The sequence below is a fragment of the Nannobrachium achirus genome, assembly GCF_963921795.1.
Source record: "Nannobrachium achirus genome assembly, chromosome: 8".
In the NCBI taxonomy this organism is placed as follows: Eukaryota; Metazoa; Chordata; class Actinopteri; order Myctophiformes; family Myctophidae; genus Nannobrachium; species Nannobrachium achirus.
Window position 1 is genome coordinate 46,471,644 of NC_137817.1, and position 127,705 is coordinate 46,599,348.

Here is a 127,705-nt window from a genome sequence, read left to right on the forward strand (position 1 = left end):
TGTGCTGTTGTCTCTTCCAGTCTTCTACTGCAGAAGAAGCTTCATAAGTTTGAGCTGGCCAGTTTGGCCAACCTGTGTCCTGAGGCAGCCGAGGAGGGCAAGGCTCTCATCCCCAGGTGTGTGTGTGTGTGTGTGTGTGTGTGTGTGTGTGTGTGTGTGTGTGTGTGTGTGTGTGTGTGTGTGTGTGTGTGTGTGTGTGTGTGTGTGTGTGTGTGTGTGTGTGTGTGTGTGTGTGTGTGTGTGTGTGTGTGTGTGTGTGTGTGTGTGTGTGTGTGTGTGTGTGTCTGTGTCTCTGTGTGTGTGAGAGATAATAATGACGACAGAAAACAGGTTAAATAAAACAAATAAAGAATTGCTTGCGAATCAGCTACTTTTGATGCTTTTGTGCGACACTGTAGTAGGATCAAGTAGGGCATTCATTTAAGAAAAAACACAAAAAGTTAGAATATAGACATAAGAGGTTTATATACGCAAGTGTGTACATTCTTGTTTCTCCATTCATCGTTCTTTTAGCAACATATCGTCGCTGCCTGATGCAAAACCCATACTGTATGTCCAAAAGGAAATGTAAAAAATAATCTATGTTCCTATTTTTCATTTGGTTAAATATTTATGAAACCCACAGACACACTCAACCACTTTCAATTTACCCTCCAAAACAATTCTAAAATTAAACTGTGAACCGTTGTGAGCTTGATCAACAATTTCTGTTCCTTTGTGTGATACTGTAAAAAAAAAAACGAAGTAGATATTTCTGCTCAACAGCAACACTATCACACAAAAGCATCAAAAGCAGATCGACAAGCTCAAAACGTGGCACGAAGCGGCACATTTTGAACTTGTAGATCAACTACTTTTACTGTTTTGGACCAACAGAGACTAAATAAAAATAGGTGAGGTGTTCACATTGTTATCAAAGTGAAGCAGTGAGTAATCTAGTGTTCCTCGTGTGCTCCTCAGTCTAGAGGGACGCTTCGAGGACGAGGAACTCCAGCAGATCCTGGACGACATCCAGACCAAGAGAAGTTTCCAGTATTGATGACCTTCCACCCCTGAGCTCATCCTCCTGAACCCCTGCTGTTTTCATTCCAACCCAAAACTCTACCACCGGTTACAATAACTACTTCCTCACTGGTTGTAAGGAAAACGTTAACACACCTGGAGAACCTAAACGTGTATGTTGTGCGTGCAATGTGAAAACCACTTTTGGAATGAATGACTGGAACGGAATTATTCATGACAAATATACAACTTTCAGCTTTCCTTTTTTTAGTGTTTTGCCAATAAACAAGACATTTTTGTAGTTGTTGACTTGTTACAGTTTTTATTCACACAGATGTCTTGGGTTCATATGAACAGTAAAAAGCCTGATTTATACTTTGTGGCATGGACTGAAAACAGACGATCTTTTTGGTTTAATCATTCAATCCCTATTTTGGGCATACAATGTCATACAATTTCATGGGTTGTTTTGAACCTGTAGACGATTCTTTTGTACTTGTGCATTATACTGTCATGACAAAGTATGAAATGTGGCATTAAAAGTTTGAGTGATATTTTGTGTTAAAAAACAAGTGTTAAATAGCTCTATTCATGTCAGTATCATCATACAATGTAGTATAAAACAGGCTTCAGTCAGTGTTTCCAGACTGAGACACATCTTAAGAAATCTGATTTGAATCACATTTGAAGCCACATAGGAGATTGTTTTTTGTCTGATTCTGAATCAGAATCCCTTTGTCATTGTATGCCAGTGGTTCTCAACATGTGGGTCAGGGTCCCCACATGATTTTTGGGGGGGTCCCCAGATGACAGTGAAGTGACAGTACAGACTTTTAAGACCTTTTTTTAAGACCATTAATGCATCAATAGTAATCAAACTGGAAATGGCAGATCTACAAGGTTGTAGGCGTTGCAACCTTGTAGATCTCAAAGTGTAATGCCTCAACTCCTACAACTCCCAAGTGCTCCCCAGTTCAAATTATTTTGGGGGGTCGCAGCCTGAGATTTTGAGTACCACTGTTGTACGCAACCATTCAACAAAATGATAGTGCCACTCTATTTGGGGTGACCTGACGGTCGCTTATCTCCCGTTTAGGGAGTCTTACTGGTATCATGTAAACATAAAAACACTTGACACAACACAGTTAAAACTAGTAAAGAGACCATGGTTTTCTAATGGAAGAGGTTGGTCAGTGGTCACACAGTGCCACCTAGTGTCTCAAGATCCACATGGTCGTCAATGGTGTAAGCATTAAATGGATATTTTCTGTTTATCAAAGAGCTGGAGAGACAGGGAGGCCCCTGCTATCAGAATATTATAGTGCTTTAACTTTGTAACAAAAATATACGCGGGAACGCATTTATTACGCATTATTAGTTTAACATTATTTTATGCTTTAACTTTTCAAAAATAGCAGATATACAAGCTCTGCCACGCTGCAAGCTTGTAGATCTGCTATTTATTTTAAATCGTGAAACTGTGTGCAAGTCTTTTGAATATTTTTGACCCGATTCTATAATAGTCTACTAGCCAGAATGTGAACCCGGACATATTGAGTACAGTAAGGTTTTATGTTAGAAATGTTGAGTATGGGTCCCCAGCATGTAGAAACTGCCGGATGCTAACTTGTATATGTTGAGCAATTTTCATAATCAGCCGCTAAAGTTGGTGTCCCATTAACTTTACATTACAGGAAAAATAAGCAAAAAAATAATCTGCTTTAAGTAGCATATGAGGGGTCTAACTAGGGGTATTTCATGATTCTGAATCCATTGCAAGCATCCGTTTTGCATGAAAAACATTCCTTGGGCTAAAACGGACCCCAGAAACATGTGAAAAGTGATGATTCGGCACTTTTAATCACTAAACCAAGGCCGATATTTCGCCAAGGAATGATTTTCGTGCAAAACGGATGCTTGCAATGGATTCAGAATCATGAAATACCCCTAGTTAGACCCCTCATATGCTACTTAAAGCAGATTATTTTTTTGCTTATTTTTCCTGTAATGTAAAGTTAATAGGACACCAACTTTAGTGGCTGATTATGAAAATTGCTCAACATATACAAGTTAGCATCCGGTGGTTTTTATATGCTGGGGACCCATACTCAACATTTCTAACATAAAACCTTACTGTACTCAATATGTCCGGGTTCACAATGGGGCTCAATGGGCTGGCAAGCGGACTATAATGTCTCCTAAATCCCAACAGGTTTCTGAAAAACCTACTTTCTATGTCAGGGGTGCTCAAACTTTTTCATGTCAAGGACACGCAAAATGATATGTATTTGGCCACGGACACCCATCTCAAAATGTTTAGTAACCGGGACCCCCAGAAGTCAAAAATGTATTTACAAATGTTCGCTTTAAAAATACATATATTCAAAGATTTGAGAAAAAAATAAATAATAATAAATAAATAAATCACAACTTTTCAAAAATAGCAGATCTACAAGCTTGAAGCGCTTGTTCAGACAGACAGTATGCGTTGATGTCAGATGATATGTTCAGACTGTATGTGTTGATGTCAGATGTTCAGACAGTATGCCTCGGCGTCTGGGTCACGGTGTTGGACCTCTGGTAGGACTCCGGACGGAGTCTTCACCATCTTGACGGTGCTGCTGCCAAACAGTTTGATCTCGTAGTCTATCAGCTGTCTCCAGAAGCCGGCGTTGGGACGCACAAACGGACGCTTGTCCATCATCACGTTGCACGCCTGACAGAGCCTCATGTTCTCATACCTGCCAGTCCAGGAGAAATGGGAGGAAGGTTAACGTACTGTAGTAGTTATACTATTCTTTCAGCTATAGTGACGACACACATTATGTATAAATCATCCCCATCTTGTAGGCGCTAACAGATTCATAGAAACAAGTGAAACAGGTGCTTTTTCTTGCATGTTTCTTGCAATTCTCTTGAACGCTGCCTTCAGGTATGGCATGGAAAGGGGGCATTTGCATTTCTTTCATCCTAGTGAAAACTGCATTCATGCTCTGGAGAGGGCACTTTTTACAGATGGATGAGAGGGCAGGGGATCGAGCCCCCTTTGATGTCTATGCATGCACGTGCCTGACCACTAGTACTATTATAGTGGCAGTAGCAGTGTACTAGTATATAGTCATAGATCTGGTGTTACAGTAGCAGTAATAGCAGTATTGCATTACTTCATCAGGTAGGCCATGACCAGGGCAGGCGATCGACTGCGTCCCTGCGTACAGTGAACCAACGTGTTTCCTGATTGGTTGCCGTGGATCTTGTCAGCCACGGTGTCAAGGTACGGAGACAGTGGTTGGTGGGGTCGATCCTCAATGGGCACGTGCAGGATCTCCACGCTTCCTGGGTGTGGGTAGGACACCTAAATAAATAAATACACCCAATGGAGACAGCACAGAAAGTTATTTTACAGTTTATTAATTCAGCTTCATATCTAGGTATTAAAATACACTTTCTGGGATAACTGGAAAAACTGTGTTTCATTAAACACTCCAGTGCCACAGACCTATGTTCTCCTTGATAGTCAATGCATATTATTTATCCTGTTTTATTTTCCAAAAAAGTTTGAAATAGCAGTGAATTCCAAAGAGGACATTTAAGTGATAAACAGCTGTATTTCTGTGGACTCAGCCAACACTCACTAAAAACGTGTCACTGGCCAAACTTACATCTTTAACTATTTTCAACCTTTGCAGAAGGTTCGATGTCACAATACGCTAAATATATTGTCCAAAGATTTTCCATAAAATTCTCACCTAATGTTGCGCCCCAAGAATAAGGAAGCTAGGGCCCTATATTGTATATATATAATACCCCTTATGCTTAACATTTGGGCTCGGGGCATTTTTTTACTATTTAGAAAAACATTTTTAAATAGTTCAAATAGCAGCTACATTGACACATTGTGTGAGACTTTATAATAATAATATCTCAGATTTAGTACCCAAAGACCATTACATGGGGGCTTCTAGATCAGATATTAGAACTATTTTTAAAGGGCTCCATCATGTGTTTAATACTCTACCTGTAGGTCGCTGGCGTTGACGATGAGAGTGATGTTCCTGTTGGAGATCAACATGCGGTTGAGGGCCGCGTCCAGGCCGCTCACATACAGACCGGAAGTGATCTGTGATGCAGCCATGTTGGCTCCATCTGTAAGACACACACATACAGGAAAACTAATTTATTCCTTGCAAATATTATTATTATTATTACTATTGATAAGGGTTTTATTAATAATGGTTTCAAGGAAATATACAACTGTAAAATGTATAAAACTCAGGATTATGACCCTGTGATGTCCCCCTTTTGATTGATTGAATACTTAATTAGAATACTTAATTTTACAGTTCACTGATACAAGGTCAACTAAAAGGATAAAGAACACAAAAAGATTTTAGACTTTATTGGGGTCCCTTTTTTTCTCAGATGGAGGCATTTAAAAATATTGAATAGGTAGAATGGTCCCACATCAAATAGGAAGAAATAGCAATAAGACTGAACATCATTTACCATGAGTAAGGCCAGAAATGTGTCATTCTATTCATTGAATATGGCTGAACAACGCCATCTACTGGCCTTAAGTCACTTTTAAAAGGATCTATTTTAAGAACATTTTCTACTCGTACTACCCATGTCAGCTATGTTCAACAATAACGCACAATTGCAAATTAATTCGAGTTCCAAAATGTCCCCAATTGGTTTGTTTTGTACATGTAGATCAGACGGTCAGAGGTTAATGTGACGTGTTTGTCATCTGACAGTGACTCACCCACATGTTATTTTAGCATGATTCATTTTCTGTTTCCATCTCATCTCCACAACACAACTAATACACAGCACAGTGACAGCTTCACTGTAGAACACACACAGACCAGCGGGAGTAAAGCAGCAACAGCAGGTAAAAACTATTCTCTCACACAGGATTAATATATCAAATAAATACAGTGGACAGTAGGCTAACAACAACGCATCGTTATGGTATGATTTGTAGATCTGTTCTAGTCGGCAGGCGACACCGTTGTACGATGAGTGACGATGATTGAAGTTGAACCAAAACAAACGAAGGTTTGTTGGAAAGACATTTTTACCACCTCGCCGTGTCGTGTCCGTCGACCAGAATATAATTAGTTCATAATGTATTAATTATGTTCAAACGTATTCATAGATTTAAAACGCAGTGCAGTCTCACCTGTTTCTAATCCTCCATAGTAATAAATAAATAATACATTCTGGATCCAAACACGGAAGACGCAGCGTCCCGGGCGTTAGACTAAAAGTGGTGACCTGTCGAATTATGTCCGTGTCATTGTATTAATAGGTTAAAACGTAGATTAGAGTTAATTATTTGGCATTGTTGTTGTTGCTGTTGTTATTAATTGTATGTGTGTATTTATGGAACCATTTATGCCAAAGACTAATACAGCAGCCTGGTCCGGTCACAGAATTCGATAGGTCACCAGATAAGGTAGAACCATTGGAATAACTGTCGTCGTGCCATAAGTGCGCCCCTGCTGTACCGGAGGTCTGCTCAGCTGTGCTCACATGTTAGAACTTGTTCTGTCCCCATGTCTATTCTGGTCAGTCAGCCCCATAGATATATCTATGGTCAGCCCCCTGTCACCAGAACCAGCCCCAACACCCCGTTCCCCATCAGAAATATAAGCCTTCACCATGTGCACTAGTCAACTAGCCCTGAATACAGGACGGTCATATGGGCTAACTAGTCAACAAGCTGTCCTCCACGGTACCGTCCTCACCTGTTTGAATGTGTCTTCTAAATCAGTGGTTGGTTCTCAAACTTTTTGAAAATCATTTTGTGCCAGGGATTGGGACCCCCATAAAAGAAGAACAATTCATTATATATTTTTTCTCTCTCCAAAAATAGCAGTGTACAAGCTCGCAACGCAGCACAAAAGTGATACGCTGTGAGCTTTTAGAATATTATTAAATAGTCGAAGTATAGTGGTTAAACACATTTTAATGCTGAAATTCTTTTTCAAAGTGTACGTCTATGTTAATAATCAATCAGTCCATTGTGTTACATACATCTTGGAGTTTAAAGAAAAACATATTGTTTTACATTATGTCTTAATTAATTATATCATAGTGTTTTCCAATTATTTTGGGGGCCCACTGGCAATACTCCCGTGGCCCACAGGTTGGGAATCACAGTCTTACACAATATGAATCTTTTTTTTAATTTTGCACAGTCTTAGTGGTCCTATTCACGATATTCCTGGCCCCGCCCCCGGCTTCCTGTTCATATCCTGAAAGAAAATAAAAAACATCATTTGGTTTCCTGTGTCCTTGCATTAAAGTGTCAGTAGAGGCGCTCTGGGCTCTTGGCTCTGAATGAACCGGTGTTGCCATGTCTGCTTATAATAAGCAATTGGTGTCGTTGTTTATTGGGCTTACTTTCTAATATTTTTTAAACCAGTGGTTCCCAAATCTTTTCATATCAAGGACCCCAGATTAACAGATTTGTCCACAGTCGCAGACCCCCATCTGAAAATATGTGGTGCCAGGGACCGCCACACAGATTTGTGTTGTTAAAATGTTTCAAAAATATTCAAATTATTTTCGTTTTTTCTTTCCTCTATATTTTTTAAATAGCAAAGTAGTAAAACTGAACCTAGTTAATTCTATTGGGCTTATTATTCATAGACCTGGCCGCTTGTCTCTGGCAATATCTGGCAACAGACAATTCCCTGTCACTTCCTTGGGATCTCTTGTTCTTCGACTTGGGAGGAAGTGAAAAGATGTTTAAAAATGCTCCAGCGCCCTCTGTAAAAGGAAAATGGCAGCCTCCATAGAATGGCCAGGAATATCGTGAATAGTCACTCAGAGGGACACACAGTAACTAGCCTTGGGATCCAGGCATTTCATTCAAGAAAGAAAAACCTGGGTAAAGCCCCCCAGTAACTGTGGTTCAGCCAATCAGGCGAGTCTGTGTGTATACAAACACATTCCCCCTCCCCCTCCCCCTCCACTCTATGACAGGCATCAAACAGGTTGTTGTCTTTGATGCTTTCATTGATATGAGAGATCCCTAACAAACTCTTGACACTTTTATGGCCCAATCAATTACCTCAGTTCACAACCCCTTTGAAGTTCAAAGAGAGCAATTAAGAGCTCTGGCCGAAACAAATGCTATTGGTCGCTGAGATTCAGCGGCTCGTATCCCCGCCCTTCTGGGTCATAGAACGTCCACGCTCGGCCAGCCTACACAGTAACCTGACATTCTGCATTCCATGGCCAGGTTTTCCAACATGCCGGTAGCAGTAGAGAACAATGGACCCGACAGGAAGTCAGCCCACCATCCTGCCCACAGTGGAGTCCCTGTGACAGGAAGTGGAGCCAAGCAGAACCTGGTACCTCCTAACATCCGGTACCACCCAAGCATCACCTCACAGACAGGAGCCAAGCAGAACCTGGTGGCTGCTAACATCAGGTACCACCCTAGCATCACCCTACTGACGGAAGGCGCTGCCGCCCCGAACCGGCCACGGACTGGGACAAAAAACACTCACAGAGGACGTCAAGGAAAGAACAGCTCTGATAAGAAAAACATCGCAACATCCATCGTTACACTGACTCAAAATCAGGGCAGTCACAGCTCTGACAGGAAGAAGACCACATCGTCCGATGTTACACTGACTCCAGATAAGAGTCACAGCTCTGATAGGAAGAAGACCACATCATCCGATGTTACACTGACTCCAGATAAGAGTCACAGCTCTGACAGGTAGGCCTGTAACAATAGTCTAGGTAACAATAGGCTATATGCACTGCAGCCATTTTGGAGAGAAGTCTCTTCTCACTTCCTTCAGGTATTATCAAATAATACTAATGAAGGCTCTGGTCCATTCTGGTCAAACAGAGTCAGGTTGTTGATAATGTGCATGTTGGCTCACTGGAAACACTCTGCTACACCAGTGGGTCTCAAAGTGTGGTCATGGTTCCTTGGGGGTTCCAAATGACCCCTTAAAAGTTTTGTAAGAGAGTGCACAAATGGAACCAATGGACCCCCATGTACAAATGGAACCAATTTGGTTCCATTTGTACATGGGGGTCCTTGACATAAAAGGTTTGAGAACCACTGTGATTTATTAGTATAATTGGTAATACCTTTTGAAGGAAGTGAGAAGAGACCAAATTCTTTTATTATTACATAATCACAATCATTTTTGCTTAATTGTTAGAATTGTTTCCATTTATCTGTATAAAAACAGCTGGATGAAATGAACATTTTGAAATCATTATTTCCGACTCATTGTCATTGCAAATTAGTCTAGCCCCGCTAAAAAAATAGACATCTTGATTAAACATGTTCCAATGTTCGATGCCAAAAAGCACAATTAGATCATTAATCACATTTACCGCATTTGTCTGACAATTAACGATCAACCTAAATGTCATGATGGTGACTGACAGCCCTGCCAGCAGGAGGAGGTGTAACGACAGAGATGGTGCTCCTCCTCCCGGCCCAGAGGAGGTGCCAGTGGGTGTGGGGGTGAAGGTGGAGCGTGGGCTGGTTAAGCGGGTGGAGGTGCTGACCCGGGGCCAGACGGAGAACCCCGCCTGGTTCTCCTGGAGGAAGAACCGCATCACGGCGTCCGTCGCCCACCGCATCGCCCACTGTCGCTTCATCCAAGACCCCGCCCGTCACAACCCCCCCGCCTCCTACCTCGACTCTATCACAGGTACAGTACGCAAACCTCCTACCTAGGCCTGTCACAATAATTACATAATCGTCTAATCGCAATTATTTTGCATAATCAACATAATCGTTTCCATGTTGAAAAATGTTCATATATTTTCAAACATTCTCAAAAATAGTGGAAATAGCAGATCTACGAGCTCACAACGCGTCACAGCTTGTAGATCGGCTATTTCCACTATGAATGTTCTTTTTAACGTTTTTAGTATATTTTGACACTTGCTTTGGCAATGTAAACGTATGTTTTCTTATGCCAATAAAGCTCCTTTGAATTGAATCGCTAGGAGGTGAGGTGGCGTCTGAAGATTCAGATTAGTGCGGATAATTGGGAGTGAGTCTGCAGTTCTGACTGCAATGGGGAGTTTGGAAGCCAGGAGGGAGTTGAGTCTATGAGCTATATTTCATCCATGCCTTACCCCTTATCCCTAAACTTCTTTGCCTTTTTTAATACTGTTTTGAAAAACATTTCTAAATTGTTCAACTATAGCCTGATTTCAGACTCTGCGCTGGAGCTTGAGTCTGACGTTGTCCCATTGACAAGAGATTTCAAAGGGGAGGGGATTTAAAATGTGAAATTCCCAATCACAAGAGATCTGGTGGGAGGGGTTGTGTTTGACTTGTGTGTACACAAAACATCCCCCCACTCCCCCTCCCCTCTATGACAGGCATCAAACAGGTTGTTGTCTTTGATGCTTTAATTGATTAAAGTGATCACTAACGAGCTATCTCCACTGTTTCTGTTGTTGATTTTCAAAAGTTAGACCCACCCCCTCCTCCGAGGCTCCGACTCTCATTGGCCTGGGCTTGCCTCAGACCAGAGCAGGTAGAGGTTCATTATGCAACACCAGACCAAAAGAAGCAGTCCACTCAGAGAGTGGGCGGGTCTATTGGCTGGAGCCAGGCAAGTTTAAGTAAGCAATTTACCCCGAGTGAGAGGACATTATGCTCTCATAATGTCCGCAGTGAGGGTGTTATCGGACGAGGCGCAGCCGAGTCCGATAACACCATCACTCAGGACATTATGAGAGCATAATGTCCGACCCCGAGTGGTAAATAGCTTTTCTACCACTTTTTCCCGTATACATGAAAGAAAACACATAGTTGTAACTTGCAAGGATCTTAAGTTACAATCATTATTGCCTATAAAACTTCCGCGAGACAGCAGATAGTTCCACAAACAACATCTTCTACTCACCAACAGATGGCGCCAACTCCATACTAATCCATGCGTCTAGCTTACAGCTAAGCTAACGTCAGTTAGAAGTACCGTTCCGGCCGTAAATAGAGGCTGTTCGCTTCCAGAAAGGCATAGGTTCAGAGAAAAGGGGCTTTAAAGTTGGCGGATTGCATTGGATCCAAATAAATCGGCGACTATAGCATGCACGTTAGTAAACATAGGACCGTTGCCACCGTCATTTGTTGGTTGGGGGAAAGGACCTCCTGAAGTCCCCGGATGTACACTGAGGCGCATTGATCTCGGACACACAACTTTGCGGCAGTTGTCCTCTCATAACCTCCGGAATTTAGCCAATCAGAATCCAGTATTTGAACACGTGACTCGAAAAAGTGGTAGAACTAGTCAATCTACATCGACATGTTGTGAGCTTGTTAATCGGCTATTTGAAGCATTTTAAAATGTTTTTCAAAAAGTAAAAGAAGTTTAGGGATAAACTAAGGCAAGGACGAAAATAGGGCCCTATAAGCGGGTATATGAAGCATTGTCCAGGGTGTAAGAAACTACTGTAAAACAAACGCTTAATGAACATACGTAATCTTCTGCAGTGTTGCTATATTTGGATGCTCAGACCATGTCTCCAATGTGTTAGTGAAGCTGACAGAGGAAGCAGTGTTCTGTGTCTGACTTCTTGTTTTCATGTCATGTTTCACTCTGTCAGGGGAGGGTCCAAATGTTCAGACCCGAGCCATGAGGTGGGGAGTGGAGAGAGAGAAAGTGGCTGTCCGCAAGTACCAGGTAATGTGTAAATCTCCACTGTGGCTATTATCAGGGTTGGAGTTGTGGGGTGATGGAGAGAGAATAATCTTGTAATAAGGCAAACAACTGAATTCGGGAGAGTTTATTAAAGATGGGGTGCCATGATTTCCCCCCCCCCCCCCCCCCCTAAAACATGATGATCAGGTATTATGATTATCGTAGGAAGAAAGCAAAAATACACAGGGAAGACCACACCCGGTGGTCTATTAGAGTAATGTTAACTCATAGACACATATACAAAACAGAAAAAGTACGAAATTACGGCACCACCTCTTTAAAAATAATAAGAAATATATGTTTATGTTTCCAGGGTCTAAAGAGCAGAGCTCTGGGTCGAGATGTGACTGTGCAGGAGTGCGGCTTATTCATCGACCCCCAGCGCTCCTGGTTGGCTGCCAGCCCCGACGGCATTGTGACGGACAGACAGAGCGGCCAATGGCTGCTGTGCCTGGAGGTGAAGTGTCCCTACAAGCACAGAGAGAGGACGGTGGAGGAGGCGTGCGAGCAGGACGCAGCCTTCTGTCTGACGCTGGAGCCCAGAGACGCACAGAGACCCATGAAGGTAGAGCTCTGACAACCCTGTTTTTTGACATTATTGAAACGAAGCGGATAAAAGCGGCAAACTTTTTTTTAGGCTTCTTTAGGACCTAACGATGGATTTTAGCCTTGGGTACCAAACTTTATTTTGAAGTTTACCCATAGAATTATCCATATCAAGTTGGGCTCCCATCGACTTTCTATAGGAGGAAAATACCCAGAAAAAAAATCTGCTTTAAGTAGGATGTGAGGATGTGAGGGGTCTAACTAGGCCGGGGTTTGTCATGATTCTGAATCCATAGCAAGCATTTGTTTTGCACAAAAAACTTTCCTTGGACTAGAAATGGCCCCCAAAAATACACAAAAAAATGTGAATTATGACTCATCACTAAACCATCGTTTAACCCACTAATAGCAGACTGCACTCACTGAAAAATGGATTTACTCAAGGCCACGTTTACACTATGCATGCCAAATCAGAGTTTTGGTCAGGGGTGGATTTTATTTTATTTATTTTTTTTGCTGCTGGATAGTTACAGTAGTTTTTTGGCCTGACGGCCACTAAGTGGCACCGGCCCACAGAGCATAGAGACATCACATGATTGGCCCACTGGCTTCTCTATCATCTGAATACTGGCCTAGTAGCCCAATCACAGGCTACTGAGGCCCAGGAGTCCCACCCAAACATTTAACAGCATATATATATATATAGATCCACAACGCATCGCTGCCTCACACGTTGTGGGCTTGGAGATCTTCTATGTTCGTTTCGCGCCGAACTTGTGGTAGGCCGGTTTGGGCCAAGATGGCAGGGCATTTGTGAAAACATGTTACCATTGAAAACCACTTAAAAAAGACAACCACATAGGCAGACACAAAGTTAGGTGGGACCATAGCCTAAAGGGGACTTTTTTTAAATAATCTTGAGATCTTTAGAAAAAGTAACATTTCTAGCACATCATCTTCTCTGAAGGGGGTCCCCCCTGGCACAAAATCTTTCCAAATGAGGGTCCACGGCCAAATACTTGAAACAGACTTGAAAATGTTGGAGAGCCACCGCCTCAAAACCCTAACGTTGTTGTGCCCTCGACAGGGTTCTGTTCTAGTGTTCTAGTAGTGATCTTTCCTGTTTTCGTTATGTTATGTAGCGTTCTGTAACATTGGGTTCCGTGTTGCCCATACAGCCGCCAGTCTACCACCTGAAGCAGGATCACAGCTACTACAGTCAGATCCAGGTGCAGCTGGCGGTGACGGGGTTAACCCAGGCTGACCTGGTGGTCTACACCCTCAGAGAGACCGCCATCGTCCCCGTCGCCTTTGACCCCGAGTGGTGGGCGGAGACCGTGTCCAAACTGGAGACCTTCTACACAGACGCACTGTTGCCCCACCTCCGGAACAAACAACTGGCAACAACTGTGGAGGAATGATCTATGCACTGTGCATTGTTCAAAGAGTATGGAAGTAAGCATCCATTAATGGTTTTCCTGAGCACTCCTCTGTAGAGGGCGCCGTCAGCCATGGCTCCGGTGCAACTCTAGTCTGTTGATACTCTGGACGAGGAGTTACAAAGATGTTCACCAGAAGTGGATAAAAAAATGTCAACCTAAAGTTTAAACTTTTCATTAGCTACTCACTCCTAATGTTAGCATGCAGCTTTGGGAAGCCATGTGTGTTTTGTATCGGTTTCCCTGGTTGTACGTAGGGTTGAAACCGCTGTCATGGCGGCACTCCACAGGGCGGCTCTCAGTCTATAATGGTGATAATAATAATAATGATAAAACTATTCATTTGTATAGCAACTAGAAGTAGTCTTGTGTAGCCAAAATCTCTGAATGCTGCATAGAGGCTGGAACTACACCTTCCGAGAGCCAAGAATGGAAGCTGTCATCTATTTGGCATTTCCATTCTAGAAAATATATAGTTTTTTTTTTATTCCCATTTCTGCCAAGCAGCAAGCTAATATGCGCTTAGACTAATTTGACTTGCAGTAGGACAAATCTACGCTATTGCAAATATGCGTAAAGGAAGACATCTGTTTTGGTCCAGGACGGTTTTCAGTGCTTCCTTTGCAAAGACTGTATGACATTGGCATTTGAACATTGCGAGAGGCAACAGTCTGGCTCCAGAGACTTACAGTACATGGAAGTAACTCATAGTTAAAGTAACATGGGAACAAATGTCACCCGGCCGATTCCCCACCATTGTAATCAGCCATCAGCTATTGGCTCTCAGGCACAGCGAGTTTTGATATGTATCTGTTTAGGGGAGGCATAGCTCAAGGGTAGAGAAACCGTTATTAGAGCACGAAGGGCTCCCAGTTCGAATCCGGGCTCCCCCTGAGTTTATGTCGAAGAGTCCTTGAGCAAGACTCTGAACCCCTAATTGCTCCCGATGAGTAGGTTGGTGCCTTGCATGGTTTCCTCCGCCACCGGTGTATGAATGTGTGTGTGAATGGGTGAATGTAATGCACAATCTATGTAAAGTGCCTTGGATAAAAGCGCTATATAAATGCACCATTTACCATTGTTTAGCCCACCTACTTAGTGAGCTGTCTTCCGGATTCCAAAGTGTATGGACGTGCAAGTGAGCCTTCCTTCCGTCTGTGTCAGAAACTGATAGCCAAGATTGTAGGCTATTACAGTATGTGTGAGTTCTTGAGAGCCTAACTGTGCTGTCGTTATTGCCGCCATGTTGATGAGTTCTGTGATTGCCATTCTGCCAAGTAAAATTCCTGAACTGTATATTCCTTGTCGTGGCATTCTTTCACCCACTCGCCTCCATCAATTCACAGAGTGTACGAATTACAAAAGTAAGTCCACGATAACATTGTCTGGACTTTAATTATTTATTTGTAGCGATGTAAAAATGTACAACCCTCTGTTTGTGTGAGACCAAAACTAAAGAAAGGAAATTGTAGTTTTTGTACATTTTGTAAACACGTTTTGTAGTTTCAATTAGTTCTTGTTTTTATGTTTTTAGTTAACTAATTTATAACTAGTCCGTATCTGTTAGAGAAGGTCCTTACCCGTTCGAGAATTTCGCGGCCCTCGGCCGCTCACGTCCAGAGCTCTCCAGTCTGGATAGCCAAAATGTCACGTGAAGCATGACCAGTCCTCAAGCTTGCGTAAGGGCATATCAGACAGACATCAGATATTTGGTGGATGAATAGTTAGATAACCTTTGTGTGTGTCTGACTGTGCATCAATCTAATCACTGCACACAGGAACAGCATGTACATGTGCTCTGGCTTGTACCATTCCATCTTGCACTCTAAATGTGGCTCCATCCATCTACCCTGGGGCTACATGAAATTATATACAGTATAATATTTTACTGTGCCAAATTGGAGAAATCTCACTTCCCCATCACCTACACAAAAAGTAGTTCTGCCAGAAGAGGACGCTGTTATCCAACAAAAAAGGTTTGCTAGGAAAATATATTTAAAGAATAATACAGTTATTTAAACTGTTGTTGATATATTGAAATTGATTAACTTCATATCAAACGAAATAAAGGTAAGATCACTTATTTTACGCTTCGCTCACACACACACACACACACACAGATGAAAATTAGCCTACGGCTGGCTAACTCTGGCTCATTTACATTGAAGTGAAAACTGACATGTCCATTAATGAGCACGGTCCCTGTCAAATAAAACAAACTTTCAACACACACACACATACATGCACGCACACACACACACACACACACACACACACACACACATGCACGCACACATGTGCACACACACGCACACATGTGCACACACACACGCACACACACACACACACCAGGCAGTGATGTCAGTGTCTGCTTGATTTGGCGGCTACAGAATGACCGCGTGTGAATAAATGGAAATGACAGATTCACTCCAGATGAAGATTGATTAACTACCCACTCATTTCAACTGACCTAAAAATAAATGTGTTTTTACTGCTTTATTGTGCCCAGAATGGGGAAAATACAACTCTGAGGTCTGAGGTAGTTCATTTAAAGGGATTAAGTTCACTTTCAAACATGTTTGGGGTCATTTTAACGTCTACTCTTGCTTTTGTGAGCACCCCAGACAGTTTTTAAGTTGCTAGATTCAGTATTATGATGTTTTATATAAATAGTAAGTGTACACTCTCAGCACTGAATAATTTACAGTGTAGATTGGGACCCCGTGCAGAGACTAAAGAAAAAGTTTATCAAATGGGGGTCTGCGGTCTATTGCATTTTTGTTTTGTTTTTGAAAAACAAGACATTGTCTTATAAGTCCACTGATGACCATAACGTTACCAGACCTTTTCAAATAAACTAAGCTAAGAGGGAGGGAGGTTCAGCTCTGTCAGAAAATGATATTATATTGAGTCATTTGGCTTTAACCCAATATGAGTAAGAGAGTTAATGATCTAGATTAATTCAATCTAGATTCTAGAGTCTGTCAAGGTACTTATAGTGGAGAAATCATTAGAGGAGAAAAAGTAAATATTGAGGTTCCAGTGCATGGAAAATTGATTCCTCTGCTCGTTTTCGGCTTAGTTTGGTGGCAGTTTGGCTGTTATAACGATTAGAACTATAACACGAATCAAGCATCAGTTTAATGAAACAAAAAATGTACCCTGATCAGCAATAACATGCATAAAGTGAATATGCAGTATGAAACAGGAGAAGTCTTGCTTATATTCCTCACTTCAAATCAACTTTATTTCTTAACATACAGTAAGGTGGTTGCATGCAGAAAGGAAATCTGTTAGCCACTACGTGGCTTCACTGGCTTGACAACGCTGAGGAAGACCGTACAGGTCGAAATGCGTCCGTTGTTCTCTGTCCAGACAGGTAAATAAATCATGTGAAAAGGATTTCCTTGTGTGCTGGCGACTCCTTCTTTGCCTCATGTTACTATTGAGCCGTTCACCTAAAACACTTTATTTAACTTGGATTTTTGCGGGTTTTCTGCTTTTGTGCAGTCTCTTTCTCTACTACGTGGCTATACCCTACATATATACTCAGTTGACCCATGTCTCCCAGGGGTCTATTGGCCCCCTCCTTTTCTCATCTGCCAATATAGCTGATCTTTATACAAAGATCAGCTATATTAGTATAAGCTCACAATACTTTGCGTCGTCAGGGCGCATTGTCAGCCTGTAGGTCAGTTAATAGGGACAAATGGTTAAGAACCTTCCAGTAAGATGGCTGGGGTGTTTCCAGTGAATTTATTCAATACTTCATTAACAGTTTGCAAAACGTTACAGTATACAATAATGCTAAAAGGATAACACAAAAGCCCTGAGGGCGTGTTTCCAGTGTGGTCCTATGCATTCAATCCATCAAGACATATAAACACATACTGTACATTATTGTACAATAAATCATCAATAGTCTACTAGGAGCAGTAAAAGTATATTTACAGACTTTTGGCGAGCTAGAAGACTTGTCCAGTTGCAAATCTAAACACTGCAATGTATCTGGTTTTCTGGTTAGTGGTGCAGAGACTGATGAGAGAATAAACCCCTGATAATAAAATCAAAGTGTAAGAACCCATTTGAATGTGTGAGTGGTAGACTGCAGGCCGTTCGTTGACACAACATCTGGTACAAGAATCAACAGTCTCTGACTGCGGTTCAGTGGCCACGAGTGAAGAAGGCCAGATATTGAATAACCACCACCAGTGTTCAGTATGCACACCTGTTCACGTCTCATCATCAGTATGGTTACGAATACGTGCCATCCAAGTTACACTGTCTATTATGTTTTAAAGTTATTATACAAAATACAAGTTGTCAGGACACAGAGTCATGCCCTTGCCTGCTCACCTGTTTGCCTTCTAAGCAGCCTTTCTTAAATCCTAAGCGGACTGGGGTCCCTCACAGGTCTGAAGGCCTACTCAGGCCTAGCCTGATGTCAGACAGAGTGGGCGGGTCTATTGGCTGTAGTTTTTTCCCCTCCTTTTCCATATTGTTTCATAAATCTTTATCTCACAATTGTTGTGCGTTGCAGCACCACGCCGATGTGCTATTTTCAGCTAAAGCTTTCCACACAATAAGGATTCTGGGGTTTAAGTGGTTTCAGTTGAACTGTGATACTGTATATTTGGCCAAAGACAAATGGGCTGCCGTAAAGCCTTGTTCATACTCCAGAGAAGGTGAAGAACAGTTCACCACGGTGTCGTTTTCTAAGGTCATACTAGGGTGAAGTGAGACTTTAGAAAACTACCCAGCAGTGAACTGCTCTTCACCTTCTCTGGAGTATGACTGTGAACGAGCCTTAAGTAAGACGTGTCCTCATAGCAAAAGGAGACGATTTATCACTACGCAAACACGGCAGAGTTTTTCCAGTCCGAGTGCACCAGGAAGCCGGTGAACGTGCTGTCCGTCTTGCTGCTGGAGTAGAAGCCGCCGTACTCGCCCAGGGCCATCTGCACCCACACCTGGTCCCCGGGGATCAGGTGGAGCAGCGAGCCGCCCGACAGCGAGGCCGGCTTGGGCCAGTTGCCGTAGAACTGGAAGTAGGAGGCCACCACGTGGCCGTTCTTCATGATGTCAAACTGCAGGCTGGAGCGGTAGACCGTGGCGTGGATGGCGAAGTAGTACGTCCCGGGCACCCTGCAGGTTAGGTATTACAGGCCTGTCACAGTTGTCACACGTAATCGATCGTCCTAATCGTAAATCGTTATTTGAGATGTCGTAATTATTTTGCATAATCGTCATTTGTCATGATCGTCATAATCGTTTGCATGTTGAAAGATTTTCATACATTTTCCAATATTTTCCCAAAATGGCAGAGATAGCCGATATATGCGTTGTAGATCAGCTATTTCCGCAATTTTTAAAGTAAATATTTATAGTTATTTGTCATACATGCCCGGAGCGATTTTTGATTACGAAGCCTTAAAAGGCCAAACAGAAATGACATGTTTATTCATAATGTTCAAATATTCAACGCTAACCTTTTTTTTATAAATACAATATAAATTTGTCCAATCTTATATGGTACAGTTATGTATGTTATTGTTAACACAATATAACTTATACAATTTGGGTGGTTGTATTTTTGTATCCCTGTTCTTCTATTGAGACATTTAAATGGTGTCAAAGGTCATGTCTCACCTCGACACAGGATCTGACGGTATCCCGCGAGCAAGCAGGCAGGCTCTATTAGCTAAATGGTAGACATTTTCATCCGGGGCAGAAGAGGAAAGCTTTAAATGTTGTCATGGTGACAGCCCTACCTGCAGGTGAAGCGGCCTGTCTCTGCGTTGTAGTCGCCCTGTTCGTTCAGCGAGACGGCGTCGAAGCGGACCGCGTCGCTGGTGCTTGCCACGGGTACAGGCATGGTGCGGGCCTCCGACAGCTTGGCGCTGAAGGCCGATTTGGGGGCCACGGCGCACTCGCCCGCCGTCCCCTTGTCGCCCTTGTGTCCCGCGTCACCGTGGTCCCCCGTGAGGCCCCGGTCTCCTGTCTCGCCTGCGACACAGAAAAATCCGTAGTTTTGGCGCAGTCACAGACTTTGCTAGTGATTGTAATTTCTAAGTGTTATATGTATTTTGAACATTAGGCGAAAATGGACGATCTACAAGCTCACAAACCATCATTCACAACATGACATGTTGTAGAGGGGGGGAGAAAGGGGTCAAGTATTAGACCCAGCTGTCATTGAAGAATATGGTTTAAGAGGTTGAAGCTTCAATCTTTTCCATTTTATGTCCGATCTCGACAGAGAAAATGCTACGATTTTCGCATCTACATAGTGTCCAATCAATCCAGTTCCAGTGTCTGGGGCTATGCTGCTGTAAACGCTGTTTCTCTGCTCGAATATTCTTCAATAAATTGATAATCAAACACCTCAACCTGATATTAATGTCTTCCATTATAATCACCTCTCTCTCCTCTGTCGCCCTTGTCTCCTTTCTCTCCGGGGGCGGCATCCCGCCCGTCGCGCCCGTCTCTCCCCGGCTGACCAGAGCTGCCGTGGACCCCCGGGGAGCCTGGGATGCCAGGATGCCCCGTGCACAGGCTGGGAGGGATCTTGTTGTCGTCTAACTGATCGGAAAAGTCGACGCACAGAATGAGGAGGAAGTGGAACAGAGGCAGGAGTCTGAGTGATGTCATGGCAACGGCACTGTTGAGGGAGAGAAACAAAGGATGGGATGGATTTGGAAAATATTAATGTACTTACAACAGTAGATTACAGATACAATTTACAATTGATATTTTGGCATTTAGCAGACGCTCTTTTAGCAGACGCTAAATCCCTAACTTCTTTTAAAACCGTTCTGAAAAACCACTTACAGGCGGCTGCTTTGCCAAATGTTCATCCCAGAATAGGTTCATGTGGTTAAAGTTATAGTGCACTTACTAACTTATCAGAGTAGATCACTGAAATGAAGGAATCAAACAGTTTGCATTAGTAGCTGACAATTTTGGGAGAGTATTGAGAACTTGTAGAGCACAGTCAGGGATGCAGAAGCTTCCCAAGGAAACCTTCTGTGGAGAGATTTCAGTATATCTGTGTTTTTGTTAGTACAGGTGCAGCGTTTCATTCAGCTCCAAGCATGTGACTCACTTTCCTAGAGCAGTGGTTCTCAAACACAGACTCATGACCCATTTTGGGTCACTTAATATAGTGCCCTGGGAGCAGTTAGGGGTTAAGTTTCTTGCTCAAGGACACTTGGAAAACATACTTAGTCGGAGGCCTTAGGGTTTTTTTCGTACTAATCAGTCTAAAAGCGCCAGATTTTGCACAGATGTAACCCAGGGCTTGCTCTAATGATTTAGCTAGGGCGCCCGAGTCGGCAATCTTCGGGGTCACCACAGCGGCCAAATCAAGTTGGGCTCCCATCGACTTTCTATACAGGAGGAAAACACCCAGAAAAACAGTTTTTTTCTGGGTATCTAAGTAGGATGTGAGGGGTCTAACTAGGGGTTTGTCATGATGCTGAATCCATTGCAAGCATTTGTTTGGCACAAAAAACATTCCTTGGGCTACAAATGGCCCAAGAAAAAGCCAAAACTGATGAAACTGATCACTAAACCATCGTTTTCTAGCAAAGGCCATCGGGATCGGGACTCGAACCCACAACATGCTGTCAGGCTACACTGAGCCTAGAGAAGGTAGGTTTTGATTTTTTACAGGGGCCAGTACCAAATTGCAGCAACCTGTCAGTGCTCTTTTAGAGCGGGTTTGAAGAATTCACACTTCTTTATGACTGTTGGTAGGGCATTCCACACTTTTGTTGCATAGCAGGAGAAGGAATTTAACCCCTTGATTGAGCCAAATCTGTGTTGAGCATGATTCGTGGAGCTCCCTCTGGTGTTGGGATTGTGAACGTCTTTGACGTGTGCAGGATTATATTGTCAGCAACCTCTGATGTGTTTTCAGCAACAAAAAGAAGAGAGACACAGGGAGGTATCATGACTTTTCTATAATCACAGTAAATATAGTTATGAGAGAGACTAACAGAGCGTAGCAGAGTGCCTCAGTTAATCCTGTTGACTCAGCCTGCATGCAGCAAAAAATGCATGCACTCTCACGTCCTCTGCTTCTAAACACATAAGGACAACAATGATATTCATCAAGTGAAGTCAAAGTAGAAATATGAAACTTAATATTTAAATCCATATCTCTGTCTTTGTATATCTTCCTCAATGTCAATCTTAATCAAAGTAGAAATATGAAACTTACTGCTCAAATTTAAATCCTTATCTCTGTCTTTGTCTATCTCCCTCAATTTCATCTTAATCCTCTTCTTTATGGAGGCAAGATTTCAGAAATATTCATCCATCACAACCCCAGAGTATTTGGAAACGTTTGGGACCCCTCAAGTTTGATATTGTATATTTTCGTGAATTAATACCCTACAATTTAGGCATTTTGTCCCCAAGAATGCTGCTTCCTCATTGGCTAAAAGTTACTCCAAGATCGGGAGTGAGTCTGCAGTTCTAACTGCAATAGGAGAGTTAGTTCCATAGAGCGCCCTGCCAAAAGGGAGAAGAGTCTGAGACGTGTGGACCTACTTGATCATACTACAGCATCACACAAAGGCATCAAAAGTAGCAGATCCACAGACACAGGCTTGAAACACGGCGTGAAGCAACATGTTTCTAGCTTGTGGATCTGCTACTTTTGATGCTTTTGGACACATGAGGTTTCCACCTGACAGACGATATGATGATGTCAAAAGACCAGTGAAACTGACTCTGTGGAAATCTGTGGAATATATAGCACAATATAGAAACATGATTACTGTAGGCCTACTCAACATTCTAAGAAAAAGTGGTTTAGAATTTGTCTTACTGACATGCATCCTCAGAATGATTCAGGTCTTATGCACTCTATTACTCAGAGCTTTGTATTAACATTTATACAGATCAATTCTATTCTTATTACTCATAGCTGTGTGTGTGTGTGTGTGTGTGTGTGTGTGTGTGTGTGTGTGTGTGTGTGTGTGTGTGCGTGTGCGTGTGCGTGCGTGTGCGTGTGCCATAACCATTCAATGACAATGAATGGCTGACTCAGTCAACTAAAGTTTTACGCATTAGCCGTTTCCCAATACAATAATGCTCAGATTGTCACTCGAAAAACCTACCTCACGCACATTACTCTTGTGGGTCAGGATGAGGTTCAATCCCTGGGCTTGAAGTGTCCAGTTACATTTTAAGCTTGTACTGTACATCTTCTGTTTATGCCAAATGAGAACAGACAAACATCTCAGCATTATAAACTAAACTGACTGGGGTGAACTGAGCAGGAAGTCTTCCAGAGTTAAAAGAATTCCACAGTCAACAGTAAGTCTAGTAGTAACTGCAGCATGGGAATGATCACATTGTGACATAAGTAACATGTCATAAAGTGATCATAACCAACCATGGTCAAGTTACAATTAGACTTACTGTTGACTGTGGAATTCTTGTGGAATAGAACCAAACTCAACTTATCATTGAGGCTGGAATTTAAGCCACAATGGCTGTTGAAGATGATAATTGTCACTTAAAATTCCTGAACTGCCTGAGGAAGACAGCAAGGTTGAAATTCCTGATCGTTCCTATTATTTATATATATATAAATATAAATATGAAGATGTACAAGTTTATATATGACGTCATCAACTTGGTGACCTCGCTAACAACAAGTGCTACCTGATATAAATAACAATGTGAAGGTTGGCACCTCGACAGAGTGCCAACTTGCCCACCAACATTAAATACATACAGAGCACCGAACAGCACCGATCGCAGTACTGGCTATGGGCTTAATCAAAGAAGGACACCGACATATGTACCCAGCTGATCACAGTACTTGCACGTTCTGCTGGCGCAAGTAACTAGACTGCACTCTGTCGAGGTGCCAACTTGTTTAAGCCCGTAGCCCAATCAGGGACCAGGATTTCCGGCCAATGAGAGACCAGCATTCCTGGTGATGCCAGTGGTGAGGGCACCTCATGGCGTACAAGTAGGCCGTACATGGCCTACTTATGCACCAGGCGCAAGTTGGCACCTTGACAGAATGCATTCTCCAAAAGAACTGAGGAGAATATTCAACACAGTTACTTTCTGCATCAGATGGAAAGGTGGACAGGAGGAGAGTGAGAGAGAGAGAGAGAGAGAAAGGGAGAGAGAGAGAAAGACAGACAGAGAGGTTGGAATGCTGTGTCAGCAGTGTTCGAATGAGCAGAGAGAGGACAAACAGTGGATAGACTAAAGACAGATTTACATTTAGTCGCCCATCGGTGTTGCACAATGAAAACAGCCAATCCACAAGCTCACAAAGCAGTGTGCAGCCGCCTGGCAACTATCTGGCTCCAGCTGCTGTCTGCTCTGCTGCCCCACCTTTAGTATGATCATAAACAGGCATGTTTCCAGTGTGAATGTTTATGAAACACATCATGTCTCTCTGAGCCGGTACCATGTGTAGCTATAGCTAATACACAACTACCTCCACATGTCTGATACGCGTTGACGGTTGACCTGACCTGTGACACTGTGGAGGATTTATATTATGGAAGTATTACACCTTATATTGTTAGAGATTGATTGATAGATACAGTAATAGTTCCTGGACACAGACACAACTTGTCATTTTTTTGGGAGGAGCAACGTGCCCAGAAGGGGGTTTCCTTGTCCCAGATGTCTTATTTCTCCCAAATCAAATGCTGCCTCTGTATCTTTTCTTATTTGTTTTATTTGTATTGCTAAGTAATTTTTATTATCCTATTTAAAATTCCTAAGCAATAGCAAAGCAATTAAGCAGGGTGCATTTCTGAGTTTAAATCTTATAGTAGTGCATGTCAGTCACATTTTGCTTTCCATGCATAGTCCTTTAAATTCGGATTTGGATAAAACAACAGAGGGATGGGGCCGGGGGGACATTATACGAGTATACTGTACTTCATAAGAAAAATATAATCCAAAATACGTATGCCAGGATTCATGTACTTAAATATATTTTTAATTACATTTTGATCTTATCAAACATACCACACAGTCTATATTTCCCAAAAAGGGAAATTCAATTCAGTCCTGAAATCAAATCTGAAATTAGCCTACTCATCCCGTTCTGTTTCCATGCAAAGTCCTGTAAACACAGATACATGTAGCATAACTCTCTGCATATTCATAATCGTACTCAGACAGGTAGCGTCCCTGAACTTTGACACCTGATTTGCATTATGAAGAAAGACTCCAGAACAGAAGTAACTCACCAGATGTTGTCCTGACGCACCTCTGGAGCAGCAGTTTGCTTTCTGTGTTGAAAAAGCAGTGAAAGTCCTTCCTCCAAGACCAGAGCAGACCAGAGACAGTCTGGCTGTCGGGAAAAACTGAGGAGCCCAACTATTCTGGGGAAATGGTAATGAGAGCCAATTAGAAAGCAGGGAGGGGGAGAGGGGTGGAGGACAGAAAAGAGGAGGATTAAGAGGAAAGAAATATTTGGTGTTCTTCCAGCATAAATAACCGATAAAAGCACAAAAGCAAAAAACTCAAGCACACTGGGGACAGGGAGTGAAAAGACAGAGGAATTAGACAAATACCAGAGGGAATGAATGATGAAAACTATGTAGAGTTACATAAGTTTGACCCCAGAGGATTTCTCCAAATCATTCTCCTCAGAGAGGAGAGATCAGAGGGGTTGTGGTCAGGAATGATGTCACCACTAATGTACCATGGTTACAGGGGCTGTCTCACTCCCACAGAAGAGTATGACAGACAGACAGACAGACAGAAGAGAATATATACAAAAATACGGTAGACAAAGACAAAGTATTCATATTTTGATAATAATTGTTTTATTTTGACTGATGCTAGGTTCATGGCTTACTCGTGATCCTAGTTTACTGAGGCCTTACCTTCTGCATTTGATGTGTTTACCTTGCTTATTGTAAGGTAAGAGCGTCTGCTAAATGCCTAAATTGTTCACACGCACGCACGCACGCACGCACGCGCGTGCACACGCACGCATGCACGTGCGTGCACACACACACACACACACACACACACACACACACACACACACACACACACACACACACACACACACACACACACACACAGCTCAGGGTGTGAGTCGACTATTAGACACTCATGTGTCAAGTACATAGGCTACAATACTAGTAAGACACCTCAGGGCGACATGCGACCTCGACCTCTGGCCAGTGATGTATATCGGACCAGTTACCCATATATGGAGACCACTGCATGATAGTAAACAATGTTATGTCAAAACATACCATATATGGGCATTACCAAATATGGGCATTCCCAGATTGTCCTTAATATTAATGCCATTGGGACAGGGATCTCCATATATGGGCATAAAACACATGTTAATTAGTAAAGCCAAGCAGGGCCATGGAGAGTTAGGGCCTGGGGGTACCCTAACAGGGCATCATCTGGGAATGCCCATACTGTATATGGACATTTTATTTATTTTATGGGCTTAATATTGATGACATCAGCGATCTCCATATATGGGCATAAAAGAGATTATGTTAGAGTGGTTCCCATGACATCACACAACATATACAATATCTTTTATGCCCATACATGGAGATCCCTATCTGAACCAGCCACACAGATATGGGCCATGTGTTGGCCATCTGGCCAGTGACATATATCGATGACTTCAGGGATCTTCATATAAGGGCATAAAAGGGATTCTGGGGAATACCCATATATGGATAGGTGATGTCACCTGTGATATCACAGGCTGTGATGTCACAGTGATGTGTCCAAGGGAACCAACCCATAGACTGTAAAAATGTGTAAACACGCACACAGAGCTGTGACATTTCTCATGGTAAACTGCGACCTTCGGTCACAACAACAACAATACAATACATGAGTAATACAATGGAGGAAAACTCTGTAGCATTATCAACAGTCAGGAGTGGTGGTGTCAGGGGACAGAGGATGCTACTATACTGTACCATGGCTGTAGTGTTGAATATTTGAGAATCATGCAAATTATGATACTATTATTTGTCTGGCCTCATTTATTGTCACCACCAACTCGCAGACATAAGTGTTAATGTGGCCTTCACGAGTAGAGGAAACTATAGTCTATATTCAAGGTAAATATAGGCCTCAAGGACAGGCTCATAAGGGGGTGAAACCCCGTGGGTTGCATTTGAACATTTTCATTTCAAGGATAATAATTCCCTTAGGGGTCCATTTGGTTCCATTTGTACATTCTCAGAGTTACATAGCTATGAGTCCATTTGGAACCCCCTCAAGGACAGAGAGGGTCCCTGCATGGACTATGTAGTTCAGTTCAGGTTTAAAATGACCGTATTTGATGATAACACAGCTGCCTGCAGCTATGATAATAATGGGTGTGCCAATGTAGACTGAGGCCTACCCCTGTTGTATCAGTCTGTACCCCTTGTTAAAATCATGGATTAAAAATATAGTTAGGTATTGTTATCTTTTTGCCTTTATTGATAGGACAGTATACTGACAGGAAATGGGGAGAGAGAAGTGACACGCAGGAAAGGTTGGTCGGGATCGGGAATCGAACCAGCAACACTGCTGTCAGGCTAGTTGCTATTTTCAAAAGACTTTGGTAGGTTTTATACATTTGAAAAATGCATTTGTGCCTTTTTACTCAAGTAAAAGAGACAGACTTTTACCTGTATCAGAGCAAATTTCTAAATTGCAGTAGGCCTATTGCAACTTTTACTTTCACTTTCTCTATGTCAGTGGCCGACTGGCCGTTTAAATAACAAATGTGAGTACTTGTTCCTCCACTGTTTTACAGGTCTGTAACAGTATAGTCTGTTTTCTACGGCTAAGCACCAAGCAGCACACCTGTGACTTGTGCTAATCAATCACAACTAATCAGCTGATCAGTACCAGGTGCATGATTGGCAAGGCAACATGTCCACGGAGAAAGGAAGAGCATGGCGTTACAGTAAGTGTCAAGACTTTCTATTTGTTTATTAAACCCTAAAATGTTTTTATAGTTTACTATTACGTGCATTGGTACAATGAAGTGTATTATTCTTAAACAACTGCACAGCGTCCTGCGTGCTGCCTGAGTTTGATTGGTCTTTAAAAGGATTTCATGAAAGTAGTCAGTTAATTTAAATGCCTGGTGCATCCAGTGCAAAGCGACCCTCTAGGAAAATGGAGAAGTGTTGGATTATTAGTTCTAACTTAAAAAGGTTTTCAGAGCAATATTTAGCTGTAGGCTAAATGACAGCGTGTGTATGTTTACATGACTGATGGCCGCCATGTTGGATATGGCAAAAACAGTGGTGGAAAAAGTACTCGCATTTTTAAAGTAAAAATATCAGTACTGCAATATTCGAAATAGGGCAGGCTACTGTTAGTAAAAGTCTGGAATTCGCTTAGGTCTACTTGAGGAAAAAGTACAAAAGTATTGGCATCAAAATGTACTTTAAGTACCAAAAGTAAAAGTACTCATGCAGAATGTCCCATTTCAAATGTACAAACATCTTCTGGTACAAACATCTTCTGAAAATAGCAGATCTACAAATAGCAGATCTACAACAAACTCACAATGCATTGCATATTCACGACACATTGTGAGCTTAAGATCATCTATTTTCAAATGGCCAAAATATAAGTAACACGTAACTAAAGTGTTCAAATAAATGTACTGGAGTAAAAGTAGCCTACAATATTTCAGAGATGTAGTGGAGTAGAAGTAAGTGTTGGAAATTGGAAATACTCAAGTAAAGAACAAATACCTCTTAATTACACTGCTGTGATTTGCGGTTCTTTGTGAACATGTAGATCTGCTTTTTCAGAATATCCAAAATCAGGCTTAAGTGATGCTAAATGTTGGTTATATGATATCCCCTCAATACGACCAGAAATTCACATCAATGGACATCATTACTGTAACAAGATTGGCTAATCCTTTTCTTAATCTGTTGTCACACACAATTAAATTACATTTTCTCAATTCAAAGGTGCTTTATGGGCATGAGATACGTTTTACAAGTGTAAAACACAATAAAAAACATTTAAGAAAATAAATAAATGGGGAAAGTATATACAGTTGGAGAGGTTATGTTATTGTTAAACGTTCAACAATGTACAACCTCCACAGTTGTACTGTACTTGTACACAGGAGTCCGCTTACTGGGGTTTTAGCACTAAACCCTGTTTTTATGGGTAACCGTGAACGTAAAGGGGGGGCTCTTTGAAACTAGACCCCTTGACTTTTCCTTTCCATTTGAGTCTCTCAAACATGAGGGACTTCACAAGACTCCTGTGGAGGCAATGGGCTATAACTGAAACTAGCTGGAGCAGCGCCGACATGGTTCCAATTAGAATCACCATGTGAATCAGCACTTTTCTGGGTCTGGTGCAATAAACGGCCTGTTGCCATTGAAAAAGCACTGCTTGAGAATTTACGGTAAATGTGGACCATTTGACAAACTGCACGCCCCAGGGACCACAGCTGGGCTCAATAATCTGTGTGCGGGAATAATAGGAAGTGTTGTTTAGGCCAGTGGTTCTCAAACTGGGGCTCGGGACTCGGGACGCCCCTAAATTATTTGGGGGTGTCCTCAGTTGATTAGTGCAACATTATTTTCTCACCCAACAGTAAACAAACCAACATACACTATAAGTATATGCAGGGTATCTGCCCATTTCTAAAGTTACAATTGAATGACTTTTAAGAGCTTTATAATAACAAATTGGCCAAATTGTCAAATATGACTTACTTCAATTACTGTGAAAATAGCTGATCTACAAGCTCACAATGCTTTGCGGATATTTTTACAATAATTATCTGTGGAACTGAGTCAAACTAAATGTAATTCCTTGGCATGAAAGAATTTGAGAACCCCTGGTTTAGGCAGTTATACCAGGCTTTAAATAAAGTGGTCAAATCAAAAGGTTAGGTATAATGTAGCACAATTGATAGTACTGAAACAGAAACTATAACGCATTTCTATTCTTTTTTTCAGCTGCTGCACACAATTGAGATGGAGAGAGTGACTGTACGGACTAAAGAGGACACGATGTATGCCTCCATGCAGCGGACATCTGAGGAGTTGGAGAAATGCCAACAGAAGCTCCTGGCCTCCCAGGACGCTTTGAGAGACACCGAGGAGAAACTGGAGAGCCGTGAGGAGGAGCTGAGATCTTCCATGGAGGCGCTGGACTACTTGAAGGTACAGGTGAAACACCCCAGTGAGGTTTAGAATATCGTTGCTGTCGGGCAGAAAACTCTTATCTACATATTTTAACCTTTTTGTTTTTCCGCAAAATAACGCCCTGCTTGATCATACTACAGCGTCACTCGAAAGCATCAAAAGTAGCAGATCTACAATTACAACGCGGGCGCGAAGCAATGCATTTTGAGGTCCTGAAAAGTAACTGTTTTGGACATACCGTATGAGGTTAACATCCGACAGAAATGATATACTATGAGTCCTCTTTTTTTCAGGCCAAGGACCCCTTAGCTGAGAGATACATGAAGCAGGGACCCCCACTCTATAACATTGTGTCGCCGATTCAACTCGATAGATTTCATTGATAAGACTGGTTAACAGCACTATCAGTGTTGTGTAAAATGTACAGTCACTATTTATCCCCTGTAGTTATATTGGTAAATAGTGCATTTATATAGCGCCTTTATCCAAGTTGCTTTACAGACATTGTCACGGACACATTCATACATTGATGGCGGAGGAAACCATGCAAGGCATCAACCTGCTCACCGGGAGCAACTAGGGGTTCAGTCTTGCTCAAGGACTCTTTGACACCAACTCTGGGGGAGCCCGGGATCGAACTAGGGACCCTCTGTGTTCTAAGACGGCAACTCTACCCCTGAGCCACTGCTGCCCCTGTGGGCTTTCATATTCTGTTATGCTACAAGAATGACTGAGGAATATAACATGCATTTTGTATTCTCTCAGGACACTTTGAGAGACACCGAGGAGAAGCTGAAGAGTCGTGAGGAGGAGCTGAGATCATCCCAGGAGGAGCTGGGCGACATGAAGGTGCAGATGAGGGAGACCAGCGAGGCCCTGGAGGAGGCCCTGACCACAGTGAGCCAACAGGAGCTGGAGCTGACCAGACTGAGAGGTGTTGTGGTCACAGACATAAAAACCTGATACCTCTTTCCCCCCTGCAGTTCAATAGAGCGTTGTGGATCCCGGGGTGGGAGGGCAGCTTCCGCATGCGTCACAGAAACAGAGGTTCGGTAGGCCAGTGTGATCTAGTTAGGCCAATCAGTGGCAGCTAGGGGCGGGTCTTTTCGTAACACGGGGTGCGTTTGAAAAAATAAACCACCAGAGTGCACACCTGTGCCCAAAGTTCCTATATCCAGGCGAACGTCCCCTAGGTTACGAAAAGACCGGCCCCTACCTAGATCACGCTGGCCTACCGAACTTCTGTTTCTGTGACGCAGGCGGACGCTACCCTCCCACCTCGCAATGCACATGCCCCAGAGCCGAAGGTTTACCTTTCTTTCTTTCTTTCAATTAGACCTTTTTAGACCACACATCACACTTATGAAATGTAATATGACATGTAAACAAATTACCAGCAATAACTTGTCAACCTTTTTATCATGAATTGACTCAATATAAGAAATAAGACAATTGGCTCCTACTCAATTAATTGAGTACAAAGGACCCCAATGTAAACAAGCCATAGTGCTGTCTTGGGTTTAAATCCTAGTTGGTAAGTAGACCTTGTATCCGTACGGTCCTGTGCTTTTAATTTCCTATGTGCTTATCCTGCTAATAAAGTATTCAATCAATCAAAAACAGGTGTGCTGAGGAGAACCTGGCAGGAAGGGGATGAGATAGCGGCCCAACTGGCTGAGAGACGCCTGCGCTCTGAAGACGCCGTGAGCAGGACGCAGCAGGAGGCCCTGGGGCGAGTGGAAGAGCTGAAGACGGAGCTCAGCTCCTTGAAGGTGTCCTAGAACAGTGGTTCTCAGTCTGTGGGTCGGGACCCCCAGGGGGGTTTCCAAATTATTTTGCGGGTCCCCAGATGATAATGTGAAACATTGTTTTCTCACTCAACAGTAAACAACCAACATAAGAGTATAGAGGGTATCCGCACATTTCTAAAGTGACAATTTAAGGACTTTTAAGAACCTTTTAATACCTAAAAAAAAAAGTTTTAACATTGGCCATATTGTCAAATATTAGAGGCTCACATATTGTGTCAGTCTCATGTGGTCTGTCCCTTTTATGCCCATATATGGAGATGCCTGATGTCATCAATATTAAGCTCATATCTGGGAATTCCCATATATGGACATATTGTGTCAGTCTCATTTAGTCTCAGCACAACCTCGCCCTTGAGGTGAGGTCGTACTAGTATAATGTATAATTCTTCTACACGATGTCCTCCTGGAAGGTGTTCACCAGAGAATTGCAGCAGGATCACGCCGCCCTAGCGGAGGTTCTAAAGGAGGAGCGGGCCCTGGCGTGCTCCCTGTCGGCGCTGCTGCACCGGGAGAAGTCTGAGGCGGCCGCGCGCGAGCGGGACCTGGAGGACGAGATGGAGGAGGTGCTGGGACAGCTGGCGGCCATGGAGGAGCAGGAGCAGAGGTGGCGGGACGCGCTGGCGGAGCGCCAAGGGGCGCTGCTGAGCCTCCGGCGCGACCACGCCGAGATGGAGAAGGAGCTGAACGACACCAGGAGGGCCCTGCTCGAGTGCAACAGGAGAAGTGAGTTGATGAACCTCCACTTGATGGCCATGGAGAGCCTCCGGGAGCACACCTACTCGCAGCACGCCAGGGGAGAGCACCAAGCGGGCTGTGGGACAAGCGGAGGACAGCACCAGGACCGCAGCACTGGAGGAGGAGGACATGCCAGAGGCAAGAGAATGTAATGGAGTAGAAACAAAACAATGGAGCGCGAACTTTTACTCACTAAAAAACAGGTGCTGGGGCAGAGCGTCATCCAAAATATAACAAAGTTGGCACACTGGGTCATGCTTCCAAAGCTTGAAGATGTATTGGTTCCTTTAAACAATGTTTTAATTTCAAGGACCCCCATAACCCCATAACTCTACGGGTCCATTTGGTTCCAATTGTAGGCTACATTCTCAGTGTTACAGACGTGTTAAGGAACCATTTGGAACTCTTGGGGTCCCTGGTGCTGTCATTGGACGTGACGTTTCGAGCCATCAGTCCAATGATGGTGTAAAAAGGAACCAATAAATCTTTTTATTTGACCCCCCCTTTGTTTTCCTCTGGGACCACAGTCTAGAATCCTGCAATCTGAGTTCCCAGAGGTCTTTTCTTCTGCCACTAGGTGGCGAAAATAAGAATCCTGTGATAATTTAACTCTGAGAAAGTGTACATGTACCTGTACATAGTCTCAGAGTTAAAGACTCATGAACCTAACCCACCAGTGGAGTATCCCCAGCTCTGGTCCAGAGCGTAATGCTCTGCAGGGAAGCAGGCTCAGATACATGACAAGGAATTCCACTGCCCTACGAGGGCTCGACTTCAGTAAAAATAAACGAAACTACTTTGCTACTCCCCTAAACAAAGGCAGTTTTGCGTTGTTGAAAGTCTGTGGTGGGAAACCTCTCAGCACCCCACCCACTCTGTAAAATACACTATTTTTGTCATGAAATAAATTGCATCCACCTCGACCGCCGCAGTTGAGTATTCTTATTTCCGGGTTGTGTCTGCGGCGATGGAGTTGGATGCATTTTATTTTATGACAAAAATAGTGTATTTTACAGAGTGGGTGGGGTGCTGAGAGGTCTCCCACCACGGAGAATGGGCTTTCAACAACTCAAGACTATCTTTGTTTAGGTGAGTAGTGAAGTAGTTTTGTTTATTTTTACTGAAGTCCTCGTAGGGCGAGAGACCTCGCCAACGCTCTGGACCAGAGCTAGAGTATCCCTAGCCGAGGTCAGGGATTGGAATGTAACCAGTTGGCCCCATCTGAAGGTTATAAGCCACACAGCTGATTTGTACCTTTTTGTTACAGGCTTGTTGCGACACATTGTGAACTTGTAGATCTGAAATAATGGGTGTGCAGCAAAGTACAAATCAGTCCTCATGCATGCAGTATATCTCTCCATTTGCCAGGGGGATTCCCAGCAGCGTTGCCATATACTCTTATTATAAGTGACTTATACTCTTATTATAAGTGACTTAGGTTTTTTTTTCTTGTAAAGTCGATTGTAAATATTGTTAGTTGTGCGTTGTGTTATTATGGGCTTGTTTCTTTGTAGTAGTTGCTTTTTGGGCTCGCTTAATGTTGTTGAAATTGCTGGTTCTCAAACATTTTCATGTGTAGGACCCCCCAAATTATATTATATTGTATTTGGCTGCAGATAATCACCATCTGAAACGATGGCCAGGAAGGAACCCCCATACAAGATTTGTGTATTTAAAATGTTTCAAAAACATTCCAAAGATTCTTTATGAAAATAGCCATTTTCAAATAACTGTGTGGTAATATTTTGATATATAAAGTATACTCTATATTAACTCCTTTTCCTGGGGACCCACCCTTGCTTGGAATGTGTGGCGGTACATTGGTAACTCAGTAAACTTTGTGTTATCTGTTGGAAAAGTTCAGACGCCCCCTCCCACTGTTAGAGATGAACAAGAAGAGAAAATCACAGTTACATTTATATTATTTTTCTTTTAGCTTAAAGGTCCCGTTGATTACACACCAGGGCCTTTTATTTCATTCAATTCATTTGTATTCATTTTAACTGCTTTTTGTGGAGTACATATTCATCCATACAGAACGCATATATTATGTGGATTTATTTTGAAGTGACTTATTGATTTTTCAAAACAGTTTTCACTTTCGCTTTGAATAAAAGCATCAGGCTGTATCAATGAGACAAATTAATAGTTCATTTTCACATTTATTATTTGTCATGCTCCTGGTGTGAATAAGGACCTTAAGTCTTTTGATCAGATGGTCTTAACAGACAGTTAGCGTTGATTGAAATATGTCTTTCTAAACCCTTGGACACAACCCTTGTTAGTTACCATGTTTCTTGGTGTGAGTTTACACCTAAATGTTCATTTTTAGAAAAGAATAACCTGTTCTTTTTACTTGCATTAAATGTGCAGCTTTCCCCCCTATTTATACATTCCAATCATTATGGTTTGTTTATTTTGTTTGTGTAGTTTTTTTTCAGGTGTTCTTGTGTGTATTGAGAAAACACTGATACACAGGAAGACATATGACCATCATGATCCGAATGTTATCAAAAAGAGCAGGAGGAAGTTGATAAGACAAAGGTTTATTCTTAATATCCATCATTGTCCCCATCTCCATTCAGAGTCCTGTAGCGCCCCTGCCTGTGACAGTGTAGGTGACGCCACATGCCAGCTTAGACTGATGGAGTTAAAAAATGCCATCAAGATCTGTAGGCCTACTTTATGTATATTAGTCATAGAACACTTTGAGATGCATGAAGGTGCTTTTTGTATGATTTCTACATCTAAATACTAGCGAGCCGTATGTGTATTTAAAAGTGTATGTGAATGTAGATTTGTGTGTTCATATATGCATACGTTTGTGCGTGCAGTCTATATGCAAAGTGTTGTGCCAATGTGTAAAATGCTGAGGCAGGGGTGCTATTTGCGTAACAGCGTAGATATGTTTTATGTGCGTAGATGTTCCTTAGAACAGGTGTTTTATAGTACTTCCCTTTACTGAAAGCACATTTTGTCCAAATGTGGGTCACTTACAGTATATGAAACCTCAGAGGATATCATGGGTTTGATGTGTGTGAAGAGTGATGGGATGGTGAAAATGTCACTAGTCTGTAACCGTAGTGTCCTGCAGTCCTCCATTTAGCAAATTTATTTACTCATTTTGTTGCCCACACAAGCCTCTCTTTCTTTAAAATCAAGATAATAGCCATAATAAATATATTTGCAATAAATAATCTTTATTGTCACATACATTGCTGTAAGCGAAATTTGTTCTCCACATTTGACATCTCTTGGAGCGGTGAGCTGCAGCTGTGCCACGCTCGGGAATCAGTAGTGGTGATCAACCCCCCCCAATCCAACCATTGATGCTGAGTGCCAAGCAGGGAGGCATTGGGTCCCAATTTACAGTCATTGGTATGACCCAACTGGGGATTGAATTTGAAACCCTGACCTCCCAGTCTCAGGGCAGACCCCCAGATCTTTTGCAAGACATGGGCCCATATAAACTGTTCAAAATGGTTCGTTCATGAAGGAATCTCACCTGTCTCAGTTAAGGCCTAACATTCAAATATATATTTAAATGAGCATACTAGTAAGGTCTTTCCTGTATTCTTTTATATGATGGGCTCCATTCAGACAGATCAGGGGGGGTGTAATAAAAACTCAGCAGAGTCTTCATGAAGGGGATGGAGGCATAGATGGCTTTAATGCTGTTGTTTTGAACTTGTTTTCTGTTCCCTTCTGCAGTCCTATAGATCAGTGATTCCCAACCAGGGTGCTTAGACTGGTGTGCAGTGAGACAAGTCCAGGTGTGCCCACACATCACTGCAATGTAATATGTGAATTTACTTAAAGGGGAAGACCACCCATTTTCAATATTGAACTATGTCATTAATATACCTTAGAGGAGTTGTGTGGAAATAGAAAAAAAGTTCCCCCCGTTCTGTGTTGCCTAGAACTGGAGGATTGATTTTGGGGTTTGTATTGTAAAGTACAATGTGTGATGTCATCAAGTTGTACTTTACAATACAACCCCCAAAATCAATCCTCCAGTTCTAGGCAACACAGAAGAGCGGGACCTTTTTTTCTATTTCCACACAACTCCTCTAAGGTATATTAATGACATAGTTCAATATTGAAAATGGGTGGTCTTCCCCTTTAAGTGCTTTGTGTGCCCTCATTTCCCAATACAGATACAAATTAGATAACCTACAAAATATTTGAACCCCTTTCTACCTGATGTCCTATAGATAAATTGAGGGGATAAACCTTTACTTCAGAGGGTTCATGGTTGCAACTTGCATTGCAATGCATAAGCTTCTAGTTTTCTTTTCTCTTTTTCTCCTTTTGCCCAGTAGATGTCACTCAAGTCATGTTACTTTAGAAGCAACAGTCAAAATTCAGAGTGTATGTAGACCACTTAAGTCCTGTACCTATACTGTATGTGCAATGTGTTAGCTTGTAGATCTGCTTTTAAATGCAAAGCCTATGTTAAGTGTAATCTGCATTTTTAACCATTTTATATCACAGTATAGGCCTACTTTTGTGTGTGCTCAGTTAGGCTATGTGCGTCACAAGTCCATTATGTAGATTGATGCTGTTGTTTATGACATTTATGCGTAACCTAATACCTTGTCACTCTTTTGACTATAGAATGTAAACGGGGACAGTGGAGACAACAGACAAGAGACAACAAAGCCTTATGTACAGGCTCACATTTTTTCTGGTTCCCAGTACATTTCTCAGTGTCATTTATGTGTAACTCGTGCTCATTATGTCTAGGTGGGATGGCTCAGGGACCAGGGTAAAGGACACAGAGCCAGCGCCTGGTTTTCAAGGTACTCAAGGGACCAGTACCATGTACTGTACCTGTCAAACTACTTCACTGGAGTGAGTAACGCACACAGGCACAACACCAGAGGGAGCTCCACTGATCTCAATCCCCCCAGATTGAGCACACAGTTCATTCTACTATTACAGGGGTTTTCAGTGGTTTTCATATCATATCATATTATTTATTCTGCATTTGAGCCACGGACCACCATTTTATGAGATTTAGCCTCTCGGACCCAAAACGTATAATGTTTTGTTTAATGCCGAGTTAAAGATCTAACCGGGTCCATTTGGTTTACCAACTCTCCATCATTTAGCTGGGGACCACCTGGAAACCTCTCAAGGAACCACTGGTTGATAACCACTGTTTTATTAGGCCACCAAAATGTGGAATGCAATACCACAAACTGCAATTTACAACTTGACCAAGACAAGTCTTCTAGCTTGACAAAATAAATTATCCCCCACCGTTTACAGACCGTGTCTGTAAATATAGGCCTACCTTTAATAGTATTGATGATTTCATGTATGTCTTTATATCTTGATGAATTGAATACATACGAGGACCACAATGGAAACAAGCTTATTATTATCCAATTATCATTATTGTTTAACCATACCTCTGTACTTTATGATAGTTTATGATAACAATATTCAATATATCAATCAAAGCAAAGCAAAAAGAAAAGAAAACTATCCAATCCCCTCCCTCATCCATCTTTAACTCAATAGAATAAAGACCCTCACAGACACAGGTCCATTTGGCTCCATGTTTACAGTCTGTGAGTTCAATGAACAGCTGATGGTTGTACCGTGCGCTGGCATGTGGGTCAGTGACGTGACGCCCCAAAAAATGTGTTTTTAAAAAAACTTTAAATTGCAGGCATAAAAGTTATTTACTTTTGTTCTACTCACTCTCAACCTTATGGAAATACATTTTGTTTTTAGATATTTTATTGGAATCAGACTTTATTCAGCAGTTTGTTGTACTTGTGCCTAAAATCGTCATATGGCGTGACATGAAAATAATTGTTCATAAAATGAAAATGGAGTACATCTTTCTTAAGTTACTCACTTTATCAAAGTCCTTTATCATAACTAACCAGTGATCCACTATAGTTTTTTGAAAATTAATTATATCTGTATATTTTTTTCATAATCGACACTCTATGTGAGGCCCATGTTCATGATCTTACAACATATTTTAAATGTATTCTGTCAAAACTTTCTCTAAAATTACACAAATATTTGTGACTCTTCCTGATAATATTCTCTATGTAATCCATAAACATTTTTTTGGTTTAATCATTAATAAAGGTATTATTTTTCACTATTTGGAATGTCACACCAAATGATTTAGTGTCACACCGTATGATCATATCTTCAAAGCAAACTGTGTTTTAACCTACCTATTAGTGAGTACTGAACTTTACTGATTGATTAAACAATTACCCAGGATAACATGGCCTTAATATTTCTGAACAGGATATTATTGTAGGGCTTTAACATGGGATAAGAAAGAATTGTAGTAGTAGATGGATGATGAGGATGTGCACAGGAATGCTACGCACACCTAAGTCTTCTGCCGGCCCACGGCAGAAGGATCCTAAAGAGACAATAAGGCGCATAGCCACACTTGGAGCCAAGGCAACATTTTATTAACACCAATTAGTGGAAACAGAACTCAGCATTCAGGTAAATTGCTTTTTTCCGAAGTCTCCTGAACTTGAACACAGCATTTTGTGTTGAACAAATGTAATTAGGAATCATGACATTACACCACATCTCCACTAGCTAAAGAGTGCTGGCTTGCGCAACTCCGAAAATAGCTGATCTACAAGCTCTCGCAGCACAACGTGTTGAGAGCTTGTAGATCAGCTATTTTCGCTAGTTTTGTCTCGGGTCCTACCTTAACACTGTCCACTCTCCAGTCCAGTGAGTGAAAGTACAAAAGTATTAGATCAGATTAGATTATACATTTAGACTGTATTGTACATCAGCCAGTCGTATTTTGTGAGGGTAGCAAACCGGCTGCCTTGTTGCGGTTCTGCTATGCCACAGACAACCTCCTGCTCTTCGTAGAAAATGCAGTCTCGCCCCTTTGGCTCCTCTCTCCTTGCTGGGTCATTGTTTAGTTTCTCCCTGTACTTTCTCGTTCTCTCAGCACTTGTCATTTTCCAGCTGACAAAAGAAAATGGAATGTATAGTTTAAGACAAAGAGAAAATATTGTTTAGATTGAAACAATATGTTAAGGTTTCTGTGAAGGGGTTTCTGCTCTGTCTGATGAATTTGAAGTATCACTGAATGAAGCTAAATTACATTTTATGTAAAAATGTTTAAAACAAATGTTTAAATGTACAAAAGAAACATGGAACTTTGTTATGTATTGTTATATCTGTAGTTAAATACAGTATAAATCATATGGTGTGACAATCAAGTCATATGGCGTGACAAGCAGACATGTCACACCATTATGATTAAGTGTCACACCATATTACGTTTTCTGCATTTAGGTTTACCTTGAGACTACTATGTACACATTAGCATGCTAACAGCATGCTAGCTATAACAAAGCAACCAAGATCTACATGGAAATATGACCAAAACTTCAAATAACTTAAGCTTTTTTTAATGAAAAGGTGTCAACAAGATGGCATTTCATGAAAATGTTAAAATCATAACTCACCTCAGACACCTGTCTTGCAGTTGTGCTGGGAGTGCTGAATAGCCTTACAGAAGAAGGACCTCTCTAGCCAATAGGTGTCCAAATAATTGCCTGTTTAATTTGTCCAAACTAGTGTCACACCAAATGATTTTGGTTTGGGGGACAAAATGTTTTTGATCAGAAATGACTGAAAACATTATGCTTTGACTTTGAAAAGATATAGGCTCACAAATAGACATTTTTTTTGCCTAAATTCATTTTCAAATGATTTTTAGCAATTCTTTTTCTTAGTTTTATTCAAGTACCCACTTTGAGAAACAAGGTCAGGACAGTCACACCATATGAGTTTTGCCATGTTTGGTTGAAAATTCTGAAGAAATGAGGAATGAAATGTTTTAATCTTGAGTAAGTTCACATAAAGCTTAATGTCCTGCACAATATTCAGAAGGTTTTTGACAAATATATTTTTTATTTATACATGTTTGACACCGAGGACAGCGAAAACGTTACGTCACGTCACCCACCCATATGCAGGCAGACGCCCTGGAAACAATGGCCCCGCCCCCCCCGCCATGCGTAAGGATGCTGCGTCCTTTATTCACTGAGCTGACCTCTGGCCTCTGTGCAGCGCCCTACACAAAAGGAGTCAGACACCTCCCTCATTCAAACCTCCATGCACGCGCGCGCACGCACACACACACACACACACACACACACACACACACACACACACACACACACACACACACACACACACACACACACACACACACACACACACACACACACACACGCATGCATGCATGCATGCACATGCATATGGGTCAGTGACGTGACGCCCCAAAAAATGTGTTTTTAAAAAAACTTTAAATTGCAGGCATAAAAGTTATTTACTTTTGTTCTACTCACTCTCAACCTTATGGAAATACATTCTGTTTTTAGATATTTTATTGGAATCAGACTTTATTCAGCAGTTTGTTGTACTTGTGCCTAAAATCGTCATATGGTGTGACATGAAAATAATTGTTCATAAAATGAAAATGGAGTACATCTTTCTTAAGTTACTCACTTTATCAAAGTCCTTTATCATAACTAACCAGTGATCCACTATAGTTTTTTGAAAATTAATTATATCTGTATGTTTTTTTCATAATCGACACTCTGTGTGAGGCCCATGTTCATGATCTTACAACATATTTTAAATGTATTCTGTCAAAACTTTCTCTAAAATTACACAAATATTTGTGACTCTTCCTGATAATATTCTCTATGTAATGCATAAACATTTTTTTGGTTTAATCATTAATAAAGGTATGATTTTTCACTATTTGGAATGTCACACCAAATGATTTAGTGTCACACCGTATGATCATATCTTCATGTGTCAAAACAAACTGTGTTTAACCTACCTATTAGTGAGTACTGAACTTTACTGATTGATTAAACAATTACCCAGGATAACATGGCCTTAATATTTCTGAACAGGATATTATTGTAGGGCTTTAACATGGGATAAGAAAGAATTGTAGTAGTAGATGGATGATGAGGATGTGCACAGGAATGCTACACACACCTAAGTCTTCTGCCGGCCCACGGCAGAAGGATCCTAAAGAGACAATAAGGCGCATAGCCACACTTGGAGCCAAGGCAACATTTTATTAACACCAATTAGTGGAAACAGAACTCAGCATTCAGGTAAATTGCTTTTTTCCGAAGTCTCCTGAACTTGAACACAGCATTTTGTGTTGAACAAATGTAATTAGGAATCATGACATTACACCACATCTCCACTAGCTAAAGAGTGCTGTGTTGCGCAACTCCAAAAATAGCTGATCTACAAGCACAACGTGTTGAGCGCTTGTAGATCAGCTATTTTCGCTAGTTTTGTCTCGGGTCCTACCTTAACACTGTCCACTGTCCAGTCCAGTGAGTGAAAGTACAAAAGTATTAGATCAGATTAGATTATACATTTAGACTGTATTGTACATCAGCCAGTCGTATTTGGTGAGGGTAGCAAACCGGCTGCCTTGTTGTGGTTCTGCTATGCCACAGACAACCTCCTGCTCTTCTTAGAAAATGCAGTCTCGCCCCTTTGGCTCCTCTCTCCTTGCTGGGTCATTGTTTAGTTTCTCCCTGTACTTTCTCGTTCTCTCAGCACTTGTCATTTTCCAGCTGACAAAAGAAAATGGAATGTATAGTTTAAGACAAAGAGAAAATATTGTTTAGATTGAAACAATATGTTAAGGTTTCTGTGAAGGGGTTTCTGCTCTGTCTGATGAATTTGAAGTATCACTGAATGAAGCTAAATTACATTTTATGTAAAAATGTTTAAAACAAATGTTTAAATGTACAAAAGAAACATGGAACTTTGTTATTTATTGTTATATCTGTAGTTAAATACAGTATAAATCATATGGTGTGACAATCAAGTCATATGGCGTGACAAGCAGACCTGTCACACCATATGATTAAGTGTCACACCATATTACTGTTTTCTGCATTTAGGTTTACCTTGAGGCTACTATGTACACATTAGCATGCTAACAGCATGCTAGCTATAACAAAGCAGCCTAGATCTACATGGAAATATGACCAAAACTTCAAATAACTTAAGCTTTTTTTTAAGAAAAGGTGTCACACCAAAAGACATCCAGAATGGTGAGTTTGTGAACGTTTCAACAAGATGGCATTTCATGAAAATGTTAAAATCATAACTCACCTCAGACACCTGTCTTGCAGTTGTGCTGGGAGTGCTGAATAGCCTTACAGAAGAAGGACCTCTCTAGCCAATAGGTGTCCAAATAATTGCCTGTTTAATTTTTCCAAACTAGTGTCACACCAAATGATTTTGGGTTGGGGGACAAAATGTTTTTGATCAGAAATGACTGAAAACAGTTTGGTTTAATCATTAATAAAGGTATGATTTTTCACTATTTGGAATGTCACACCAAATGATTTAGTGTCACACCGTATGATCATATCTTCATGTGTCAAAACAAACTGTGTTTAACCTACCTATTAGTGAGTACTGAACTTTACTGATTGATTAAACAATTACCCAGGATAACATGGCCTTAATATTTCTGAACAGGATATTATTGTAGGGCTTTAACATGGGATAAGAAAGAATTGTAGTAGTAGATGGATGATGAGGATGTGCACAGGAATGCTACACACACCTAAGTCTTCTGCCGGCCCACGGCAGAAGGATCCTAAAGAGACAATAAGGCGCATAGCCACACTTGGAGCCAAGGCAACATTTTATTAACACCAATTAGTGGAAACAGAACTCAGCATTCAGGTAAATTGCTTTTTTCCGAAGTCTCCTGAACTTGAACACAGCATTTTGTGTTGAACAAATGTAATTAGGAATCATGACATTACACCACATCTCCACTAGCTAAAGAGTGCTGTGTTGCGCAACTCCAAAAATAGCTGATCTACAAGCACAACGTGTTGAGCGCTTGTAGATCAGCTATTTTCGCTAGTTTTGTCTCGGGTCCTACCTTAACACTGTCCACTGTCCAGTCCAGTGAGTGAAAGTACAAAAGTATTAGATCAGATTAGATTATACATTTAGACTGTATTGTACATCAGCCAGTCGTATTTGGTGAGGGTAGCAAACCGGCTGCCTTGTTGTGGTTCTGCTATGCCACAGACAACCTCCTGCTCTTCTTAGAAAATGCAGTCTCGCCCCTTTGGCTCCTCTCTCCTTGCTGGGTCATTGTTTAGTTTCTCCCTGTACTTTCTCGTTCTCTCAGCACTTGTCATTTTCCAGCTGACAAAAGAAAATGGAATGTATAGTTTAAGACAAAGAGAAAATATTGTTTAGATTGAAACAATATGTTAAGGTTTCTGTGAAGGGGTTTCTGCTCTGTCTGATGAATTTGAAGTATCACTGAATGAAGCTAAATTACATTTTATGTAAAAATGTTTAAAACAAATGTTTAAATGTACAAAAGAAACATGGAACTTTGTTATTTATTGTTATATCTGTAGTTAAATACAGTATAAATCATATGGTGTGACAATCAAGTCATATGGCGTGACAAGCAGACCTGTCACACCATATGATTAAGTGTCACACCATATTACTGTTTTCTGCATTTAGGTTTACCTTGAGGCTACTATGTACACATTAGCATGCTAACAGCATGCTAGCTATAACAAAGCAGCCTAGATCTACATGGAAATATGACCAAAACTTCAAATAACTTAAGCTTTTTTTTAAGAAAAGGTGTCACACCAAAAGACATCCAGAATGGTGAGTTTGTGAACGTTTCAACAAGATGGCATTTCATGAAAATGTTAAAATCATAACTCACCTCAGACACCTGTCTTGCAGTTGTGCTGGGAGTGCTGAATAGCCTTACAGAAGAAGGACCTCTCTAGCCAATAGGTGTCCAAATAATTGCCTGTTTAATTTTTCCAAACTAGTGTCACACCAAATGATTTTGGGTTGGGGGACAAAATGTTTTTGATCAGAAATGACTGAAAACATTATGCTTTGACTTTGAAAAGATATAGGCTCAAAATAGACATTTTTTTTAGCCTAAATTCATTTTCAAATGATTTTTAGCAATTCTTTTTCTTAGTTTTATTCAAGTTCCCACTTTGAGAAACAAGGTCAGGACAGTCACACCATATGAGTCTTGCCATGTTTGGTTGAAGATTCTGAAGAAATGGGGAATGAAATGTTTTAATCTTGAGTAAGTTCACATAAAGCTTAATGTCCTGCACAATATTCAGAAGGTTTTTGACAAATATATTTTTTATTTATACATGTTTGACACCGAGGACAGCGAAAACGTTACGTCACGTCACCCACCCATATATTACACACTTGTGTGCTCTCTGAATATGCAGTGTTGTACACTAGAGACACAAAACACAACATAAGAGGGGCACAGGGGGTGGGAGTCAGACAGACTGACATCCAGACAGACAGTCTACAGAGATTGAGAGAGAGGGAGAGAGAGAGAGAGAGAGAGAGAGAGAGAGAGAGAGAGAGAGACAGACAGACAGACAGACAGACAGACAGACAGACAGACAGACAGAGACGGAAAGACAGACAGAGGGACAGAGAGATACTGTAGACTAGAGGGACAGAGAGATTGGAGAGAGAGAGAGAGAGAGAGAGAGAGAGAGATTGAAGGGAGGACAGACAGGGAAGGAGATAGAGAGAGAAGGGAGTACAGACAGAGACAGAGATATATATTTTTTTTATTTTGATTGTATTATATTGATTAATATAGTATTTACTGTGTACACTTCTGCTTTGGCAATGTAAACGTAGGTCTATAGACTGTTTTATCATGCCAATGCAATATAAAGCCCTTTGAATTGAATTGAAAATTGAGAGAGGACTACAGCCTAGGCAGGTATGCAACTGAGATGTATTGTCAGTGAGATTAGTTTACTTTTTAACAACAATAGTTTCATTCCAGCCTGTAATTACAGTACACTGTATAGGCCGTATTGTCGTGAACAGGTGTCAGTCAGTTAGTTACCAGGCAGTGGAGCAAAGCCACCCTCTCTGGGGAGGTTGTATTGGAATTGGAGCCAGCCTCCCTCCCTCCCTGCACGGGCGAGTCACTGTCACCTGCAAGTGACAATAAACTAAAAGGACCAACCTACTTTCACTCACATGCCAGAGAGACAGGTTCATTTTGACTCCACTACTCCACTCACTCAGGCTGTGTGCGACAGGACAAGGAGCAGGTGAACAGGACAGGTGGCATAGTTTATTACAGCTCCACTTTTATTATGTCTCACTTCAACTTGTAAATTTTCTTTTCATCTTTTTTTGTTTTCTTTTTTTCCTTTTTTATACTATATTTTTTAAACAAGTATTTAGTATTCAACAGCCTAGGGCTTTTGTTTGAAGCTGTTTTTATTATGGATCGACTGGACGAGTGGGCATTCAAATCGCAGAAGATGGAGCTGGAAGAGGACTTCTACTTGGACTACGGTGCTGTGGAGGAAATAGCGGATTATCACCGCCGGGACCCCGATGAACTTTTAGCTGCCCTCAAACAAAAGGAGGAAGAGGTGCTCCTGGCGGCGCAGCTGGGGAACGCTCTGCTCCTGGAGAACCGGCAGCTGAAGGAACAATGCGACAAACTGCACGAACACTACCAGGACAAGCTGGAGGTAAGGAAGAAGAACGTTTTTAAGTTGGTTATTATTTGCGCGTAAAATACGCACGGCAAGTTTGGCTATCCGAGAGAGTGTACACACATGCAAGCAAACTGGGATCCTGGTTGAGTGGCTGTCATGGTCCGTTTGGTTGCATTTGTACATTCTCAGAGTTACACATAAATGTTTTGATAAGGATTTTTGTTTTTTCTTGTGTGTAATTACCGCTATTACAGTTGGTTTTCCCATCATATGCAATCAATGGACGAATTCTCGCTCAAAACACGCGCGTAAGCTATAATTGTTCCATCTGTGGTCTGGCTGTTTTTGTTCACTGCATGTAAAACTTTCGTTTATGATAAAACGATAACTCCTCAGTCGGAGTTATCGTGGAGGGCGACTGGGCGAGGTTATTATGCAGACATGTAGGCCTACTGTGGTTCATAATGTTACCACTGTCGCTTTGCCAAGGGAAGGCTATGAAGTGAAGTGACACTCGATCCGTTAGTATAAATTGCTGTCTCATAAAATGGTTCATTCTTTTTTGGGAGGTTAAGGGCCCCCCAAAAAAGAGAATGTAGGTATGATGCCATCATATAGGTGCAGACAGATAGCCTATAGACCTTGTTCTCTCTGCTATCTGATATCTGCTCATCATGTTATCAGTAGACCTACAATGCTCCCCAGCTGGTTAATTTCCACAGGGATTATAGCCTAGTTATCAACTAAATATTGATATCGTCTGGGTATTTTATGATACTTGAATACCAGGAGGCTACCTTTGAAGTGACAAGTGATACTGTTATCAAACAAGTTGACCTAACTCATACATTTAAAATCTGTGTTTAGTAGTTTATTACAAACATCATACTGACCCAACCCAAATATATACCTTCTTGATCTGGTTAAAAGAAAAGAAGAAAGTCTCAATAAAAAGATAGTATTGAAATAAAATAGGCTATTCAGAAAGCACAACAAAACGCGGTGACTAAAACAGAGCGTGCCTCAGAATTGGTGAATCTCCCCACAGACATACCTCTCAAACCTCCAGTATCCCACTCAACCAACTTAAAGTCCCTTGATGCTGAGGTGGACGCCTCCCTCGTATCCCCGTGGGACCCAGAGGCTGTGATGCCCCCATGGCAGTGCTGTCTGGTGGGTGCCTACATCCTATATCGCCACCCAGCTCTCTTCTCCATCTACCTTACTACTGTAGACCTTTTACACCAGGGGCCAGCAAGTCAATTTGAACGCCAAACCTTTTCAAAGACATTAGATGGTGGGCCAGAATACAATCAATGGCTAATTTAGACCTGGAACAAACATCCTTATATGAAATAATAATAACTACTATTTTGTTATAAAAGTGTGTGTGTGTGTGTGTGTGTGTGTGTGTGTGTGTGTGTGTGTGTGTGTGTGTGTGTGTGTGTGTGTGCGCTTTGCGTGTGCGTGTGCGTGTGTGTGTGTGTGTGTGTGTGTGTGTGCGCTGTGCGTGTGTGTGTGCGTGCGTGCGTGCGTGCGTGCGTGCTTGCGTGCGTGCGTGCGTGGCATAACAATTGATAATTGAAATTCAAGTGAAATAAAGATGAGCAGCTGAGCAAGAGCAGAGTGCGGGATTTTTTGTTCATGAAATATCTTTTCATGATTGCCTCAGTATTCACTATTCACTATCCAACGCACCTGCACCCATCCAGTGGATGTGCGAATATTTCCCTTACATAACAATTGATAGAAAAGCAGGTGGAATCAAAGGTTACAAGTGCACACAGAAATGTTTATGTAATGCAGGGCTCTGCATCCTTGAATGTGGCACTTTAATCAAAACGTTTCAAAATAATATTTAATCTGGAGACCTTTTCGTACAAGAGCTCTTTCATGGTTCAGGGATCAGGGTCCCTTAGAACGGAGAGAGACAATGTATAATTTATTTTAAGGCATGCGAAACATCTTTGGTTTGTGACGTTTTTCATCAAAAAGTCTCAAGAGGAAAGTTAACAGTGAAAACATAACGTTCAAAGAATGGAAATTAAACTATTTGTTCATACTACCCGGTTCCGGTTATCAATTCGAAGCTATTGCTGTCCATGTCCTATCTGGACTGTCAATCAGCTATTTTAAATGATTTACAAAATAATTTGTCCGGCCAGATATCATCTCTGGCAGGCCAGTTCCAGCCCACAGGCCACCTGTTGCCTACCACTGATTCAGGGCGTTGGACCGGATTTAATCTAATCCCCGGACCCGGTTGAGAACCATGAGTTCTGGTGCTGCAGGGATATCGCTGTCCCTGTCTTCTGTTACCGTCTCCTCATCTTTGGAAAACTGCTGTCAGCTCCAGTCAGCTGTGGAGTTGAACCCAGCTGGTAGGAGCCCCCAGTTGACCCAGTGGTATTCCGAGCAGGCGGCTGTATCAATGTAACGGTGCCTTGGCTGTGGCTGCTGTCGTCGGTGGCCACGCCTCCTTTACTGGTGGTTGGGTGCTGACATAACTAGCTCCTTTACGATAGCGATGCTGAAGAGCCAGTGTCACCAGACCACAAACTCATATGGAGGCCTGTTTAATTTCCACCACCATGGCTCCCTATCGTTCTACTATAGATCCATTCTGATTATGCATTCGTCCTGGTTGTCCGCCAGCGTGAAGTCGGGCAGGATTCCTTTGCGGACCAGGGAGAGAACAGCTCCTGTGTTGGCACATTGTCGAAGCCTGGCGGTGAATGAGGATGACCTCCTGGTGTCAGTAGTCGTGGCTGTCTGTCTGTTGTCCCATTAGCAGAGATCAGCAGCTTCCTTGAAAACCCCCAAGTCTAGCAACATGTTTTTAGACGCCATTGGCATTGACCTCTTCCAGCAAACTCAATCTACTGCCGCCCTCTGGCCAGTAGTTGAGATCATCAGCGTTTCCGTTTTCAGTGATATAACTTATTATATCACTTATTATGAAGTGGCGCTGTGACCGCCACTTCATAATAAGCGCTTCCAGTTATAGGCAGGCCATTTGCCCTGTGACATTTCTGCCTCTTCCCAGTCTTTTTCTCAGAAAGTGCAGGGCATTCTTCGGTCCCTTCCAACTCATCAAGCCATCCCACTTCTGATGCCAATGTAATGACCAGTGGTTTTCTATAAAGAGCCATGAGCCACGTTTTGTAGGATACTCTTGTATTCCCTTGTGTACCCATATCTGTCATGGCTCCTCCAAAGTCACACACATGAAATAATGGCTAACAAACATATCAAATGTCATCAATCACACAGAACTCATAAACCCATTCCTAATCCAAATACTCACAATCAGAAAATAGTAAAGTACAACTAAAATACTAATAATACCTGGAATTTATGTAGCACTTTTCTAAGTGCTCAAAGATGCTTTACATGTGTGCATGGTGGCCAGGGGAGAGGACAAACACTTTTTAGGAAGATCTTCAAGAACACTCCAACGGACTCCATACGTATGGAGTATATGGATATAGCTGACCTGTTCTGACATCACCTTCAAGACAGAAGTATTTTTCATTGTGTATTGTTTTTGCTCTAAGTTGATCCCATGCCAAAGCGAAAGTTTATCCCATGCCAAAGAGCCGTCAAGCACCGCCGCGTGACCACGGAGCAGCGTCCCCAGCCACCCATGCCCATGCTTGCATGCGCCCATGTCCCGGAGGAGACGAGACACGAGTCACACTTGCAAATGAATTCCTTCCTTGTCCCTTTTATGCCCATATATGGAGATCCCTGATCTGATGTCATCAATATTAAACCCAAAGCTTAGAATGCCCATGAAATCAAAGTGAACTCGGAAAGGCGATAAAATAAAACACATCCCAGGGAAATAGGCCTACATTTGTCAATACATATTGATTATGAGAATTGCAAAATGTTTCAATACACATTTGCCGGTTATCGTGTGACTTGTCTCGTCTCTGCCTATTGTGGAAAAGTCTAGAAAACAACTTCAATCATTCAATCAACAATCATTCTCTTTCTACAGTGACACACACTTGCCACTGTAATAGTTTGCGGTGTTAAGTGTGCAGAGCCTCTCTGAGTGGTTTTAAGTGGTAAAATAGACGTCAGTAGAATGGCGTTGCTAGGGAAGAGCTTGGGTTCAAGTTTATGTCCTGTCAGCCACTGACGTTCACAAACAGTCTGTAAGGAAATAAACTTGGACACATTTAGAATGTTTATGTCGTCAAGTGTGAAAAGGTCTGAGGCGCTTTGGACAAAAGTCAAATAATTACGCTTCCTCTTTTAATCTGTCCTCAGCATAATTTGGCTTGACTTCTGTTCAGAAGAAATTCAAGTGCTGTTTGGAAATATGTCACATTTGAGGCGAAGACCCATTGAGTACTTGTTTCTCTGTCTCTCCAATTCTTTCCCATTGTTCTTTTAACATATTGTTGTCATTGTCAACAGTGATAATACGTTGTAAAAAAATAAATGTCAAATCCCATAACTGACCCAGATTTTTTACCACACTTTTTTATTGGTTTTGTATGGGAAAATGGACCATTGTGATCTCCATTGTTACTCCAATTCTTTCCTGTTGTTCTTTTGACATACAGTATTTGTTGTCAACGATGACCATTGTGATCCTCGTTATAACATTTTAAGATTCCTCTTCCCTATAATAGTGTATGATACTCATAGGAGAAATGAAGAATGCATTTTATTTATTTTGTTGAAGATATTTTTGGGGGATTTTACGGCCTTGATAGTATTAACTTTAAAGGGGTCATGACATAAAAAAAAGAACTTTCCTGACCTCAATTACACCCAAAAAACCCGGAACATTCAACATTCAGTGGTTTTTCTGTAATGTGTAGTTTTTTGAATAATAGCGGCCATTCATATGAACTTTCTCTTGAAGTCACTTCCTATATCGCCTCAACTTGCAAGCCGGATACTATACCCTTGGTAACGATTCGAAACCTTCCTTGCCCATCTTCACCCCCCACAGGAGCTGGAGCAGGGCCGGCATGAGCTGCGAGTGAAGCTGGAGGGCCGGCAGTCCCAGTGGGAGAGCCAGGTGGGGGAGCTGGAGCGGGACACGAGGGAGATGAGCTCCCAGGTGGAGCTCCTCACCCAGGCCCTGGGCGACGCCCACAGGGACAAGAGACACGCCCAGCAGGAGCACAACGAACACAGCCAGCAGCTCCGCGAGCAGATCAGCACCGTGAGTCTCCCTCCTCATAGTATCTGGAGTGAAACAATACATATCGTCGTTGTTGGGTGGATTAAACCTTGTATGTCCAAAACCGTTCGTTTTGTCATTTAAAAAAATATTTAAACTAGTGAAAATAGCAGATCTACAAGCACACAACGGTGTGCTTGTAGATCTGCTATTTTTGTGCGACATCTTTGCTTTACGAAAAAAAACGCACACATTTGAAACTTGGAGATACGAGTTTTCTGCCCGACAGTGACGATGTGAAATCAACGAACGCCAGGCAGGCAGTGGTGGGAAAAAGTGCTCAAATGTATCAGTTAAGTAAAAGTATCAGTACTGCAACGTAGAAATACTCTGTTAGGGTGCCCTCACACCAAAATACCTATGAGAGTGGAATCCGCGTTCCGCCAATGCATTTCAATGATAAGGGAGCGTTTTTTGCAGAAATCCTCTGCTGGCATGAAACCGCTTCACTCTCATTGAAATGCATTGGCGGAACGCGGATTCCACTCTCGTAGGTATTTTGGTGTGGCACCCTTACAAGTGAAAGTCCAGAATTCAAAATGTGCTTGAGTAAAAGTACAAAAGTATTGTTACTCATGATGCAGAATGTCCCATTTCAAGTTTTCAAATGTGTAATAATCTTTTGAAAATAGCAGATCTACAGTGGCGGGGGCACGGTGGTGCTGTCGCCACAGCTAGAAGGTCCTGGGCTCCACGGTGGGGACGCTGTGGGCGCTGGAGGCCTTCTCTCCTCCACGTCATCAGTGCCCATACCTGAGGTGGGGTTGGCGAAAGGGCCTTTCTGCAGAGTTTGTATGTTCTGCATTGTGAGCTTGTAGATCGGCTATTTTCAAATGGCCGAAATGTCTATATAGGGTTAAAGTGGTTAATGTGTATTGTAATAATCTATCCGTCTACAGTATCTACAAAGTAACTACTAACTAAAGTGTTGTGTAGTGGAGTAAAAGTACAATATTTGCATCTGAGATGTGGAGTAAAGGTATTGGAAATTAGAAAGTAAAGACAATTTTACATTACAGTAAATGTACTTATTTACTTTACACCACTGCAGACTAGGTATTTGAATAAATATTAGTTTTAGTTTTTTTCTGGCATATTGATAGATTTTTCAAGTGAAGATTGACAGGAAAGCGGGAGAGAGACACGGGGAGAGGAGAGACATGCAGCAAAGGTCGTCGGGAACGGGACTCGAATCCGCGACACGCTGTCAGGCTACTTTAGAACCTGGGCCACATGCAGGGTATTTTGACCTAATTATAGGCTACTGAGGGCCCTATCTTCTGTGGCGCCTTATGCCTTATCTATAATCTTCTTAGTAATTTTTTATACTTTGAAAAACATTTTAAAATAGTGTACCTAGCCAAATCTACAAGCTCACAGTGTGTGTAGATGTCCTACTTTCACTATTTTAAAATGTTTTTTTCAAGTATTAAAAATGCCTAAAATGATTAGGAGTAAGGCATAGAGCCCTTGTTAAAGGAATGCTTCAATCTCAAACTGAATGTTTCTCTATTACTCATCCTGTGAAGCCTTGCATTCATGGAGAATTTCGGTTTGTGTTGCATTCCTTCACAGTGAAGGAAGAATCTTAAAAAAAAAAAAAAAAAAAAGAGAATACTTGAAATAAAAAGTGGTCCAATATCAACAACAGCAAAACAAAATCTTTTTATAAACTCCACAAGAACTCTCTCAGCGTATTCCAAGTGTTAAGTGTATTCCTTAAACAACTTCATCCCTATATAAACTACTGTACATAGGTATAATATGAGAATAGTGCGAATGGGAATAGTGAAAATAGCCAAAAAAGTCAAAATATTGACGTTCACCTTCAATATACCAGAAGTAATCACCCTGCAAAATATGTTTATAGAATCCTTGTATTTTTTTTGTTTGGGGGGGACTTTCAGCTTTCTTTGGCATTTGGCTTTCCACTCCAGCACTGAAGAATGTAATAATGTTTTGTTACTATAGTTAAAATGGACAACATCTGGATGCAAAGCCAGGTAAAACTCAGTCTTGGTGCAAAACAAACGCCAGTTCTCCACTAGCACTGGTTCACGAGCCAAGCCTGATAAGACATGAGGCTGTTATCCAACCTGCATGCTGAGACGCTGTGTACTTTCCCAGGTATCAGTCTGTCACAGTCTCTAATCTACTCCAGAGCGAAGGCCAAAACGCATGCCGTAGCCAGGCTGTGGGCAAAACCCAGAGCAAGGCCATGGTGTGATGCATCGTTTACAAATGGAAGCAACAGAATGTAGATAAGGAAAGCGTTCCTCTTAGATTAAGACGCCACCACCTTTGCCAGAGAGAAAGGGGTGGGTGGAGCCGGTCACTGCAGTGTTGCGTAAATAAATCATTGCAGTTGATGACCCAGTCCTAAACTGGGAGAAGATGAACCCACTCATAAATAAGTAAGAGGGATTCTGGTACAGCAGGCTTTTGAATTAGTTGTACGTTTTTCCATTTCATTTCAAACTTTTTTTTATTCTCCAAAAGACAGCGGAGATTTCCCTCATTTCCAAAGTTCCAAGGCATAATACAAGTAAAAGAACATAAGCAGTTCAGTTAAAACGGTTACAGCTTGACACACAGTGGCTTGAAATCAAATTCCTAAAGAGAGGGAAGAACCATCCTCATGTCTCTATAGTACTAGTAGGCACACACCTTTGTCTTCCTTTACACCAAATCTCTGCTGGCCGCCAGAATAGGGATCCTAGGGCTCAGATGGTTTCTCTCCCAAGAGTGCTGGAGGGAGTTCCATAAGCTAGAGGCGTTATAGTAGAATGCAGTTTTACCAAGTTCATTCAGTGCAAGCTTTAGGAATGCAAGAACGATTAGTTTGATCCCACACTGTTGTGTTGTAAGCAGGCAGCTTTCCATTACAAAATACAGTAATTTTTATTTATTGCAATGCGATGGTGAATTGAGATGTTTGAGACTTCAGTGACGTGTAGAGAAGAAGCAGATGAGTCACATTCAATCAAGCTTGTGGTGACTCACAATCTGTTCCGTTCAAGTCGTTCCACCACTCGCCTGATGTCCCAGACCTATTGATCTCTGATCATCGTCATCAGTTAAAGCTACTGTCCGTAACTTTCATGTATTGTTGATTCCCTCTTCCGGCGGAGAGGGGTACTTGCAACGATGTCTGAACTTTGTTTGGTTGGTTGGTTGATTGACTGATGCTTTTATTGATCACAATGCTTACACATAAACTGTGATCTCTATGACTCTATCATACAGAAGGTTTTTCAGAAAGCTCTAAGGATTTAGAACAGTTGTTTAGAACAGTAATCCTCAAGTGTTTTAGGTTTTTCTTTTACACAAATCTTCTCTTCTTGTGGGAGTCCCTGGCAGGCCAAATACAAATCATTTTGGGGTCCATGGCAAGTGATTTAGTGGACATTCATGTTGTAGAATCTGCCTTAATGGGTTAAACTGGTGGAGCTGATCGTAAAGTATGTTGCCCGCTGACTAGAGGAGTGCATTGTTCTGCTAATGATTATACTGTAGTCACGATGTTACATAACAACATGACCGAGCAGAGCGACCTCCAGTAGCTTCAGCGCCCTGTGTTGTTACTTATGAGAGGAATGAAATGAATAGATAACCCACAGACATAAAAATGGAGCCAGGAATTACGCCTCCTTTTGACTCTCAAGGTCCTCCTCAGTCCTCAGAATTGAGGAAATGTGAATGTTATTCCAGCCCTGAGGCTATACAGACTAAAAATAGTACTGAGTATAGCTACTGCACTGCACATGTTATACAGCCATCAGAGGTGCAGGAAAATGTCAATTTAGATAAAAGGGTGGGCTAATTGCCGGCGTGGCCCCTTTGACGAAGGAAGCAGCGGAAACATTGGTTTGTTTGTCTGGCTTCTCTTTGGTTCTGGACGCCCCCTGGCCTGCCTGGCCCTGAACGGCTGAATAGCAGCAGAGGAACAACGGTGCGAGCGGCACAGGGAGCCTCTCTGGCTTCCTCGTGAATGGTAGCGCTGCTCCTGGTGGTGGCATAGCGTGGCGTGGCGTGGTGTGCTCCACTGCCTGGCACGGTGAGTGTGTGTCTGAGTGTGTGGATTTGTATACTTTAGTTCGTCTCCATGAGTCAGAGCTGTGAGATATGGGCTATACGTCTGTCGGTCAGAAACCCCATCAGTGGTGTAAAGTAACTAAGTGCATTTACTTAAGTACTGTATTTAAGTATAATTTTGAGGTATTATTACTTAAGTATTTCCAACTTTTACTTTTTACTCCACTACATCTTGGATCCAAATATTGTACTTTAACTCCACTGCATTTATTTTAAAACTAGTTACTAGTTATTTTGCAGATATATATTATAATATTATAAACATACATAAACCACTTCTTTAGCCCTATATTATACTTTGGCTATTTGAAAATAGACGATCTACAAGCTCACAATGCGTGTTGTGAGCTTGTAGATCAGCTATTTTCATTTTGTACTTTTACTTTTAGTACTTTAAGTACATTTTGATGTCAACACTTTCATACTTTTACTCAAGTACATTTTGAATTCTTTTACTTGTAACAGAGTATTTTTATATTGTAGTAATACAAATGTAGTATTGATACTTACTACTACTTTAGTAAAACATGTGAGTACCTTTCCTACTTGGTCATACTGCAGTGTCACACAAAAGTATACTTTTGCTACTTTTGAATTTGAATCCTGAAAAAGTATCAGATTTGGACATAGTGGTTTCCACCCGACAGAGACAATATACACATTTATTTTATTTGTGGAAACATGAAAGTAGACAGCTCTCACACAATGAGGAAAATTACAAATTGAACGGAACGGAAGGCAAAAGTATTTGTTTTGGATCTGTAATATGTTTGTTGAAGTAAAACATAATCTGTATTAAATGGTTATGTATTCATGTTCAAAATGTAAGTTAAACATGTTCATCTGCAAATCAGACAAAGTATACAATACAAATACATCATATTATGCCTTATAATAAGAAATCCATTTGGGGTCTTTAAGTTTAGCATAAACTGCTGTTGATTTTTTAAAGGCCGCTTTGTTGATTTGTCACATTGCTGAGAGGAGTTCTGGGATGTGTGGGTCAAAGCTTTGAGGAGCCTTTGAAATGAGTCATTGTTAAGTACAGTATAGAGCTGCCTTGAGCCCTTGACACAGATAAGATGATGACTCTACTGGAGCAGAAATGCTTGCCTGGAAAGGGAGTACAGTACAGTCTTTTAATGTGATAAACTAAGAAATTCACTTCTCGGGCAATCACATCATTTACAGGAACACTAAACTCCTTACAAACAAAACCAGCAGCAGTCTGAAAGGTGAGGTGAGTCATTTACAATATTGGTCATGATCACTCAGAAGCAATAACACACTTCAGCAGACGTCACACACTAAATGAGAGCATGTTTTTGGTTGGGATCCTTTAGGATTTTAACGATTCCCGGTTACATACGGTTACCTCTTAAAGCTATAATCTGTAACTTTTCCAATTAAACAAATCTTAAAATTGTCCTAACTATTAAATCGCTAAAGTTTTAGAATACCCACTCCATGAATTTCAGCCCCTAAAGCCTTCTGTATATATGTTTTCTATGATCCTGGCCGGGGACCGGTATTCGTGTCAAAATTACGTCATCCGCATCTTTCTGTATACATTGTCTCCAGTTCATACACTACCGGCCAATCACATCGCGGATCATACACTACCGGCCAATCACAGCGCGTCTTGCCGTCTTCTCAGGAAGTAGCTTGCCTCAGCAACAGTGTTTACGCTGGTGAGGGAGTCTAGCCTGTTACTCCCCTGTTACTGGTCACAGAGGGACGCGAGACCCCTCTACGGATGAGTCTCGGCGAGACGGAAACGGTTCCTGATTGAATACTTTATTAACCTTTTGCAAAATGTACAGAGGTACAGTTATATGATAATGCTAAAAGGATAACACCCTGACTGAGGGCTTGTTTCCATTGTGGTCCTGTGTATTCAATTCATCAAGAGATATAAAGACATAATAATACTAGATCATCAATACTAGGAGCAGTAAAAGTATATTTAAGGAAATGTATTTTAGCAAGCTGGAGAGGTGCTCTTTTATGGCGGTTTTGAAGGAGGTACCGGTACTAGTAGGGAGTCACACCTTTATGATTGCTGGTGGTAGATAGGGCATTCCACATTTTGGTGGCAATAATAGTAGAATGAATTCATCCCCATGTTTGTGCCAAATCTGGGTGTAATGAGATCAGTGGAGCTCCCTATGCTTCATAAGGTTCCGGATCTCAACCTAGATAAGCAGTCTAATTTGTGGTTATCGTCCTGAGATGTTCATTGACCGTGGTCCGTGACCATCGGTAACAAAAGTAAAAGCACAAAATGTTTGAAAATAGCAGATCTACAAGCTCACAACACATTGTGAGCTTGTAGATGGACTATTTTCGAATTGCCAAGGTATAAAATAGGGCTAAAGTGGATTAGTGTATGTTTCATAATAGCCCATAATCCTTAATGTCTGCAAAGTAACTAGTAACAACATTTTTCAAATAAATGTATTGGAGTAAAAGTACAACATTTGGATCCGAGATGTAGTGGAGTAGAAGTAATAGTTCTGAAAACGTACTGTAAATAGGGCTGTCATGATATGACATTTTACATGACGATTAATTGCCGCTCAAATAATTGCGATTAACGATTTAATTGTGTTTTTTCGTTGACAATTACATTTTTGTTTGGCTTGCAGGCTTTGAAGTTGCACATGGTAGATATGACAAATATACAAAGAAATGACAGGCATATTTTACAACTTTATACTTAAAAAATAACATTGATAGTGGAAATAGCCGATCTACAAGCTCACAACGCGTCGCGATGCGACACGTTGTGAGCTTGTGGATCTGCTATTTCCACTACTTTTTAAAAGTGTTTGAAACTATATTAACATTTCTCAACATGGAAACGATTATGACGATTATGCAAAATAATCGCGATCACCTCAAATAATTGCGATTAGACAATTATGTAATAATTGTGACAGCCCTAACTGTAAATGTACTTAGTTACACCACTGACCGTGACACCTGTCTCACGCTGAGCTTCCTGTAAACGGAGATGCCCGGCGAGGCCGGCCCCCCACGACCTCTGCCCCCTCTAGAAGAGCGTCATGTCGCTCACGGGCACAAGAGAAAGGACAGATATATGAACCACGCACATTATAAATCTTTCATTTGAATCCCTTTGAAGTTTCCCTCACGCCCCCAAACATCCCCGGGGGGAAACAACCGGCGCTTTGTCCCATTCTCCGATCACTCCCCAGAGGACCGTCCTGTAGCTTGGGCAGTCAGCTGTCGGATGCCACAGCGTGGGGAAGGCCCATGCAGGGGTGGGGTGGGGTGGGGGGGTCTACACAGTAAAATTCAGAGTGTTTTTTACCCTCCCTCTGCTCCTCCTCTGTCGTGGATGAGAGGGTTTATTTATGTTGACAAGTCGGAGGCGGGGAGATGTGGGGCTGGATGGGAGCGTCTCTAAACAAACACCCATCCACACGCACACGCACACGCACACGCACACACACACACACACACACACACACACACACACACACACACACACACACACACCCTGCTGCTGCTTCTGTGTTGTTGTCAAACGTAGCAGGATGATGATGTCACTGCCAAGTCCAAGAGGTCCTCTTTGCTCCGTCTGTTGCGGAGGGGAGCGGCGTGTGTGTGTGTGTGTGTGTGTGTGTGTGTGTGTGTGTGTGTGGGGGGGGGGGGGGGGGGTCTCTTTCATCTTGTATTGTGTGGCTCTGATGTGAGCTGACAGGGGCCCGCCAAACTGCTGAGTAAGGGGAACCAAGGGTCCTCCTGGCTGGGAAGGTCCTGGTCCACTATGGTTACAGAACTGGCACAGAGGCACCCTAACCCATCTACAAGCTTGTATATCTGCTGTTTTGGAATAGCCAAAGTTTGAAATAAGATTAGGATGAATTTTCCTGGGGGACTCAGCTGGTACCACTTAAGCCCCTTTTCCACTGGCCCAGCACCACACCACCCACTTGTGACAGGTTTTCCACTACAAGGACCTGGGTAGAGTGGTGTGAAAGTGGTACTAAACGTGGTACTAAAAAGTATCCAATCTAGAGTCGGCCTGAGCTAGGCCAAACAGGGCCAAACACTTAATAATGATTGATCACTCACTGTCTTTTCATTTAGACCACCAGGATATAGTTGTAATACATGATAATAGATTCTATTGTGTTATAACCACTATTATAATCTATTATAGTGTATTATAATTATCATAATAATACATTAATACTTTATAGTGTATTATAATCACAGTTATAATCCATTATAGTGTATTATAATCTAAGATGGTTGTAATATACATTTATATTGTATTATAATCACAGTTAAAAGCAGTAGGAGCGAGATCATTTAACGACCTACAACCGGGTCGCGACGTGGTCGGTAGTTTTCAGCGACCGGGTCGCTAAATCGAGAGACCGGGTCGCTAAATCACCGACCGCGCCGCTAAATCGACCGACCCGGTCGCTAAATCTACCGACCTGCCTGCAGTTTTAGGTCGGTAGATTTAGCGACCCGGTCGGAAGATTTTGCGCCCCCAGTCGGTCGATTTAGCGACCCGGTCGCTCGCTTTAGCGACGCGGTCGGTGATTTAGCGACGCGGTCGGTGATTTAGCGACCCGGTCGGGAGGTTGCGTGGCAGGTTAGCCTAACTGAGGTAACGGTCGGCAGGTTGCGTGGCAGGTTAGCCTAACTGAGGTAAGGTTACTGAGGTTAGGTTTAGGGTTAGGGTTAGGGTTAGTATGTCGGTGGAAGCGACCACCGGTCGGTGGATTTACCTACCCGGTCGCTGGATTAGCGTCCCAGTCGGTGGAATTAGCGTCCCGGTCGATGGAATTAGCGTCCCAGTCGGTCGATTTAGCGACCCGGTCGCTTGCTTTAGTGCCGCGGTCGGTGATTTAGCGACCCGGCCGCTCCATTTAGCGACCCGGTCGGTCGCTTTAGTGCCGCGGTCGGTGATTTAGCGACCCGGTCGCTCCATTTAGCGACCCGGTCGCTCGATTTTGCGACCCGGTCGCTGAAAACTACCGACCACGTCGCGACCCGGTTGTAGGTCGTTAATGATCTCGCCCTCTCTCGTTAAAAGGGTCAATTTGTTTCTTGCCGATAGGGGTACTTTTGTGTAATGGAAAATGTCGATATTTTTATGTAGTGCGGTGTGGTGTGGTGCTAAAGCTGCAGTCGAAAAGGGGCTATAAAGAACCCTTGGGGGTCCCGGCCCGGACCCCACTTTGAGAAAGACATTCTGGACCCTTTGTTTGTTTACACTTATTTGTTGTTGGAGGAGGAGGGGGGGGGGGGGTGAACTTTGTGAAATGGATGAAAAACAAGTACAGTGTGTTCATGAACAGCACTAATGAGTCCTGTTAATTAAATCATGGTACACAGAGCATGGCTGTTATTGTTGTTCAGGGCTGGTTGTAGCTGAGTTGGTAGAGTAGACTAGAGAGGCTGCTTGTAGCTGGGTGGGTAGACTAGACTAGAGAGAGGCTGTCTGCTGATCAGAAAGAAGGTCACCAGCTAGATGTCACAGCATGCCCAGTATACAGTTTGTGTCAAAGTGTCCCTGAGTGATACTCTTAACCTCTTAACTGCTCTCCCTGATTGCGCAAGGTAGGCATAATTAGCCTCCTCCTTACAAGCAGTTTCAAGGGGCACACTTGAGCCTTCTCAGGGGCACACCAAAGGTCCCCACGCACAGTGGTTGAATGTATAACACATTCAATCTCCTTTAGGAGGCTGACATGCTTAAGCCTATATACCTTGTCATACAACAAGTAGTGAATACTAGAGGTCTCTGAAGCGGGGGGGCTTTGTCACCAACCTGACTCCGCCCTCTGTCCCTTTGTTCAAGCTATTTGACAGGTGATTGGATGGTATGGGACCGTCTGTCTATCAGAGTCTGGGCGTGCTAACTCCAACCACTCATATTGACGTGTCTGTCTGCATGACGTATAGTAGCTGCGCCGGCAGGAACGCAAACACTAAATGCGATCATCTTTTTTTGAGGCGGACCGCGACGTGAAGTGCTTTTGAAAAAAAGAGGCTTGCAGCAGCACAGAATTTTCGTGGTAGCGGCAAAGTTGAATAGTGAAAGAACTACAGTGCAACAACAACAGGCGCTTCTCTATCGCGTCACACCCGGCCTCACTCAGATCCCGCCCCTTAGCTGCCGCTGATTGGTTCGAACCGGGTGCTGCGCGGTGTAGCACCAATCTCTGAACGGTTCCAGATAGAGGCTGTGTATTAGGAACTCAATACACCACCATCTGGCGGAGTCAGGTTACGTTGTACCTGCCAGGTTACGTTTGTGCCCATATATAGAGATGTTTTTTTCTGTATGTCTGCCCTTGTCCCTTTTATGCCCTATGGAGATTAGCTATTTTCACTATTTATAAAATGTGATAACATTTGTGAAAAACCGTGAACATTTTCACAAAATAGCGAGACCAGATGAGGATAAGGCCGGATGCGATGGGGTGTTAGCTTGAAAATCCTTTACTGTCAGCAGGCGAAAACCTGCCGTGCCATGGTGTCTAAATTAAGCTTCCGTTTTCCCATTTCGTCTGCATGGCCATTGGCTGCACAGCAAGCCTCCCACACAATTCAATTCTAGACATCTGATCTCCAAGCTGTATCAGTTGGGTAACATATTTACTTTTTCTCATCTCCGCCTGGTATCGTTCATGTCCGTCTCATGTCGGTATAACTCCTTGCTATTTTTAGGTTTTGGGGTTTTACTCTTAATCCTCATGCCTTCGGCTATGAGCAGTGGGACAGCGAACTGAAACCAGCGTATGATGAGAATCCCATGGTCCGGCTCACAGTTTAATTCCTGGCTGATTTGTCTTTTTTTCTGTGCCCACCACAGATCCCTATGAAACCCTTGCCTCTAAATTAAGAAATAACATCTCCTGCAAAGAACAAAACCCCTTAGCCTTCATCCCCATGCCCCCCGATTTAGACTTTGTTGCGTGCTGGTTTTGCCCCCAAAATAGCAGATCTAGATCTCAGGCGACGCGCTTTTGGGAGGGTGTGCGAAACCCGCATGCAACAAGGTATAACTCAGGATGTGTTCAACCCGTGGTGCTACCCATAAACTCAAGTTGTGTGTGTGTGTGTGTGTGTGTGTGTGTGTGTGTGCGTGTGTGTGTGTGTGTGTGTGTGTGTGGGCAGGCCATGGAGGTCCAGAGGGCCATGTCCGCTGAGCTGCAAACCCTAAAAGAGGAGCTGCGACAGAGAGGCAACCACAGCAGACCCCAGGACGAGGAGCTCATCAGTGCCATGAGGGAGCAGGTACAGAAAAATAACACTTTAACCCATTAAAACAGTGTTTCTCAAACGTTCAAATTTCAAGGTCCCCCCATGACTCTGACAGTGTACGAATGGAACTAAATGAACCTGTTAGGGTTCATTTGGTTCCATTTGTACACTGTCAGTAGTTACAGACTCAATTTAGGGTTCATTTGGTTCCATTTATACACTGTCAGAGTTACAGACTCAATTTAGACCCCCCCTAAAAGGAACCTGGAATCCACTTTGAGAACCACTGTTTTAAAACATCAAAAGCATCTGTGTAATTTAGTTTTTTGTTTTTTTGTTTTTTAAGTGGTTCTCAAAAATAATGATTAATATTACACAGAGCCATCTAAACATTTTTTGAATATTGTGTAAAAAAAGCATGCAGATGCAGACTTCAGAAGGTTGACATTTCTGTATAATAAATCCTTGTTTTGAGTGGTCTTGTGTAATATTTTAATATTTTTGAGATATTCTGTATGCCTGGCACAAAACATTTTCAGATGGGGGTCCACGGCCAAGCATATATCAGTTTACGGGTCCTTGGCATGAAAAGGTTTTAGAAGACATTTGTAGAACCGGCCTCATGTCTTAATGGGGTTTAAAAGCGACAGTAGACTCGGGGAAGTCCTTCCACAGACTTGGAGCGGGCAGAGCAGAAGGCCCAGTGGATGATGACGCCCACCTCTTATAGCTCCTGTTGCTTTGTCACGCTACAGTGTGACATGATGAGATGATGGGCATCGGCGGTGTTCTTGCACCCTTCCTTCTGTACTCATTAATTGGAGTTGGTTGGTTTTTACACAAAGAGTGTTCCGGTGAAAAGTAGTCATGACAAAAGAGGTAGTGGCTGTTTATAATGCCCTGTGCCTGGTTAATGAACGCTGGCCACTGGTGCACGGAGAACATTTACTCGAGTACTGTACTTAAGTAAATGTTTTTGAGTATCTGTACCTTACTTTTACATTTCTTTCTCTTTTTACCCCATCTTCTCGTTTTAGTCCTTATGCCAATCCATTCCTCCCCACACACATTTCTGAGTTGTCACTGCTGTTGTTGCATCCTACTGGCTCACGTGCTACGAGGACGTATACAGCCTTCGCCGTCCTCCTCCTCCCGCCCCAACACTTCCTGCCGACGGGTCGTCCGTGCAGTGATAAATAGTGGGTCGATTATGTTTGTATTGACGCTTCGACAAAGGCTTAACCGGATGCACGGCCGGTGGATTCGAACCACCGGCCCACGCAGAGTCCGCCACCGCTGACTGGACTTGTGGTTCCCACAGTGTAGCCACGGCAACGGCATTTCATAGGAACACGCTGAATGCACCCCCCGTGGACCAGGGAGTTAAACAATAATACTGTACGCCACATGTTTTCAACATGCCACCCCGGGGCAAGGACACTGGAAGTCTCAGTTATCTTTTGTTGCGTTCAGGTGTGTCATACTCAGTAAGCAGCAGTGCAAGCTCACAACGTGCCACAATTGTAGCTTCATAGACTTGCTTGACAGCACTATCATCATCAGTGCATAAATTCATGTTTTACTTTTACTTTTTTTGCTACTTTTCTGAACACGTAGTGACCTAAGTGATTTTCTTATGGATGGCTTTAATTTACTACAGTAAAACATATCTCTAAGATATCTGTGCTTTTACTCAAATGTGGCTTTTAAGTACTTTATACGCCACTGTTTATTATTATTTGTTATATTATAATGTTAAGACTGATGCTATATGTTCTTGGTAGACCTACAGTATGATCCTAGATTACTCTAGTCTAGACACTATGCATTTGATGTATTACCTTGTCAAGTCTCCTGGATTAAGAGCCTCTGTTAAATGTGTGTGTGTGTGTGTGTGTGTGTGTGTGTGTGTGTGTGTGTGTGTGTGTGTGTGTGTGTGTGTGTGTGTGTGTGTGTGTGTGTGTGTGTGTGCGTTTGTGTGTTTGTGTGTGTGTGTGTGTGTGTGTGTGTGTGTGTGTGTGTGTGTGTGTGTGTGTGTGTGTGTGCATGTGCACGTGTGTGTGTGTGTGTGTGTGTGTGTGTGTGTGTGTGCAGGTGGTGCGTCTCACACAGAAGGAGCAGGTGTTGGAGGAGAGGCTACAGACTGTGAGTCAGGAGAACATGGAGCTGCGGGACAGTCTGGCCGCTGTGCACAACACCCTGGATCTGACCAAGCACAGCAGCCAGCAGCACAGCCAACAGGTACACACACAGTACTTGTCTGGTAACAGGCTTCACACTAACACACTGTACCAGTCTGATAGCAGGCTTCACACTAAAGTGCACTTTTAACCAAACCGATTCGGCCACAAATCGGTGGCGGAAGGCGGCGGAAAGCGTCTGTTGCCGACAGGGAGCTCATTGGCAGGCCCCAAAAATAGTCACTCTACAAGCTCACAATGCTCATGTGTCAGCTTGTAGACACATGAGTGCCTGCCCACCACCACGGAATCTAAGGGTTCTAAAACCACCGCTCTGGCCCGTGTTCGCGGGGAGGAAAGCCGGGCAGGGAGGATGATATTAGTCACTGCACATACAGTACTTCTCAGAGTTCAGAGCCATTTCAGTTCCGATTTACTGAGTCTAGTAGGTGTTTAAAGGTATATTTCACTTTCAAACATGTTTGGGGTCATTTTAACGTCTACTTTGGCTTTTGTGAACACCCAGACAATTAAGTTGCTTGACAGGAAAAAGGTACAGAGAAAGGGGGAGTGACACGCAGCAAAGGTTGCCAGGTTCGGGAATCAAACCTGCGACTCGTTGTCAGCCTGACAGCGAGTCCCTCATAGCTTTCCTACTTAGTGGAGTAGATTTTATCTGTACTCTTACTCAAGTACTGTGGTTGAGTACTTCGTCCACCTCTGAACATGACCACAAACAATCCCAAGTGGATTCTAAAAGCTCTTTTCCACTCTTAAAGGGACTACACCATGAATTTTCATTTTTCCAATTTTTATGTATTTTCTTGGTGTCCCACCAGCAACTTCTATCCTCACAAAGTCCTATTTCTGACCATTGTGTCTTTCTCAGTTTATGGGCAGATCTATGTTAGCATGTCTCAGAACGGTCCTGATTGTGAAATGTCAGATTTGTGATGTCACAAGGCCTGAGAAGGAGGCAGGAGGAGCTGGGAGAGGGTTGGGGAGGGGTGGGCAGGCCTGAGAAGGAGGCAGGAGGAGCTGGGAGAGGGTTGGGGAGGGGTGGGCAGGCCTGCTGAGCAGGAGGTGGGGAGGAGTGTGGGGCCAAAACTGGCTCAATAGCGCAGTCCTCCCACTCAGGACAAGGTGGTACTGCAGCTGAAAATGCTCTGAAAGCCAGGCAGAAATGACAGGGGCTCTGTATTCAGGAGTGGTAATTTAGCCTCAAACCTTTTCAAAAACGTTTTTGGGACACAAACAGTGTTATATAAATTATTTTTAAATGCATGGTGTAGGACCTTTAAGGTTTAACCCAGAACCTTCCAGAACCAGTAACTTTCCAGAGACCATGAAGTTCTGTAGATCTGCTGTTTTCACAATTCTTTACGTTAATTGAAAGTTGAAGTTGTGAGCAGGCACGTGCACACATAGACATCAAAGGAGGCTTGAGCCCCTGCCCTTTTATCCGTCTGTAAAAAGTGCCCTCTCCAGACCACAAATTCAGTTTTTACGATGGTGTAAGACATGCAAATGCCCTCTTTCCATGCCATACCTGAAGGCAGCATTCAAGAGAATTGCCTTGTCCAAACTCTCCTGAACTTGAATGCAGCATCTCATGTTGAAAGAATTGCCCCCTGAAATCAAGCATCGAAAATATCCGACCTCCAAGCTCACAGCACGACGCGTGAGTTTGGAGGTCTTCTATTTTCAATATTTTCACCAAAAGCCCCTTTTAGAAATTTCAGCCCCTGCCTAACATTCTCTGCACGTCCCTGATTGTGAGTTCCCAGAAGGGTTAGTACAGCGCCACCTCCTGGATCAACTGGAACATAAATAATCTCAATCAGAACACCTGGTATTTGTTTTCTCCTTTTTCAGCGATCTCCTTGTGGAGTGACCTGCCCCTGCTTATCAAACAGAGCCAAACTGTTGTTGAAATAAAAAACCAAGGAGTCTTTGTGGGAAGTGTCGAGAGGCTGTTTAGTTGAATCATGGGAGCCCGGGGTTGCAAATAGGTAGTTTCCATCGGAGACTGCTTTGAGTTGTTGTGCTTTTAAATTCTTCATAAATGCAAAATATGTGCACATGTGCGCACCCATCCCCACTCCCCCCCCCCCCCCACACTTCTCCCCTCTCCCTATCTCTCTCTTTCCCTCCATTCATCTAATGGCTTCAGTCACATTTTGTTTGAAAGGCTCTCAGATGCTCATGCATTGCAGTAGTAGCCAAACTGCATGGTGCACTGTAGTTGTCGGAACAAACTGCAGTAGTAACCAAACTGCATGGTGTAGTAGCTGTGCAGGAATGAATGGGCTTCGACAACAACAGAGGGCTTTTCCACTCCCCAGTCTGGCTGACTGGGTTTCGGTGGGATTGTGCAGAACATTGCTAAACAATCACCTCATCCCTGTGTCTTTGTAAATTGTGAATTCCACGCGTTCTGACGGGCCACTTTCATGTCATGCTGCCAGCTGGAATCCAGCATGTCAGGATTATTTCGCTCTCACTGGATACCGGCTAATGTTTTAAACTGAGGTTTAGGAGGCCTCTCTAAAAGACATTCGTTCCCACGAGTTGACATTAGTTGCTGGAACACCTAAGTACTCAGATCTTAGAAGTAGAGATCGATGACCCACCTGAAAAAAAAAATCTGTTTACGAAATAGCTGGAGAGATTGGGAGACCCTACTCTATCTATAGCAACAAAAAACATTTTGATTTAATAAAACAATATCACTTATAGCACCTCAAAAATGTTATGGATCCAAGCACTTTTCCCATGGGATCTGGTGGCTCTAATTCACTTACTATACAGGGAAAAAAGACCCCCCCAAAATATCTTCTTTAGGTAGGATGTGAGGGGTCAAACTAGGGTTTTTTCATGATTCTGAATCCATTGCAAGCATTTGTTTTGCACGAAAAACATTCCTTGGGCTAAAAATGGACCCTACTAAACTATGGTTTAGTATGGTTTAGTGATGAGTCATCACTTTTCACAGTTTTGTAGGGTCCATTTTTAGCCCAAGGAATTCTGCTAAATAAAATTAGCAGATTGCAGGGAATTCATACGAAAGTTATCCTGTATCTTTTTGTATGCTAACTAAACACTGTTTGTGTGTGTGTGTGTGTGTGTGTGTGTGTGTGTGTGTGTGTGTGTGTGTGTGTGTGTGTGTGTGTGTGTGTGTGTGTGTGTGTGTGTGTGTGTGTGTGTGTGTGTGCGCGTGTAATGTGTATGTGTGTGTCCAGCTAGCGGAGGCGTGGCAGCAGGTGGAGGCGGCACGCGGACGCTCCCAGCAGCTGCAGCAGCAGGTGGAGGAGCTGATGGAGGAGACGTCTCTCCTCCAGGCCAGGAGCCACACAGACACCTCCCTGCTGTCTGAGATGGAGAGGAGCCTGGACGGAAGCTCTCTGACACACAGCAACCAGCAGGTACAGACCGGGGTCATCAATATGTCCGTACACGGACAAGCGTGTCCATGACTAGTCACAAGCCAGCATGGCGGTAACCCCTGAGCAGGTACACTAAGACACTCTTAAAAACAATATAGACACACACACAGCAAGGAGCAGGTGGATCCAGCTCAAACTGTATTTTGTATCCCTGTGGTAATAAAAAATACCTTTAGTAGAAGGTTAGAAGGTTGTCCTTCATTTCATCCAGTAGTTTGAGACAAGAGGCGTACTTGGATTCGTAGAACGTAAAGTGTGTGACATCATCACACACTTGTGGCTCTAACTCTAGAAATAACTTAAAGGTGCTGCTGGAAATGACATTTCGTTGGAGCTCCTGTCTGTCAAATGTTGCCAGTGCTCAGAAACCTCCATACACGGCTACGTTACTGGGAGACAGAAGCTCTGTAAAATCACAGTGGTCGAAAGAGGCTAGTAGGAAGCACTTGGCAGCTGCTTTGTACTTCTGAGACGCAAGCTCTGCTTCATAAGATGGTTAAAAGATTGATGGTCAACAAAATACTTGCCAAAACAAAGTTATAATCATTATATATCAGATGTATGTGAACATTTTGTGTAATCCAAAACACCCAAAACAAACTATCCTACTCCTGGGTGTACCCAAACAATACTCAAACAATACAGCACTCCTCATATCAAGTACACCTGTCTTAGATTACGAGGCCTTGTGACGATATGAAGATTTTGAACCAGATAACCAGGACAAACAAAAACACCTGCTTCAAACATCTTGGTGCTGTGTTTCACATATTCTTACCTAGGCTTGTTGTTTAGATGTTTCTTCTAAACAGGTTCATTGTTTACCTGCCTGGTATCCTATGGTTTCAATGTACAGATTATTATTTCGATAGTACATTGTTTACAGTAGAGCGATGCGATGCTAAGTTCCTAGTTTACCTGTGATCCTAGTTTACTGAGCCACTAACTACACTGTCTTCTCTGCATTTGATGTATGTGATTAATTTCTGCTAAATGCCCATAATTGTAATTATTTTTTTTATTTTTTTTAAACAGATTCTATCTTAGTCTTGCCCACAATGATTCACATGTATACAATATCTAAATAATGGAAAGAATTATGAAAATCGACGAAAGCCAAGCAATAATGAGAGATTAAAAACATAATGCAAAACGACACCCACTGTCCGGGCCGAAGAAAAACCTGACTTCCATGACAGTGTGAGCAGTGGAACACACTATTACTACTCCTAAGTAAAGGTGTGAATGTTCAGCTTTTGTCATGAAGAACCCACAGAGGAACATTATTGGTCAAAGCCAATTCTGTGGGCTGCTGTGGAAGAGAGAAGAGAATCAAAAGAACCAACACTTTTTTCGGCTGTCTCTTAAAGCGACAGTTTCGGGAGTGCACAGGGTGTCGCACACCAGAAATGGTCGCTCTACAAGCCCACAACGTGTCGGGCCCGCGACTTGTTGTGGGCTTGTAGATTTGCTATTTCTGGTTTTGCGCGACACCAGCCTTTTATTGTTGTGTTTCAGGCAGGAAGGTGTGATGTATTAACTGCGCCCATGAGTCATTCAGTGCATTTCCTGTTTGTCTTATCCCACATTGTTAGAATATTTCCTCGTCGCGCCTGTTGTTTCTCGGTATACTTGATGTGTTGATGCGAACCGCTGTCGCTCGTGGAGGGATAGAGGCGCACAGCTGCTGAAATCATTTGGCACATGAAAATGTACTCAGTCAAAAATCCTTTGTTCTCTTATCATAAGATCGGTAATAATAATGGGATATACAGTATTTGACTACAGGAAGTTAAATAAAGTTCAACACAGTGTGTGCGTGTGTACATGCTTGCGTGCGCATTGTGTGCAGGCTGTCTACTGGAACCGAGTGGAAGCAGTGCTGCACTCAGGGGTGTCGCACCAAATTCTGGGCCCTGGGTGCTTTAAGTATTGAAAAATAGCAGATATACAAGCTCACAGCGCGGCAAGCTCTGCAAGCTTGCAGATCTGCTATTTTTTGGGAAAAATCGTGAAAATTTGTCGTTGAATATTTCAAATCCTTCTAAGGTTTTTTGAAAAACGTATGTTTCTATGACCCCCTCCCCAAGCAAAATTTGAGTTACAAATGTTCGCTTAAAAATTACATTTACCTGATTCAAAGATTTGCACACATTTTCATGACTTTTCAAAAATAGCAGATCTACAAGCTCGCAGCGCGGCACTCGGTGCCGCGCTGTGAGCTTGTATATCTGCTATTTTTCAATAGCTAAAGTATAAAATAATTAAGGCCCCTCCTCCTTGGGCCCCAGTAACTCAGTCCCACTCCCCCCCCCCCCCCTTGTGACGCCCCTGGCTGCACTGTGTAACTTTCCTCTTCGACCCGTTTTCCGGTGCTGAAATGTCTACCATTGAGCTAATAGAGCCGGCCTGCTTGCTCAGGTTGATAAATAGAATCCTGACCATCAGGTCAAGATGTGTGTCAGATCCTGTGTCTATGGGTGAGACGTGACCTGTCTCAATGGAAGAGCAGGGAGACAAAATGCAACCACCCACCAATTGTATAATGTTGTATGAACATAGTGTACCATACAGTTTGGACAAATTGACATTCAATTTATAAAAAAAGGAAAGTTACATAGTGCCGCTTTAAATTACTTTCCACCACCGTTGGTGAAGTGTTGAGTTTCAAGAGAAAATGTTGTAAGTTGAGAGGGGAAGGCTGACTGTCCTCCTGACCCATTTCCTCAGGAATGGTTTGAAAACCGTGGCGAGAAGAGGAGTGAAACTCTAGCTGTCCTTGTAGGACAAACGTCATGTGTATTCACTTGATGTGTATTCAGTATGGTGCTATAAATCACTTTGCCTTGGGTAGAAACCTCATAATGTCCGACCAAAACTGTTACTTTTCAGGATTCCATTTTTTTTAAATAGCAAAAGTAGCAGATCTGATACTTTTGACGCTTTCGTGTGGTTTTGGTATGATTGATCAAGTAGGGCATTGATGAAAAAAAAACGAAAACGTATTGAATATGGAGAAGAATAGGTTTCATTGTTGCCTGCCAGCGACTATTTGTTTATTCCTCATACAAGTTCAATGCCTGAATGTATGTCATTGCTGTCGGACAGAAACCTTGTACAGTAACAGCATATTGTTGCTGTCGGGCAGAAAGCTCTTATTTCCATATTTCAACCTTTTCTGTTTGTTTGTTGTTTGTAAATGAATGCCCTACAGTACAGTACTTATCATACTACACTGCAGCACCATCAAACAAAAGTATCAAAAATAGCAGATCTACAAGCTCACATTAAGCTTGTAGATCTGCTACTTTTGCTACTTTTGAATTGCATACAAAACTGTGGTCCTTGAAATGGAAAAAGGTTGAGAATCACTGATGTTTTCGATTGATTGATTTGAAATCTTTATTAGCAGGTTTGTTAACAGTACAGGTATTGCAGTCAAAGGGTTATTCTAAAATAGGATAACACAAAGGCTTGTTTCCAACGTGGTCCATTGTACTCAATTAATCAGTGCAAACTCTGTAGCATCAAAATATTTACAGAGAAAGGAGGGGCGGGTGGCAGAGGATGCTACACCCCAGTGTTTCTCAAACTTTTACATGTCATGGTCTCCCCTTAACTCTGACAGTATACAAATGGAACCAAATGGACCCGTCCATTTGTACACTCTGTCAGTTACAGACTTGTATGGGTCAATTTAGAACCCACAAAGTCTCTGGAATCCACTTTGAGAACCACTGCTACATACAGTACTGTACTACCAGGGTGTTCAAGGAGTTAAACTATGCCAGCTTGACATTTTGAAGTCAGCCAATGATAATAATAATAAGCATGGATATGTCCTGGGTTACTTTAGATGACAGAAGACGTGCGCTGCGTCCTCCAGTTGCTCCTGCCCCTGGCCCAGGAGGAAGCCAGCGGCCCGGGCCAGGGTTCCGAGGTGGGGGCCGAGCAGGAAGACCTGGCAGCCATGTTGCAGCGTCTAAAGGGAGTGGCTCAACATCTGGCCCAGAAGCGCTGCTGTCCTCCTCAGGTGAGAGAGCTTTTGGCACAGAAACCCCCAGAGCAACAGGAAGTAAAGTAGGTGAGAGGAGAAGATGCTCTCGCAACACTCCTGACCTGGTTTCAGTGGTGTAAAGTAACTAAAGGTGCCTCCACACCGAAAATACTACAGGAGACTTGTTCAAACTGTTCACAGACTGCAAAGAACTGCAAAGAACTGCAAAAAACTAAGCACATTGAATTTTCCAGCCGACTGTATGCCGACTGTAATTACTGTACAGTTTTGCGCATGCGCACTGTGTTGCCATATCGACTCGTTACAAGCGACTTTGATCCTGTTTTCCTATAATGTTGCTAGTTGTGGGTTACTTTTGTTTGGGCATGTTTCTGAATTGTAGTTGCTTATTTGGCCTTGCTTTCACCATTCTTTTAGAAAATAGCTAATGTAATAGAGCTCAATAGGTGAAACTGGACGCTCCTTTAGGCTTTGTTTTCATAGACCTGGTCGCTTGTTTAACTCACAGAATCTGGCAACCGGGGAGCAGAAGCGGAGATTCTTCCTGTCCGGTGATTTCTTCTCCTCTCACCAAAACAACACACATCACTATTACTAGCGTTGCCTTGGAGTTGATTAGTAGAGGAAATTGAGAGTTGAGATTGTGAATATGCTATTTAGTTAAAATATGCAACGGGAAAATGTCTCTGGCTTATTTAGGCTTGGTTTTGCTGCAGCAGGAGCAAACTAATGGTCCATTACAACTCGCTACAATTCACCGACGTCCAGGGGCGACTCTACAAAACTGAGCAAGTCCAGTCTTCCAGTTTTCCGTCGATAACGTTCCCGACCCGCTGCCGAAAACCTACGGATGAGCTCCCGTTCGGCAACAGACGCTTTCCGCCACCGATTCGGCCACAAATCTGTTTGGTTAAAAGTGGCCTTTACAGTTACACAAAGTGGTAGTTCACCTCCAAAATGACTTTTGTTCTATTGATTACTCACACCGTGGAGACTTGAGTTCAATAATACTTTTTTGTATTTGTCGCATTCATAAGACAAAAAAATATATTATAGTAAATTTGCCCCATTGATTCCGGATGGGGACCCAAATGCACCCAAAAAGTCATTTTGGGGGTGAACTACTCCTTTAAGTACAATTTTGAGGTATTTGTACTTTACTGGAGTACTTTCCAATTTGCAATACTTTTACTTCTATTCAACTGCATCTCGGATACAAATACTGTACTTTTACTCCACTAATTTGTTTTTAAACTTTAGTTACTATTTAATTTGCAGATATAAATGATAATATCCATGGTTTTCTATCCATGCTTCTCCTATTTTAACTAATGTTTTTTTTTCTTCTATATGTACTGTACGGCGACCTTGGGTGTTTTTAAAGGTGTCTCCAAATAAAATGTATCTTTATTATATTACAAAACACACCTCAAGCACTTTAGCCCTATCTTTTGTTACTTAAAGCACATTTTCATACCACTACTTTTACTCAAGTACATTTTGGATTCCAGACTTTTACTGAGTATTTCTATATTGCAGTATTGATACTTTTACTTAAGTAAAACATTTGAGTACTTTTCCCACCACTGCCTGGTTTATATAGAAAGGAGAAACGTTATGATGGTCTGTATTGTCGGGCAGTCTTTGCCACAGGGTTGCAGCTTTGACTCATTGTGTGTGTGTGTGGGAGTGCGTTACGTATCTGTGTGCGTGTCAAACTATGACGTGTTCAGAAAAAGGAAAGGGCCTGTGTGGTCGGAAGTTCCAAAAAAGTATGGCAAAGGTGCTCTTTGGTGGGGCACTGAAAACATGCAACTAATGTAAAAGAAACCAAGGCACTCTTCTGGTTTATTGAAGTGGCTAGTTCATAATTGAAGTAAAAAACTGGTTCAAGGCTTTATTATAGATTAACGTTTCGACACAATGTCTTCTTCAGAAGGAAAAACTGGGATGACCCACGGTCCCACGCCTTTATCCAAGGCCATGTGCATTACATTCATCCATTCACACACATTCATTCCATGTTACGGTAGCTTGACAACATCGCAACGATGGTGGAGGAAACCATTCAAGGCACCAACATGCTCGTCGTGAGCAATTTTGGTCAAGGACATTGACACTAGAATAGAATAGACTTTATTTGCCACCTGCACGAGTGCATAGGAACTCTTGGAGCTCAGCTACTAGGGTCAGCATTAAAAGAATACAGGCAAGATAGGCAAATAAATAACTACTTCATAGTCTAACTAAAAACAAATAATAGAGCTTGCGGTGGCATTGAGCGACACGTGATGAGCGCTCGTCATAGGCAGTAAAAGTGCTCTAGACAGCTCTACCTCCTGAGCCACTCCCGCCCAGTTTACCACCTGCAGGAGCAGGTTCAGGTATCAGTTTTTCTCCCTTCTCAGAACATACTAGAGGCAGAGGAAATATATTTTTTACTGCATCTCTAGTGTCAATTATGCAGGCGATATTTACCAAATGAAAATGTTATTTGAATTATTTATTTTGCTTATAAGCTCAAAAAATCCCAAAAAGTAACCGTAATCAAATAGAAAACTTTGTACTTTTTTGACAAAATATCAGTCAAAACAGTGGTAACTAATCGGTGGTCTATGTATGTATGAATCTCCAAAATCAAGATGGGACCCAAAACTAGCGTTGGTTCAGGGGGGCTCGTCTAGAACAAACAACTTTCTATCTGTCTCTCATACACAGACAATGCTGTTGTGCTAAGCTTTCCTGTGTAGAAACGCAGGCATTCCTCCTTTACCTCAGGCCTATCCATGAGTTTCCTACGCCCCATAGTGCATTGCGCAAACGTCTGCACCGAGGTTCCGCCGCCGATTTACAAGCTCACAACGGGTTGCATCTGCGACGCGACGTGAGCTTGTATGTCTGCTGTTAAACCCGGAAGTTTGGTCCTGATAGTCTCCAGTAAACTCCCGCGGAAACTTGTGGATACACCAGGCCATGAGTGAGCATACACAAATGGGAATTGTCCAAACGGTGGCTTGTGGCATTTACAGTCCATTTAGATTTAGCAACCTGAGTTTATCAATGTAACTAAACCCGCTTGTGTACACCTCTCCTCCCCCGCCAAGCTCCATTCAAATAGGCCACAACAACACAGAAGCTCTTCATTTGGTGTAAATCTCTGTGGTACGCAGGGCTGACACCCGATCATCCCGCTAACGTCTGTATCCTAGGAGCTGAATTGGGGCCTTTGTTTGACATGGCGCAGTGAGCTGTGTGGGAATCTGTGCGTGCTTACAGGAGTGTAGAGATCAGGTAGCCCAGTAATGACGGGCTCCGCCGCGCTATCAAGGCCCAAACATCTCGCTTCCACACTATACCCTGAAAGCATTGTGCATCCTAAATGCTGCACCGGTTGTTTAGACTCCTTGAACCACACGCACTTTAATTTATCACCACATGAACCCCTAGTCAGTGTGACGCGTCACGAAAAGAAATAAATATACAAACATCCGCAGACCCCACTTTGAGAACTAGAACCACTACCCTAGAAGTTGGGTATTGTTCAAAGTTAAAACAAAAAATGTGTAGTTTTACAAATAAAATAACAAAATGGAGGTCATTTCTGTCAAGTTTATTGTTTTGTATTGAAAAAGTATCAAACCGCGACACCAAAATATCGAAACGGAAACGTGAATTTTGTGAACCGTTTCCTCCCTACTGTACGTATCTGGCTATTTGAAAATAGACAATCTACAAGCTGAAGTAATTAAAGCGGGTCATGTTTGCATGTTTGGAATTGTAACAGCTGACATCAATAATATATCAGCATTCCGATATTAACCTGCGGGCCGCATTAAGGGAAGGTGGGGGCCGCATGTGGCCTCCGGGCCTCCAGCTCAGTTACCCATGTATGCTTCACACAAGCAACACTGATTAAATGAAAAGGTTTAAACAACAAAGTGAAAACTAACTGGCTAACAGCAAAAATATGTTTTCTTCCATTTATGGAACAGAGCGTGAGGAAAGAGCGTGAGAGTGGAAATGGAGAAAGAAAAACATAATCATTGATTGACGCTTCACTGCGTCATCGGAGCGCTGAAAAGAAGCAATCGAAGTGTCTCGTCGCCGGTGAAGTGTCTGTGTCTGACAGTTTGTAGATGTATGTCGCTGGCTTCCATTGAATAATAATGACGATAACACATTTTATTCTTAAAGGAGTAGTTCACCCCCAAAATGACTTTTTTTCTATTGATTACTCAGGCCATGGAGAGTAGAGTTCAATAATATTTTTTGTTTTTTGTCACATTCCTAAGACAAAATTTTGATTTGAGTAAATTTACCCCCATTGATTCCGGATGGTGACCCGTTTCGAAACGGGTCACCATTCGGAATCAATGGGGGTAAATTTATTGTTATCACATTTTTGTCTTAGGAATGTGACAAAAACCAAAAAATATTATTGAACTCTACTCTCCATGGCCTGAGTAATCAATAGAAAAAAAGTCATTTTGGGGGTGAACTACTCCTTTAAAGCACTTTACAAGTGTCACAAATCTACAGTGATTGACATTGGCATAAATATGTGATTTTTAAAATAAATGGGTAAAATCACACAAAGCGATAAAAAAACACACTGCATGCAGGCAGGCCTGGAAACCAGACAGCGTAAATGTATTAGATGGATTCTTTTTCGCTTGTGTCAACAGAAAGAACAGAGAAATATAGGTCTTAAATGCACCAAATAACACTGTTACTTTTTGGAAAAGGTAACTAATAACGAAACTACTTCATTGCTAAACTAGGTTACTCCGTTACCCAAAAAAGTATTCTGTTACAGTAACGACGTTACATGCAATACTGGACACGGGACAAACAGACAAAGCCAGATGTAGTAGCGGTTAGCACCGCTCAAAGGTTTGAGAACCACTGATTATAGCAACACAAGTTAGGATTTAGAAGACATTTGTAGAACCGGCCTCAGGTCTTAATGGGGTTTAAAAGCGACAGTAGAGGGGAAGTCATTCCACAGGCGGTCGCCCATGACGCCCATAGACAACCTCTTGTAGCTCCTGTTGCTTTGTCACGCTGTAGTGTGACATGATGAGATGATAGGTATCAGTGTGTTCTCGTACCCTTCCTTCTGTATATACTCATTAATTGGACACAAAGAGTGTTCCTGTGAAAAGTAGTCATGACAAAATAAAAGAGTCGTGCCTGTGAAAAGTCGTTGTCATGGCGACTCATTTGGATCCACAAGCCAAACCAGTCAACCGATCAATGGTAGAACTAACAATTATTAAGCCCTCACTCAGGCTTAATTGTTAGTTCTACAATGACAGTCATCAGACAATGGTGTCTTAGATGGGTCCTGTGTGGATGTCAGCCTTCATGTGGGCAGTATGTCATGTTAGTCATCTATGACGCATCTATCCGAGTCTCGCTGACTTACTTTAAAGCTGCACTATGTAACTTTCCTTTTCTACCCCAGATTGTCATCATTGAATCATTGAATCTTGACCATCGGGTCAAGATTTGTGTCAGATCCTGTGTCTAGGTGAGACACAATCTAAATGTCTCAATAGAAGAGCAGGGAGACAAAATACAACTACCCCAATTGTACAAGTTATATTGTATTAGCATACTCTACCATACAGATTGGACAAAATTACAGTCAAAACGAGATGAGTCTTATAACGGTGTGTCTTCAAAGTGGATCTCGGACGTCATGCATCCAGTCTATGATGTCAGTCATCTAAATGATGATGTCAGTACTGTGACATCAGCCGTCTCCATAATATCGTCCATACTTTAAGAGAACAATGGATCAGACATCCAAGCAACTACTCAAAATAAACAGTTTCTAATATTCACGTCATATAAACAGTTATATCAACGGTCCTCCGGGAAGCTCTGGTGTCTAGGAGCAGTCAAGGGGTTAATTGACTATGGCCCGTGTATGTGTGCTAGCAGCACGAACACTACTGCTCACATCCGTACTGCTGCTGCTGCTGCTGCAAACTACACAGCTTACAGTCACTGCACACGGCCACCTCCACGGCCAGCACAGCCTCAGCCACGGTCACCACGACAGTGGAAAGGGTGGTGTCTCTCACGGCTCCCAGGTGGAGATGCACCACGGGCCACAGAGCAAATGGAGCGCCGAGGTCCACCTGCCCCCACTGGAAGAGGAGCCCCATGGGCACGCTCATGATCACGGGCACAGGGAGGAGGAGGCTGATCACGGACACTCCCGTGGAGGCGAGAGGGTGAAGGGGGAAGCGGAGGCGGAGAAGAGGAGCCTTCTTGAGCTCTGGGTGCAGGCTATAGGGGCCACCCTGCTGATCAGCGCCGTCCCCTTCCTCATCCTCTTCCTCGTCCCGATCCAGTCCAACTCGGACCGGCGGCAGAAGAACCTCCTCAAGGTGCTGCTGGGCTTCGCGTCCGGAGGCCTCCTGGGAGACGCCTTCCTCCACCTGATCCCCCACGCCCTGTCGCCCCACTCGCATCGTGGGAACGAAGCACACGGACACTCCCATGGCGATCCCCACCGTGACCACGTGACGTCAGTGGGCTCGTGGGTGCTGGGCGGGATCGTGGCTTTCCTGGCCGTGGAGAAGTTTGTTCGCCTGCTGAAGGACGACCACGGACACTCCCACCACCCCCATTCACACATCGGCACCAAGGCCAAAGACAGTGACACAGAGGAGGACAAGCAGGAGGAGAAAGAAGAGAAGAGCAGCACGGACATCAAGGTGTCGGGTTACCTGAACCTGGCGGCCGACTTCACGCACAACTTCACCGACGGCCTGGCCATCGGGGCGTCGTTCCTGGCGGGACCAGCGGTGGGCGCCGTCACCACCCTCACCATCCTGCTGCACGAGGTTCCCCACGAGATCGGAGACTTTGCCATCCTGCTGCAGTCGGGATGCACCAAGAGGAAGGCCATGTGGCTGCAGCTGCTGACCGCCCTGGGGGCTCTGGCCGGCACGGCTTGCTCCCTGTTGGCCGAGGGCGCGGGGGCCGCTGCGACGGCCTGGATTCTGCCCTTCACGGCCGGAGGGTTTGTTTACATCGCCACGGTAACCGTGCTTCCGGAGCTGCTGTCGGGGCGCTCCAGTCTTCGGCAGTCGCTGATGGAGATCCTGGCCCTGCTGTTTGGTGTGGGCATGATGGTGCTGATCACCAAGTTGGAGCATGAGTGAGAAGGCAGGAAGAGAGAGGAATTGATGCTAGGGAGGAAGGTTAGAAGGAGAGAGGGAATAAGGGACAGAATAAGGTGTTTTATGAGTCATTTTGTTCAAAACATGAGGTGCGCATCACAAGGGGGTGCTGGCATGATCCGGAGACCCTCAGGCCCAGTCACGAACGGCCAGTATGAAAATAAAAGCCTGGGTACCGAGGCTACGAACGGCCCTCCACACCTGGCAAAGGCCCGGCTACATGAGGTCAACCGAATCTCACACACACACTCACACAGACTCTGTGTAAAATGTTTAAACTATTCAAAAATAGCTTGTAGATCGGCTAATTTCAATATGCGGCATGCATATCTTTGGATAATATTTCCTATTTTAGTTATATATTTACATGATGTTAGCCCATCCATGGACCACCACGGGTCCAAATGAGAGTGTACAAATGGGCCCAAACACATTTGTAGGCAGGAATAATCATATTTTAACTGGGGACCCTCCGCCCTGACAGGCACTAAGAATTGAGACATACATTTTGTAACAACACAGTCTTATTGTGAAAATAGCAGATTAAAACGGTCTTAAAAGTCCTTTAATCGTCTCGTTATAAATGTGCAGATACCCTCTATAGTATACACTTATACTACTTAGGCCTATACTGTTTTTGTTTCGTTTTACTGTTGAGTGAGAAAACAATGTTTCACATTAAGCTAATCTTCTGGGGACACCCCAAAATAATTTGGGGACACCCCTGGGGGTCCTGACCCACAGGTTGAGAACCACTGTACTAAACCATGGTGTGTAACATCCATCTCTCATGTTCCTTCACCCATCCAGACCGCCCATGTCCTGTTGCAAAACTCCCAGCTCAGGCAGCAGTTGAAGGAGGTGACACAGAGCCAGGCTGAAGTGACCCAACAGGCCATCAGAGACAGAGATGAGGCCATCGCAAAGTAAGTGAGACCATTTGTATTATTTGCCTTTCGTGCATAGCGCACAGATCATCAGCATGATGAACTGATGATATTATTTGTGATATCTGTGCCAATTCAGTGATGTCAAAAGATAATTCACCTCGTCTGCGTACCGTGTTAGATTTTCCCCTTTTTGATTTTCTGAGAAAAATCAAACTTTATTTTCACATTTACATGTGTAAAACCTGTCAAACTGAAGGGGAAATGAGCAGTTTCAGCAGTATGTTTTGGCTTTATCTATTTTAGATTTTTGCTTTCGTATTTGAAAGTCCCTCACTGAAATCATGCAGCGAGCTAGCTGTCAACTTTTTGTTTGTTTGTTTTATATAACTAAATGTGTATAATAGTTTCCAGATTTAATGAATGTTATGAACCTGAGATAAATTGTTCATAACCAATATCCCTTTTTCTTCTTCAAGTTCCCCTAGGAGTAGGCTAACCCAAAGTACACATAGTACACAAAATGTATCCAAATTACATTTATATTTAGTGGTGCCCGCTGGCCCACCGGTCCAGGCGCATACCTTATAAACTCTGATGCCTGACAGCGTGTTGTGGGTTCAATTCCCGATCCTGACGACTTTTGCTGCATGTCTCTCCCCATCTCTCTCCCCATTTCCTGTCAGTCTACTGCTCTATTAATAAAAGTATAAAACCCCAAAAGTCAGATGGATAGAGATAGACTATAGCAACAGTTGTAGTCATGGTCACAATTTCCAATTGCAAAATTACTACTTTACGAATCACCCACTTTACACCTGTGTAAACCTGTGATGTCACAATAAAGATGATAGATAGTAAAATCCTCAGTGTAACACAACTTAAATTGCAATTCAAAGGAGCTTTATTGGCATGAGAAAACATATGTTTACATTGCCAAAGCAAGTGCCATAATAAAACAGTAAACTCAAAAGTAACACACACTGTCAAATTGTCATTGAGGATTTGACTGTGTACCTCCCTAAAACTGGGATGGGGGTGCAAAATGAAGGTTCTCAACTTTCACAGTGGCTTTTCAAAGATATAAAGTATCTTGTCTTTGTGTGCGTGCGTGCGTCTATGCCTGCCTGTGTGAGTGGCGTGGTTTTGTATTGTGCTTCAACAAGCTGTCATTGTGGTCCCGTGACAGGAAGAACCTGATGGAAGCGGAGCTGGTGCGCAGTAAAAACGACCAGATGTGCCTGAACAACCAGCTGCTGGAGGCCATCCAACGCAAACTGGAGCTGTCGCAGGAGCTGGAGGCCTGGCAGGTGAGCTGCAGGGACGTGCTGGACATTGGGAAAAGCGGGACAACTCCCGAACGGCCGGTTCATTCTCGGCCGGTCCAGGCCGGGCCATTAGGAAAAAATTAAACTGTTTGCACAAACGTAAAAATTAAAACTGTTTGCACAAAAGTAGTGAAAACAGCAGATCTGCAAGCACACAGCGCCTCGCACCGCGAGGCGTTGTGTGCTTGTAGATCGGCTGTTTTCACTAGTTTAAATCATTTTTTAAATGATAAATACAAAACAAACGGTTTTGGACATACACGGTTTCCACCTGACAACAACGAAATATAGGCCTAATTCATGTAATTGGCCCACTGGCTTGTCACTTGTCACGATCTGAAATGGCAAATCTTTGAGTAGCAGCAGCGCTATAGAGAGAGATCTCTCTCTATAGCACGCAATGAGGGCCTCTCCAACTATTTTTCCCGGGCTGAATCAGGGGCCCAGCACGTCCCTGGTGAGCTGTCATGATTCTCCGTTCAGTCACATCCTGCCCGCTTCCGTATTGGCAGATATAGGAATGACCATTCCTTGCCGTAAACTGTCTGTATTCCACTGTTGTTTCTGGTCCCTCGTTCACTCTCTGTTATTCGATGCAGTTCAAAGGGGCAGCGAAGCGCTAAACATTAGAAGTTAGACACTGGTATGACATTCACAAAAGATGATTCATTTCCACTCCAACGTTCTTGCATTTGATTTTCTTCACAACGCGTTAGAATGAATACAGGTCACTTCGCCAAAAATCCAACTCGCAAAATCAACTTGCTAGGACACCTCGCCAATGAGCAGGCCTGTCAACATTGGACTGTCAGTCCAGGAGAATCCAGGAGATTTATTTTTAGGGGGTGCGCGGAACTCCCCAACCGGGGTCTGGGGGTCCTCCCCCCAAACACTCTTAACAGATATATTTCCCTGTGTTCTGTTGAATTTTGTCATTTTTGTGCATGTTTGATACTTTTATCAGGCTTGCTTTACTAGCATGGCTACAATTTCAGCCTTAAAATGCCAAATGCAGGTGTACAGATTTGATGACAGAAGCAAAGTATGACATCCTTAATAATGACTTATAATCTGGGGGTCCTCCACCAGAAAATATTTAACATAGTAGATGTAATTGCCAATCATCCTGGCAAATCCAGGAGCATTGACAAGAAAAATTTAATTTTGACAATGTCCACCACAAGACAGCATGGCAATGACCTCTGCACCATGGTAGTAGAGATTCTCAACCTGCTTCCTATCAAGGAACCCCAGTTGTCATTGATTGATAGAATACTTTATTAGTCAGAAATGTAAACAGCACATGGTCCAGTCAGACTTTAAAGAGTCCCATCTTGCGCACCACCTTACCCCTTATGCCATACAAGTAGGGCATTCATTTAATCGAGAATATGGAAATATGCAGGGCCATACCAATAATAATAATAATCTACCAATTTTGGGCATACCCTCAAGTAAATAATAAAAACACAAGACTTTCCAAGTCACATATGCCTCCTACGCTCTGTATTTGTTTTTTACTCCCCTGTGTATTTTGATCTTCTCCTCACAGCACTTTATTAAACACTTTCACTATTTTCTGTAGTGTATACAGGCTACTAGCTCACAATGCAATGTGAGATGTGCTATTGCACAATTAAGAGGGCATGGAGAATGTTAAAACTACACTATTGACACAACACCCCCCCCCCTCTCTCTCTCTCATAAAAACTGATGGCTCAAGACCTGATTATTGTATTATCAATCAAACATTATTTATATAGCACATATTTCAGATAAGACAATGTGTCCTCAGTGAGAGTTCAGAGACAGACTCACCATAATAGGCTTCAGTCTCAAGGCCATCTTCTTGGACACTACTGACCCCTAGTGGTTGATTATAGACAATACTGTGCAATACTAGTTTCACAAGTGAGATTCTGACTTGAATGGTTAAAGTAATATTAAGTGTCCCCTTTTGTGGCAGTTGGGGTATTTGTCAAGGCTATTTTAGCTGAATGACATTATGACATGCCTAGAACAGGATCTAGGTGGTTAATTTTATTTATTTATTTAGACAGGACACCGCATATTAATGAACAATACATATCAAGGAAGGTAATTTAAATATACCGGATTTAGCAAATATGCTCATTTACATCCGCAGTCCCCAAAAAAGACATGAAAACAAGCAGACAATAGACACATTACATTATATTACATTACACAGGGAAAACAAAGCATAACTACAAACAAAGGTACAATTACATACACAAGGTACTTTATTTTGGGGTGTCCCCAGATGATAATGAGCAACATTGTTTTCTCACTCAACAGTAAACAAACCAACAGTTTAAGTGTATAGAGTTTATCTGAACATTTCTAAAGTGACATATTAAGGACTTTTTAATACCTCTAAAATTACAAATTAAACTTTGGCAGAAATTGTGAAAATAGCCGATCTACATGCTCACAATGCCTCGTAACACAAGGCGCTGTGAGCATGTAGATCGTCTATTTTCACAATAGAACCGTGTTATACAAAATGTAATGCCTCAACTCTTTGTGCTCGTCAGGGTGGAGTGGAGGGGTCCCCAGTTAATGGAATGGTTTTTCAAGTGCAGCTAAACTTAGCATGTTAGTAAACGTGCCACAATTAACAATAATGCATTGCACCTGTGCAGCTGACTTGCGGAACTTGGTAATATACCATTTTGTCAAGCTGGGGAGAATACAAGTGTGGAGAATATAATTATAATACCTTGTTAAAGTGACCATTATGTAAAATTTTGCATTTGTAGTTATTTTACTGTAGTTTAACAACATAATAACCAGCGCAGATAGACAAAGAGACATTCATGGATTTATATTTAAAAAGTAGCTTTTATTTTCCCCTCCTGGACCCAGGGTATGGCAGCTGCATACCCCTGCCATACCCAATTGACGCCCCTGCTGTAAATGTACGGTTCACGTTGAAAAAAAAAAAAAAACGTCTCCCCTTTTCACCCATCAGGACGACATCCAGATCATCCTCAACCAGCAGCTGAGGTCCCAGCAGCAGTCAGAGCTGCTCCAGAGGAAGCCCAGCTCCTCCTTCTCCTCCTCCTCCTCCTCCTCCAGTGCCATATCCTTCTTCCGGCGGTCCAGCGCCGCCCCGCCCGCTTGGAGCCGCCAGCACGCCACCCTGAGCCCCTGCGCCTCGGACGCGGACAAGGACAAAGCCCAGTCCCCCTGGAGGGAATGGCTCCGACGGGGCAAGGGGGCACAGCAGGGCAAATAACAACAATGTGTGGTAGACAATGTGGGCCAGGGACATGCAGAGAATGTTAGAGAGCTGACATTTCTAAAAGGGCCTTTTTGGTGAAAATATTGAAAATAGGAGACCTTCCAAGCTCTCAACACGTCGCAGCACAACGCGTTGTGAGCTTGGAGGTCGGCTATTTTCAGTGCTTGATACCACACTGAACTAAGCATAATCAAGTGAATCCTGGAGATGTGGCGTAACACAGAGAGGGCAATTATTTCAACATAAAGATGCTGTATTCAAGTTCAGGAGAGTTTGGACAAGGTCATTCTCTTGAATGCTGCATGCCTTCAGGTATGGCATGGAAAGAGGTCATTTGCATTTCTTTCAGCATAGTAAAAACTGCATGTATGGTCTGGAAAGGGCACTTTTTTATAGATGGATAAAAGGGCTGGGGCTCAAGCCCCCTTTGATGTCTATGTGTGCACTTGCCTGATGTGAGCATTTCTCAGCGGAGCCCGGAGGACTTGGTCGTGGTGGTGTGGCTGCTCTCTACAGCTGACTGTGGAAGGAGGAGACAGACAGACAGACAGACAGACAGGATGTGGCACATGGTGCTTTAAACCCAGCGTTCCGACTGTAGCTGCCAGGAGAAGAAGAAGAACAACAACCTCAAGAGGAAGTGTCCTTTAGTGCAGTGGCTCTCAAAGTGGGGTCCTTGGGGGAGTTCCACAGTCTTTATAATCCACTTCATCCTTTTATACATTTCACTGAGAGGCAGAGCCCTCTAAAATCACTACTGTAACAAAGCACCATAGCACTTCCTCTGAATCAGAAGGACAGGTAGGCCTAGCCTCAGACTGTAAATACAGTGCCCACTTTAAAAAAAAATGTATTAATTGTTTTATTGTGAAGCCCTTTTAAATCGGAGGCTCGGAATGTACAGTTTAGTAGTAGTCACTGTACTGAAGGTCAGTGTTTGTATAAACAAAGCATTCGTTCAAATTGTTTAACCACTTAAACCTTATTCACACTAATTTGGCTATTAAAAAAGTAGCTCAATCTAAGCTCACAGTATGTTTTGAAACATTGTGAAAATGTATCATGACACTGTGATAGTGGTTACCTTCCAAGTTCCAAGGACCCGTTTTTTATGGATGGAGAGGAACTAATCGAATATCATCATTTGTAATGGTGCTGCGATTTCTTTTTTAGGAAACATCTGCATAGTCTATCTACATTATGTACAAATATGAAAATTACGTTTGTAAACACCAACATATAAAACTGTGCCATTGTGTATGAATGGCAAAAGATGGCTACTGTTTCTAGTGGGCATATAACATGTACTGTATAGAAAAACCAGCATAAAACCAGCGTAGACCAGCCTGGAAATGATGCTGGTCTATGCTGGTCTTTCTACCAGGTTATGTCTGTGCTAATTCAGCGACTTGAGAAAACACACAAACAAACAAAGAAACCAGTTTATGGGACAAAGTACTGTTCAAAAAGTGGTTGGCATTTTATGCACCACTAAAACACGAAGAAAGGTCTTTTATTTTCAACTCACTACGTGTACAGAACTTTTGAAAGTAAGCATTGTTGTCGTTTACTGTGCATAATGTGAAGTGAATAATTTGTTCACTTTTTTCCTCCACTTGTTCATTACAATGGACACTGTATCAGATGATTATAAGCTGGAATGTTGACAGAACATGTTACACTTGGTCTGACAAAATGTAGGGAAAAGAACTGTTCTTTTGTCACTTTTTGTCACTGTCACTTTTAATGTTTTGTTTTCCACATAATGCATGGATAATAACATGCAACATTAGCCATGCATCTGTTGTTCTTCTCATATTGTCAATCAAATAAATGTTCATAAACATAATAGAAATACAGTATTTTCTGTTTGTGTTATATGACCAAAGGTCGCAGTTTACCATGAGAAATATCACAGCTTGTCTCCGTTTGTGTGTGTCTGTCTGTTTGTGTGTGAGGGTACACATTTTTACGGTCTATGGGTTTGCTGCTCTGATGTCACTGTGATGACACAAGTGTGCCATAAGTGTGTGGCTGGTTCAGACAGTGATCTCCATGTATGGGCATAAAAGGGGTGTCCCATATAAAAGGGGTGTACCATATACACTGTATATGGATCTCCATATACTCTGATGTACATCACTGGCCAGATGGCCAAGAATTGGCGCAAGGTCACATGTCGCCCTGAGGTGTCTTACTAGTTTATATGTACTGTATACAAACACACACACACACACACACACACACACACACACACACACACAGAGAGCGAGAGAGTGAGATAGATAGATAGATAGATAGATAGATAGATAGATAGATAGATAAATGTGCATGTGTGTGTCTAGGATATATAGGCTATAAATACACACATACAGACATACAGAGAGATACCGTAGAGATAGAGAGTGAGATAGATATATTTAGAGAGTAAGTAGGCCGATGGTGTAATAAAACTCAACAAAAGATGCCATTTGAACATATTCAGTTACTGCTGATAACGAGAAAAACTATAATTGTAAATGTTTTAGTTAGTTTTGTAAACACACAATACAGTTTCAGTTTAGTTATCTTTTTTTATTATAGTTTTTATTTAGTTCAGTTACCTTTTTTTTTAGTTTTCATTATTTCGTTAGTTTTCATTAACCATAATAACCGTGCTGCAGAGTGCCAAAATGCACCCACACTGATCCACTTTGACACTCTCAGAGTTAAACCAAGAGGCAGGATTTTGCAGTGTACTCATTCAGCTGCCATTCTGGCTCATGTGAAGGTTATCGTTGTGTAGTTTCTCCCTCGTCTTGTAGAGTTTGCGTAGATTCTTGGCCTGCCCTTTACTGATTTCCTTTCCTTCAATGTCATGAGTGGGGAAACCCATTTCGTCAAATTTAGAATATTTGTCGGTTTCACTGAGAAACATTTCAGAGGGAGGGATCTTCATTTTTTCAAGTTTAGCCATCTCTTGCTCCAGTTTCTTTCTGGCAGTTTCTTCTTTCTTCCTCTTCTTCTCTTCTTCCATCTTTTTCTTTTCATCTCTTTCTCTCAGCAGTGTCTCCTTGTCGATAAGTTTCACCACCGTAGGAAGTCCTTCATGGTCTTCCAGTCTCACTCCCAGTTCAGGTAAGATGTCATCACGAACCTTATCACACAGCCGCAATAACTTGTCTTCCAGTCTCCCTCCCAGTTCAGGTAAGATGTCATCATTCTGATTTTTGGCAATCTCCCGGACATTATGTCTGAAATCTGACAACACTGTCAGATATGGCATCACAGTGCTCTCCAGGTATACGCCTTGACCTTTCCCCCCCACTGGAAATCCGAAGGGTTCTGCTCCTTCAATGGCACCGAATGTCTTCAGCATAGACGTGAGATAGACAGCGATACTTTGCACTAGTAGGCGGTTGGGGGTGAGCCTGGCACTCTTCCTGCTGGCCATGTAGCTGTTGGTCAGGCTGACCAGTGACCTCATCTCCTCCATGGCACATCGGGTGTCCATGTTGTCACACAGAGCCTCATGGATGCCACCCTTCCTCTCACAGAAACAATTGTTCAGGTCCATCTCTGCTGCTTCCCACTTCTCAAACTGACCTGTGAGGTCAGTGGGGGAACGCAGCACGTCCTTCACATTGAGGAAGAACTCGTTCATGAACTTCTCATATTGAACAGCCGACTCCATTGTGTTGGGGGAATAATCCAGAGTGTCCTTCCAGGCGTGCATTAAGAAAGCCAGTCGTAGTTGGCGAGCTGTGTTCTTTGCCAGGGCATCTTTTATGGTGATGAAGTTCTTGAGAGATTTAGACATCTTGCAGCCTGCGATTGTCAGGTGGCCAGTGTGCAGGAAGTAACGAACCCAACAGTCATTCTCATAGAAAGCCTCAGACTGAGCCAACTCGTTGTCATGATGGGGGAATCGGAGATCGAAGCCTCCTCCGTGGATGTCCATGGACTCTCCCAAGATGGAGCCAGCCATGGCGGAACATTCAATATGCCAACCTGGCCTCCCCTTTCCCCAGGGAGAATCCCATGACGGCTCTCCAGGCTTGGAGGCTTTCCACAAAGCAAAGTCATTCTGGGACCTTTTCTCGCTTAGCCTGTCTGCAGAGATGCTCAGGTCTCCCTCTCCCTCTTGTAGAGCCTTCTGGTCACCGACTGCTTCCGGCACCAGCTTGGCATACGAGTGCAGCTCAGTGGAATCGAATTTCATGGTGTCAAAGTAAACCGAGCCGTTTGATTCATACCCGTATCCATTTGAGACTATCTTCTTCACAAAGTCCACGATCTCTGGCACGTACTCACTGACCCGAGTCAAAACATCTGGAGGAAGTACATTCAGGTGTTCCATGTCTTTGTGGTACTCTGCCTCCCAGTATTTAGGAAGAGAGGAGAAGATGGAGTTCTCAGTGACTTGGCTTCCAAACTGAGCGTCCAACCAGTCTGCCAGCAGGTCCTTGGCAGCCTCCAGTAATACCTTGGCGTGAGATTTCTGGACACCGGCAGCGGTGCCGCTCTCCACAGCCTCCTGCAGGGGCTTAAGAGCAGCGCTGACCACAGCATCCAAGCGCTCCAGCATCTGTCTCTTATCCGGGTCCGTTGTCTCCGCCAGTTTGGCTTGAAAGGGGCCTCTGGCACTAAGGACATCCTGTAGAATCTGCTGGACTCCAGGATTCTTGTCCTTGTATTGCTCCAACAGGTAGTTCTGTCTGGCCCTCTGGATGATCTTGTCATCTATGTCTGTGATGTTCATGCAGTACAGGACATCATATCTGAAGTAGTCTTTCAGTATCCGTCGCAGAATGTCAAAAGATATGTAGGACCTGGCGTGCCCCATGTGAGAGGCGTCGTACACTGTGGGTCCACAGCTGTACCACAGCACTTTGTTCCCATTCTGTGGGATGAACAGCTCCTTAGTCCGCGTCAGGCTGTTGTACAGGCGGAGTTGAGGGACCGCTGTCCCCGCCGGCGCAGACCATGGAGGCTGTACCCGCTTTCCTTTCACTTGTTCTGGAGAGCTGGACATTGTGTATGAGTTACTGTTGCTTCTCGTTCTTTCCACGTCACCGGTTCTTTCCTCCCTCTGCTTTATTCTTGGACATATTCTCCTCTCACCCGCTGTTTTCTGTGATGATAAGACAAGTCGTCCTCTAATGTGGTGTAGGTCATGTGTGCCTGTTTATTTATAGGGCTGATTTATTGATGATTTGTTGATGTTTGTTATCATGGAGATGACAAACTCTGATTTGTTGATGGTCCACGTCACAGTGACGTCAGCTGGCATGCTGCAGACTGCGGGAAGGGGTCTGCAGAGATTTCCCTGCAGGAGGCCTGCAGGGCCTGACGTCACCCATGCCAACGACTTTACTGTCCCCTAGCGGTTTGGGGCCTTCCCCTGGTAGTAAAACTGTGGACTCTGTAAATCTCTGTGGACCACATTTACGTCGGAGGCGGCCGCCGCTCCACTCCACTCCCACCTGACTTTGGGGTCTCGGCCTGGGACGGCCGAGTGGCCCACGTCGCGGACGTCCTCCGCGGACCCCTGGGAGTATCGCGGAGCTCCGGGGACCCCCTGGCGGCCGAAAAAAAGACCCCTCGGTCCTCACGGGCAATTCCTGGGGGCCTGGACACCTCTCCGGCGGACCACCGAACCGATGTAAATGTGGTGGCCACCTTGTGGCGGACCCCCGCCACTGCACCCCGGTTAAAAGGAGCTCCGTTCCACGGGCCGTGGCTCGGCCGGGGAGTTATCCGCGGACCCCCGCTTCTCAGGGGGGGTCCCGAGGGATCCACCTCTGGGGCCCCGCCACGCCGTTCACGGATCCCCGCGGTCGGACGGTCCCCGGGAAAGCCTTCCTAGGAAAACAGTGAAACTACTGGTGATGGAATAATGGACCCTATTCATGCCCCGCCCACTCAGCAAATTTCTCAGCAACTTCCTGGTGCTGACCGGTGCTGACCAAGGTGCTGACATCAGCTTTGAAGGGGAAACTAACACAGAAATCGCTGGACTTAAAGCCAAAAAATCATTATTTTGAACGGTAAAGTACATTATAATGCTTTGTGCCTATCTTGTGTTCTTGATCATGCTAGCCGTATGGTATTTTATACTTTACTATTCGGAAATTGCATTAAATTTGCGATTTCTGTGTTAACTCTTTTAGCAGGGTTTACCCATAGAGTTATAATAAGGGTTTACCCTTCAAAGCGTCACTTCAGCACCAGGAGGTTGCTGAGTGGGCGGGGCGTGAATAGGGCTAATTAGATCTACAAATGGATGGTCTGTATGAAGTAGAAACCAGAATATCTAAATATATCACAAATTTAGCAATATACTGTATATATAAATGTGTGTTATAAAGGTGTTTAGATATAGATATATAGATCTACAGATGATCTACAGTTTGGAGATCTGTTCTTCTTGTTAAAGCGACAGCCAGGACAAATCCCCGTCGCGCGTCGATGACGTCCGCGGTGTAATATTTACTCAGTGGAGCTGCCATAAGCTTCCTTCCTGACGGAGAGGAGCAGTCTCTATCTGTCATTAAACCACACTTCTACTCTTCACACAGGTATGACAGCACCGCACCACTGGACGTGTACATGTCCTACATTCATAACACTCAGCAATGAGACATTAGGTCCTTGTATAGCAGCGTGGAGTGCAGGGTTTTAGAGAAGATAACATGCAGCTAGTTGACCCCATGATGACAGCTTTAGCTTGTTTAGCTTTAGCTGGGGCTAGCAGCTCACAGTAAACGTATGTGCAAACCAAACAGAAACACTCCATGTTACAGCAGCTGGACATTGTTGTTGTTGACGTGTTGCACAGCTACAGCAGTGGGTAGTTGTACTGACAGCTGACAATGTTAATACATATAAAGGAAGACAACCAATGAGGCTAGCAACCGCTTATATACCGTTAGCTTAAAGCACACAATTTACTGTCACTCTGTATACACTAAGTCTACTGACAGAGTGACAGTAAGTTGTGTACATACATGAGGAATAAATAAAATGAGACATGACTGTGCCGGAATAAATAAAATGAGACATGACTGTGCCTTTTTAGATTATAGTTGACTGTGTGTGTGTGTGTGTGTGTGTGTGTGTGTGTGTGTGTGTGTGTGTGTGTGCGTGCTGACGACTGGGTGAAAGGAGGAGGAATCATGAGGGCAATTTAGTTTATGTTTACAAAATGTTTATATGCACATCAGTGTGAACTAAAGCTAAGGTTATCTGGAACTTAGCCGAAAGCAACTTAAATGTTAAGCTATCTGCTGCTTATGCATCTTATCAGTTGCAATACCCTCCCCTTGACAGCCCATTCATGAGACTGATTGTATTAAACCACGATAAACCAACCAATATTGCAGCTGTACGGACAGTTTGGTGTTTCTGTCAAGTCTCTGTCAAGTCTTTGTTTCATTCAAATCCCACCGTTGCCAATATGTTATTTATTTTACTTTATTTGTTTATTTAGACAGGACAGTGCCAGTTAATGAACACCGTACAAGACACATGAGTATAAGTGTAAATCAACAGTAGTCCCCAAACATTAAACACAGTATACAATACTGACAAAGCAAAGCAAGACAATTAGAGGACAGCATACAAATACATGGTACATTTCAAACACAGTAAGAAAATAAGAAAAGATTAAGACTATTTCAAGTTCAAGTTTTATTAGAAAACATCATAGCATAACAGTATGAATTTTGATGTTTCTTACAGTTCAAAAAAATACATCTACAAACACGTCCAGTTCTAGGGTAGACCTATTCTATTGTTAAATGATAAACTCCTACGTGATCACAAGACTGGTTGTTTTTTAACCACTGTTTCAATTATCCTTTATGCTGTAAAAGTGTGGATTTCCCTTAGTGTGACTGTGACAGGGAGCTCATTCCAGTATTGACAAACTAGTGACGGAAAGAACATTTTGGCTGAAGGCAGACTTTCTGCCATAGACCTCTCATAGTCACCCCTAGACACAGACCTGGTATCATGACCCCTGTCTCTCTTCTTATGGATAAACTCCTTGAGAGGAGGGGGAGCCAAACTTTCTGTCAATAAACCCTGTGTGCAGCGATTATTTTTGTTTACATTGTGATCCATTGTACTCAACCCATTATAATGACGTACAATACTTACACATCAGCACTCAGCAGTGACACTAAAAGACAGGGGTCATCGCCATGCTGGCTTGTGCCATTTTTGTCAAAATTCCATACTTGCCACGGACGTACAAAATGAGCGGGCAATAATAATACCAGAGACACATAAAGAGATAGCCCTGAATGACAATAACAGCTCTGCTTCCATTTGTACACTCTCATAGTTGGGGGGTCCTTGCAAATAAAACAGTGGCCATAGTGTCATCCCAAATCAGTGTCATCTGGAGAAAACCTGGACTCCTGTCTTTCTTGACGTTCGGTAATTGGGTATTATGATGAAGGACATTAAAATGGTGTGTAAAACTGTAAATCAAAATGTTGACAAGGACAAGTCTTGCCACGGAAACATTTGTCCGCGTGCGGACATATTGATGACCCCTGCAAAAAGCAATAATAGATATATTTACAGACATAAAACATGGGGTGGGGGCTTATGATGCCACTCGCACAGGGCTTTTTCTGTGGAGCGATATTTGCATCAACTTTATTGTCACATCACACTATTACAGGTGTAATAGAGTTGGGGATATATTGTTTGTGTGTGTGCACTCTCAACATAGCAGTTACAGGAAGTGTTGGAATAGGGAAGAGAGAATAGAGATGAAAGAACAACACAAGTCAAATAACAGCCTGTACATGTCTCCTCTCCCCATGCACCAGGGCCACGCTCCTGGCCTGCTTGCAGAAGCTCCTCCCAGCCCCAGTGAGATGACTGACCAGGGCAACAACAACCAGAACATCTCCTCCTGCAACCCCTTCGCTGCCCTCTTCAGCTCGCTGGCGGACGCCAAGCAGTTCGCGTCAGGCCAGAAACCCCAGCAGCAGCTGTCTGCTGAAGCGCCGTGTGAGTGTGAGAGAGTTATTGTCACGTCATCTTTCACGTAAGCCTGTACTTACTGTCAAGAGTCAAGGCCCGGTGCTTATTACAGTGTCTGGTTCAGAGGTTACGTGCAGTAGACGTACAGTCATCTCATATCTAAGGATGTACAAGTATCTGTTGTTGCAAACGTAAAAACAAAAATGTTGTTTTTTCATGTTTGACTTCGTTCCTGTTAGGTGGAAACCTTGTACGTCGAAAGCTGTTCCGCTTACAATATGACATTTTTAAATGATTTACAATAGTGAAAATAGCTTTTGTGCGAAATTCTTGTATGATGAAGTAGATAGTCGAGCATTAATTTACAACAACACGTAAAACGTTGAAAAACATTAACATTAAAACTTTAACTTCATAAATCGACAATATCTTGGACCAAATACATCAATATATTGCAGAGAAGACTATTGGTGCTGTTGTTAAATATTCAGACTATGAGATTTTTGATAAATAATCCTCAGTAATGCCTAGATATAATAACTAAATGTGTAAAGAAAGGGCAAATAATAGAACAACTAAAACACTCTAACCAGCTCAGTGTTCTTGGTTAGAGTGTCCGTCCTGAGATTTAAAGATTGGGAGGTCAGGGTTCGTTTCCCCAGCCGGCCTGGGTCATACCAAAGACTTTAAAAATGGAACCCAATACAAAACCCTGCTTGGTATTCAGCTTCAAGGATTGGGATTCCCTGCAACAGGTGTGTACTTGTACATCATATCCAGTGGGTGTACTTGTAAATCATGTCCAGGGGGTGTACTTGTACATCATGTCCAGGGGGTGTACTTGTACATCATGTCCAGGGGGTGTCCCAGTATTTTTTACTATTTTGAAAATCCTTTTTGAATAGTTGAAATAGCAGATGTAGATCGGCTATTTTCAGTATTTTAAAATGTGTTTCGAAATAGTAAAAAGATGCAACATAAGGCCCATAGTCCCATATGTCAATGTCGATATATTATCGATACATACTCCAGCCCGACTTGTAATGAAACCAATAATGTCTCAATAAGAATACTCAGTGTGTCCTGTGTTACATTGGCAGTGGAGGACTCGGGGGAGAGCCAGTCGGAGTCGGAGAACTCTGTGTCTGACAGCATCGAGGACAATGACGACTCGGTGGCAGAGATCAGCCGCTCCTTCCGCTCCCGCCAGGAGCTGTGTGAACAGCTCAACGTCAACCACATGATCCAGAGGATATTCCTCATCACACTGGACAACAGTGAGTTCAGCACTTCACCCATCTTAACTCATCTACTGCCATTTTGAATATGCCTTCTTTGGGATCTCCCCGCCAGAAGTCTCCATAGACTTCCATGTAATTTATAGTGCACAGATCATGCACGCCCATGCACAGATCATGCACCATGTTTGTGCAGTTTGTTCACAGCTTTCAAACAAAAAAATCCGATTGGAAATCCGTTCAGGCATTCTTCACTAGATCAAAATGACTTTTTTTTCTATTGATTAGTCATGCCATGGAGAGTAGAGTTCAATAATATTTTTTGTTTTTTGTCACATTCCTAAGACAAAAATTTGATTCGAGTAAATTTACCCCCATTGATTCCGGATGGTGACCCGTTTCGAAACGGGTCACCATCCGGAATGAATGGGGGTAAATTTATTGTTATCACATTTTTGTCTTAGGAATGTGACAAAAACCAAAAAAAAATATTGAACTCTAGTCTCCATGGCGTGACTAATCAATAGAAAAAAAGTCATTTTGGGGGTGAACTACTCCTTAATGGGGTCCAAAAATATTTTTTCAAAAAAAAAAAGAAACTTTTTTTTTTTTTTTTCAAACTCGTCAAACTCGTCATAAGCAGAGTGGACACATAACTATAACTCGTCAAACTCGTCATAAGCAGGGGATGAGTTAAATTCTAAAAAAGGCCTTATAAACCAGTAGTTTTCTCACACTTGAAAATGTTCAAAAATATCTTTTTGAATAGTCAACACTAAAATCTAATGTGACACTTTCCCGCTCTCATTTTGGTTTTCAGCTATATGGGGCTGACATCATTTTGTAGGCAGAGGAGAACTTTTGGGGCCAAAAGGCCCCAGCACCTGTGAATCTTTTTACTATTTTTACTATTTACAAAAGTTTCTTCTCTTTGTTGCTGAAAGGAAAGTGGTAGAATTATACTTTAGTCGTTATTTTTGTCTCGGATCTGTTGAAATAGCGTGGGACAGATATTGATAATAAATCTGCTTGGAGGTCTGACTACAAAATGATGTCACGGCTTAAAAGCCCCATACGTACAGTTAATACAGTATATAGCACACTGGTTCTCAAAGTGAGGTCCAGGGACTGTCTCTTTCAAATAAAACTTTGCTATTGGACTGTAACCAAGTTGTGTTCGCACTGCTGGCACATTAAAGGACAACTTGGTTTACTTTTTTTACAACAAGGGTTCATATTTTAGATAGTCATTAGAGAAAAGAAAAGATGGGCGTTAAAATGTTTTCATTTACTTCTTTCTATCGTTTTAGTGATTTTAACTATTTTGATTTGCATGCAAGAGGCTAATGGAAGAGGCTAATCTCTTAGACACAGTAGGCCCATTCTTAAGATGCACCACAATCTTTCATGGGCAGATGTGAACTATCTGAACTGTCGCTGGAGTAGCGGGAACGCCACCGTCCCTCGGCTTGGTACCCTAGACATAATTCGGCCCTTGGGGAAAACTAATCGGGGAACCCTGCTGTAACACAATAGCCACTGAACTCTGCCTGGTTTTAGGTTCCCCTCTCACCAGTAGAGACCACCATTGGCCACCCTCTGTTTGAATAGCTCAGTTTCCACAAGTGAATTTCTCATTCATATTCTTCATAGACCTTTCAGCCTATGGAATCCTTATATAAAGAGCCTTAAGCCTGGAATCAAGCTAACCAACTATGAAATTAATCATGGCCATGAAACATTTTTCCAATTATTATTATTATTTTTTCTTAATTTATCCCATGATTTTGTAACCCATTATTAGTCCAGGCGTTTCGGGCAGTATTTTGATGTAATCGTGCACTTTATGAAAGAAGCATGAAATTTGGCATGCCATATGGAACATTTTTGGCTATAGGGGCATCGCAGATTTGTCTTGGGAAACTTGTGGGAGCCAATTAAAGTTGGGCTCTCATAGACTTTACTATAGAGTAAAATAATACAAAAAATACATATGCTTTAAGTAGCATGTAAGGTGTCAAACTAGGTGTTTTTGGGGATTCTGAATCCAATGCAAACATTTGTTTTGCAGGAAAAACATTCCTTGCGCTAAGAACGGACCCCATAAATCTATGGTTTAGTGATGAGTCATCACTTTTCAAAGTTTAGTGGCGGCCGTTTCTCGGAAAGGAATGTTTTTCGTGCAAAACAAATGCTTGCATTGGATTCAGAATCCGGAATAACACCTAGTTTGACCCCTCACATGCTACTTAAAGCATATTTATTCTTTGTATTTATTTGACTCTATAGTAAAGTCTATGAGAGCAACTTTGATTGGCTCCCACAAGTTTCCCAAGACAAATCTGCGATGCCCCTATAGCCAGAAATGTTCCATATGGCATGTTCTAACTGTGTGCCAAATTTCATGCTTCTTTCATAAAGAGCACAATGTTTGCCTGAAACGCTCAGACTATATTCACCCAGTGCCAATTGCCTAAACTGTAACCCTGGGCTCTGCTCTGTCTCTGCCAACCTGGGGAGCTCATTCTTCCTTCAGTGCATGAGAAGTGCGCGGGCCGCTTCTTATCACCTGACGGGCAGCTTCCCCGGTTGGACGTAGCGCGTGGAAGGAGCACGTTATTCCAACCAGTTCCTTTCCCCTCCATCAGGCGCCCCTGTTTTTGTGAGGGTATCTACCGTAGGAGATACGGGGAGAACATGCAAATTCCACACAGAAAGGCCAACCCCACCTAGGGTGTGGGTGCTGATGATGCGGAGGAGAGAACACGCCCACAGCCTTTTATTATGATGATGATGATGATTATTTAATGTTTTATCATTTTCCAAAAAGAAAGTATAAAACATTTATGAAAAAGGTAATTGAAAAAACATGGCCCTTCTTTCACACATTAGAAGGACAATAATATCAGTCACCAGAACCAATGACGTGTTAAAATTGAGTTTGAAATAAGTTACAATGGGTTTTATTGGAAGGTAGTGTGTCTGATTAACAAAAATGAATATCAAATATCTAAATACTTGACAAACTGAAAATGCGCCTGTGTTAAGTGGACAGATGGGTGGGCCGTGAACACTTTTTTTGAGATTTTCAAGTTCCAGGCCCCCGGTTGAGAAGCACTGGTGTGGCTGCTGTAGTATCTCTGTTAGCCTTTAGTTCAGTAGAGATGGAATCTCTCTCCTGCTGCTCACTGGTGTGTGCATCTGCTACCCCTCATAAAGCATTTATGAGTCCCTCGTAAAGTCATTCCAATAAGTCACAAATGACTCACCTCCCTTCCAGACCGCGTTGACGGCTCGCAGACACTGAGCTTGGCTTGTATCTGTCCACCATAGGGACCACTTAAAAGTCGTTGAGTCATAATGATCTGGAAATGGAGAGTGGAAGCCCCTTTCTGCTCAATACCCGCCTGTCAGGCTATACTCTGAAATAAATCCCCAGCAACGTACATAAATGTCTTGATGCTGGTAATTTTGCCTTTTACCTGCAGTACAGTCCCTGAATAAAGCTGGTTGCACACTGCTGCGTTTTTCGGGCAGAATATCGGAGTGAATTTCGGAGCGCGCAAATAAAAAATCAACCTCACATTATGTCAGTCACGTTTGCACACTGCTGCCAGTTTCGCACGCCACTCGGTCCCTTGCTCTCTCTATCTCTCTCTCTCTCTCCTTGCCCTGAAAAACGCAGCAGTGTGCAAAGACCTTAATACTTGGTAATGTGCCGATGGGGTTCAATTACCCGGCCGGGACATACCAAAGACTATAAAAATGGTACCCAGTGCCTCCCTGCTTGGCACTCAGCATCAAGGGCTGTATTGGGGTAAGTCCCTGTGACGTGTCAGTTTGACACCCACACTTGCTGATATGAACACTAAGGCCATCACATGCTTAGCACTCTGAATAACAAAGGACACTGATCATCCTCTGTATTGCTACTTTGACCTCATGATATCACGGCGAAGATACAGAACCCTGAAGTGGCACAAGGTTTGTTTTAGCAGGAGTTTTGACCCCTCAGCCATCGCTGCACTAAACAAACTGCCTCGGCCCCATCGCTAGGATGGTTTTCTGTGTACAGTGGGGACCTGATGATCTGTCTTTGTGATATGTTTGTGTTGTGTTATATGGTTATGTGTTGTTTTTTCTTTGAACAGACTTGTGAAGACAAATCTCCCTTCACGGACAATAAAGATTATTGTTATTATTATGTCCACTAGGGGGTGTACTCACACATCATGGAAGTCTGTTATTTTCACCTTTATTTTCACCGCCATGCTACGAAGTATGAATGATAAAACACATGTTAATGAGGTTGTGTCATTGTCCTGTCCAGGTGACCCCAGTCTGAGAAGTGGAAATGGGATCCCACCTCGCTGTGTCTACCTGGAGGAGATGGCAGCAGACCTGGACGGACAGGACTGGCTGGACATGGACAATATAGAACAGGTACCATGTTAAAACCATCACAACATGAACAACATAGAACAGGTACCATGTTAAAACCATCTCAATGCCACGGCCCTCGTTCCCTGAAGAAGGCCTTACCGGGTCGAAACGTTGGTTTTCATTTAAATAAATCCTGCACCGTGGCTACGAGTGTGCAACCTTTTCTTTACTTCTATGCTTCTTTACCAAGGTCAGCGGCACCTCACCAGTACTGGTGTCCCTTTTTGTTTGATACGTCCCTTTCCCTCAACATGGAACAGATAGAATGTTAAAATCCGTCACAATGCCACACCCCTTTCTCTCTGCCTTTTCGTTGCTTTTGTCTGTAAGATAACAACTGATGTCAAGGTTTTGTCTGGATTTCAGAGAACCTGAGTGGTGCATAGTCTGCATGCTAAGCAGTTTCAAGGGAGGGCACGTATGAATTTTCTGAAACAGACCGACGGTTCAGAAGGTGTGAGGAAGAGTTAGTTACCATTGTCACTTTTTTCAGAACAAACTAGAATAATGTGCTCCTTGGAGTAGAGGTCTCCGCCAGGCCAGGTAGTACGGGACAATCTTAGCCAATCAGGATGAAATATGAAAAATTGGACAGGTACGTCTTGATGACATAACTATAGAGATAATGTGTACCAATGTGCGTGATGTTTGGACAAAAATCTGCCTCCTGGTGGCGCAGAGGTGCAAATCTTTGAATATTTGAATCTTTGAAATCTCCGGCACTGTTGGCCCGATCAACGTGAAACTGTGCACAAATTGTCATGATTTTTCAAAAATAACAGATCTACAAGCTCGCAGCGGCTGTGAGCTTGTATATCTGCTATTTTTCAATGGCTAAAGTATAAAATAATTCCAGGTCTAAATGGGTGAAGGATGCCTTTGTACTTATGGATTGGAGCTGTGTTTTGTTGCTTCCAGGCTCTGTTCAACCGCCTGCTGGTTCCGGAGCCAGGAAACCACCTCATTTACATGACCTCCTGCAGCGCCATCAACCTGTCGGCTGACCGAGATGCGGGAGAGAAGCGCTGCGTCCCTTACCTGTACGCATGCTACCAGAGGTCTAAGGAGGAGGTACACGACCCGTTATACCAGGGGGGTCATGCCAGTCCCGGGGTGCCGCAGAATCATTTGATAATATTTGGAATTCATCAATATCACTTAGTAAAACAGGCCTGATTTGCACTGTACCTGATGAGTTATTTTTCCATCTACGGCCAACTCTCTTCACCAAAGATAGCAGATCTACAAGCTCACAACACGTCACAACTTGACGCGTTGTGAGCTTGTAGATCGGCTATTTTTGGTGAACCTCCCCCCCAGAATAGGGATGCTAGGGTTCAAGTGGTTAAACGTCAAGTATAGTTATTTTCAGTCAGTTCTGATGGAAACAGATATTTCTCGGTGACATAGCCTACCGTATCTCAGGTGGAAAGATGTGCATATTTACGTCGCGTAATATGATGTAAGATTCTGAATCAGTGTAATTCAGGAGTGCTGTGGATGAAAAGGTTATTTACATGGGTGCCCTGAGTCAAAGACGTTTGAAAACCCCTGCTTTACACAACCTGCTCTGCTTTTGACGTGTGCCATTGGAGATCACCTGCATGAATAAACGACGTACTTGTTAACCTGTGTGTGCCATAGGTGACAAAAGTCCCAGAGAAGCTGTTGTCCTTTGCTGTGCGCTGTCAAAACCTGACGGTGGCCAACCTCCGCACGGTGCTGCTCACGCCCGAGATCTACATCAGCCAGAACGTCTACGAACAGCTGCTGGATCTGCTGCTGGACGGAGTCAGTGGAGCACGTACGTTATGGATGGATGTATGGATTGATGGGGGAAGACTTTTCTTGGCTTTTCAGCTGTTGTGTTCTTATAGTGCAGTGAAACCGCGCTCCCAATGTTTCGCTTTGTCCATGGCTGGCTGGCTGGCTGGCTTAGTCCGTATCATGAACTGCAATACCGCTGGTGACCAGTGGTAGGCCTTTACACACACGCGCACAGTCGCACACACACACACACACACACACACACACACACACACACACCCCTGTATAGCTGCTCAAATTCACCGCTCCACTTCAAACCGAATTTTGATTTTTTTTTTATAGTCCTTGCCCGTTCGAACATACATATGTTCTCCGAATTATGTGCATTAAGTTTGGGTGTGCACAGTACTAGTATGAGAGATTGAATGTTGGAGTCAGTAGTAATGTTGGAGAACCCAGACGTATCAGTGATGTCAGTCATCTCCAAATTTGGGCACTGTTTCAGCATGCAGCTGTTACCATGGCGGCGACACATGCGCAGTACAGGCGGCGGTATCAGTGATGTCAGTTATCTCCAAATTTGGGCACTGTTTAGTATCAGTGATGTCATGTGGGTAAATCAGACAGACAGACAGACAGACAGACAGACAGACAGACAGACAGACAGACAGACAGACAGACAGACAGACAGACATTCGGTAAATTAATAGTTAGATTAGTGTGGTTGCCATGGTAACATGTCATTAGGTCGAACACCCTTTGGATCGACCACCAAACTCTAACCCAAACCCTAATCTTAACCTCAGTAAATCTATGCCTAACTCTAACCCTAACCCTAAACCTAACCTCAGTAACCGTGACGCGGGTGATTATCTAACCTGCCCCGGTTGCCACTATTGTATTCCGAGAATTTTTTCCCAGCAAAGTGAACCTGTGTTCTGTGTTTAACTTCTGAGTAATGTTGGATGGCTGCACAACTGAAAAGTGAAGCTCCCGTCCCAGCTGCTTTACCACTGCACCACCCGGGTGCTGTTATGTTCTTATGCTTGATTTATTATATACCTCTACTTGGCACTGAAAGTAGCCAATCTAGCGCATAACGATCGCTGTGATGATGAGCGTGTGGATTGGGTATTTCAAAGTGATTGATGTCCACTATTTTCCGTGTGAGACACAATGTGCAACCAAGTATCGGGCATTCATCTCTTATGCCCCTCCTGTCTACTTTATTGTGTTCTTACTCTCCTGTCCAGTTTTCTTCTACAGTATATATTTTCACCTGCTAGCCCTGTTTGATTTATAAGGTTCCCTGTGGTTTTCACAGAGCCCGAGGAGCTGGTGGAGTTTGTGGAGGAGGTCGTCGCCGGCCTGCTCGCTGACCAAGAAGTGCGTACGTTCTCGGAGGTCATTGTACCCATGCTGGACATCTTCCACAGCCGCGTCAAAGACCTGGACCTGTGCCAGCCTCTCCTCTACTCATATCTAGATGTCCTTCTCTTCTTCAGCCACCAGAAAGACATCGCTAAGGTCAGGACTCAGGAGGCAGATATTTTGTTAGCAGTTATGTGAGGGATAACGTCTGGCTTAGCGGTCGTTAGGGTTGATAACGGGTCGCTAGCGGCCGACAGGCTGATAACCTTTCGCGGAGGGATTTCTATTTCTCGATGACGACCGCTGAGCCAGACGTTATCCCGCTTATTACACAGCTACTTGATAAATACAATAATTTGACTCAAAACTAAAAACAAAACAAGTATTTCCTTGCTTACAGCTATGAAAGTATTCTGCTCAGGGCGTGGTGCTGCACTGGGCGTGGGCGCCCCCCCCCCCCCCCCCCCCCCCCCCCCACGCGCAACACGGTCACCTCGGAAAACACAAGGAAGTTGATCAAATAGAATCCATTTTCTGTTACTGCATCGTCTATTTCTCGCTTCAAATATTTTTTAAAACATTCTTGAGAGCAACGTTAAGTAAATGACACTGTGTGTTTGTTTACATGGCTGTCATGTTGGATACGGCATAACATTCACGCAAGGCACCCAGGTGCTCTAAGCCTTTGATTAGGCATCAGTCTGTTATAGAGCGGGTGGTCATTATACAGAAATAACACACCGCTGATTTCAGTGATAGACCAATCAGAATAAAGCATTCAACCAAGCTACGTAATAATCCTGTGTAGCACATCATTGAATACTAGCCTGACCATAGACTATAAGATTTTGCACACCTCAACTTTTGAGGTGTGCATCAGCCTTGTCTTTAAAAGTTTTTGTCAGGCAAAAACCTCTCATATTTTAACCTTTTGATTTTTTTTTTTGTCTTTTGTAAATTAACGCCCTACTTGATCACACTTCAGCGTCACACAAAAGCATCAAAAGTGGAAGATCTGCGAGCTCGAAACATGAGTACTACTTCTTCATGCCTACGTGAAACAAATACATACAGTGCTTCCCTGGAAAACACTGCTGTTTGGTTTTAGTATTATTCCAATCAATTTCCTATCGTCCTAACAGCTGCAATATTGTATGATGGGAGAAATTAAAGAATGTGAGGTGTATCTTTTTAGGTGTTTGAGTTTATTCTTTCCTGTGGATGTGAATCCTGAAGTTTCAGTTTCAGTTTTCATTTAGGTGACAGGTGGGGGCCTTCCTCCAATCATGATCAAGTAGGGGCACGCCTTGGTGCGCGTAAGGCTCAACCAAGTTTGGAGGAAGCCCCACTCTATCTTGATTGGAGGAAAACTTGTCACCCAACCGTTTTGGTGGAGGAGCTCCACCAACACTGAAACTGCTTTTTTCTCCTCACAGGGGATAGGACTGAAGTCCAAATATGTACCAAACACTCTATAGTAACTAGTATTATCAGAACATAGAACCATTTTGTTATTATTTGAATTCAATTAAATCACTTACCCTACCTTTAACTTTATATCAAGGTGACCACTGACGGGCACTTCTGTTCCCCGCATGAAGATTTCTCAATTATATAGTTTGAGGCCTGTTGGTTTTATTTGACAGTCCTTAATATTTCCTCCACTCCTCCTAAGGTGTTGGTGGAGCACACCCAGCCCAAAGACCCCGCCAATGGCCTGCAGTACCAGAAGACCCTCCTGGGGGCGGTGCTGAGTATCTCCTGCCTGCTGAAGACTCCAGGGGTGGTGGAGGGTCACGGCTACTTCCTGAACCCGTCCCGCTCCAGCACCCAGGAGACCAAGGTTCAGGAGGCCAACATACACCAGGTCAGGAACAGTGGTGTAAAGTACTGGAGTATTTCCCAATTTCTGTACTTTTACTTCTAATCCAATGTACATCTCAGAGGCAAATATTGTACTTTTACTCCACTACAATTATTTGAAAAGTTTAGTTACTTTGAAGATTTTTATTATTTTTACAAAACATACATTAACCACTTCAGCTCTGTATACATTTCGGCCATTTGAAAATTGCAGATCTGATCTACAATTTCCCAATGCGTTGCTTTTTCCAAAGATTTGCATACATTGTATACAATTTATTCTTCGAAAGCTTGAAACGAGGCATTCTGCATCTACTTTTGCTACTTGGAGTTCATTTTGATACCAATAGTTTGGTACTTTTACTTCACCACTAAACTTTGAATTCTGGACTTTTGTGTGTGTGTGTGTGTGCGTGCTTCAGTTCATGGGCCAGTTCCATGACAAGCTGCACCAGGTGCTGAGGAACCTGCTGCAGCGCTCCAACGAGACGCGCCACCTGCTGCTCTCCTGGCTGGGCGGCTGTCTGCAGGCCAACTCGGGACGCACCAAGATCTGGGCCAACCAGATGCCCGAGATGTACGTGCTGATGTACGCCTCGGACGCCTTCTTCCTCAACCTGGGCGCCGCCCTGCTCAAGCTGTGCCAGCCCTTCTGCCGGCCGCGCTCGCCCAAGCTGCTGACCTTTAACCCCACCTACTGCGCCCTCAAGGAGCTCGGCGAGGAGGAGCGTCGCAGTCGCAACGTGCACGCCAGAGGTCAGTGACGGAGGTGTCGGGTCAACTAGTGCGGAACGCTAATGATACGTGCAATTTATATAGCATTTTTCGGTCGCTTTACGAAGCAGAAACAAAATGAAAACAACTGTATCAGGAGGAAATAGATTAAAAAGTTAAAACTATAGAAGTAAAGGTAAAAAAGGAGCGAAGAAGGCCCTGTTACCCCAGCTTCGTTTCTTTGTCCTGGGGATGTCCAGTGACTCATGTACAAATGGAACCATTTAACACTCTCAGAGGTACAGTTAGAAGTTCAGTGTCTTGCTCAAGGACACTTCAACAGTAACACAGGGCAAGCCCGGCATCGAACCGCGTGCGCAGTGATGCAGGTGCAGCTGGAGCCGGTCATGGTGGCAGAGACTGGAGGGTGAAATTGGGGTTAAAGGGACAAGAGCGCACGTTTGCATTCTCTACCACACAGAAATAAACTATGCAAAGAAGACCAGACATGTTTTGCTGGCTCACTGCAAAAGCTGACATCTACTGTATGATGTCATAATGAGTCAGTGTGTAGTCAGCAGTCTTCTAGCCAGAGAGAACATGCTGTAAATCTCTTCCCCCGCTCACGCATCCTTCCTGCCTTTTTAACCACTTAAACCTGGACTTTTTGTGTGTTGTATCGGCCTTAACCCATTAAAACCGGGACATTTTAGAAAGAATAAAGGCAGAGCTGTCTCCTTGCACCAGGTCTGGATAAGGAGACGTGTCTGATCCCTGCATCCCCTCATCAACCTGTGGAATACGCCCAGTCTTACAGCCTGCTGACCGAAAACCTCATCCTCACTCAGCTCACCCTGCACCTTGGCTTCCACAGGTACACACACTAAAAAATGTAGGCCTTTTACTAGCAGACACTCTTAATCCAGAGCGATTGACAGTAAGCAAGGTACATTAAACACATCAAATGCATGGCAATGGTAATCTAGGATCTAAACAGTATAATCTGTACATTGAAACTATACACACACTGTAGGAAACGTCTAACCTATAAACCCTAAATCCTAACCAGAATCTATTCCTAACAGTAAGTCTAACTGACCAAATCAAAATCTTTCTGAGGAGCACGAAAATGGTTCTCACTATAATGTCTATTTCTCAAATTCTGTGGTTGACATTTGGCCCTCACATCCTATATTAATTTAAAGGCCAGACCTTAACAATGCAACTAGTCACAACTCCTTGCAACAAAAAAGCTTTAAGGTTAGTCCACACCAGCTCAGTGGCCTTGTGGTTAGAGTTTCCGCACTGAGACTGGGAGGTTGGGGTTCGATCCCCGGGCCTCAGCAGCTGGGTCATACCAAAGACATATCAAAGAAAATGGAACCCAGTGCCTCCCTGCTTGAGACTCAGCCTCAAGGGTTGGATTGGGGGTCCCTGCGACATACTGTATTAGTGTCATGTCTAGGGGGTGTACTTGTACATCAAGCTGCCTCACGCTACAGAAACAAGAAATGGGCTCCTACCCTATGGGCCTTGGCAAAGCTTACCTACTTGCACTAACTCCTTGCAACTGCGATTGTGGATTGGTTGCAAGTAGTTGCATGTTGCAAGGAGTTCCATGTGCAGGTGCGGACTGGCCTTAAAATTGGCTAATGGGAGGGCGGGCCGGCAATAAAGGGTAATAATAGAGGGCCGGCAATAGAGGGCAATAAATACCTTTAAAATGTAGCTGAGAACTGCACTCTACTTAAACAAGCACCAGAACAGCTTAACACGTATAGTAACATTGTTTGGAACATAAAAGGTGGGATTGAAAAAAATCTCAAAAAGGTAGGACATCCAAAACTTAAAATCAAAGGAGGACAAAGTACTCACGTTTCCACTATTTTTGGAGCTGTGTGAAGCACAGGCTCCCTATACGTGGCTGTGTGGGTCTGTGTGTCTGTGTGTCTGTGTGTCTGTGTGTGTGTATGTAGCCTGAACTTCCTAAACTTCGGCACGCCACTAGTCCCACAGTTTTGCCACCACACACTCGCGCCATATGTCAAATCGACCGGCTTACTCGGGAATCGTGGGCTATTACTTTTCTAAGAGAAAGGTTCTATAGTTTAATTGATATTAATTTATTAGTGAATTAATTTTCCCCATTGACTTATAATGGGAATCGCAAAAACTCACATTCAATTATTTGTCTCTCGCAAACCATAGGGGCTAGAGTTTCAAGACTTGGAGAGGAGGTTCATAATGATTTCAAGGATTAAATGAAAAATAATTGTGTCATTTGGCCGCATGGTGGCGCCATAACACCCCACTTTACGTTTTGGCCTGTAACTCTTGAACCGTAGGTCGGAAAATTAAAAATATTTTTTCCCTGGATTCCTTGGGCCATGACGCATCTCCCCATATAGGCCACGCCCATTTGCGCCATGATAGATTGTCCGCCATCTTGAATTTTCTCCAAAACACACTTTTTGCTCCTTTTCCTACATATTTTCTTCAAATGTCACAAAAATCGGTACACATGATCCACACACACACACACACACACACACACACACACACACACACACACACACACACACACACACACACACACACAGCTCCACTTCACACGGGTGTGATTTTTATTGGCACACACCAACAAAGAGCGCTTACGCGTTTCGGCTATTAGCCTTCATAATGCTCCAATTAAGACTTCTCTCCGCTGAGAAAACCCATTGCTGATGCGCAACCTCTCTTTCTTATTTATGCATTGTCACTATTGTTTCCTTGCACATCTGTGTGCGTGTGTGTGCGTGCGTGGATCCATGGTAGGCTCCACGAGCAGATGGTGAAGATGAACCAGTCGCTCCACCGTCTCCAGGGCACGTGGCAGGATGCCCAGCGGGCGGGCAGCCCCCTGTCGGAGCAGCTCCTGGAGCAGTTTGAGCGGCTGATGATCGTCTACCTGTCCACCAAGGCGGCGGCCACGCAGCCCGCCATGCTGCAGTGCTACCTCAGCCTGCAGGCCTCCTCGGCCGCCCTGCTGGTGCAGATGGGCCTGGGCAACCAGGGCCCCGAGCACCTGCCTCTCTGTCTGCCGCTGCTGCCCCTGCAGAACAGCATGCTCTGCTACGTGCCGGGTAGGTAGGCAGGCCATCCAGCCAGCACGTAGGCCTGTCACAATTATTACATAATCGTCTAATCGCAATTATTTGACATAATCGCAATTATTTTTGTCATAATCGTCATAATCGTTTCCATGTTGAAAAAGGTTCATATATTTTCAAACATTTTCAAAAATAGTAGAAATAGTAGAAATAGCAGTTTTTCTTTGTTTTCAGAGTTCTTTGCGGAGAACATTGGAGATTTCATCATCTTCCTGCGTCGGTTTGCTGACGATGTTCTGGAGTCTTCTGCTGAAAGCATAGAGCAGATCCTCAACTTCGTCACTGTGTTCATGGGCAACGTGGACAGGTACCACCAGACACATGTGGAAACAGTCTGCTTATTGTAACTTTTTAACTTTTTCCACAAATGAATTCCCTAATTGATCATACTACAGTGTGGCACAAAAGTAGAAGATCAACTTACATTTTTGCCTCATTCTCATTCACGTTTTACACTGACAAGTGACGTGGTAATAGTCTTATTTTAGAGTATTAAAAAATTTCTTAAAAGTCCTTAAATTCTAACTTTAGAAATGTGCAGGTACCCTGTATAAACCTATATTGTATGTTGCTTTGTTTACTGTTGAGAAAAATGTTGCACATTAACACTTTCCCAGCCTCCCAGAAATGGCTGTGCGATGGTTTTTCAGAGGAATTTGTATTATTTCAGGAATATACCTTATGATCTGAGACCAACTACATGTCTATCGTTTCACTGAAGAGGCATCTGTCATTGCCATGCAATAGCGAATTTGAGCGAAGACATCCTTCCCACGAGGCGCTCCGCGTGCGCGATCCTTGCACATCAATATAAGCGCACAGCATGCTCTCTATATGCACACTCCATGTCAACTTTTTTCTGAATGAAAATACGACCTATAGAGGCTCTATAGGCGCATCTGGTTGTCGCTCCCGTTTATAAAGCGTTGCTATGCTATCGTGACCTGGAAAGCGATCAAGCTTTTCCGGTTTGGCCGCTAACACCCTAATCATTTGGAAGAAGTAGAAGAAGAAGAGAAGAAGACAGTTTTGTTTTTTTTTGCGATAATTATCATTTATTCATTTATTTTTTTAATTACAAAATCTGGGGGATTCCGGCGGCGGCTGACTGATCCTATCAAGGAATTTCGATAGATTACGGTTGGGCTGGTAAAGTGTTAAGCTAGTGTTAAGCTCGTTTTGGGGACTGCGACCCAGAGATTGAGAACCACTTATCTAATCCAGCCAGGTTTCCTTTTACTCTCCAGGATGAAGAACCCTCACCTGCGGGCCAAGCTGGCAGAGGTTCTGGAGGCGGTGATGCCTCACATGGAGCCCGTGGCTCCCGGCGCCACTCAGCCAATCATGTTTCAGCGAGAGAGAGTGTTCTGCTCCTACCGCCACGCTGCCCCTGGCCGAGGCCCTCATCACTGTGTTTGTAGACATCGAGTTCACTGGTGAGGCTCACTGTCCTCTGCGTGTGTGTGTGTGTGTGTGTGTGTGTGTGTGTGTGTGTGTGTGTGTGTGTGTGTGTGTGTGTGTGTGTGTGTGTGTGTGTGTGTGTGTGTGTGTGTGTGTGTGTGTGTGTGTGTGTGTGTGTGTGTGTGTGTGTGTGTGTGTGTGTGCACGCACGGATTGATTGATTGATTGATTGGTTGATTGATTAACACACCAGCTGTCAGCCCGGACGATTTATAGATTTTGAATTATCTTTTCTCAGGAAGCTCTCAGAAGGTTCCCCTTCCATGACTTTTCCTGATTATTCAATCCAAATGATCTAGTTGTTTTCACAATAACGCTTGCTGTGTCTGTGCTGCTGGCTGCAAACAGCCCAGCCTGTACTGTAGATAGCAGGCATACTGTACACCTAACTTTGAAAAGTGTAATCTGTGTGAGGAAACATTGTTTACTCTGTCGCTGCCAGTGAATTATCTTTTCCAAAGTAAAAGCGACTGAACTGCGTTTATTTAACGACATGGGTTGCCGCTGCAGCTTTATGGCAATATTTTTCTCCCAGACACACATTCCAAGTTATAGGTCTTTATTATATAATTTTGTTTCTGCCTCTAAGCCAAATGAAGCATAAGCTACCTGTAAGGTGTGAGTGGGATTGAAATGTTGTGTAAGCAAAACAAATCGATATTTAAAAGACAATGGTATCCTCCCTGTGTGTGGGGGAGAAGTTGTTAGGACACGTGGGGCCCCCAAGGGGAGACAGCGGCCAATGAAATTGCTGCAAAGAAAGGTCAATCTCAAGTCTGCTTGTGTGGTAAAACATCCAAAGGATAATAAGTTAAACTGAACACACTAAAGGCACTGACACACTGATAACTTCACTGATCGAAAAAGTGAAAACATACACACGTGTGTGTATATATATATATATATATATATATATATATATATATATATATATATATATATATATATATATATATATATATATATATACATATTTCGCATCTATAAGATCACAATGTGTCTATTTTACTTTTGTGTGGCTGTCATATGATTAAGTATAATAATAGAGCATTCGTTTATGAATGTAATAATCAAACCTCGGTTCGAAGTGAAGCGGTGAATTTTCATTCTATGTGTTCTAGAGCTATGAAATCTGTGTTCTAGATCTATACATTCTATTATTTTTTAGTTTTTGTCGCATTAATTTGACTAGACTTTTATGTGCTTCAGTTCTATGTTTTTATGAATTCTGAATGAATGAATGATTTTATCTGGAGGGCCAAATTGTCATGTGAAGCTTGACCAATCCTCAATCCTGGACGCACGATACACACAAAGCCACTCCTTGGAAGCGGCTTTCACCGCTTAAAAAAACATAAAAACATATAGAGATAAAGGGTTTCTGCCCGAACATCAATGATGACCGTTTGTACAGTTCATTATTCATTTATTTTACATTATGCCTAACTTGGCTGTGCATCAGTTCAGTGATATGATGTTGTTATTGCGTCATTATCATGTGGTGCCTCAGTCAAAACCCCGTCTTTGACTCATCGCCGTCCTAATATTTAATTAACCTGTAACGTAATCAGTGCCTCAAATCCAATTCAGTGTACGGTGAATCACTACCACTAATGAAATAGAGACCGGTTTGAGCCACAACCAATCGTCATGTTTCATTACGTCTGGCATGACGGCAATGCACACAGAGCTAAGTAAGGCCTTTTAACAAGATATGGAGTAAAAGTAATGCTATTGCCAGTGGAACTGCGGTGTAGCATTGTGGTTTTATACATCTGAGTCATGTCACAGTCTTTGTGTGTAGGTAGGTTCTATTCAAAATTATTTTTGACTCTGTTCAAAACCAGTGTCTTTGTTTATTAAAATACTGTAGCTAGTTTACTAGTTTAAGCTCTCAATAAAGATTAGAGCTTTTCAAGTGAAACTAGCTATATGAACAGAAGCATCTTCTATAAAACCCTGATTTTGGATATTTCATAATAAAAGCAATGGTTAAATAAATGGTAAATGGTGAATTCATATAGCGCCTTTATCCAAGGCGCTTAACAGAGATAGATTGTGCATTACATTCACCCATTCACACACACACATCCATACACCGATGGCAGAGGAAACCATGCAAGGCAACCAACCTGCTCATCTGGAGCAATTAGGGGTTCAGCGTTCGACACTAACTCTGGGAACTCTCAGGTTGCCAAGCTGCCACTCTACCTCTGAGCCTCAGTCTGTGATTTCTTAACAGATGTATGCAGAACAGCAGGAACAATATTACTAAAACATCCTCATTTTATTGTGTTAATTGTTTAGGAAACAGCGCTAGAGTGGGGTTAGCTCCTCATAAATGGCACATTAGTTGGCCATACCAAAAAAAACAAGGGGACATTTTTTTCTTTAATCCATGTGACATGCCCAGAATAGGGATGCTGTGAGTCATGTGGTTAACATGTTAGATGTTATTTATGTACGCGCACCTGTAAATACTATTCCCTTGACAGACCCCACACACTCTAAGCCCCTGTGCTTGTGCACGTGTCTAATTAACATAAAGAAATGCCCCAAATGTATCACATGCAATGACAAATTTACCACCTTTTTTTCCCTCCCTACTTTTTTTTTCCTGACAAACTGTTTAGCTGATACAGAAATGTAACTTTTGTTTATTGAGGTTGAGGCACACACCAACATGAACATACATGTTGACAACGCCACCTTTGCGGATTAATTAACAAGCTGGAAATAATTGTCTGGTAACAAGTAGGACATTTCGTAAAAGAAACATTATTGACCTGACAACATTGGTAAAGAAAATGTTTATTCCTAGCAGGGGAAGGGAGGGTTCCGTCTGTTCTAAAATAAAGCAATAAGCCACAAGAGTCCATCATGGTTTACTGTGGATTTTAGAACGGCTACAAGACGTAGGCAGCGCAACACGGATTGGAGAGTGCTTCCGACCCCCCTAGCATAGGTCTAGGGCTGTCACGATTATGGCATTTTATGACTCTGAGGAAGATGTCGTAGGCATCGAAACGTCAGTCACCTGCTCCTAGCACCTTAAAATAAGAAAGGCTTAAATGTCCGAGCTGCTCCAGTGTCCTCTCCTTTGCTGCAGTCCCTTGTGATTATCTGTACAAACAAGGAAGTTGCTATAACAATGCAGGTACCGAACACTACGTGTCATGGTCTCTGTCTTGTTTTAAAGTGATGTTGTAAAACCTCACTCATACACAGGGCGAACAGGAGCACTCCTCGTACCTTGCCACATGGAAAAACAAAATTGCGAATGGCAATACATCCATGGAATGGCACAGTGAATATTGTTTATGAAGTATTTTACCACAAGACACAGGCCAATCCGAATCAAGGACTGGAACAATCTGTTTTAGAACAGCAGATTAACTAACTACTTTCCTTCTCCACCCAGGTGACCCCCACCAGTTTGAGCAGAAGTTTAACTACAGAAGGCCTATGTATCCTATACTCAAATACATGTGGGGGAAAGACAGCTACAGAGAGAGCATCAAGGTAAACCAGATCTCTTATCCATAATTCATCCTCACAAGATGGTGTTGCATGCTATAGTCTTGAACCAGAGCTCGATAGCTTGAAGTTTAATTCTTATTTGTAAGTAGGGGTGGGCGATATGGAAAAATACAATATCATGATATTTTCCCAAGCTGTATCACGATACACGATTTTATCACGATTCTTTTTCACGTTGGTTTTTATGGTTATTTTTCAAGGTACTTGACAAAAACTAGACTCTCTGGGTTCCTTTTGGGACGTCTAAATTGAACTTTACAAGTGTGTAACTCTGACAGTATACAAATGAAACCCAATGGACCCTTACGGGTCCATTTGGTTTCATTTGTATACTGTCAGAGTTAAGTGGAGACCTTGACATTTTAAAGTTTGAGAACTACTGATTTAGACCAAAATGCAGGTTTAAATTGAATTCTGCATTGAATCTCTTTATTAACAATTAAACAGTTTTACAAGGATCCCTCAATTGTATCACGATATATACAATACCTCTGAAAATGCATATCGTGGAGACATTGTATCGTCTCAACGATAATTTTCACCATATCGCCCACCCCTATTTGTAAGCAACACCAGAATGCAATGGCATATCAATTTAGCTTGTATGACTTCTATCTAAACAAAGTGTCCCATTTGAAAACGGATTGATGCGAGGGTGTTAAACAGTCTCTTGTTTCAGCGTCTGGCTGACTATGCCTCTGTGAACCTGGAGGCCATGAACCCGCCTCTCTTCCTGAGGTACCTCAACCTACTGATGAACGACGCCATCTTCCTCCTGGATGAGGCCATTCAGGTACCACTGACCCTCCCTCTGATTCGCAGCTTGTTTTGTTTTTGGTTGAGTTTATTATTCAATAGTCACATGTAAGCCAGGCAATGGGAGACGTCCGCCTACCGATACGTTAAGTGACATCTAGGGCCAAAGTTCTCAAACCTTTTCGTGCCTTTTCGTGATAAATATTTGGCCGTGGACCCCTCATCTGAAAATATCTTGTGCCAGGGACTCCCAGAAGAGAATATTAGTTAAAATATTCCAAACATTTTCGATATATTTCAAATATTTTCAACTCATTTGGAGTTAATTACTTAATTATGTGACTGTGCAGGTGAAACAGGAGTGGGGAGGCGAGACATCCACTTTATCATCTACCGATTTATTCTTCAGAGCTTCTGTTAGGTGGAAGCATTTGAAATTTATGGGAGCCAATTTGTCTGTTTTGAGAGACTATTTATATTGGGATCGTATCAAGATTGCTTTGCAAAAAGGCACGTACCTGCCCACAACCACAGAGGTTGTAGGATCGAATCCACCGCGGTGCATTTCAGCTTTGTCGAGCGGCTACAAGAACCGTGTTCAGGGAATGGAAGCCGGATGGGAAGGATGATATATTTGTATATATTGCACATACTCCTACGGGCTGGGACAGCACCAGTCACCAGGGAGTGTTGGGCGGGAGGAGTAGGACGGCCTCCCGGTGGGGGCTCCTCACTGGCAGTGGCAATAGCCGTGGTATGTCGTATCATATGTAACAGGGAGATCTCAGTCATCTCAGAGCGGCTGGCTATATGCAAGACTTCACAATTTAATGATAGTGAATCCGTTCTTTATGAACTCTTCCTCCTGCAGTACTTGAGTAAGATCAAGCTCCTCCAACTGGAGCGTGACCGAGGGGAGTGGGAGGGCCTGGCCCCCGACGCCCGCAGAGAGAAGGAGTCCAGCCTGCAGATGTTCGGACAGCTGGGACGCTTCCACAACATCATGTCCAACGAGACCATCGGAACGCTGGCCTTCCTTACCTCAGGTCAGACAGGAAGCAGGATGTCAACCTTAAACATCGTTGTTGTCGGGCAGAAACCTTATCTCCATATTCAACCTTTTTTCGTAAATTAAAGCCCTACTTGATTATACTACAGCGTCACTCAAAAGTAAAAGATATACAGTACAAGCTTGAAGCGCGAAGTGAGGCGTTTCGAGCTTATGAATATTCTACTTTTGCTATTTTTGAATTTTAATCCTGAGGAGTAACAGTTTTGGCCGTATGAGGTTTCCACCGGACAGACTATAGGGATGTTCACTAAATGTATGTTAAAGTCATACTGGGTAACTTTCATTCTTTTAATGTAGTCTTTTATTTTTAGCGACACCCATGATACTCATAGCTGCTTCATGGTTGTTACCACACCACTTTTTCAGAACTGTGATTACTAGGAGTCTGTTGGAGTCGCGTTGGAAACAATCACCCCAAAACAAATGGTCAAAAACATGGTCTTCGAGCAGATAATATTTTGGAAAGCAACGACCACCAAACAAATGGGATGTATTAACTTGAAATAAAGAAAGAAAGAAAGAAATACAATTCTAATTCCAGAGCACTTCCTCCGAATGCCTGGAAAGCAACGACCACCAAACAAATGGCATGGATTAACTTTAAATAAATAAATAAATACAATTCTAATTCCAGAGCCTGCATCCTTGGCATGTTTAGAGAAGTGGCCGAACCACATGTTTGCTATTGCTATATGCCAGTGATAAAGGAACGTTGTTTTTGATCGACACAGTATGAATTTACATAACTATTCTGACTTCTTAAATTTACTTTAATTGTGGTCTAGTAGCTAGCAACAGTCTATTCACAGTTAAAGGACGACTTTCAACCTATCTTCATATAATTGGTCCTCACTAATGCTCATTATAATATGGTACCATTTTTGTCTACTCAATCTGTGTCACAGAGGAGGGCTTCGGACAGTTCAGAAACCCACTTACCAGTGGCATCATCGACGGGGAATCCAAGCTAATAGAAACCAAATGCTTTCTATTCCTGGAAAGTTAGCATTGAAGCCATTGTTCTAGCGTTAACACATATAATTAATTTGGGAAAAGAAACCCTGCCTAAAAATTATGTCACTGGTAGGTGGGTTTTCTGAACTGTCTCACAGCCCTCCTATGAGACACGGACCAAGTAGAATAAAATGGAACCATTTTGTCCTTAGCATTAGCTTATACTCACAACTCAATTCCCTCTACTCTACCTAGGGCTGTCACAATTATTACATAATCGTCTAATCGTGATTATTTGACATTATCGCAATTATTTTGTCATAATCGTCATAATCGTGAATGTTGAAAAATGACAGAAATAGTGGAAATAGCAGATCTACAAGCTCACAACGCGTCGCATCGCGACGCGTTGTGAGCTTGTAGATCGGCTATTTCCACTATCAAAGTTATTTTTTAAGTAGTAAGTTGTCAAATATGTCAGTAATTTCTTTGTGTATTTAGGTTATGCGTCATATCTACCATGTACAAGCCTAAAAGCCAAACAGAAATGTAATTATCAACGACAAAAACACAATTAAATCGTTAATCGCCAATTATTTGAGTGACAATTAATCGTCATGTAAAATGTCATATCGTGACAGCCCTAATTACCAATGTCCCTCCTTGACCGTGTCGCTGTCTGCCTGTGTCATTGTAGACATCAAGGGCATCTTTGTGCACCCCTTCCTGGCTGAGAGGATCATCTCCATGCTCAACCACTTCCTGCAGCACCTGGTGGGACCCAAGATGGGCGCCCTGAAAGTCAAGGACTTCAGCGAGTTTGACTTCAAGCCCCAGCAGCTGGTGTCTGACATCTGCACCATCTACCTGAACCTGGGGTATGTTCTATCCCAGGGGTCGGCAACCCAAAATGTTGAAAGAGCCATAAATTATAAATGTTTTTATAAAAGTCTTATATATTGTCGTTGTCGGGTGGAAAACTTGTATGTCCAAAACTTCGTTTTGTATTTATCATTTAAAAAAATGAACTAAACTAGTGAAAACAGCCGATCTACAAGCACACAACGCCTCGCACCGCGAGGCGTTGTGTGCTTGTAGATCTGCTGTTTTCACTACTTTTGTGCGTCAGTCTTGTATGATGAAGCAGGGCTTTACTTTGCGGGGGGGGAAAAAAACATACAAATTTGAAACTTGGAGATACAAGGTTTCTGCCCGACAGTGACGATAAAAAAATCGTTAAAACAATTCCATTTTCATACATTTTTGAAAAGCTCCAGGGAGCCACTAGGGTGGCGCTAAAGAGCCGCATGCGGCTCTAGAGCAGCGGGTTGCTGACCCCCGTTCTATCCAGAAGACTTCTACCATCTAGCAAACTGAACAGCTTAGCAAGATATTTGCACTACGAAGGGTGTCAAAATAAATGTTCTTTTATTGGCCATAGTTCTTGCCCGTTCTCATTACTGCACACTCATGTCATGCAGGTACATACAAAACGTTTAGCAAAAACGGCATGGCATTTGTTTCCTAGATCTTTATATTGAAGTGTCTTCTAAATGTTGTCTGTCATGTGTGCTTGACACGTTATGTTTGTTTTTCCTATTTAATCTGTATTTTGCTGTACTTTGTGTGCTTTATTATGTTGTAATTTCTTTATTATCTTGTAACTTTTTTACATTTTTTTGGGTGCAGCAGTTAACCACATGAACCCAAGCGTCCCTTTTCTGGGCATGTCATAGCAAAGAAACAAGCAAACATTCGCTGAAAAGGGCTGTAGATCGGCTATTTTTGGCAAAGAGATTTGAAGTAGAGGGAAATAAAGAGGGGACCAAGTACGGATCCCCGGTCAACGAAGTATGTGTGTGGTTTAAGTGGTTAATCGAACTGATGTAATTAATTATAAAAAAGGTAATAATCTTTGTCTTTGGCAGCGATGAGGAGAATTTCTGTGCCACGGTCCCCAAAGACGGTCGCTCCTACTCTCCCACGCTGTTCTCCCAGACGGTCCGCGTCCTGAAGAAGATCAACAAGCCTGGGGACATGATCGTGTCCTTTGGGCTGATCGCTGACAAAATCAAGGTGGGTTTTGGAACTTTTATTATCTCGTAATGTATCTTTTTACCACGGGGCTCTGTAGGAGACCAGGCTTTTTCACAGTGTGTGTGTGTGTGTGTCCGGCACTAATCTTGTAAACCGCTGGACTGATCACTTTATCGCTTTATTTCTTGTGTAGGCAGCATGCCTAACTCAACTGTGCCCAGCTCATCTGCACCATCTTTAATAACAATACCAGTCCATACAGTGCAGGCTTAACACATCTGCTGCCGTTGACATATGAGCTTGTCAATGAAAGGGTTAATACCATGACGCCGTTGACGGGTCACCTCGTCACTGTTACTGTAAATACATTAAGGCAGCAGAAGTGTTAATGCAAAGGGACATTTTACTTTAAAATAAATTGAGTAATTTTATCGTCTACTCTGGCTTTTGTGAGCACCCCAGACAGTTTTCAAGTTGCTCGGTTCAGAATTTTGATATTTGATATTCATTTTATCAGACATGCCCCCTTCCCCCAAACCCATTATAGAAAAAAAATGTATTTTATTTTTATTTACTGGTAATCATTTTCATTTTCCCCAAAATATGAAATAAATGAAAAGATTCAATGTGTCCCACATAGTCCCATGCTGACCTAGGTGTGTGTTCCATATATGTCCCACATAGTCCCATGCTGACAGGCAGCTGCAGGACGAGGAGACCTACTCGGACGCTCCAGATGAGTTCCTGGACCCCATCATGTCCACCCTGATGCTGGACCCAGTGCTGCTCCCCTCCTCCAACGTCACAGTAGACCGCTCCACCATAGCAAGGCATCTACTCAGGTCAGTACACACAGGGTTTGATTGATTGATTGAAGACTTTATTAGAGGTTTTCATAGGAAAAGGTACAGTAAGGCTGGGACTTTGAATCTGCTCTTCAAGGAAGGCGGTCGCTTGACCGCCCGAAATTGTTGCGCAGGTTCTCCAAGATAGCGCCGTCCATGGCAGCTGTGGTGACTACGTGTTGCGTTCTGTTTGAATGCAAAAATGAAGTATGCCAAAGCAAATTCCTATGTGTATTACACAATGGTTAATAAAGATATCTGAATAAAGAAATCTGAATCTGACTTTAACTGATTAATTGCGATTAATTAATTACAGAAAATTAACACGATTAAAACAATTTACACATTTTAATCGCACTTAGTTTTTGCACCACAGAACCTTCAGTTTCGGGCATACCGATCATAGCGATGCACCAACCAAGAAGAGACAACAAACGCAAAGGGAGAAGTAGCCTATCAGAGCGCTTTGCTTGGCCCAGTGGATGCGAAATTTAGATTTAAAAAACTCACTCGTTGATTCACTCGTACAACAATGTGTAAAAAATGCTTCTCAGGTCAAATATTTATATGCGATTAAACATGCGATTGATTTCGATTAATTAATTACAAAGCCTCTGATTAATTCAATTTTTTTTTGTTGGTCCCAGTCAGTTTCATGACAGTACAGTTCACTGGTACAAGGTCAACTAAAAGGATATGCTCAGGAAAGCCAAGGCTTATTTACATCGAGATCGTTTTTTTAACTCATATAAAATTGAATGACAGACAGAACACTATGCAGGGAAAGAAATTGTGAAAAATACACAAACATAATATAATTCATGAGATATTTTTTTTGCTTTTCTCTCTTTCTAGTGACCAGACAGACCCGTTCAACCGCAGTCCTCTGACCATGGACCAGATCAGGCCAAACGAGGAGCTCAAACAGCAGATCTTACAGTGGCTGGACAAGCACAAGCAGGAGAGGTTGCAGACGGGACCTAGCGGCTAACCTTTAGTCACCTCCTCTGTGACGAACAATTAAAAAAAAAAGAAAAATGCTTCCTCCTTTCATTTTTCATCGCTACTTTCATCTCCACGGTGCGCTTTAACCTCTGTGGATTTCCTCAGACTCTTCCACATGGTTACCAGCCGGTTCGTTCACGCAGCCTTCATGTCCAATGGAAACGTCCCTGTGTCGTGACTCGTGAGTGACGGCAGTCCCAGGGCCAAGCCGTAAACCCACTAGAGTGGTGACCGTTTCAAAGCCTAAGCAGCAGCATCCCAGCTCCCCTGCTCCCATGGTGTTCCAGCAGTTCTCCGGCTTGCCCCTCTCCCAGAAACTGTTAATCATCAATTTATCAATTGATGATTTATTATCATTTATCACAGTCAGAACTCTAGCCTGGACACGGCCCCCAGCCGTCAAGACTTTGACCATTCGTCGCACTCTGTTCACTGTCTCACCTCCGCTCTGCCAAAACAAGATTTTCTACTGAAGAGTAAGTATTTTTGAGAACTCAAAGAGATGGCAGAACATGAAATCTTGTCTGATTTGATTAGATTTGTCCAGATTCATAACTGAATACACCATGAACCTAATAATATGCAGTAGACAGTTACTCCTCTTAGTAACTCACATACTTACCAGATCAATTAATTTAACCTAGCATAGCATTTTGAACAGAATTTACTTATGTGATGCAAGCATAACAGTAAATGCCTATGTACAGTTATAGACTTGTGGGCAAAGACTTCTTAGTTGGTGGAATCTGTGCCTAAAACCAAGAGCCTTGCAGTAATGTCAATGAATGAAGATCTTTAGGCGTATTTCATACTGTAAGAAAAGTTATTATAACTAATGCTTTGAGGCATATGGAAAACTATGGGGTGAATATAGTTGTTTAGTCAAGTCGGAAGGTTAAAGTGCTGTTATGGTTGCTTTTTGTTATTTGAGTAACATTTTTGGATTCAGGATTTTAAAACGCAAGAAAGTCACGTGATTGTTGTGTGAACGAGCAAATGGTGATGGAGAGTGTGTATATTATTGTTGGCATGCATTCATACAGTATGTTGAATATCTACCAATTGAATGATTATACTTGGGTTAAATTATAATAATGCAATATTTTTATGTTTTATTTGTCATGATTTTTTGGATGTACAGTATGAACAAGAAATTAAAAAAAGCTATTGCGTGTTATATAACAAATGTTATGGCGTTATTGAATCATCACAAACTTAAGCCAAAGCTCCACTGCAGCCATCGGGTGTCTTGTCATCGTCAACGCAGGGAATGTTCCCTTTTTAATCAATGAAGGGTGCTCCATTGCTGACGTTCGATGGCAGCGTAAAATCATCAACACAGGTAAGTAAGTTAAACATAAAGGCTTCCCAGTCCGGGTTTCCATTCAATGCACATGTCCTCAGTATTTTCATGAGTATCCTAGATTTGCCTAAAATGCAAAAGAGCGAAATGTCAATGTGGGGTTCAACGGCAACATCAATGTGAGGGAATAGGGGAAATTTCGCTTACAGCCTGAGCAACTGTCCATTCACCGAGGAGAGCCAACACTGACTGAGGCAGAGTGAGTGAACGTTTGTAGGTCAGCGCAGGTGTCGTCAAGGGTGATTGGGAACGTAGTTTGGTAAGTACCACCCCTCAATGACACAGCCTTGGCTGGGGCTCTGAAGAGGGATGTATACATTTTCTACTTGCAGTTTCTTTTAAATCTCAAGTTGAAATCTCAAGTAAAAGTATCAATACTGCAATGTAGAAGTAAAAGTCTGTAATTCTAAATTTACAACAAAAATGAATTTCAAAAGTATTGGTATCAAAATGTACTTAAAAGTACCAAAAGTAGAAAGTACTCATTAGGCAGAATGTCCCAGGTTGCTGCCTTGCATGGTTTCCTTCACCATTGGTGTATGCATTATGCGCATTGTATAATACATTTACCATTTAGTATAGCAGTGGTTCTCAACCTTTTCAGGCTGTGACCCCCAAAATAATCATATTTGAACTGGGGACTCCCCCACCCTGACGAGCACCAAGAGTTGAGGCATTCAGTTTGTTTATCACGGTTCTATTGTGAAAATAGCAGATCTACGCGTTGCGAGGTGTTGTGAGCATGTAGATCTGCTCGTTTCACAACTTTTGCCTCATATTTTTGACAATTTGGCCAATGTTTAATTTGGCATTTCAGAGGTATTAAAAAGTCCTTAAATTGTTTCTTTAGAAATATGTTATACACTTAAACTTTATGTTGGTTTGTTTACGGTGGAGTGAGAAAACAACATTGCAAATTAAGTTAATCATCTTGGGACCCCCCAAAATAATTTGGGTACCCCCCTGGAGGTCCAGAGTCTCCCGAACCACAGGTTGAAAACCACTGTAGTATAGGGTTAGACAGGGATGCGTTATTATGAATTAGCCTTATTCACGGCCCGCCCACTCAGCATCCCCCGGGTGCTGAAGTCACATTTTGAAGGGGAAAATCCTACTATAGCCTATAGAGTTAACACAGAAATCGCAAATTTAATGCAATTTCCGAATAGTAAAGTATAAAATACGGCTAGCATGATCAAGAACACAAGATAATAAAAGGCACAAAGCATTATAATTTACTTTACCGTTCGAAATAATGATTTGTTGGCTTTAAGTCCAGCTATTTCTGTTATAGTTTCCCCTTCTAAATTGATGTCAGCACCCGGGGGATGCTGAGAAATTTGCTGAGTGGGCGGGCCGTGAATAAGGCTTATTCCACCAACTTTATAAGATAGACCCGCCTCACCTGTGTCTTGATTGGCTCCCTGGCAAGCATAGTTTTACTGAGGTAAGGAACAGGGTTAGCTTTAGGCATAGTCTTACTGAGGTTAGGCTTAGGCTTAGTTTTAATGAGGTTAAGGTTAGGTTTAGGCATATAGTTGCAAATACGAGAACTGTCAATCACAGTGACTTCTGGCCAATCACAGCAGGGTTTGCCTAGAACTGATGTGGGATCCATAACGCGACAGGGAGACATTGAAACAGACCAGAAAGGGTCCCTTTGGTATAGCAGCACCATGGCAGGCATTAAACACAGGACCGGTGAGATAAGAAAAAACCTTTATTGATCCTGTGAGGGAAATTTGGTCACCAAATACAGCACAGCAGCTCAAAACACAGTTACACATGCTGTGTGTGTGCAGCAGGGTAAAAAAAAGACCTCACACTCAAAATGACAGGTAAGGGTATAGAGATACAACTAAGATTAACAATATAATACAAGTAAAAGTCTTGGAAAGAGTAAAAAAAAAGATTATGTTTAAGTCTTGGTCTACTCTCTTCTCTCTGTCCCTGACAAACATTTGTAGGAATGCGAGGTTGCCAGCAGGCCAAGTCCAGATACATTCTATTCTGTTGAAGTCAGAGCCGGGAAGGACAGGGAGAGAGACATTTCAGACTCCAGGACTTTTCCAGTTGGTATATTTATTGGTGGTATCCAAACAGATCTACCACCAATCCTCTCCCAATGATTCTTCTGTATGTGTATGTGTCACTGTTATAGGAACTTCTATAGACACCACATCACAGGACTCGCCTCTATCCACACGCTTCCAAACAGAACCGGTTCCCAGTCGTCAGAGCGGTCTGGATCATCAGGATGCAATGTTTTTTCTCCCTCACGTGTCACCTTGCCGTTGTTCTCAGACAGAGCGAGGTTTGTGTGTGCCGTCTTTGGGTCCAGTGTGAATTCACACACATCTGAAGATGCAGACTGGTTTGTCCACTGGTTCTCTTCTTGAACGTCCGCCATCTTCTCTTCTGTTATTATCTCTTCTTCATCTTGGTCATTATTATTGTCTTTGTTATCTGCTCTACAGAAAGACGCTTGTTCTCGTCTCGAAGGCCCCTCCACTTTCTTCTCTTTCATGTTCAAGACATTGTTCTTTGTTGGCTCCGTCATCTCGTTCTGTGCCTCTTTAATCTCATCTTGTGAGAGGAGCCTTTCAGTAGTCAGTTGGTTTTTCATCTCCTCCAGTCCATTGTTCTTCTTGATGAACCTACAGAAGGTGGTCTTCAGGAGGGTGGACTTCAGGAGGGTGGTCTCGTTCTCTTGGTTGTCCAGTGTGAGCTCGCACACATCAGAAGACAACAGCTTTTTCCTCAAAAGCTCCTCTCTAATCAGTTGGAGATCCTCATCCAGGACCATCCTCCCATTTTTTGGTCTCCTCTTCTCACTCCTCCTCCTCTTCCACTCCTCCTTCCTTTCTTCTTTCTCCTTGTCTTTTATGTTCTCTTTTCTCTCTTCCGTTCGAGGGATTGATGATGCAGATGAACCCGAGCCACCAGCTGAGGAGTGGAGCTGAATCCTGGATGTGGTTTCATGGTCGTTGTTATTTCCCAGGTCTTTTATTGCCTTGTTGGCATTGATGATGTCCACGAACTCTGCCTTGAGGGAAGCTCCACCCACGAGGGAGACGTCGACATCTTTCTGGGAGGTGAGCTCCTTGCAGGTACCGCCGCCAGTCACAGAACCTCCATAGATGGTGTTCATGGTCTGGATGAGCTTACTCTTATCACCGTTCACCTTCCACTTTCCATCCATCCTACTGCTCATTGTTTATGGTAGGATTAGAATTTATGGAGTTCAAGTCAGCTGTGATGTCAGGATTAATTGTTGATAGAACACTATCAACAGTGGTAACCATAACAACCTACCTGGATTCACTCATAAATGTTGGGTAACCATGGCAACCTAACATCAACAAACCTGGATGATGTCACATCATCCAGGTCATCACATCATCCTTGATGATGTCACATCTTTACCCTATCAACCACCTGTTTTACCCCTAGCAACCATCAATTAGACCCTAGCAACCACCTGTTTTACCCTAGCAACCATCAATTAGACCCTAGCAACCACCTGTTTTACCCTAGCAACCATCAATTAGACCCTAGCAATCACCTGTTTTACCCTAGCAAACATCAATTAGACCCTAGCAACCACCTGTTTTACCCTAGAAACCATCAATTAGGCCCTAGCAACCTCTGTTACATCTTAGCAACCACCTGTTTTTCCTTTTTAACCACCTATTAGACCCTACCAACCACTGTTTCATCTTAGCAACCATCTGTTTTGACTTTTTAACCACCTATTAGACCCTACCAACAACTGTTTCATCTTAGCAACCATCTGTTTTTACTTTTTAACCACCTATTAGACCCTAGCAACCATGGTTTTACCATAGCAACCACCTATTTCACAATAGCAACCATATATCATACCATAGCAACCAGTGTTTTATCTTAGCAACCACCTGTTTTACCGCAGCACCTTAGCAACCATCAGTTATAGCCTAGCAACCACCTGTTTTGCCTTGAAACTGCCAGTTATGCCCTAGCAATGATGGTTTTACCTGCATGCTAAGTTAGCAACCACCACGAGCCTCCAACATTTGTACTCTTGCGACCACCTGTTTTGTCCTAGCAACCGTCTATTAGACCCTACTAGCAATCACTGCTTTCCTCTGCCTGTGGCCCTTTTATGCCCATATATGAACATCTGTATCTGTCTGTGTGTCTGAGTCTCTTTTATGCCCATATATGGAGATCTCTGCATCTGTCTGGCTGTCTGTCTCTTTCATGCCCATATATGGAGATCTCTGTATCTCTTTGTCTGTCTGTCTGTCTGTCTGTCTGTCTGTCTGTCTGTCTGTCTGTCTGTCTGTCTGTCTGTCTGTCTGTCTGTCTGTCTGTCTGTCTGTCTGTCTCTTTCATGCCCATATATGGAGATCTCTGTATCTGCCCGTGTCTCTTTCATGCCCAGATGTGTGTCATTCCAAAGCCTATGCTACTTGTTCTATAACCACGCCCTGCTTCTGTGACGCATGTGGAGCTGCCATGCCCATATATGGGCATGTACTGATGACATCAGGGATCTCCATATATGGGCATAAAAGGGACAAGGACTGACTGATACAGATATCTCCATATATGGGCATATCAGTCGGATGTGGCGATGTGGCGTAGGTGAGGGCCGCATAACACCCCGAACTCTAGACGTTAGGGATCTGAGGCCGAACCTCTACTGTATAATGATCTCAAAAAGGGACACAGACAGACAGGAACAACAGGTATCATTCACATAACCAGGTGGGGCATGGGTCATTCCTAGTATTCTGTGCCATTTCATCCTAGAAACCTTTTCAAAAAAAGGATTTAAAAAAAGTATTTTAAGATTATTTTCTGAAAGGGCATGTTCAGCTGTCAGAAACATATATCGTCCCATCTTAATCATCTTGACCACAAGAGTAATGTAACCTAAAACATTGATAAAAAGGCACATTAAACCATGCTACTTATACTGCTTATGGTTTATGGTTTCCTATCAAAAATATATGCTACTTTCTGAAGTCATGTGGCTCGAGGAATTAGTCAGAGGACATTTACAGGTGGATTTGCATCAGTGTAACAGGGGGACAGCCAACTGAGGGACACGCATTGATTTAAAGATTTGAAACATAAAAATTACATTAATCACAATGAATAACATTTGGTGAGAAACATTAGAATACATACAATATAATCATATTTTTCATATATTTGTTTTAATTGTGTTACTTATATTTGTAACTGAAGCTGAGAAATATGAGCTGGGACTTGGCATTTAGCTTACTTCTACTCAAAAAGAGATTATCTTATATTTAATTCACCCCGAGTATTTTTTTATATTTTTTCTATGGTGGAGAACGTTTAACAGTCTAAGATAAGCTTTTCGTATTTTCGTGTTTTTGCTTATTTTACGAGATATGCTGTATTATATCATGGGGACACAAATGGCACCGAATACTAGGCATTCCCATTTGCATTGTTCCCGAGAAGACTGGTGCCTCGACAGTCGACACACTGTTTGGGAATCACTGCTCTAGACCAAGAGGAATGGTGTGAAAATGATCATGCCAAAGATCATTCTAAGAACGTTGGAGGTAAATTAATGACATGCACAAATTAGAAAAGGGTACTAAATAGTATCCATGTGCTTGGATATTCTAGTGAGCTTGTGTAGGATCAATAGTGAGAAGCTTCTTACCACCCTGGACAAGAGACCGGCACCGCCACACGAAACTCCAGCATCCGAGCAACAAGGATATACTGTAGGGAAGCTGCAGGAAAATCCAATTTGTTTCTCAGATACAAGCTTTAGGACTGACTGTTAAAATTGTAAGTAATCAGATCTGTTCATCCAGACATCGCCAACCTGTCTGTGTTGGTTGCTGAGCTAATGACAAAACAACATAGGCGTGAGTGAGCAGCAATGCTTAATTTATTGTCTGTGTCTGTCATTCAACATTGTCCAATAGATTTGGTGTAGAGAGGTGGGGGGGGGGGGGGGGGGAGAGCGTATCTATGTAGTATAGAGCCACGAATGAACTCGGTGAACTAAGCAGGTCTATTGGTTAAGTGGTTAAATCAAATTTCAACTTAATCAAAAGCCACTGATGCACCATCAAAGACATGCTGTACGCAGGCAAAATAAAGTTCATGGGTACTGTTAGGTTTAATGTTTCAAATCAAACAAGCTGTCATGTCACAAGACATACAGTACCTCCTTGTCAAAGACCATCCTGGGGGACTGTAGAGGAAAGCGTAGAAAAGGCAGGCAGAAAAGGT

The 127,705-nt window shown here is 42.8% G+C and overlaps 8 protein-coding genes across 9 annotated transcripts in view; 5 read left to right on the forward strand and 3 right to left on the reverse strand.

Moving 5' to 3' along the window:
• The window catches only part of LOC308289835 (DNA-directed RNA polymerase II subunit RPB4), a 7,444-nt gene extending 6,059 nt beyond the window's left edge, over positions 1-1,385 (forward strand). The window contains exons 3-4 of the mRNA XM_080731603.1: positions 21-116; positions 961-1,385. Coding sequence (XP_080587729.1) covers positions 21-116; positions 961-1,039 — 175 coding nt within the window. The 3' untranslated portion in view covers positions 1,040-1,385. The remainder of the gene's footprint in view (positions 1-20; positions 117-960) is intronic.
• A 1,655-nt stretch (positions 1,386-3,040) lies between these two features.
• LOC308290327 (dual specificity protein phosphatase 14-like) lies at positions 3,041-5,143 on the reverse strand. Its single transcript, XM_080732124.1, has 3 exons — positions 5,021-5,143; positions 4,167-4,357; positions 3,041-3,743 (listed from the first exon to the last, which is right to left on the reverse strand). The coding sequence occupies exons 1-3, from the start codon at positions 5,135-5,137 to the stop codon at positions 3,530-3,532; spliced, it is 522 nt and encodes a 173-aa protein (XP_080588250.1). The 5' UTR covers positions 5,138-5,143; the 3' UTR covers positions 3,041-3,529.
• A 663-nt stretch (positions 5,144-5,806) lies between these two features.
• Positions 5,807-14,764, forward strand: LOC308289900 (uncharacterized protein). 2 transcript variants are annotated; one of them, XM_080731669.1, is made up of 6 exons: positions 5,807-5,896; positions 8,258-8,743; positions 9,433-9,701; positions 11,614-11,690; positions 12,022-12,273; positions 13,433-14,764. In XM_080731669.1, exons 2-6 carry the CDS (start codon positions 8,268-8,270, stop codon positions 13,673-13,675), a joined length of 1,317 nt encoding a protein of 438 aa, XP_080587795.1. In that variant the 5' UTR covers positions 5,807-5,896; positions 8,258-8,267; the 3' UTR covers positions 13,676-14,764. The 2 variants fall into 2 exon arrangements, with proteins under 2 accessions (XP_080587795.1, XP_080587796.1); XM_080731670.1 differs by having other exon boundaries at positions 9,445-9,701.
• Positions 14,765-17,547: 2,783 nt separating this feature from the next.
• Positions 17,548-24,995, reverse strand: c1qtnf5 (C1q and TNF related 5). The gene is made up of 4 exons (XM_080731631.1): positions 24,934-24,995; positions 20,113-20,354; positions 19,465-19,699; positions 17,548-18,838 (listed from the first exon to the last, which is right to left on the reverse strand). Exons 2-4 carry the CDS (start codon positions 20,342-20,344, stop codon positions 18,544-18,546), a joined length of 762 nt encoding a protein of 253 aa, XP_080587757.1. The 5' UTR covers positions 20,345-20,354; positions 24,934-24,995; the 3' UTR covers positions 17,548-18,543.
• Positions 24,996-45,769: 20,774 nt separating this feature from the next.
• On the forward strand, positions 45,770-84,869 carry LOC308290160 (BICD family-like cargo adapter 1; the record flags this gene model as incomplete). Its single annotated transcript, XM_080731935.1, has 9 exons — positions 45,770-46,024; positions 50,967-51,182; positions 62,466-62,585; positions 64,647-64,793; positions 67,975-68,157; positions 72,035-72,211; positions 80,206-80,321; positions 81,472-81,592; positions 84,603-84,869. The coding sequence occupies 9 exons, from the start codon at positions 45,770-45,772 to the stop codon at positions 84,867-84,869; spliced, it is 1,602 nt and encodes a 533-aa protein (XP_080588061.1).
• On the forward strand, positions 78,121-79,377 carry LOC308289400 (zinc transporter Slc39a7-like; the record flags this gene model as incomplete). The annotated part of the gene is made up of 1 exon (XM_080731093.1): positions 78,121-79,377. The coding sequence occupies one exon, from the start codon at positions 78,121-78,123 to the stop codon at positions 79,375-79,377; it is 1,257 nt and encodes a 418-aa protein (XP_080587219.1).
• A 2,749-nt stretch (positions 84,870-87,618) lies between the features above and the next one.
• LOC308289621 (cysteine--tRNA ligase, cytoplasmic-like) lies at positions 87,619-89,889 on the reverse strand (the record flags this gene model as incomplete). The annotated part of the gene is made up of 1 exon (XM_080731356.1): positions 87,619-89,889. One exon carries the CDS (start codon positions 89,887-89,889, stop codon positions 87,619-87,621), a length of 2,271 nt encoding a protein of 756 aa, XP_080587482.1.
• A 1,455-nt stretch (positions 89,890-91,344) lies between these two features.
• Positions 91,345-121,248, forward strand: LOC308289570 (ubiquitin conjugation factor E4 A-like). Its single transcript, XM_080731302.1, is given in 21 exon segments — positions 91,345-91,435; positions 93,701-93,890; positions 94,958-95,134; positions 99,426-99,538; positions 100,457-100,609; positions 101,183-101,342; positions 102,630-102,832; positions 104,352-104,543; positions 104,962-105,295; positions 106,001-106,127; positions 108,068-108,375; positions 108,577-108,709; positions 109,650-109,787; positions 109,789-109,838; positions 113,285-113,385; positions 114,083-114,196; positions 115,031-115,205; positions 116,883-117,063; positions 118,114-118,261; positions 118,907-119,064; positions 119,923-121,248. Coding segments are annotated over 20 exon segments (3,243 nt in total). The 5' UTR covers positions 91,345-91,435; positions 93,701-93,748; the 3' UTR covers positions 120,059-121,248.
• The last annotated feature ends 6,457 nt before the right edge of the window (positions 121,249-127,705 follow it).

What these genes read in the sequence shown, in the direction of transcription:
- c1qtnf5 (XM_080731631.1), bottom strand. Translation starts at nt 20,344, where the DNA reads ATGACATCACTCAGACTCCTGCCTCTGTTCCACTTCCTCCTCATTCTG. An exon ending in GGGCGACAGAGGAGAGAGAG is followed by an intron (nt 19,700 to 20,112) that starts GTGATTATAATG and finishes TCTGTGTCGCAG; the next exon opens with GCGAGACAGGAGACCGGGGC. An exon ending in ACAGGCCGCTTCACCTGCAG is followed by an intron (nt 18,839 to 19,464) that starts GTAGGGCTGTCA and finishes CCTAACCTGCAG; the next exon opens with GGTGCCCGGGACGTACTACT.
- LOC308289900 (XM_080731669.1), top strand. Translation starts at nt 8,268, where the DNA reads ATGCCGGTAGCAGTAGAGAACAATGGACCCGACAGGAAGTCAGCCCAC. An exon ending in CTACCTCGACTCTATCACAG is followed by an intron (nt 9,702 to 11,613) that starts GTACAGTACGCA and finishes TCACTCTGTCAG; the next exon opens with GGGAGGGTCCAAATGTTCAG. An exon ending in ACGCACAGAGACCCATGAAG is followed by an intron (nt 12,274 to 13,432) that starts GTAGAGCTCTGA and finishes TTGCCCATACAG; the next exon opens with CCGCCAGTCTACCACCTGAA.
- LOC308290327 (XM_080732124.1), bottom strand. Translation starts at nt 5,137, where the DNA reads ATGGCTGCATCACAGATCACTTCCGGTCTGTATGTGAGCGGCCTGGAC. An exon ending in TCAACGCCAGCGACCTACAG is followed by an intron (nt 4,358 to 5,020) that starts GTAGAGTATTAA and finishes TTATTTATTTAG; the next exon opens with GTGTCCTACCCACACCCAGG. An exon ending in GTCATGGCCTACCTGATGAA is followed by an intron (nt 3,744 to 4,166) that starts GTAATGCAATAC and finishes CTGGACTGGCAG; the next exon opens with GTATGAGAACATGAGGCTCT.